Here is a 144,179-nt window from a genome sequence, read left to right as displayed (position 1 = left end):
GAAACAACTATTTTGTGCTAAACCAATTCTTAAGTTGCCTGACTTTACACAGACATTCTACATTCATTCTACGCACTGACGCGTCTGACAATGGAATTGGAGCTGTGTTACTTCAAACTGAAAATGACGAAAAATTACCAGTAGCGTATGCAAGCAGGAAACTACAAAACAGAGAAAGGGCATATACAGTAATTGAGAAGGAATGTTTAGCTGTAGTTTGGGGTATACAGAAATTCCATCAGTACCTTTACGGTAGAGAGTTTATCCTCAGACCATCAGCCCCTCACTTATTTGAACAAGTCAAAAACAGAGAATTATCGCTTGATAAGATGGTCCTTACTTCTACAAAAATACATGTACCGCTATCGGACTTCTGCCATCAAAGGCAGTGACAATGTTGGAGTGGATTACTTAAGCCGCCAGTAAGTAGACAAATAACAAGGTACTTTAAGGCAGTTTTTGTAAATATGTTCAATATTTTTTTTTATTTATGTTGAGTTTTCCTGATATCAAGTGATTGTAAGATGTTGAAAAAATTGAAGACAATTTTCTTGAAAAGGGGGGACGTGTATGACAATCACTTGTATACAATGTATCAGATTAGCTTTACTGTTCTTTGGTATCTGTACCCATTATTACCCATAGTTCTTAGCTTTTGCAAAATCACGTGATTTAACTTTCACCGAGACATCCTGGGTGAGCTGCCGTGTGAGTTACAAATATTTGGAGGGCAGCTGAGTTTCGCTTTATGAGCAGTATAGTTTGCAACGTGCAATATCACATGCATAAAAAGGGCACGAATAGCAGACCGTGGTATATATATTTTCTATTTTTGAAATTTATAATTAGCGTGTATTTTGTAAGTATTCCTGTTTATCGATTGACCTAAATAAAACCTTGGCTTACATTCACTTGTCTAACTTACCTGTGTGAGCAGTCAAGTGTATCGGTAGCGACAGTTTAAATACCCAGTTCTTTTATTGTCGACAAAATATTGAATGACTTTATTTTAATTGTATCACTTTTGAGTGTTTCTTTAAGTGTATTTTTTATGTTCGATATTTTTGGTAAATTGTTTGAATATATTGGGCGGAAGTGAATAGCCAGAAGTGGTCGACATATTTTTTGAATGTACAACACAATGAATGCTTTATATCTTAACTTGTTTGCTGAATTATTTTGACAGACATATATCATTCATACTTTATCTAAATATAATATCATTAAGTGTTGCAATTATAATGTGTTGCCTAATTGGATGACTTATGAGTCCTGTAAATTGTAGCGTTATGTTTGGAGAAGTACGTTAGCTGAGTTGAGCAGTATTTCAGATGGATCAAAAGCAAGGGCGATCATCTCCTTTCCATAAGTTCCGGGACTACAGCCCCAGAGGCGATAGGACGATCGATCAAGACAACGAACCTATGCTGAAACTTTTGATGTGTTTCGATTCATATAAGTCGATCTGAAAGAAATTAGAACTTAGAGCTCATGTTGATCAGTGTTGATTGTGGCAAACCTAGATATACAGAACTGTACAAGTGAACAATTACGGGCAACAATATAAATTATTATAAGATATTATATGAAGAAAATAACATTTAGTCTCTCTGTTTGTTAAATTATTAGGATTTATTGATATTACTCGTATATGTGAAAGAGAAAGGTGTCCGAATGTTAGTGCGCTTATGTAAATATACTATTTTTTCTTTTGTAAATAAATTTCTGTTAATTGGAACTGTCTTAAGTGTTATTTGGAGATAGCCTGGCTCAACCACGTTACATTGGCATACAAATAACATGAACAAAATTTCATTTTTAAGGACGGGAAAACACGGAATTGAATTTTACGAAAATATTTGATGTGATTTTAGACATTTGCAGTCTCATTTACATATATAATTTTAATAATATATTTATGGGAAATTTAAACACCCTAGTTACATATTCTTTTCCTGTTATAACCAGGATTAGATTTTTTTTTATTTTCGATGGGACTAACATATTTCGAAACTATAAGACTAATGCAGTAAAAAGATGCAAGATTTGTATGAAAAGGGAAAAAAATTCTATTTCTTCACTTCCTGTGACGACCGGAAGTGACGGCTGATAAATTTAAACATATTCTGCAAACCTACTTTTCATGAGTTATCATCTTGAAAGTTTGGCGTCTTAATCTGTTACCGTTTCTGAGATCTCGTCCGGACAAGATCTCTTTTGGGGGGGGGGGGGGAACGGAAATCAGACATATCTGACGACCAGAAGTGAATTTTGCAAAATCCTTCTAAAGGTTCCAAGTTTTTTTCATTTGTCAAAATCCCTGAAATTTTCAAGAAAATCCATCAAGTCTTCTCTGAGAAATCAGTTTGAAAAAAAAAATGATAAAAATAATAAACAGTAGAATCACTATAAGGTCTTCCGACTGAAACAGAAGACCTTAATTAAGCTAAGGTAAGACATTTTTATGTCTTCCGAGTCATATCATTAAAGCTCACTAAAATCTAGTATATTTTTTACAAGGTAAGATATTGGAAAATGATTAAGCAAAAGATTTAGTTTTTAGGTCACCAGGGTCACTCGAGTAACCTCCTCTATTTTCTTCCATCGGCAGGCGTTGTCCGTCGGTCGTACATTTCAAAACATTTTCTGCCTCTTCTCTCGAACCACTGTAACAATTTCAACCAATTATGTTACATTGTATCTATGGGTAAAGGGGAAAAAATGTGTATTTGATAGTTTCTCCTCCTCTGGAGCCCGAGGGGTAAGGCTAAAAACCATCAAAATTACTGCATTTTTTTCAGGCAGTCAAGCTGTTGGCGTGGTTGAAAAAAGCATTGAGTCATCTACCAAATTTGTGAAATTCATGGGCCCATGACATGAGATTCAGGTGTTAAGGTAGGGAGCTATTGCTCATGTAGTGAAAATGCATAAATTTTTCTCTCTCCCATGTATCTGGCAGACACTATACATGTAAGTGCACGGCTATGGTGATCAAGGGTACATCTTCGAACATTGCAGAATTCATGGTCCCTTGGTAGGGGTTTTAATCTTAGGGCGGTGCTCTAACGATCATATAGTGAAAATGCTTTAATTCCTTGGATACGTTCTTCAGTGCTCCTGGGAATTAAAAAAAACAAACTAAGAGAATGAGCAAGGTGCCTCTTCCTATATTGTAAAAAAAAATTATAGCTCCAGAGTTAGGGATTTTAGTGTTGAGCCGGGGTTTTATTGATCATAAAGTGAAAATGCATAAATTCTTTGAAAATATTCTTTCCTGCCCCAGGGTATAAGCAGACAAAATAAGTGCATGGTTTTGATAAGCAAAGGTGCAGCTTTCAAAATTGTGAAATTTATGAGCTTGGGTCAGGACTTCTGGTATTCTCGCAGACTCTAGCATGGGTTTTACTAAGTTCCATCCGGCTACCCGATCGTTCTATTTCTCTAGGTATGTACGTTTAATTTCTCCAAATCAAAAGGCCATTTTCAAATCTTTAATTTGTCTCTTTTTTCTAAATGTCATTAAAACCCACGTGATAAAGCAAAGAAAGTGTTAATTTGACAAGGCATATATATCTGTTTATATTAAGTCTTGCGCACATTATCAGTTTCTTGAGCAATTTGTGAGAGCTTTATTAAAGAATATTGACAACTAACTCTGGAAAAGTAAGTATACGATTTTGTATGAAAATAGTGGAAAGCATTGTTTGAAATACACGTAGTTTTTTTTTTTTAAACGGAAACGTTACTTTTGTCTTCTTTATACTGATATCATTTTGTGACAAAATCCAGCGAGAAAATGAAATGCCGGTCCAAATTTACTTTCTGAATAGCAAATCAGCATGCAATTTTTGTCAATTGTATTCAATCCATATTAGATTCACTTTTGTTTTTATGTACATGTATCTATGAACATACGCAATAGAACTGAATGTATAATATCCCGCCTGTCTTTGATTTCATATATATTGGAGTTGTGTAACCTAAGCTGGTTTGCGACCAATTCTGGATTAAAATTTAAACCTCGGTTTATAGGGTCTCACCCGAAGGACCGGTGTCTGCGTCACACAGTGGATTCGAACTCGCGACTTGTATCAACTCCGCGATTCTGGAGCAAACGCTCTAACTACTTCGACCACTCAGAACAAAGAGAAAACGGTCCGAAAACTCGACTCGAGGCGGTATACAATAACTATAAATTGCAAACAATTTTCATATGCTTCATATTTCTTACTTTTCCTTAATACGATTGACATTTAGGATCTAAATTTTTCGAAAGAATTAAGAAAGGTATTCCATAAATTTTATCTGAGCTATCGATCATACTTGGTTTTGTTAATTGTTTTTATCATTCATTACAAACTCATGGAAAAGGTGAATATAACGAACAGTGATTGATCTTAAAAAAAAAACAATACAAATCTGTGAACAGGACATAAAACTCCCCAGAGGTGGGATCGGGTGCCTAGGAGGAGAAAGCACTCCCTCTCGACCGGTCACACCCGCCGTGAGTCCTATTTATTGAACATGTAGGCGGAATATCATGTAGACAAACTTAGTTAAAAAAAACCCACACAAAACAAAGGTCTAACAGTTGGTAAGAAATATGTCTGTCAAAATACGACCCAAGTATAGGTGCGTGTTCTGTTTACCTATTGTTAATTTTTTAGCATTTTTAAAATACTTAGTACTCTTTTAAAGAATTCTCTTATGCAGAAGCATACACATTCTTTCAGAGGGTAGCGGTCTTTCTGATGTACGTGCAACCTATATAAGCAAATTACATGTAAATCGTTTGTCGATTCTGCATTATTATTTTTTTTTAGGAAATTTTAAATCTGCGAATGAAATCCTATTAATTGATAATTAGAAAATGACCGCATCAGAGTTAAAAATTACACACCCGGTAATTATTTTCTTCAAATACATCCTACAATAAGAGTAACTGAACAACTTTTTAAAAATCAATTGATTCTATTTTATCATTAAAAAATAAATGAATGAAAAAATATATGTATTGTCAAAGCGCTTTACTGAAAGATCAAATCCTCATATAGTTGTAAACCCGCAGTCAAATATAACCACCATTAACTTATCGTTATGTTGTTGACAGCATTCGTGCAGCTTCTATTGAATCTTTATAGCAGATGTGTTAATTACTCTTTATATAAATATGTGATCATGTCATCTTCTGTTATTGAAATCTCAGATTCACGGTTTTCTTTTTGATTTCCATTATTTATAATATGAATTTACTGCAGGGGGTGGTGTTGATTAAAGGAATTAATTTTAATTATTTTTTTCTATGGAGATGTCAAAGAAAAAAATGGGCGGATCACTTCATCAATGGGCGTTTATGATATAATATATACAGTTCATCTTGGCTTAATAAAAAGTATTTTCTAAACCTTTTTTTACTTTTTAAAATAGCCATTAAAACCCACTTGATATTTAAAAGAAAGTGTTAATTGGACAACTTGTAATATATCTGTATGTATTAAGACATACGCACATTCTCAGTTTCTTGAGCAATTTGTGAGAGCTTCATTGGGGATTATTGACTTAAGAAACTAAAGAAGTAAAGTAAGTTTATACAATTTATATGATTTTGTTTTTATAAAAAAAGGTGAAGAATGTTTTATGAAATAAATGTACTGATTAAGAAATGTTTTGACAAAAATTCAGCGAGAAAATAAATCGCCAGTCCATATTCACTTAGTGAATGTAGGTATGACATTTTTGTCATTCAAATATAGGTAAAATCCATATTGTCTCTTTACTACTGTAAAATAATGGCTCGATTTTTTTTTGTGATTAAATGCCGGCGAATTTGGGAAGAACTGAATTTTGGTTGGAATGTAATGAACATTGTACCTCATTCAAGTTTTCAAATCGGGACTTATTTTTCTCTATTATAGGGATAATTAATTACAAATCGATAAAAATGCCTCTTAAAAATTCGGAATTTGTGTCTGGAATATTTTGATTTTACATTCTCCTTCGCTTTTAGATAACACGAAAAGTTGGCCTAACGTTCAAAACATTAATTAATTTACAATTATAAAAATGAATAATATTAATAATAACTAGATCCGATCTCGTTGCGAGCAACGAGTGGGTCTTCCGTCCGATTTCGATGAGATGTGATTTTGATTGAAATATTCATCAAAAGATAATAACAGGAAAATTTAATTTCTTATATCTCACTCTGTTGATTGATTAAATTTCAACGATTTAACCCCCCCCCCCCCAAAAAAATAAATAAAGTAAATTGCTTTCAAATGTTAAAACAATATCATTTACTTTTGAGGGGAGGCAAACAACATAAAATGAGTTTCTTGAAGTCAAATCGAATGAAATTTAAAAGATTTGATTTTTTTTTTTAAAGAATTTGAAATTGCTTCAAATTATTAAAACAAGGACATTTATGGTCTTTTAAAGGAAGAAAAACGTCATACAATCTCCTTGGAGTTTGTTGGAGGTTAAATAGAATGGAATATAAACGATTTAAATTTTTCAAAAAGTTTAAATTGCATTTGATTGTTAAACCAAAGTCATGTTCAGTACGTTTTAAAGTTTGCTGGAGGTCAAAGAGAATGAAATTTAAAGGATTTAAATTTTTCAAAAAAATTTAATTGCTCTGAAATGTTAAACTTAGGTCATTTTCGGTATTCTGAAGGAAGGAGAACATCATCAGACCATGTGTTTTGGAGTTTCTTACAGATCTTATAGAATAAAATTTAAACGATTCAAAAAATTAAAATTGCTTCCAAATGTTAAAACAAGGACTATCTCTGTATTTTGAAGCTAGAGAACATCATACAATGTGTATTGAAATCTTTCAAAGGTCAAATAGAGTGAGATTTAAATGATTTAAATTTTTCAAAAAATTCAAATTGAATCCAAATTTTAAAAGGACAGTCTCTGTATTTTGAAAGATGGAGAACATCATAAAATGTGTTCTGAAATTTTTCAAAGGTCAAATAGGGTGAGATTTAAACGATTTAAATTTTTCAAAAAATTTAAATTGCTTCCAAATGTTAAAACAAGGACTATTTCTGTATTTTGAAAGACGGAAAACATCATACAATGTGTTTTGAAGTCACTCAAAGGTCAAATAGAGTAAAATTTAAACATTTAAACTTTTCAAAAAAATTTAATTGCTTCCAAATGTTAAAACAAGGACTATCTCTGTATTTTGAAAGATGGAAAAAAATGTTACAATATGGTTTGAAATCTCTCAAAGGTCAAAAAGAGTGAAATTTAAACGATTCAAATTTTGCAATAAATTCAAATTGAATCCAAATGTTAAAACAAGGACTATCTCTGTATTTTGAAAGTTGGAGAACATCATACAATGTGTTTTGAAATCTCTCAAAGGACAAATAGAGTGAAGTTTAAACGATTTAAATTTTTTTGGATTCAATTTAAATTTTTTGTAAAATTTAAATAGTTTAAATTTGAGAGATTTCAAAACACATTTATGATGTTCTACATCTTTCAGAATACAGAGAAAGTCCTTGGTTTTACATTTCCAAGCAATTTAAATTTTTTTTAAAAACTTAAATCGTTGAAATCTTACTCTATTTGACATTTGAGATATTTCAAAACTCATTGTATGAAGTTCTCCATCTTTCAAAATACAGAGACAGTCCTTGTTTTAACAGATGGATTCAATTTAAATTTTAAAAAAAAATCGTTTAAATTTCACTCTATTTGACCTTTGAGAGATTTGAAAACATAAATTTATGATGTTTTCCATCTTTGGAAAAAATTTGAAAAAAAAAAATTAAATCGTTTAAATTTCAATCTTTTTGACCTCCAATAGACTCCAAATCACTCTTATGTTCTCATTATTTTAGATGCCCTTGATTTCATTTTTCAAGGCTTTTAAATTATTCCAAATTTGCAAATTTTTGAAGTTTTAAATGCTATAATAAAAATTCATCAAGTAGGAGCTTACTGATTTAAACATTAGAGGATATATCAAAATCTTACGATTTTAAAGGTTTTAAAATTTGAAATTATAGTATTAAAAACTTTCAATGATTTAAATTGAATACATAAATTTTCAGAACCTCGGGTATATTATGAAATCACTATTTCAGCCTTTAATGAATGCCCTTGCTTTCTTTTAGGTCACTGTGTATTAAACGTCGCTGAAGAAAATCAATAACTTATACATGGGCCGTCAAAATTCTCTAACACACCTAAGCTCATATTTTCTTTAAAATTGCACCTAAAATCAAAATAAATATACTGTAAGAAAGGTCACAGGAAAACCTATCAGAAGGTGTAAAAAGTTTTAAAATCGGTCAGGAAATAAAAGAGTAATGATTTTTTAAGCAGAAATATAACGATACCTGACAAAGAGTATGGTCATCCACAAGTGTCCTTGATAATGAATTTGACATGTCCTGTCAAAATAAAGCTAACATACTTGAGCTCATATTTTCTTTATTAGCGCATTTACAAACAAAAGAAATATATTTTTGGAAAGGTCTCGAAAAGATCTATTTGATAGTGAAAAAAGTTTTAAAATCGCTTATCGGTCAAGAAATAAAAGAGTAATGATTTTTTTAAAGTAAAAATCTAAGAGTACAGTTGCACTCAAGTTTCCTTACACATCTGAGCTTATATATTGTTTATTAATGTACTCACATGCAAAACAGATACATTTTTAGAATGTTCTAGCCAAGATCTATTTGACAATATAAAAAAAATTAAAATTGGATAAAAAAAATTTTTTTTGAAAAAATTAACTTTTAAATTTGAAAAATTTAAACATCTTCTTAAAATTTCAAAAGTCAGGTGCACATGTAAAGGTCACATTCTATCATTCCTGAAAATTTCAAATTTCTATTTTTTTCTATCTTTTTCGGAGTAGGACAGACCAGAATTGCAGCAAAACGTCAAAAATACGTCATATTTTGCGACCGGAGGTGAAATCATCAAAAATGAACAAAAAAAATCATCTCGAGAACACATCGTTCCCTATCATCTCTGAAAGTTTTAAAAAAATCCACTGAACCATTACCGAGATACCGGTGTAAGAAGAAAAAGTAATAATAACTAGAGCAAAGCTTGTTGCAAAGAAACGAGTAGGTCTTCCGTCCTGTTTTGACCGGAAGTGACGTCAATAAATGAAAGGAAAGACATCTCTAGTGACTTAAAAATTTCAATTTTGCATCAAAACCTGCAAAATAAGCTATTTCTGGCTACTTCCGGTTTGACTGGAGGTGATGACGATGGACGAAAAACACGGTTGGACGCTTCTGGTTACATGAATTAACCAATAATATGTCGAAAACGGCTAAAATATGAATTTTCTGACTACTCCCATTTTGGCCGGAAGCGACGTCATTTGACGACTTTCGACAATCTTACTCGCTGCTCCTTGTCATTTTGAACAATTTTGCTTCTTTGATGTATCACAAATTCTCAATTGTTTTTGAGATATTGAGAAAACACTTTCAGCCCCTGTAGATCCCTTATTTTAGGGGCCAGCCCCTATTTGTTGATATTAAACGAAAGAACTTGGCATTCTGCACAACTTTTGTTCTATATGTTTTAACAAAATATTTACGAGTAAAGAGATATTCTTGAAAAATGCTGAAAATTTTGATATTCTCAATAAGACTATTTTCGGAGCATACCAAGCGTCAACGTGCGGCACTTCCGGGAAAATGAACTACCTTGTACAAATCTACGAACATTGCTTCATCATCGCTGAAAAAAATATCAAGCTCCTATAATAAGTGCTTTTTTAGATAACGAGCGGACAAAGTGACCCCCTAAAAAAATCACTTAATCGCAGAAATCTCCGGACCGGAAGTGACGTCATAAAAAAATATATATGTCTAGAATTTTTTATGTTCTACCAGACCTGAAAGTTTCATGGAAATCAAGCAAGCCATTTCCGAGTACTCGCGTGCACAAAATCGGTAGGAAAAAAACAATAAAAATAGTGGAAAAGAAACCTACGAATAACAGTAAGGTCTTCCGCTGTAGACGGAAGACCTTAATAAGAAAAAGTAGAAGGGTCTTCCGCTGAAGACGGAAGACCCTAAATACATAGAAACTTAAATCTTCAATTACGGAGGCATAATAAGGACAATATATGATATTTTTGTCTCTGGTTCAAGTAAATATATGCATGTCATGTAAAGTTTGAATTTACTAGTAAACTAGTTATCATGCTAAAACTTTAGTATTTACCTCCACAGGTAAATTCAAAATTTACATGATAATATTGCGAAGCAGATAATGGATGTACTACATGAACGTCAATATTAAGAACTATACTTGTACCCATTGTTGGAATATAATTACATTAAAGCCGTCACATAATTACTGAGTAGTACAGTAATCTAAAAATATGATAAAAACATTAGAAACTGTAGAGAGAGGGCGTAATAAGATTAAATAACTTATCTCAATCTCTTATGATTTTTAACAAAATATCTTATCAACTGTAAAAATGTTACAGGAAATGGGCGTAATAGCTAAAGGGAGTAACTCGTATTTACCAGGTATTTTCAGGAGCAGTTATTGAAAGCAAGTCTTCCCTTTAAAAAACACGTATAAGTAACCCCGGTTATTTTTACCTATTTTACAAATAATCTGACTAAATGCATTACGTGCTGTGTGGATATAATTAGATTTAACAACTACTTACTGCTGTTACTCTGATAACCTGTAAATCAGATGAAATCTGAAAATCGTGTTAGATAAGAAGATTTGCAATGACTACAGATCAATGTATGAAGTACATACAAATGGTTTTTAAAATTAACTTTAAATTAAATAAAATTTCATTTAAATCTGCATACATTATCTAACGCCCCTTATTAAGAGTCATTCTCTGTAAGCATAAAATGGGCTTGAAATTGACTGTCACTGATTTTGTTGAAACTTGGTGAAATAATTACATTATAACCCCATTTTACAAAAATATTATTGGAAATGATCAATTCGTCTTGTTTCCATGGCAACAGGTTACTTATTTTCGTACATTGGTGGAAAATACCATAAATGTAATTTCACCCCAATTAATGTATATCTAATTAATATAGGTGACCATTATGAACTTTTTTCCTAAAAATAATTTGTATTTTTTTATACAAGATAATTTTACCCTTAACAATTATAATATACATATTAAAAGATTGGAGAGGTATTATTTAATTTAAGAAAATAGATTGTAAATTTGTAAAAATCTCTAAATTTACACACATTTTTGTCAAGAGTTATATCCCTTTACGGAAATCTTTTGCTAAAAATGAAAGAAAATGTAAGTGAAAGTAGAGAGCCGAACATGACTCAGAGGAATAATTTCTATCTTTTATGGATATTTTCAGTTATTTTTAACCCATTTTGTGTAGTATTTTGTATTACCCGTAGTTAAATGTTTGTTCAGGCCTTACTGTGTCTGAGAAATATACATGTAATGTGTATAAGCATGAAAATGGATTGCAGTCCTATTGAAATTCCTGTGACACATACTGCATCATTGTAATAAAAGTGTCTAAAAGCAAACTTACATCAGTTACATGGACTTCAAAGCTACAAGTTGAGTGGGATAATAAGGCTGTGATGAAGAAAGATACCTGGCAGAAGGAAGATCATACAAAAAATGTTATGGAGATAACGAACAGTATTCAAGCTCAAAAGTCCATTAAACATTACAAAATAGGTGCAGAGCAAACACGGACCTCCAAAACATCAGAGGTGGGATCAAGTGCCATGGAAGAGTGAGCATCCCCTGCCGAAGTATACAACTTCCTCTTTTGGCCCCACACTCTTTTTAAATAGAAACAAACATGTGGCATGCGATTTCACAACTTCCCCATTTGGCATCTGTTTCGTTCCAGATTTTACAGACAACGGATTTAGAATTCATATCATAAATTGTGAAATTGAAGTTCGTACATTTTTGATATAGATAAATCTTTCGAGAGATATCTTCTTTGAGGTTTTTTTTCTACAATAATGTGAGCTTACAGTTGGGAAAAAGCGTATGTGTTCGCAAATGTACATTTTGTCTTCCTGAGAAAACTTTGAGTATCCTTTCTTCCTTCCCCTTCTATCAGTCATGCTGTTATTCTCCTGTCGTCCCAAGGAATACTGAACAGTGCGCTCTCCCAATCCAAGCGTACACAGAAGGTTTTCTTGCATACTTGCACTCGACTGCCTCCTCGATCTGTGATGAAGTACTGTAGATTTATTTTTCTCCTTGACTCTGTCATTGTTGTCTTCCGACGTGTATCTGTCTTTATTACGTTTTCCTTAATGTAACTTCGCTTCTTTTCATAATTCAATTGCCAAAACTTTGTGAAAATCAATCTTTGATCCTCTTCGTTTAAACGTTGAAAACATTAAAACTTGCATTTGCAAGAATTGGTTTCATCGTTTTTCTTCGAACATTTTGTTCTTTAGATGACATATAATTTTCTCCTGTATTTCGTCTTTTTTTTCGAATTGTCTGTTTCCATTTTTCAACATTTTCTTTCTTCTCCGAGGTTGTCTAAACTCTATTTCATCTTCATCAAACTCTGTTTGTTTTTCACTAAGTTCTGTAAGAGACATATCGGGTATTTTCTGCCGTTGTCCAATATTTGCGGAATTTTGCGGATAGGACAAATCCGCAAAAATTACAATCGCAAAATATTTTTCAGTATTATATACATGCAATTACTACATGTAGTATGATAAGTGCTGCGTCTGTCTGACAGGGTTCTCATTAACGCAAGAACCTGCGTACTGAACGCAGCAAAATTTTTTTTTGGAACGCAAGGTTTTTAAAAACGATGCGTCCGCAGACTCATGAGTGGACACGTCCTTGTTATCGAGAAAATTCGGGTGCCATCGGAATTCAGATGTCAGAATTTGTCCAAAACATACTGAATCAAAACCTTCCTGTAAATAATATCAATTAAATAAGTTTATACAAAAAAACCTCTTGTACCTATTTCGCAATTATTAGTCCAAACTCCGATAGCTGCAAAACAACACATGGTAGCTTTTCTTTTTTTAACACTTTTTTCAGTCTTGTGATTTATCATAAGACAATAATTACTGCTTGTATACACAGTGTGGCTTGATTGTCTCGTGAATTTCACCCAATGCAGACGACTGACAGGATGAGTTACGCCTCAATGCACATGGCACCTGTGATTGTTAACCGTCAACTTTAGGGTACTAGATTATGCAACTGTTTGTTTTAGCTTAAAATATAAACACCAAATTAATTTTTATGGCAATTCACTATAAGTGTATTTTAGAATATGGCTTGAATGCATTTATTATCATTATCTATATCTTAAAATACTTTAATAGATCGCATAAAACGTCTTTTAGAATAAAGATTTTTATTGTTGTTTGGGTGGACTGATACTGCATTATTTCATTTCAATTGGGACTCTAAATATTTTTACAAAGACTATCTAAAAGACAGTAGTTTAATTAAGCTTAATAGCTTAACACTAATTCTCATGCACCTTTAATCAATATGTCTTAATGTCTTAATGAATTTATAAAACGTAAACATGGCAGCGTTCTGATAATTCAGAAAGTTTAGTGATCAAAACCCCGTAAATAAATTTTTGCGGTATAATGCAACCGCAGAAATTAATTTGCTATCTTTTAGGGATTAAATCGCAAAAATTTCCAACCGCAGAAAATACCCGTTATACGGTATCCGTCTCCGTTTTTGTCTTACTTGTGTCTGTTTAAGCTTTCTATTGGTGTTGAATTAACTTCAATTTCGGGAGTTTCATAACTAGTACTACATATTTCATAAACATTGATCTTCTACATCTGGAAAGTCAAAGCTAATATCAATTTCAAACAAAGGCATCAAAACATCAATACTCGAACTTGCTTCACTTGAAACTGTGAAAGTGTCTGTTACATCATCTCGTGTCTCTTGTTCAAAAATGTTATTGTTTTTGTCATAAGCACTTTGTTGATTTTTACTTTTCCGTCTCTCACCTATGCATTGTTTGATCTGTGAAGTGCTGGTTAAATTCTGAGCATCATCATCATTGACAGGATTCATGCATTTCGTCGTTTGCACCTCTGTTTCAATAAGCAATCTCTTAACATCCTCTTCCTTCTACAACGTCCCTTGATCCTCTGCCCTCTGCAGCCTTTCTTATTTTTCTTCCCTCTGCAACATACCCTGATCCTCTGCCCTATACAACATCTGTTGATCTTCTGCCCTCTGCAACATACCCTGATTCTTTGCCCTCTGCAACATACCCTGATTCTCTGCCCTCTGCAACATACCCTGATCCTTTGCCCTCTGCAACATACCCTGATTCTCTGCCCTCTGCAACATACCCTGATCCTCTGCCCTTTGCAACATATCCTGATTCACTGCCCTCTGCAACAGCTGTTGATCTTCTGTCCTCTGAAACATACCCTGATTCTCTGCCCTCTGCCACATTCTTTGATCCTCTGCCCTCTGCCACATCCCTTGACCCTCTGCAACATCCCTTGATCCTCTGCCTTCTGCAACATTCCTTGATTCTCTGCAATATCTCTTGAACATATGAACTACTCAACGTCCCTTGATCATCTGCTCTTTGCAACATCTCCTAATCCCCTTTCCTCTGCAGAATTTCCTCTTCCTCTGCCCTCTGTAAAAATTCCCTATCTTCTGCCCTCTGTAACTTCTCCTGCTCCTCTTCCATCTGTGTCCTCATATGATCTTCTGTAACATTTTCTGACCTTCTTCCATCAACAACTTCTCCTGCTCCTCTGTCCTCTGTAATCTTATCTGATCCTTTGTCCTCTGAGACCCCTCTTGATCCTTTGCCTGTTTGGGATTTCTGTCTAGGCTTGTTTTATGTTTTAAGTTTTCTCTTTTGTGTACATTTTCTTTGCTGAAATTTTCATCAATGGTATTGTTGATAATATCTGAGCATTATATTTTGTTCTTAATGTTGAATAGTGGTATATTGTCATCTAAATCACTAGCTTCTATATTGTTAGAATTCTTTTTTGTTTTCTTAAGTAAAATTAATCAGAGGTACATTGTGGTCCCATATTCATCTAGACGGGAGGTCAAGTTTAGCCCGACTTGATCAATCGGCTGGTCACGTCGAGCTGATTTTATTGAGATGCCATAGTATTGGCGTATTTGTAACCTTTTTGTTATTATCTGCCTTTTTGCAAATTTCCAATACGCCGACGTTTCCTTGTTAATATATATATATATATATATATATATATATATATATATATATATAAAGCACTAAAAACCAACAACACTGTATATCCTAAGTGTCGGATCTACTAAGTAGATACAAGGTCACGGATGGAAATTTATACAAAGCACTAAAAATGACCAACGACACGAACAATAATAATTGTCAAATTTTCGGGACAACCTGTCCCTTCCTCAGGACAAAGAAAAAAGTTAAGAAGTCATAAAAACAAAGGAAATAGAGAAGCAAAAACAACTAGCACTACTACTAAACTACCAAACACTAAATATTTACAAGGTTACATGTTTAATTTGGAGTTTATAAACAGTTGTGAACAAAGAAATCCGGAGCGCTATGAATTGCGTCCGGTCTATCGGGTGTACTCGGTGAAGTGTGATTTACATAATTGAACGAATTAATTATCGCTAATTAATTACGGCCAACAGTAAATCGTACATTGTCTTATTCTCTCAAAATAGCGTAACTCTGCATGATAAAAAGAAATTAAAGAAAGATAATATGGAAGGACAATTTTGAAATATGAATTTATTATAAATTTGGAAATCGGAAAAAAGAAATAAACAAAAATGTGAGCTGTAAATATTTGGGTAGGTTGTTCCAGGGTTATTAATACGAATTAACGGTAAAGTTTACGCTATATAGAGAGAATGAACTTGTTTGTTACAATTCGGGATTGGGTCTAGTTCACGTTCATCCTGGTGAAGTCATTAAGTTTGTTAATACCATTAGGGCGGAATGACTTCAGCCTGTGCATCCAGAACTTTTCCTTGCCTTTTCTCTGCGCGTCTGTCCATCTTGGATTATGGTCAATAACCACTACTGTCATGTCCTCCCATTTGTGACCTTCAAGGTTGAAATGTTCCCCAACGGGTTCATTGAGTTTTTTGGTCCTAATGGTAGAACGGTGATTATTGACTCTCCTGCGGAGATCTCCTGTTTCACCAACATACTGTTTGGAGCAAACTTTGCAGCTGATGAGATAAATGCAGTTGTCTGTTTGACAGGACAAATTCCCTAGTATTTTGTAGCTGCGGCCTGTAACGGGGCTGTTAAAACTGTCTGTGTCAGAGCTGTACTTACAGAGAAGACATCTTCTGTCAGAGCAAGTTTTAAAGCCCCCGTTAGGTAAAGGATTGTCCAATCTGGTTCTTACTACCATGTCCTTCAGGTTCCTCGGGCGTCTGTATGCAGCCAATGGGGGCTCCTTAAAGACCTCTGCCATTCGTTTATTTGAGTGGAGAATTGGCAGATTCTTTTGAAGGATACCGCTGAGGTTCTTAAGGACGGGATGGTATGTAGTAACCAGAGGGACCCTGCCGCTATTGTCTTTTTCCTTGTAGCGTAATAGGTTTTGCCTTTCATGTCCCGCCATCTCATCAATAGCAGTTTGTACGGTGCGGGCATTGTAGCCTCTCTTGCATAAGTGGGACTTAAGGAGACCGCTTTGTTCTTGATATAAGGCAGGGGATGAACAGATGCGCCGAATTCTGGTGGCTAGACCCTTAGGCACACCCTTAAATGTGTGCGGGGGATGACAGCTAGTTGGCATAAGATACAGATGGGAATCTGTGGGTTTCGTGTGGAGACTGAACTCGATTTCACCATCAGTCAGGGTAGATGTAGTATCTAGGAATATGTTTTTCGAATTAGATACGTCTACTGTAAATTTGATAGACTGATGAAAGGTGTTGGCGAACGAAATGAATGCCTCGAGGCTCTCGCGACATTCCACCCACTTCATCTCTATATCGTCAATGAAACGCAACCAGCTAAGGGGCCTAAATGGTGCTTGAAGTAGCAAGTTGCGTTCCAGTCTGCCCATGAAAATATTGGCATAAGATGGTGCCATTTTCGTACCCATAGCAGTGCCATTAACCTGCAGGTAATGTTCTCCATTAAACATGAAGTTGTTATACTTGAGAACATGTTCAAGGAGCTTGGCAAGGGACCCGGTAGAAGGAATTTGTATGGATCTACTATCCCAGACTTCTCTACAGGCTTCGATACCCTCATCGTGCGGAATATTGGTGTACAAAGATGTGACGTCCATAGTCACGAGAAGGGTATGATCTGGAAGGCCAGTAGAGGGCGTCTTGTTGATGTAGTCCGTGGTGTCCTTGAGATAGGATGGCAAATTCTCTACGTGTGGACGGAGATGTAAATCGATGTATTCAGAAATTTTCTCCGTGGGGTGTCCAATAGCGCTAACTATAGGGCGACCTGGCATACCTTCTTTGTGTATCTTAGGAAGCAGATAAAATTGTCCTGGTCTACAGTCAATAAGATTGAGTGTCTCATAGACGTTGATACCAATCTCGTTTTTCTCAAACATTTCGTCAAGAGTTTTGGTGATGGCGGTGGAGAATTCTTTAGTGGGGTCAGAGTCCAGTTTCTTATAGAAACGTTCGTCTGAGAGTTGTCTATAGGGCTCCGCCATGTACGTCTCTTTGTCAAGCACTACTACTGTAGAGCCTTTGTCTGCTTTCTTGATTACAATGTCATCCCGATTCTTTAATGATTGTAAGGCGGATCTCTCTTCCTTACTCAAATTGTCGGGAGCCTTGTCTGGCATTGAAAGGAGTTTCTCTATGTCTGACTCCACGGCGTCAATATACGACTCAAGGGCTCCGCATTTGCCCGGTGCAGGTTCCCAGTCACTTTTTGGCCGATAGAGTTTGTGTTCCTCTAGGTCGTGCAATTGTGGCTGAGAAGAGTCATATGAGTCAATTTCGGAGTTTTTTCTAGAAAAATGCTCCTTCAACCGAAGTCTCCGAAAGAAAGCTCGGGTGTCCTCTCTGACTTGTTTTTCGTCGACCTCATGTGGCGTGGGACAGAAATTTAGCCCCTTGGAAAGAAGTGAGGTCTCCGATTCGGAGAGAGGAACACTAGATCTATTGAGCACTGGGCAGACGTCAGGAGTTTGTGAGGGTCCGTCCCTCGCGATTGTCGTTAAGCGCTTGAAGCGTCTCGAGCGGGGTTTACGTGTTTTGTTAACTCGGACCTCTGATCGGTTGTTCCTGGTCTGTGGAACACTGTCTCGCAGAAATTTCTTTCTTTGAGTCTTGTTGAGTTCATTTGTTAGGGCCATATTATAGGTGTCAATAATATTATGGGCTTCATCAAGATCAGCTTGGGACATGCTATCAGTGAGGGATGATTTTAAGGAAGTGATATCACTCTCAAATTGTCCTAACTTGTGGATATCCCAAGAAAGACAGAGTGACATCAATTGTTTAGAACACCTCTTTGTAATATCTTCCCAACGTTCTTGAAAGCGTTTGGAGATCGGCCCTATGTTAGGCGTGACATTAATCTGGAAACCTTTAGGTATAACGTCACACTCTAAGTAGGTCTGTAAATTCGAGACCCGGTGTTCAGTTTTGATTGATTTTTGGTGTTGTTTCTTCAGAAGTTTGAATGTTGGATTACTTTTTATAAACATGTTTAAAAGGAACTAAACAGGTAATTGCCTAAAGAATATGACTAATTTTTAAACTGTAGCCGTGTGAAGTCGAAGATTCAACGAACGATTGCACTATTTTCTTAATACGTAGGAGATAACTCGTACAAGAATTCAAAAAAATAAAAACAAATGCTACATGAATAAAATTTTGAAGAGATAATGGCACCATCTTATGCCAATATTTTCATGGGCAGACTGGAACGCAACTTGCTACTTCAAGCACCATTTAGGCCCCTTAGCTGGTTGCGTTTCATTGACGATATAGAGATGAAGTGGGTGGAATGTCGCGAGAGCCTCGAGGCATTCATTTCGTTCGCCAACACCTTTCATCAGTCTATCAAATTTACAGTAGACGTATCTAATTCGAAAAACATATTCCTAGATACTACATCTACCCTGACTGATGGTGAAATCGAGTTCAGTCTCCACACGAAACCCACAGATTCCCATCTGTATCTTATGCCAACTAGCTGTCATCCCCCGCACACATTTAAGGGTGTGCCTAAGGGTCTAGCCACCAGAATTCGGCGCATCTGTTCATCCCCTGCCTTATATCAAGAACAAAGCGGTCTCCTTAAGTCCCACTTATGCAAGAGAGGCTACAATGCCCGCACCGTACAAACTGCTATTGATGAGATGGCGGGACATGAAAGGCAAAACCTATTACGCTACAAGGAAAAAGACAATAGCGGCAGGGTCCCTCTGGTTACTACATACCATCCCGTCCTTAAGAACCTCAGCGGTATCCTTCAAAAGAATCTGCCAATTCTCCACTCAAATAAACGAATGGCAGAGGTCTTTAAGGAGCCCCCATTGGCTGCATACAGACGCCCGAGGAACCTGAAGGACATGGTAGTAAGAACCAGATTGGACAATCCTTTACCTAACGGGGGCTTTAAAACTTGCTCTGACAGAAGATGTCTTCTCTGTAAGTACAGCTCTGACACAGACAGTTTTAACAGCCCCGTTACAGGCCGCAGCTACAAAATACTAGGGAATTTGTCCTGTCAAACAGACAACTGCATTTATCTCATCAGCTGCAAAGTTTGCTCCAAACAGTATGTTGGTGAAACAGGAGATCTCCGCAGGAGAGTCAATAATCACCGTTCTACCATTAGGACCAAAAAACTCAATGAACCCGTTGGGGAACATTTCAACCTTGAAGGTCACAAATGGGAGGACATGACAGTAGTGGTTATTGACCATAATCCAAGATGGACAGACGCGCAGAGAAAAGGCAAGGAAAAGTTCTGGATGCACAGGCTGAAGTCATTCCGCCCTAATGGTATTAACAAACTTAATGACTTCACCAGGATGAACGTGAACTAGACCCAATCCCGAATTGTAACAAACAAGTTCATTCTCTCTATATAGCGTAAACTTTACCGTTAATTCGTATTAATAACCCTGGAACAACCTACCCAAATATTTACAGCTCACATTTTTGTTTATTTCTTTTTTCCGATTTCCAAATTTATAATAAATTCATATTTCAAAATTGTCCTTCCATATTATCTTTCTTTAATTTCTTTTTATCATGCAGAGTTACGCTATTTTGAGAGAATAAGACAATGTACGATTTACTGTTGGCCGTAATTAATTAGCGATAATTAATTCGTTCAATTATGTAAATCACACTTCACCGAGTACACCCGATAGACCGGACGCAATTCATAGCGCTCCGGATTTCTTTGTTCACAACTGTTTATAAACTCCAAATTAAACATGTAACCTTGTAAATATTTAGTGTTTGGTAGTTTAGTAGTAGTGCTAGTTGTTTTTGCTTCTCTATTTCCTTTGTTTTTATGACTTCTTAACTTTTTTCTTTGTCCTGAGGAAGGGACAGGTTGTCCCGAAAATTTGACAATTATTATTGTTCGTGTCGTTGGTCATTTTTAGTGCTTTGTATATATATATATATATATCAAGCTGGGGCTTAGGGTCAATCAGATATATGTTATGTCTGAGTATAGTTTCTTTGTATCCTCTTGGTGTCATTCCTAACTAGATATCCGTTTTGACTTGACATCGCGCTTGTTGGCGCTCCGTGGCTGGCGGGGAGCAAGGATTCTGAATTTTATTCATTGAACCATGGCTACTACAAAAAAAAAAACGTTGTTACCCATCAGGTTTAGAATCTTCTATGAATGTTGAGCAGATTACTTCAGTTGTGGAACACTTGCCCCGCTTCATCACACTTGAAGCAAAGTTATCAGAAAATCAAACAAAGGCCCTGACAGAGGTGTCGCCTTTTCCCATACAGAAAGGAATACAGGGAGTACTAGTAATTGAAACTCTAAAATCTGTTAAAAAGTTAAAATTTGGAGCTCTTCTAATTGAAGTCACTAAGAAACAACAGTCTACATCCTTAATTGTTGGCACTGCATTCTCAAGCATCGCTGTAATCGGTAAAATACACTCTGGGCTCAACCAAAGTAAAGTTATTCTGTTAGACAGAGATCATGACCTTGACGACAGGAAATTCAATGTGCATTGGAATCTCATGGCGTGATCTCTGTTAAACGTTTCATGAAAAAGCGCAATGACAACATCGAACCGAAGAACACTTACCTGTTAACTTTTTGTGAACCTACACTTCTAACAAACATTTAAGTCGGCCTGTACATAATGAAAATTGAAATGTTTGTCCTAAATCCACTGCGATTTTTAAGTGTCAGAGATTTGGACATGAAAAATCAAACTGCAAAGTCGCTGATACATGCTTCAGGTGTGGTGGGGAGGGGCATGATGGCAAAGGCTGTCAAAAAGACCCCAAATGCAAGAACTGCAAGGGAGATCACATGGCATCCTCAAAACAATGCCCAGTATGGCATAAAGAAAAAGAAATTAAAAAAGTTAAAGCCAAAAAAAAAGAATTCCATATCCAGAAGCGAAAAAATTTGTCTCAATGTATAGTGTACCGAAACCTAATCTGCCATCATATTCAGCATCCTCAAACAAGGATATGTCTACTCAGATCTGTGAGAATGATATTTCTCAACAGACCACAACATCTAAGGTTCCTTTGTCATCTAATGACAAATCTAAATCTACATCAACACCTGCTTCTACACCTGCAGCTGTGCCTGCGCCAAAATCTGTAGCTGTAGCTACATCAAAGCCCGCAGCTGCGGGTTCATCGAAATCGTCTGGGAGACAAAACAAATTTCCCAGTAAAAATGCACAAAGCATTCGAGCGATCAAATGCCTAAAGGGGCACATGATCCAGTCGTTCTCCATAATAAATTTGGGATCTTCGAGGAAATGGACGTTACACCGTGCCATTCTTCCTCGCGAGTCCAAGGTACGTCACCAAATAAAAAAGGGAGAGGATATCCCCATTACCCATAGCAAATAAAAATGAATCATCCTACATTTATACAATGGAGTTGCCGAGGTTTTAGAGTCAACTTTAACGAATTATCTCTGCTAATTCAGGGTCATTGCCCGTTAGCTTTATGCTGACAAGAAACACATTTAAAAGAAACAGATAAGATTAACATTAAAAACTATAGTATGTATAACCATTATGCTCTGACTGAAAGAGCATCTGGTGGTACTTCTATAGCAGTCAATAATACTTTCATTCATAGCCAACTTTTAAAAAACCAAACTGCAGGCAGTAGCTGTTCGCCTTTCTCTCAATAAAACAATTACACTTTGTTCCGTATATGTACCCCCGAACTATCAATTACAATATTTAGAACTTACTGAATTAATCCAACAAATTCCTACTCCATTTCTGATTGTGGGTGACTTTAATGCCCATAATGCGCTATGGAGTAGTGACAAAATAACTGATAAAGGGGAAAAATTGAAGCAGTATCACATCATAGTCTTCGTATACTTAATGATGGCTCAAACACTTACCTACATCCGGGTAATGGTTCATATTCTTCTATAGATATCACTTTAGTAGATCCTTCTTCACTCTTGGATTTTAAATGGTCAGTACATGACGATATCTCTCATATTAAAATGCTGAAAGAAAAATGTATAAAGGCATTAGATGTATTGAAAGTAATAATTGCAAATACAAATGGGGGGCAGATAAAAATACTCTTTTAAAAATATATCGCCATTTAGTTATGTTCCCCAAACGAAGTCTGGGAACATATTGTTTTTACTTTCTTTTTTCAAAATTTCTTCGGTTCTTTTTCACCCCTACTAATTTTATTGTGATTTAAATTCAAGACACGTGGTGTGGGTTGGCCCATTCAAAGGTTATAGGGTAGAACCGGTTTTATAAATAAAATTAGCAGTAAACAGGAAATTGCTATAGTCTGTTTCTTTAAAAACATGTCCAACGAAAATGTGTTTCCAGACCTTTCTGAAAGATTTTCATAATTTTAAACAGAAAAGGCTGGGATGGGGTGTTAAAAATCACAGTCTAATTAATGTTCGCTTTTGTGATAATTTAGGGCAAAAACTGGAGCTCAGTATTGACAGTTTTTCCAAAATCGCCCAATACGCTGGTAGAAAAAAGTGTATATCTTCTACAGCTGTTTCACAATGACAAACCTTTGTTTACCTTATATGGCTATTGTTATTAATGCGCACAGAGGATCTTACCACGAACAATTGACCAATCGTTGAATGAATAGCAACGTTTACTGGACAACTACATGTTTACATTTTACTTCGAACACGTGGTTTGGGTCAATCTACGATCGATATTAAATGGACTGCAAAAACCAATTCGAAAAAAAAACTTTTTATGAAAAACACAATGATTAGAAACTATATATGAAAGATGTCACGGGCGTTTGCAATTTATTACGTTGTTAACTAGAAAATGTATATATAATAAAATGTAGTCTGTGCCAGGTTCAGAACACCAGCACTTCAAGGTTAATGAATTTAATGAACTAATTTATAAAGTTTCTTTTTTACATTACAATATCCATGTTCACATGTGTTTTTGGCCAGGGAACCCACCTGACAATTGTATTCACCGATAGTACAACAAAGGCACACAGACGCAATTAAATCGTCTTACAGTTTGACTTTTGAGAAAGCTAGAATTCCAAGTTTATTTGACAAATAAATTGTTTGTAATTGTGAGCATGGAAATAATAGAATAAAAATGGACAGATTACTTTTCATCTACGAAATGCATGGAAAAAAGTTTTTTGTGCCTTTCCAATCGCCTGTAGAATTGTTTTTTTTCCAAGCGTAAAATTCCTGTAGTATCCGTGGTAACCCACGCTGCAATTCAACTCATTCAGCTGATTTTTCAGTTTAAGCCATGTTGATACCTCATTTTCTAATCTGACGCCAAAAAATATATTCCCAGTTCCAATGCAACTATGTTTGTCCAAAAAGAAATTTTAATACATAACTGCAGAAAATAATTTCATTAGGAATACTTATTGAAGTTTGAATGAATTCAAGAGAGATTGAAGTACATTTCTATGGATATTATACAGTGGTGAATACTTAAACGCAACATAACTTTTTCTGTCTACCATGTCTCCACGTGCTAGTCACTTCCTAGCCAAATTTCCGTGAATAATTTAATCTCGCCAGAGCTACTGTCAGAGCTACTCTGAACTTCTCGGGTTTTATAATTTGCAGAACACCGAAAAATAAAAGGTTCCGAACACATTTGCAGAGGTGTTTTTTGTCGCGAGTGTTCTTGGAAAGTACTCATCCGGTTGAGATGAAACCTTTTTAGGTTTAATAGGCATGTTGTATAGATGTGCGGAACGAAGGTCATTTTGCGCGCACATACATGCAAGTGCGTAGTAAAATGACTGATATACTTAATATATATATTTCTTGATGAAATGCTCTAAAACTCAAAACATAAAGATATATAAGTAGTGTAGACAAGATGACACGGTCAAATTAGCATGAACTCACGCACATGCGCTTCGCTCTGATTGTCTGAAACAAAAATCTCAATATCTTCCTTGTTTTTTAAATCCTTTGAAATGTAAAAAAAAAAAAATAGATATACATTACAAGGCTCCCTAATATGTTATATGCAGAAAATCTTGAAAAGACGTGCTCTGCGATTTGATTGGCTGAAACTTAAAATGGCAATAACTTTAGTTTTTAACAAAACAGAATGAAATTTAGAATATAAATAAGTATAATGGGTTCCTACATTATGCTACTATCAAAATTGAATGCAAATACATGCATGCAAGTGTGCTGAAATCTGATTGACTAATACTTTATAGGTTGTATCTCTCTTTCTTTTCAATATAATTTTTTGAAATTTAAGACTTTGGCATATTCTATAAGGCACTATAAGAATATATATGCGAGAAATCTAGAAAATACGCACAAGCACGCGTGCTGAAATCTGACTGGCTAAGGTTGTTAGTATAATGTTCATAATTGTTAACGAATGAAGATGAAATTCAGAGTATATATAAATAATACATATTCCTACTGGCTACATCATTCAATAATCAGAAGTGAATATGAGGACATGCATGCACGCGCGCTGATTTCTGATTGCTTAATATTCATGTTACTGTTACTTTCAATTTTTTTCAGTGAAATTCTTTGAAATTTAACAAGGAGCTTTTTATTATGGAATTCTATCAGATTTTATACATGTAAATGGTAATTTTCGAAATCATGTGCCTGCACGTTACTTAAATCTGATTTGCTTATGTTCACTGTGCTGTATTTGCATTGTTATTTCTTCCAAATTCTTTTGTAAATAAGTTGTTAAAGTCTATAATACAAAGGTTTCATTTGCCTAATTTGCTGAAGCATATAGGTAATGGGTCCCAAGAGGGAGTGGGGGGGGGGGGATTTGGCGAACATCTGCAACGGTCTCCGTTACAATTAGAACTAGTTAGATCTACATTAGACTATGGTTGCATTGTATATGGCTTGGCAAGAACATCATACATGAAAGCTCTTGACGCAGTCCATCATCAAGGCCTTCGACTGTGAGGAGCTTTTCGAACTTCTGTAAATAGTCTATATGTCGAAGCAAATGAACCACCGCTGGACTTAATTAAGAAGAATTAAACTCACCTTACAGTATATACTCAAATTAAAAGCAAATGTTAATAATCCTGCTTATATATGTGCTTTTCATCCGCAGTATGAAAATTTATATGATTAAAGTAAAACGTGTATAAAACCTATTGGTCTTAGATCTAGAAAACATATCAGGGATTCCGACATACCTTTGGACATTATAAAACCTACAATTTTCTCTAAAATACCGCCATGGAAATTAATTAAACCAAATGTAGACACATCTTTAACTGAATTTAAGAAATCAGAAACCAATTCTTGGCTGGAATCCTTTGACAGTTGTAGACATATGAAGCAAAACTTCTTTCGTTTTCATTATTCAATGAGCAGAGTCGTTACAATGGAACAATTCATATTACCCAGAATGCAAATATTGAATAAGAATAAGAAAAAAAATCGCATAAGAATAATCAATTTATCGAATAGGACAAGATTATCGAATAGGAATTATATGTTTTTTAATAGGAATAACATGTTTATCGAATATAAATCATTTAATTATGGAATAGCAATAACAACTTATCGAATAGGAATGATGAATTATCGAATAGAATAAACTTTTTTCGCATATTAAGAATAACAACTTATCGAATAGGAATCACATTTTGTCGAAAAGGAGTCGAATAGGAATGATATCTTTTAGAATAAGAAAAACAAAATTTTGAATAGGAATAACAAAAAAGTATAATAATGCAACGCTTTACATGCCATACCATATGCAGTTGATAGCGGAATATCACTTTGCAAATAAGGAGAGTTCACTTTAGAAAAGATGAAATCATTTCTTTTCTTATACAATATAGTTGTCAGTTGGCCTTCATCGTCCATAGTCAGTAAAACTTCAAAAAACAGTTGTGGCACATTCAGTGATGTCTTTAATTTCAAATTCAATGGGATATATCGAGTTGACATATGAGCTAAAGTAACTATTGTTACTTGATCATACGTCATCGGTGTATCAAAATGACGAGTTGAAGGCCAAAGCAAGTGTTTTCTTCTTCTCATGTAAATTTTTTTTTAGATAAATCCTTCCTCATAGAAATTTAAAATCAGGCCGGCTAATAAAGGAGTACAATTAGTGTCCATCGAAATTCCAAAATTTTGTTGGAACACCCGGTCTCCGAAGATTACAAAAACGGTGTCAAGTAGGAACTTCAGCTTCCTTTTAACATCAACTTCAGGATACTTTAAGGTAGAATCAGGGTGATTTTTTAAAACGTGATTTTGTTGATGATCTTTTACAAGATACGAAAATTTCCGACTTCCATTTTTATTTAGGAAGCAGATGTCCATGATAAAATGTAGAGTTTTAAATTTGTTGTAAGGAATGCGTGTAAAGAGTACAAAGGTCGTACGTTTTGATTTTACTGACTTTTGAAAAAATTGTCGATTTCAAATTTTCTAAAACTTCTTTAGAGATTTTTTTTAGAATCCACATCTGATTTACAACACCTATAGAATATGCTGTAGCGCACTAGATCGGAATATTTATTTAAAAAAAAAAACACCCGCCCCTCTCTTCCCCGCCTTGGAATAAAATGGTAGTCCCTAAACTTATATAAACTTGTCTTCATAATATCTGACAAATTGATATACCTGTCCAACAAATACGGGTCAAAATAATTTTCTGGCAAATCGACAAATTTCGACAATTCAACATATTTATCTGACCAAATTATTAATGACCAGTTCTCTTCTGACTAGTCGACATCAGTTAACATTTAATTTCTTCTACTTAATAAGATGCTATGTGGACTTGCCAGCAAATGACGAATTAACAGTTTCTGATCTCGACGTGTCAAATATTATGTCCACTACAGTAATTATGATGACTTGTTAGAATTGATGGCGATTTGTCTGAAGATAATGTGCCAAATCCTATTGTAGACTTGTAGTAAAGATATTTTGTCAACTTGATGGCAAAAACGTAGTTCAGACAGGTTTCCATGTAGATGTAGATTTTTTTAGCACGTCAACAATGACATCAAGTCAGCAAAAAGAGTTGACTAGACATTATTAACAGATGTGGTTGCACAAAACTTTGCCACCGTTATGGCATAGTTGCAATTATGCACTATATAAATATATGGCAACAGGACAGCAAATTTATACAAAATAACTAGATTTAGGGTTTTCCTATATCTATTCGGTACTAATATTCTAATCAACTAGCATAATAAATCTTGTATACATCAGAGTTCTTACCGAAGCCGCATAAAATACTAAGCTTTGATTTACATGTATACGTACCTACACATTTCAAAGCCTTTTTTGGCCCAACAATTTCTTGGTGTAAATATATGGATCCAATATTAAACTAATAGACTATGGTAAAAGAAATATACTTAATAACTTTTCATAGATCTAAAGTACTTAAAAAAATCTTTTTTGTTTTCGCAGTCTTCGAACGTCTAAAAATTTTGTTGAGATAAAACAATAAAAATACAAATAAACATTTTAAAATAAAAAAAAATATTGAAATTGGTAAAATACTTCACATGAAATAAATCGATCTATTGAGGCATCATTTTTAATATTTACTTCTCAATTACATGTATACTTCGAACTAGAAACGGTTTTAAATTCAAAATCGCCATGGTCACACAAGACGTTGAAAAAATTTGCATCAATCTCCGAAGCAATAGCACTCATTTCGGGGATGTCATATGCTTTGCTTGTATAAGGTTTGACGAATATGGTTTTGTAAGATCCTGTGTTTTGCAAAATTGTTTCATCTCTATGGTTATCTACAAGAGATGCATCCAACAGGTCTTGGGTGAAATATTTATGATATTATTCGGGCAGGTAGTTTCTGATGGCAAAATAGGGTTGTTTACAGAAAATTGCATCATCCTCTCTACATTCCACTCCAAACACCGGTTCAAAATGAGCATGAACGTTCTGTAGATAAACATTACACTCCATGTTAGGTGCTTTTTCAATAGGAGAATAGCAAGACCATCCCATTTTTGGCAAGTTTTGGCTAGTGCCCTTTGGCAATATACATATACACAAGTGTCCATCATTGTCGCGAAGGCAAATATTTCTACTTCTGTTCCCCAAGTGCCAACTTTTCCCATTTCTGACTGTTCAATATACTGGTTTATACTTCTCCTCTCAGCGATGGAAAACTCTGCGTTACGAGATTTCATATATTCCATTAGTAGTCTCGTATTATTACATGATATGTTTGTGAGCCAAAGAGACTGTAACTTAGAGCTCGAAATAAACAATTACCATCTCCTCTCATGGGAATCACTTTCAACGGTTTTGCGTCAATGGCCATTTCATGTATTCTAGATTTTCCATGCAAGTTCTTCACATTAACACCGAAATGTTTTGCATGTTTCATCTGCCATTTGCTATCTACACACACAAATATTTTTCTTTTTGAATAATTACGTTCTTGTATTGTGTATGTTACTGTGTCCTCTTCACCATTTACCTCATCTATCTCATCTTTAAAGCTCCTTGAGAATTCTCCATCATCTGTCCAAACATTGAAGCTGTCTTGCATTGCTTGGTTTTTCTCCTTGTCAGATACATTATTAGAAAAATCTTGGTATGGTTGTTCATCTTCTTTAAAGTGGTCTTGAGTTAATAAAGGATGGTGTCATCAGTGTCACTTGAAGACTCCTCTTCCTTACTTTTTGAATCAGGGGATCTATATTTTTTCAATCTGCCTCCGTTGACTGCTCCTTTCAAGCCTTTTAAGGCGTAAACACATACGCCGTTTTTCTGTACTTTCACATTAGTTATCTGGTATGGTCCTAGCCACTTCTTTTCCAGTTTTCCACCTTTTCTGCTGATTTTTCTTTTATTGTGAAGAAGAACAGTTTCTCCTTTCTTAAATCTTTCGTTAGAAACACTCTTGTCATGGTACTTCTTTTGTTTTTTCTGTGCTTCATATATTCTTCTTTTGGCCCTTTTTCTTGCCTCTCTTACAGTCAGAAACGCTTCAGCACGTCGTTTGAATGCAAGGTCTTCGTCTTCTACCTGCGTAGTAGAACTATCAGTGACAGGAAGATCAAGTTCTACAGGCAATCTTGCCTGTCTTCCATAAACTAAAGAAAACGAATCCATTTGCGTGGACGCATGTTTAGCTGTTCTGTATGCAAAAAGTACCATTGGAATGTGTTCATCCAAGTCATTACTTTTTGAGTTAACAACGTTGGATAGCATAGTGCAAAGAGTTCTGTTGAACTTCTCTCTTTGACCACCAGTTTGTGGGTGGTAAGCTGTTGCAACTCTGTGCTCTATTCCCATTCGTTCACAGAAGCAATCATTTATTTCGTTACAAAACTATCTGCCTTGGTCGGTAATAAGTATATTTGGTACGCCATGGGTGCAGACAAATTTGATAAGAACGCTCATTACTGATACCGCACTTTTTTCAGGATTACCTTCTGCTGCAACCCATTTCGTCAGGTAGTCAGATAGAACTACTATATAATTTATATATATATATATCAGGAAATATATATATTTCCTGAAGACAAAAATTAAAGAACATTGAAACATTCATCAAATTTAGTGCTTGAATTGACCGTACATGGTGAATATTACACTATTGCTGGAGGAAAATGTGAACATAACGTTTCTATCTTTGTTCCATGTAATTGTTGAACCTGTTGGGTTTTTATGTTCTGGAAGGTGATTGATATGATAATGCTCATAAACATGCAAAAATCTGCTGCTCTCTAATATGAAAATTGCCTTTTGATAAATATTTTTCTTTCAATTTGCTCTTATCATAAGTTGCTCGTTAACTTATTACTAGTATTAGAGTTCTTAAAAACTTCCAATGATACAAACTGAACTAATCACTACACCGATCCGTTTAGCATAAGAATATAGTGAACATCAGCTTGATTATTTATTTGTATTTGCTCAAATAGATGATTGCTGTATTTTGTTACTAAGTATGTATTAAACTTAATAAAACATACCCTTTTCTATATCATATCCTATATCATCCCTTGACCAATATCAGCCCTCGGTCCTCTGGCCGATATTGGGGTTTCAGGCTGATACAGGGATACAGGACGTATTTTTCTCTATTATTCTGAACAATAAATCTGGAAAAAAAAAAATCATACTACCTGTCTTTGTTTCTTCCAATGGCCCGATCAAATCCATACCAATCTGTAAGAAAGCTTTGTCGGATACTGCTATGGGGCGCAAGGGTTTCTTTGCTTTCTTCAGATGCTCTGGCAGGTGTCGCATTTCATGACATATTTCTTCACATTATCAGATGACCCCACCCAGTAGTATCGAGAACGGAGCATATGCCACCTAAGATTGAAAAAAATACTTTATTTTACATTATTTTCAACATAATCCGTTTTAAAAAAAAAATTTTAAATCTGGCCCACCAACATAATACATCTAAATTATGCATTACATTCGGGGCCCCACACAGTTAAATGCAAAAGTTTTACTGTGAGTGTCACAGGCACTTGGGGAATGGATCCCCCCTTGCCATTTTTTTCCTCCTAAAATCTGGGATCGACACACCTTTTTCCTAATTCTGTATTGTAATATGCACTATATTTATCGATAATGTAACCATTTTGTCTTTTTAAGCTGTTTTTAAATAAATCGTTTTCGACTGATTTTTAGATCACCTGAGCCGAAGGCTTACGTGAGCTTTTCTGATCGAAATTTGTTCATTGTCTGTCGTCGTTGTAAACTTTTCACATTTTCATCTTCTTCTTAAGAACCACTGGACTAATTTCAACCAAATTTGCCACAAAGTTTTCTTGGGTAAAGAGAATTCAAATTTGTTCAAATGAAGGGCCACGCCTTCTTCAAAAGAGAGATAATTACGAATTTGTGAAATATTAATGGCATCATTTAAAAATCTTTTTCTCAAGAATCAATGTGCTAGAAAATAGGAAACTTACATGGAATCATCGTGAGGTAGTGTAGATTCAAGTTTGTTCAAATCATGACCCTCGGGGGTAGGGTGGGGCCACAGTGGGCGATCAAAGTTTTACATAGGAATACATAAGAAAAATCTTTGAAATTCTTCTCAAGAACAGCAACGTCATGATTGATCATAATAATATAAAAGTATCCTCAGGTAATACAGATTCAAATTTGTTCAATTCATGAACCCTATAGGAGTATAGAGGGGTCATAACAGGGAATCAGAGTTATACAAAGGAATATAAAGGATATATCCAAAAAAAAAAAAGAACAGCAAAGTCATTTTTTGTCATATTAATTCCAAAGCATCCTTAGGTAGTGTAGATTTAAGTTTTTTTCAAATCATAACACCCTATCTGAAGCACTTTTAAATTTAAACTTTTCAATACTGAACTGATTTCTGCTATTTCCTAGCCAAAGTGCTCAGGTGAGCGGTCTGGCCCATGGGCCTCTTGTTATGTTCAGTCGAAAACGATATATTTAAAAACAGCTTAAATAGATAAAAGGGTACATTATCAATAACATGTAGTGCATATTAGAATATAACAAGAGGCCCAGGGGCCACATCGCTCACCTGAGCACTGTGGCTAGGAAAAAAGAAAAAAAAATCAGTTATGTATTGAGAAGCTTAAATGCATAAGTGGTCCCAACCTACCCCTAAAAGGGAGTGGGGGTATGATTTGAACAAAATTAAATCTACACTTTCTAATGATGCTTACATAATTTTTTGACTAACTGTGACATTTTTCTCTACAAGTTCGAACTTTTATTGTGGCCGCACCCTGATTTGAACAAACTTGAATCTACACTATCTGAGGATGCTTCCATATAAATATGACAAACAGTGGCTTTGCATATTCCTATGTAAAACTTTGATCGTTCATTGTGGCCCCACCCTACCTCCGGAGGTCATGATTTGAACAAACTTGAATCTACACCACCTGAGGATGCTTCCACATAAATATGACCAATCATAGCTTTGCTGTTATTGAGAAGAAGATTTTTGAAGATTTTTCCTATATATTCCTATGTAAAACTTGGATCGTCCATTGTGGCCCCACCCTAGCCCCGGGGTCATGATTTGAACAAACTTGAATCTACACTACCTGACAATAATTCCACATGAGTTTCATCTTTCCTGGCCCATTGGTTTTCTTGAGGAGGAGATTTTTCAATAATGTCATTAATTTTTTGCTATTTCCTAATTATCTCCCCTTGGAGAAGGGCGTGGCCCTTCATTTGAATAAACTTGAATCCCCTTCACCCAAGGATACTTTGTGCCAAGTTTGATTGAAATTGTAGTTCTGGAGAAGAAGATGAAAATGTGAAAGTTTACACCAACGACAACGACAGACAACTGACAAATTTCGATCGGAAAAGCTCACTTGAGCCTTCGGCTCAGGTGAGCTAAAAATAGGAAAAAAGGAGTGTCGATCCAAGTTTTTAAAAGAAAAAAATGGGAGGGGGGTGTTTCCATCCCCCCAATACCTGTGGTGTGTGTAGAAAAAGGTCTTTTAGTTTAGAGCATTCTTCAAGGGCGATTGTGGTTTTGCTGAATACGTCTTGTTGATTCCAAGGTGACCTCCATGTACTTGAGCATGTATACTTTTGAGAATGTCCGTCTTTTTATTTTCGGACACAACTCTGAGGTCTTTGTCTTTAAATCTATGGAAAAGGTTTCACTAGGAACTTCTTGCAATCTCTTCTGAAAATTCTTTTTCTTGTCTCCGACTTTTTCACTAATTTTGGATAAATTCCTTTGGTTAAGTAATTTTTTATCTGTAAGATGCGTCTACTCTCCATCGTTGCTTCGAGCTAAGTGACAGACTGGGTTTTATGCAGCAGTCAAGAACTGTTCTTCTCTGATCTCCCTGTAGAACTAGAGCTAGAGTCTGGGATGGACTAGAAGCTACATTTCTCACCATCTTTGATATCAACAATTAAAACAACGCAGTTAATGCAACTTCTTTGATCTAAACAACTAAAAAGCGCATTTCTCTTCAAAGAAACCGATGAGAGAGGGAGAGAGAAGGATCCTGGAGTTTTTCTCGGAGGCGGGGCTGTGGTGTCAAAACCCTCTGAAATATTGTGACAAAAAAAAACAAACAAAATAAATAAATGAAACAAAGAACCAAGCAAATAAAAAAGGGAAACGAACCAATGTTGAAAACCAAACCATGTTTCTTGAGGATGGAAGGGCCGCTTCAGAAACTCCTCACATATAATCCCGTGTTTCCCCGGTGGTGGTTGGGGGGGGGGGTGGGGGGTATATCTTTGGCTACTTTGTTACAAAAATTAAATAAAGCTGAAAGTCAGGTTTTGTGTGTCTAAACCAGACATTTTTTGACTAACCCCCCCCCCCCCCCCAATCCAAAACGAAATAAAACTATACAATACAATACATGAACAAAACAGCACAGTCACAAATACAAAAAAAAAATCTTCATATATATGCATAATCTTAAACATTTACAAGGGATCTGTGTTACCTTGGATGGTACTTATCCCCCCCCCCCCCTTTCGATCCTCTACTTAAAATAAGTAGGTATTGTGGGGTTCGTTGTTGAACTGTTTGATTAACTAGGCGAAAAAGATCACTAAGCTTTTATTAAAAGAATCCGGTTTTCAAGATGGACATACATGTAGTTATTACTGTAATATTGTCATGACTGAATATGCATAAAAATGTACGTGCATCATGCGTAAACGTCCACAATATCCCAAGTACTCATATTACGAATTTTAGAAGTATTAAAATAAATGCAGTGTTGTTAGCCTATAGCAAATATAAATAAACATATTTCTGAACTAAATTGTATATTGTGTAACTATATATATTAATATTCTAGATTCATATATATTTCTTTTTAAATAAATATTACATGAAATATTGCGATTTTACGCTAAATTTAAAATTGAAGATATTTATGTAAATATTTTATTCTAAAGAATAAAACTGAATTAAGTGTGTATATTTTATTGAATAAATCACAGTTGTGAATATCAATTCATAAATATGTGTTTTTATGCTGTTGAATTTAGAACCGGCTTCATGATCAAAATTCCACGACCCGGCTCACTTTTCAACGGACTAGGGTCTAAATTCAACACCTTTGGTCTCAATATTCAACGTTGAAAAATGGCCCCCCGGGTCAATTTTCAACCCGGGTCAAAATTCAACCTTACACCGGCCGCAGTGAATAAAAATAAATAATGTTTTCTCTTTACGTCTTCCAAATGAAGCAACAATATTTACAGCAGAAGCAAAAGCCATACAACTTGTATTTGAATATGTTAAATCTTCTAATGACAACGTTTTTACAATATTTTCGGACTCGCTCTCTTGCTTACAATCTATACAAAATATGATCATCGATCAACCATACATTTTAGATATAATAATTCAGTACTATCATTTCACTCAACAAGGTAAAGTAGTTAACTTTTGTTGGATTCCAAGTCATATTGGCATCATCGGAAACACTAAGGCTGATAGTGCTGCAAAAACGGCACTTCAGTACGACATTACCTTTTTTAAAATTCCTTATACTGACCTGAAATATATTGTGAAACTTTACGTAAATTCCCTTTGGCAAATTTATTGGGAATTTTGTGATACAAGTAAACTATATGCAATAGAAAACAAAGTTAACAAATCATCTAACTTCGGTCTGAAACTTCAGGACGAAGTGATTATTTGAAGAATACGTATAGGCCATTTAAAAATAACACATGCATACTTATTAAATCGAGAATTTCAGCCAGAATGTATATCCTGTGACTGTCCACTTACTATAAATCATATTCTTTTGAAATGTTCTGATTTTTCGCCTATTCGAAGTAGACTTTTCAATAATGTACGAATGATGCGTGAACTGTTTACAAATGTTAATGTTAATACAATTTTAGATTATTTACATGAAACTGGTTTTTACAGTAAAATTTAAAGGTACACAATATAATAAATGTTGTTGATAAACACAGAAAGTTTTATTTTTATAACTTTAAATATTTTTAAATTTTTAAATCCGTCGGATGGGACGATAAATGGTGCCCCGTGTCAAGGACTGCAACCTCCTTAGTACACAAAAGATCGTTTCTCTGGTTTTCGGAAGAGTAGACTCACTGGGGACCGCCAGAGAACTAAAAATCTTCCTAAACTGGCCATATAATTTTCAATTTTCCCGATATATGGCTGTAATATTGCCGACTCGGCGTTAAACACTAATCAACAATCAATCAACCAATCGTCGTCATCATCAATTACAGTGTTTTGATCTTGATTTTTTTGGCCAAAGCACATAAAATGATATCATCATCATTATCACTTTCTATGACTATTTTTGTGTTCTTTTAGATGTGTCTGAATTTCTTCATTCAGTTTTTTTCTGCTAAAAAATAATAATGTCAAGTCAAGTTTTTCATTGAGTAGATGGGTTGCCCAAAGTCCCTTTAAGTACTCTGGAGCCTGTTTTTCAAATACCTCATTTTTTTAAGGATCTGCAAATCCTGGAGTATATTTCACTTCGTCTTATTTCTTCTTCTTCTAATAAATTTAGCTCCTTTTTAACAGTTTTACAAAACACACATTCCAAACCTGCAACAAATACTAAAGTAAATTATTTTATAAAGTAGAAATATAAAGATATGTGTACATTTTAATAAACATCATGCTAATTAATTCAAATAAAATTTTAATCTTATCTTCCATTTTAATTCTAACCTGTTTTTATGTATTATTATGCAAAAAACGTATTTTAATAGATCTATTCTTAATCTACTTATGAATATTTGATTTTCTTGAGAATAACAACAGTTTTATAATCAAAACAAACAAATAAAACTTACAATCTTATTTAAAATTTGATTTATACAAGCAATGCTTACAAGAAAAAATAAGTAATAACAATACTGTGATACAGAATTATAAGGTCGTATCTGGATTAAATCTCTTAATAGCCGATGTAGTAATAATTTTTAACTTTTAAATGATGATCTTCATTTAGAAAAAAAGGTATGTATATATTTTATTTGTACATTATTCCTCTTTATAACATATTTAATGAGAGTAATGACTGATTTTTCAGCATGTAATTTTTTAAAATTTACTTCATAAAAGGTCGTTTGTGTATGGTAATAAAATAAGATTTATAATAAATGTCGACAAATGAATGAAAGTAACTATTGTTAATTAACAATACGTCTTCGATATATCTAAATGTCGAGTTGAAGTCCACAGTCTTCTTCACAGCTCTGCTTCATATGAATACAAAAACAGGTCTGCTAATAACGGGGCGCAATTGGTACCCATGGGAATTCCAATAGATTGTTGGAAAACCTAGTCTCCTAAACCACATTAATATTCTCAATCAGAAACTCAAGCATCTTTTAATATCAACTTCAGAGTACTTGTGTGTACAATCATAATGTTTTTAACAAAATAATTTACAAATGACCAATGACAAGGTAAGTAAGTTAAAAAAAAACTTTACGAATCCATTTTTATTGAAGAAGCAGCTGTCAATGATACCAAAAATCCTGGACTTTAATTTATCGTGGGGAATGAATCGTAAGTTTTTATATTGTTGATTTTTGTAAAATTTTGTGATTTAAAATTTTCCAAAAGTTCCTTAGAATTTTTAAGTATCCATATCTGATTTACACCACTTCTGGAAAATATTGTTGCACAGTACTCCTGAAGTTTCTCCTTCACTTATGTTAATATTTTAGTGAGGAGAAAAAAAAGAGGCTTGGTAGAACATTTACTGGAACCCGTTATGTATCTTTGTAAGGATTTTTATAAAGTTTCGGAATCCAGTATAGATATGGTAATTCAAATTCATGTTGGTTGTTGGAAATATTAAAAATATTCAAAACTGACATATGATTTTGAAGAGTTTCCTCCTTAGAAAGGGAGCTATTGGTATAAGTTGGATTACCACTTGTTGTATTGAATCCCAGTTCCTCTAAAAATGAGCCTTACAAACAAAGACAATGTTGTTACCTGCTTTGTCAGCAGGGACCAGTACACACTGATCGTGTAATGTATCTAATTCTTTTTTCACCTCTGAAGTATTCAACACAGAAAGATAGTTGGTTTTCATTTTGCCCCTCAATCGCTTAAAGCCAGATTTTAACATACATCCGATACATTTAATCCATTCTGACAACGTATCAAGGTCTTCTTTTTCATGTCTGGCCCATCGCCTGGCGTATTCTTCCACAGAATTCATAATATTTATGAAATTGTGAAGCCAGTTAGAAGATCGTGGTTCACTAAATTTTGGCCCTTTTAAAATAAATGATTTAGGGTCCGCATTATTAACTATATTTACGTCACCAGTAATAACGTGTCCAGCAGGACTATAGTTGTAGCTAGGGTGAAGAAGAACATGAACAGGAAGGATGATTCCGTATCAGATGCTCAATATCCAGGCTCTGTAAAGTTTCCTTGTAATTAGAAAGTTTTGAAGCAATAATCGATGTATGTTGGTGTAATCATCAACTTGTAATACAAGATGGACCCTTTTGTAATTAAAAAGAATATTAATTATATTAACCGCGTCAATTCCTTTGTTGGTGAATGGCATATTGGAGTTTAAGGGAAAAAAAACGGGTTGTTTTAGTTGCATTTTCTTCTGTAAAAGTGGCTGTTTAAAAAGCCGATGATTTGCAATATCCATAACCACAGATCCGAGCATGTGTTCTGGTGTCGAGGAATCAATAAATGGACTTTCCTGGACCTTTTTAAGTAGACTATTTAACAATTTCAAAGGGACAGAGTAAAGTCTGGTGTGAATGTGATGAAGATCTAATTGTTGATTTACTGTTGAAGAGGAACCTTTGTCTATCTCACTCAGTTTATCTGCTAAATATCCAGGAGCAGAGAATATTTGTAAGGAGTTAAAACACTTTCACTACAGCCACATCCAACACCAGAACCCATGACCTAAGGGAACATTGAATTCACAATATGGAAGATGCACTCTTACTTATTATAATTATGCACTTACTTTGCTTGATACCCAGGAGCAGACAAGAAGATTCGTAAAAAATATTGCATTTTCATTATAATGAACAGAACGCTGCTCTAGCACCAGAACCCTAGCTGACACTGATGCCATGAATTTTCACAGATTTGTTAGAGGGCTCAATGCTTATTACAGTCACAACTGTTTGACTGCTTGATGTACAGAAGTAAAGAAAAAAAAATAAAGATTGCATTCATTTTGATGGTTTAGCCCAAGCCCTGAGACCATGGGGGCGTGGGCCATATAAATCTCACAATTTTTGCTCTCCTTCAGATCAGCCATTGACAATTTATGCCAAAATTTGTTGAAATTGGTTCAGCTATTCTAGAGAAGAAGCTGAAAATTTTTAAATGTTAACGCACCACGACGATCGAAAGCAGATAGCAATAGGTCAATTGAGTGACTCAGGTGACTCCCCCCCCCCCCCCCCCTCTTTGTAGAATTAGTAAATGTATACATGTATATTGAAGTAAATTAAAAAATGCCAATATGGATATAAAGATTTGAAATTTGACGATGGAAAAAGCTGAATTCATTCCGGCGAACTTCGTTTAGTACAGGGAAGAAACCATTTATTTTCATTTAAAGAAATATGAAATCATTTTTTATTTATTATGCGACATAAAGTGTTTGTTCCAAGTGTTATAAGGCTTTCAATATTCTTGTTAAAGTCAGTCAATGGTGGTTATAATTAGCTCGTTTGCAATTACAACCGTAGACTAGGTCGTATTTTGACAGATTTTTCATATCAATTGGTACATGTATGCATTTTTTACTACGGAAAACACTTTTTACCTGATCATGACAAAAAGGGCTAATGACATGTGGCATGTGTGTCAGATACACAGGGGAAGCTTACTCACCCTTGACACCAGGGGCCCGTTTTACAAAAGAACTTACGACTAAGACCAAAATTTAATTCGTCTTATAACTTTTTAATTTACATTATATTGAAAATGGTTTTGTTCTTTTTAAAAGGAATGTAGTAAGTTATTTTTGTACTAGCAATTTTAAACAGAATCATTAATTTTGCAAAATTTTACAATCAACTTCAGTTTTTGGTCTTAGTTGTAAGTTCCTTTGTAAAACGGGCCCCTGGTCTCCACAGGTCTGTAATTTTGCTACAGTCACATCAAGGAATCTATTCCAAACTCAAGATGTTTCAAGGGGTCCGTATTCTTGCCATATTCATAATACGTTTTGACTAAAATTTATGAAATCAATCTCTTCGTATCTTCATCTTTTTTTTCTCATTTTTCCCTTGTATAATTGTAGATATGGAGGGAGAGAAAAGTTACCCCAAAGGTACGGAGGAACAAAACAAACAGCTATCTTTGAATAAGGGCGAAAAGAAAAGTTCAAATAAAAGAGTTTCATCGAATACATCCTCCTCCTCTGCGTCATCTAACGAGTCATCGTCATCAGAAATGGAGTTCCAATCTTCTAACATGGATATATGTCAACTTTATCCAATTTCCAGTAGCTCTTCTGGTTATTCCGACAGACAGAGTTCTTCGTCGGACACTGGAAAGTCCCGAGACGACATTACTGATGAAAAAGACAACTGTATTCCACTAATCAATGGACCCATTACGATGTCGATGACCGAAGCAAAACTATGGTACAAGTTTTTGAAAGTGGGGACGGAAATGATTATCAACAGAACTGGAAGGTCAATATATTTCATTTTACCTTTTAATTGAAGTATTGAAATGTAAAGCAGGACTTGGATACATAAAATTCCCCTTATTCTGCACAAATTTAAGATTTACGATTGAAGGTCAAAAACACCTCCCCCCCCCCCCCCCCCCCCCGTCACCCGCGTGGCGCAGTGGTTACGTGTCTGCTCTAGAGTAGCGGAGTAAGGAGTTGATCCTTACGTCGCGAGTTCTAATCCCACTACGGGACGTTGGAGACCGGTCCTTCGGATAAGACCGTATAATCCGAGGTCGTGTAGCTGTAGGTGCTGGCACGAAATATCCCTCACATGCTCAATGGCCCAGAGTGTCGAGTATAGTTTAAAATTTGCAATTGTCTACCGGCAAGTGAGGGCGTCTCCATATACATGTATATTACAAACTATACAAATACAACTTTCCTTCGTATCTACAAAAACAAACTATATAAAATCCCGCGCAAGCGCGGGGAATTGAATTTATACCACTACCGACAGAAAATATATTGTAGTTTCCTCTGACAGCCTACAGGCTTATAGCAGGAAGAAATAACTTTGTTCAAAATTCCGCATGAAGTAGATTTACGTCTCCACTCCCCCTCCCCCTTCTTTTGTAAAAACTTGAAAAATAACAGTTTCATTAACTGACGTTTATTTTGAAACCTGTTAGATACTATGTTATGGATATTGTACTTCAGATGCTCATTTCATTTCCGTCAAGGATAAAAGCAGCGAATATGCACATTTTACTGATAAATTGATTTTTTGGGGGGAATGGGGTAAAAATTCACAGGTAGTTAGGTCTTGGTTTATAAATATGTATGTACCTTAATGATATGTAAAAAATGTACTTTACTTTTTTTTTTACATATCAATAAGGTACATACATATTCATAAACCAAGACCCAAGTACCTGTGTAAAATTAGCTTTTAACGCCCTATGAATAGGTCGAGTACTAGTATTTGATACTGTGTTCAGAAAAAAACTGAAATGTATTGATTAAAGCACAAAATTTTACAGTTTATTTGTATTTGAACAATACCTTATTCATAATTTTCTCTTTTCATGTAAGCAAGTTCATTACGAAGTACAAAGTGTACTTCGGGTTCGTTGCCAAGATGCTCTCAGTAAGGAATATATACAAATTTTACCGATACATTTATTAGGAAAACCTACTACATATGTAATAGTCTTTCGATATATAAATATATTCTCAACTTATAGTGTTATCAATGATTTACCATTTTCTTCAATGACCATTCACACGAAAGTTTTTTTGATGTTCATGCAGCTATAATCGCCTCGTTTTTCTTTTTCACATCGGGCTCGATACTATATGATGTTCTAGAAGCTTCCGCCAATATTAAGATCGGTGAATGACGAAAATAATTTGCACATTTCCTTTTTTAATCGGTTATCACAACGTATTTCTTTTATACCATATAAATCAAGTTTTGATTGAATAATTCAGTGATGACGTTTTATGAAATAAATAAACGATTGCTTGTTGTCAGTTTCTTTAAAAATTGCCAGTAACTTAGATCCGCCAACCGGAATTCCAACGTACTCAAGTTTTTGCAATTTCATGGCTGTTTGTAGGAAATGAAAGTACACTTTTAATTTTATGTACGATACTTACTATGCGAGTGAAATCTAAATATAGTTTACGGACATTATCTTGTATCTAGTGTATTGCAAAATTTATTAATTTATAAGTATAGATAATTAATAAAATCAAAGATGGTATTTGTGTGGGCGGAAAAACGTCTTACTGCACTGAGAGAGAGCCTTCGAATGGCGTTTAACTTTTACTTAAGTAAGCGTGCGTGCTTTAACAGAATACCCGTGGAACAGGTATTCCATAAATACAGTAAACAATAAGATCGACAGTCAACATAACAAACACTTAGTAAACACGTGTTCGATTGAAACACTTGTTGTGATAACTTCCATAAATACATTTAAGTTCTTATTCGTTTCTACTCAAACGAACATAAATAATTTATAAAATAAATAACAACACGTATACATAGGTACAGAAGCGCTCTCATAACTGCAATTTTGACAATAAAGAAAGAGAAGAGATAAAGATAATAAACCCAACATTTTTGAAACAGAAAGTTTTGATTGCCCGACTTCCACCTTCCATGTTTCTTAAATGGACGATCGCTGACACCTGCTGCCGCTGCAGCGGTAGCACCACCCGACCTCAAACTATGTACGCCTTATCTTTTAGAATCTAGTCCTAAACTATCTAATGTATATAGAACTAACTCCCGAACTCTGGTGTATGATAACGGTTGAATACTTTTCCTTAATTTGTAGGAGTTACTTGTGTTACAATATGTACATGTACCTTGTCTAAAAATAAACTCCTGTGACGTCTCTAATATCTATACTACTATATTAAAATTATAGACTCGAATTTTTGGCCTTTAATACCGATAAATCGGAAGAGTATTGTCTTTTGTTTTATATATTTTAAACATCATTTGTACCTGAAGATTACCGATTTGTTATTTTTTCTCAATTATACTTCGCTAATTAATAATCAACGAAAATTCCTCAAAAAATTCCGGAAATCATCTGGATTTTTTGGATTTTACAATCTTGCGCGTGCGCATTACATTCATGCTAAATCATGGTGTTCAAACCAGAGAAGACAAAAGAAGCACTAACTAAAGTAGATATATATTTATTTTATAATTTCTCTAATAAGAAATCATAAATATATATGAACAGAATATATAACAAATTTCCAATGAAAATTTACACGTATTAGTATTATCTTTCTGAGTTTATCCATGCAAATGTGATACTGTGGCCACGTGGGTACATGTAATCATTCGCCATCTCGGAGACACATTTATATATATATATATATATATATATATATATATATATATATATATATATATATATATATATATATATATATATGTTATTTATGTCTCTGGCCATCTCAACGGGAGCAAAACGCTCATGATCGTAGGAGCAATATTAATGTAACTACCTGATTTTATTTTATCCTTCCTTTCTTTTATGTTTTTTTGAAGGGAATCACATCTTAGTGAAGTAGGCATTCTTTTTCCGCCAAAAATTACAATAACATTATTTTCGTTTCTCAACTTTGAAATAAATCGAAATAATTAAATAACGTCGATATAACCGATATTTTCAATTTGAAATGTGTCTAAATGATTGCAACTTGAATTTATTCGCCATGTTTACTATTACCTTCACTGCTGAGATTTATAACGGGGTAAATATGAAACATAAACTAAGGGCAAAGAAATATTTGTTTCCATGCAAAAAATTCACATTATATTTCTTTGGAGTGTGTTGAAATTAATAGCATTATTGTAGGCTTATAGTTTTGTTATGTAAATACATGTAATGACCTCTGACTCTGGTCTGTCAACAATACGGTGAACACCCCCTGCAATGCTTGCGTCGTGCATTTCCCACGTGAACCATCAAAGAAAGCATTTTATTGTTTATATTTAAATTCACCTCCAAAAATTTCTTTAACTTTCAAAAAAGTCAGCCCTTGCGGCCCATACAGTTCATTCTATCAATGCTGCTAAAATATCGATCGTTTGTAAAATATAATCCATGCATAGTAAATCTCAAAACTATGAGATGGGACAAAATTAAGATCGTAAAAAATATTTATTCATTGATGAAATGAATTATATTTAATCGTAGCAAACAAACGTTTCATGAATTCGCCACAAGAAAAAATACACCAGCGTGAAAACAAGTTGTCTTCTTCAGCAGCCATGACAGTTCTCAAGTGATGTAATGACTTTTGATTGAAAACGTTTAATACTGCAGTAGATTAACTTTTGTTATCACTAAACAGATATATAAATGTTTATGAGGTATGTATTTTATCTTTGCTGCATTATTTATGTATGAAGTAAAAAAAATTCCCATATTCAGTTAAAGATCCCGCTCCCAAATTCTCATTGGCTGTTCCAAAATAAAAACAGTCAAGGTCAGTAAACTTTAAAGTTTGCGGTAAACTCAGATTTTACAAAATATTTTTGAAAAATTTATGCTCTGAATAATTCCATCAGAAACATTTATTTTAAAATGTTTCTGATTACATTGTATGATTTCAATTAAAAAATGGAAATGATATTGTATGATCCAAAAAGAGTTGTACCCCCCACCCCATCTCCACCCCCAGGAAAAGGCTCTATTATTGCAGCAAGAAATACTTTCAAGTTCCTACTTCTCTACTAAGAATACCCTTGCTTGGCTTATCTAAGATAATGATAATATATGTTTCCCATATATTTTATGCTGTACTAATTCAAGGATATCACATTAATTTTTATCAAAACAGGCAGTCATGAGAGCATTTTCTTATATCATATATAAATTACATTTGATATTCTTAATTTTTATAATGATCTCTTGAACAACCAGTATGTTTTTTTTTGGGGGGGGGGGGTATTTGCAAGATAATCTGTTCTGCTTCACATATAGATCTGCTAAATTGTGTAAAAATACCAGTATAGCACATTTGTCCATTTTCATTTCTGCTTTCACAGATTATATACATGTCTAATATCTGTGTATATATATAAAGTATCTGTATTAGCAGTGCTCAACTCTTTTATTGTTGAGGTCATATTTTGAACAAGTTGAGACCTGCAGTGTTAAAATTGTTACAAAATTTTTTACACCTTTAGTTTAATAAGTGTTTGTGTAAAAATACCAGCTTAGCACATTTCTTCATTTTCATTACTTTGTTTGATATGTATCAGAAGTGCTCAACTCTGTTGTTTTCAATAAATATCCATAATTTCTTTTTTTAAATTTGTTTGGAAAGGTGAAATTTATGTAAGCTCCGGCGTGATTCGAACTCATGACTTGATCTGGGGGTCAAACCCATTCTGCGCTACGCCGTTACGCAACAATTTTGCAAAAAAACAAACAAACAAACAAACAAAACAAAAACAAAACAACCCCCCCCCCGATTTATATTCACATTCATTGTTTATCTCAAAAGTACCTTACAATATGAATGTGTCGATGTATTTATTTTGTAAATGTCCGATATGCACATAGATGCATTCATAACAATGTCAACCCGTGCACGCACGGGTCAAAGTCTAGTACCTGATAAAGAAGATACACGAGTCGCATATTAACCGGAGAAGTACGTGATATACATAAAGAAGTTTACAATGAACAACTTTAGGTGCGATTCATAAAAAGATGTGACCTTCTAATATTAAAAATTTCAGAAAAAACGTAAAAATCTCGCATATCCTAAAAGAAAAATACAAGTACGCAATTCATATAACGATGCATCATTCCTCCCAAATTTTTTCAACGACAGCTCACAAAAATATCTGCAGAAACTGGTTCTTTCTTTTTTATGGGTTCACTGTGCTCTCTCATACAACCTTCTTTTACAAACTTAACTAAGTCAGAGTCACAAGGATTGGATTATTCCGACAAATTATGGGCCCAGGTATTAGCATGAGTAGCTTCCTCTATCTTTGAAGAAGACGTGAAAGTTTTTGCAAGATAAGTCAAATATATTGCGAGGTGGTCATCAGTAGCAGGTAAATACATGTAATTGATTTTCGATGTAAATATCTTGCACCTCTTGGAGAAATTGTTGAAGGCATACTTATATTTCTTTGTTGTATCTTCTGCTTTCGACTTCAAGCAGTAGTTGGGTAACGACTCCGCGAGTTCCAAAAGGGATGGATCCTGAGCGCTGTTAAACAAGCATGTACCAAACCGAAAATATTTCTGCAAAACGTACAAATTAAGTAACAAATTAAAATATTCATTCAGTACAATCAGTTCATTTCTACGTGTATCAGGCCCAAATCTCTGCAATACAAAACTTAAATAACTTCTGTTTGATATAGTTAAATTGTATATCCAAACCAATAAAACATTAATTTTAACACCTACGGTACATTAGTGTACCAGGGTCTTAATCAATGTTTATTATTCATAAAACATTAATCCAACATCTGCAGTGCAATAGTGTACCAGGGCCTTAAACAATGATTAGAAAATTTTTATCACTGTATCATTCATAATACATGTACATCTGTAGTACCAGTGTACCAGGTCCAATCATGCCTATATGTGCACCAGGGACACCATCAACTGCAATGCACATATCGCAACAAAGCAAGTCTATACAAATCACACTGCATAATAACATGCATTCAATAATTAAATACATCACAACATATTAGCATCAAGTCTTATTATGTTCCCCAAACGAAGTTTGGGAACATATTGTTTTTACTCTGTTTCTTCTTCTTCTTATTATTAAGGTCTTCCGTCTGCAACGGAAGACCTTATTGTTTTCGTTCGGTTTCTTTTTCCCCATTATTAAGGTCTTCCGTCTCCAACGGAAGACCTTATTGTTTTCGTTCGGTTTCTTTTTCCCTATTATTATTATTATTTTTCTTACCGATTTTGTGCACCCGAATTCTCGGAAATGGCTCGGTCGATTTTCACCAAACTTTCAGATCTGATAGATATTTATCTGAACCTTGTCGGAAATTTTCGTCGTCGATGATGTCACTTCCGGTTGTGTGATATGGACGATTTTCTGATTTTCAGAGGGTCGGCTTGTCCTGGCAATCACTCCTAAACGACTGAAGATATTGAGTTGAGATTTTCAGTGAAGGTAGAAAAAAGATTGTAGATGTGCTTTTTTGCGTCTATATCTTCCCGGCGCAAAAGGCGCCGAAGCTCGGCTGGGCTCGAAAAATAGGCTCAAAATTAAAGCATCTCGCAAAATTTGACACGTTTTCTTTTATATCTTTTTACCTGTAAATATTTTGTTAAAACATATATAACAAAAGTTGTGCAGAATGATAAGAACTTTCATTTGATATCAAGAAAAAAGGGCTGACCCCTCAAATTAGGGGCTCAGAGGGGCCAAAAATCTTTCATCTTTAACTCTTTAACGATCAATAATTTGTAATGCATTACTGAAGCAAAGATGCTTATCTTAACGATTTACAACAATATATGACAAGATACTGATCATATGTTACGTAATAAGGGGTCACAAGGGGCCAGAATGCTAAATATTTGACGCTTTATATCTCGAAAAGGGGGAATATTTTGATAAGCAATACTGAACAAAAGATGGTCAGAATAATGTTCTAAACAATATGCACCCTTTCAGTTTTTGTCAAACGGCCCCATTAAGGACTTGGAGGGGTGGCCCCTAAATATTTCCATTCAGCATATCTCCATAACGAAAAGAAATCTCTGAATAGTTGTTGAACAAAAAGTCTTCAAAATCACAAGATCTTTTATTTGATATCAAGAAAAAGGGGCTGACCCCTCAAATTAGGGGCTCAGAGGGGCCAAAAGTCTTTCATCTATAATTCTTTAACGATCAATAATTTGTAATACATTACTGAAGCAAAGATCCTTATCTTAACGATTTACAACAATATCTGATAAGATTCTGATCACATGTTACGTAATAAGGGGTCACAAGGGGCCAGAATGCTAAATCTTTGATGCTTTATATCTCGAAAAGGGGAATATTTTGATAAGCAATACTGAACAAAAGATGGTCAGAATAATGTTCTAAACAATATGAACCCTTTTCAGTTTTTGTCAAACGGCCCCATTAAGGACTTGGAGGGGTGGCCCCTAAATATTTCCATTCAGCATATCTCCATAACGAAAAGAAATCTCTGAATAGTTGTTGAACAAAAAGTCTTCAAAATCACAAGATCTTTTATTTGATATCAAGAAAAAGGGGCTGACCCCTCAAATTAGGGGCTCAGAGGGGCCAAAAGTCTTTCATCTATAATTCTTTAACGATCAATAATTTGTAATACATTACTGAAGCAAAGATCCTTATTTTAACGATTTACAACAATATCTGATAAGATTCTGATCACATGTTACGTAATAAGGGGTCACAAGGGGCCAGAATGCTAAATCTTTGATGCTTTATATCTCGAAAAGGGGGAATATTTTGATAAGCAATACTAAACAAAAGTTGGTCAAAATAATGTTCTAAACAATATGAACCCTTTCAGTTTTTGTCAAACGGCCCCATTAAGGACTTGGAGGGGTGGCCCCTAAATATTTCCATTCAGCATATCTCCACAACGAAAAGAAATCTCTGAATATTTCTTGAACAAAACGTTTTCAAAATCACAAGACCTTTCAATTGATATCAAGAAAAAGGGGCTGACCCCTCAAACTAGAGGCTGAGAGGGGCCAAAAGCATGTCATCTATAGCTTTTTTAATAATGTTATATAAATCAAAAGAATGAAATCTAATTAGGGAAATCTATATATTATTATCTTTTAACAAAGATCATAGTCAAAATCGTATCTCATCTTATCGAAAAATCGGACGGAAGACCTACTCGTTGCTCGCAACGAGATCTCTTCTAGTTATTATTATTTTTCTTACCGATTTTGTGCACGCGAATTCTCGGAAATGGCTCGGTCGATTTTCACCAAACTTTTAGATCTGATAGATATTCATCTGAACCTTGTCGGAAATTTACGTCGTCGATGACGTCACTTCCGGTCGTGAGAAAGGGACGATTTTCTGATTTTCAGAGGGTCGGCTTGTCCTGGCAATCACTCCTAAACGACTCAAGATATTGAGTTGAGATTTTCAGTGAAGGCAGAAAAAAGATTGTAGATGTGCTTTTTTGCGTCTATATCTTCCCGGCACAAAAGGCGCCGAAGCTCGGCTGGGCTCGAAAAATAGGCTCAAAATTAAAGCATCTCGCAAAATTTGACACGTTTTCTTTTATATCTTTTTACCTGTAAATATTTTGTTAAAACATATATAACAAAAGTTGTGCAGAATGATAAGAGCTTTTATTTGATATCAAGAAAAAAGGGCTGTTTTCTCCTATTAAGGGTTCAAAGGGGCCAAAATTCTTTTATCCATATCTCTTCAAGGGTCAATATTTCGTTATAAATTACTGAAGCAAAAATGTTTATCTTAACAATTTAAAACTACCTTTTATAAAATTGGGATCATATATTACATAATAAGGGGCCAGAATGATAAATCTTTGATGCTTTATATCTTGGAAAGGGGAAATATTTTGATAAGCAATATTGAACAAAATATGTTCAGAATAATGTTCTAAACAATATGCACCCTTTCAATTTTTGCAAAACGATCCCAGTAAGGACTTGAAGGGCTGGCCCCTAAATATTTCTATTCTACATATCTCGAAAACGAGAAGAAACTTCTGAATAGTTGTTGAACAAAAAGTCTTTGTAATCATAAGGCCTTTCTTTTGATATCAAGAAAAAGGGACTGACCCCTCAAATTAGGGGCTCAAAGGGGCCAGAAGTCTCTTATCTATAACCCTTTAATGATTAATATTTTGTCATAAAGTTCTGAAGCAATAATGTTCAACTTAACAATTTGCAACTATATATTATGAAATTTTGATCATATATTGCATAATAAGGGGCCAAAATGATAAGTCTTTGATGCTTCATATCTGGGAAAGGGGAAATATTTTGGTAAGAAATATTGTACAAAATATATTCAGAATAATGTTCCAAACAATATGCACCCTTTCAATTTTTGCAGAACGATCCCATAAAGGACTTGAAGGGTTGGCCCCTAAATATTTCTGTTCTACATATCTCGAAAACGAGAAGAAACTTCTGAATAGTTGTTGAGCAAAAAATGTTTACAATCACAAGTCTTTTCATTTGATATCAAGAAAAAGGGGCTGACCCCTCAGATTAGGGACTCAGAGCGGCCAGAAGTCCTTCATCTATAACTCTTAAACTATCAATATTTTGTTATCAATTATTGAAGCAAAAATGTTCATCTTAACAATTTGCCACTATTATTATAAAAATAAGATCATATGTTGCGTAACAAGGGGCCAAAATGGACCAGAATGCTAAATCTTTGACGCTTTTTGAACAAAAGATGTTCAGAATAATTTTCTGAACAATATGCATCCTTTAAATGTTTGCAAAACGGACCAATTAAGGACTTGAAGGGTTGACCCCTAAATATTTCTATTCTACATATCTCAAAAACGAGAAGAAACTTCTGAATAGTTGTTGAACAAAAATGTTTTAAATCACAAGTCTTCATTTGATATCAAGAAAAAGGGGCTGATTCTTCAAATTAGGGGTTCAGAGGGGCCAAAAGACTAATATGTGACTCTTCAATGATCAAGAAATTGTTTTAAATTACTGAAGCAAAAATGCTTAACGTAACAATATGCAACAATATGTTGTAAAAATTTTGATTCTGTATTGTGTAATTTGGCGCCAAAAAGGCCAGAATGCTAAATCTTTTACACTTCATATCTCGAAAAGGGGAAATATTTTGAAAATCAACATTGAACGAAAGATTTTCAAGATTATGTTATATAAATGAAAAGAATGAAATCTAAGGAGGGAAATCTTTATACCATTATCTTTTAACGAAAACTTAATCAAAATTACATCTCATCTCATCGCAAAATCGGACGGAAGACCTACTCGTTGCTCGCAACGAGATCTCATCTAGTTATTATTATTTTTCTTCCTGGGTACTTTTTTGTCCGTGAGTGATCTCCGAAACTACACATCCGATTGAGGTGAAACCGTTTTAGGGTTAATAGGAATGTTATGTACATTTGCGGAACGAAGGTCATTTTGCGCGCACGTGCGTGCTCGTGCAATGAGTAAAATGACCAATATACATGATATAGTTATAAGTTTCATATCTTTTGATGAAATAATTTGATACTCAGAATATAAGGATATATTAACAGTGTAGACAAGATGACATAGTCAGAATGCACATGCATGCATGTGCGCGCATGCGCATTGATTGAAATAACAAATAAAATTGATATAGACTTAACATGTACATTCTTTGATGAATTGCTTTGAAACTCTGAATATAAATATATATTAGAAGTGTAGACAAGAAGACTTGATCAGCGCACACATACATGCACGTGCGTGCGCGTGCAATGAGTAAAATGACCAATATACTTGATACAGCCATAACTTTCATATCTTTTGATGAAATGCTTTGATACTCAGGATATCAGGATATATTAATAGTGTAGACAAGATGACATGGTCAGCATGCACATGCATGCACGTGCGCAATGATTGAAATAACCAATACAATTGATATAGACTTAGCTTGTACATTTTTTGATGAATTGCTTTGAAACTCAGAATATAAAGATATATTAGAAGTGTAGACAAGATGACATGGTCAGCGCACACATGCATGCACGTGCGTACGCGTGCAATGAGTTAAATTACCAATATACTTGATATAACCATAACTTTTACATTTTTTGATGTAATGCTTTGATACACAGAATATATAGACATATTATAAATGTAGACAAGACGACATTGTCAACATGCAGATGCATGCACGTGCGCGCGCGCATGCAATGCTGAAATGACCAATATACTTGATATAGCTGTAACTTTTATACTTTTTGATGAAATGCTTTGATACTCAAAATATGTAGATATATTAATAGTGTTGATAAGATGACACGGTCATCATGGACATGCATGCACGTGCGCGCGCGTGCAATGCGTAAAATGACAGATGTACTTAATGATAGCCGAATTTTTTTATCTTTTGATGAAATTTGAATATAAAGATGTATTAAAAGTGTAGACAAGTTGACATGTCATTTTGTACATGCATGCCCGTGCGCGCGCGTGTAATGCGTAAATAAAAAAAATATACTTGATTGCCTTATTTAATGAAGCTTAAAGGGAATAAGACACCAAAAGGAAGTTGGGGAGCGTTTGGGGAACATCTGTAACGGTCCCTGTTACAATTAATACTAGTTAGTAATAAGATAAAAACCTGTTCGAACCAAAAACGGTGTTTTTGTCTGACCCTGTACGTAGATTCCAGACACATCTTTGAACTCTAATATATCTGTGACATACTGTAAACGTATTACATTTGGCTGTGTGTTCTTTTTAGCGCCTTTTGTGGAAAGCAGCTTCCGTTAATTCAGTACATCTAAAATATGTTTAAAATATTTTTTTCAAATTAAAGAAATTTATTCTTATATCTATCATGAATACATACATTTACATGGGTATATCTATTATATTTATATCTTATTAGTGTGTATTTATAGCTGCAGTTAAATATGTTTTGTTCTTTTTACAGTGAATCTGAAATATATGACTTCTTTTTAGGTTAAATTTTTTTTATGTGTTTCCATTAAGTCGACCATCTCTAATTTTTACCCACCACCCCTAATTTAAACTGTACAAAGTTACCATATATATATATATATATATATATATATATATATATATATATATATATATATATATATATATATATATATATATATATATACATATTGCCTAGTGTATATTTTTCATTACATACATACTTACATCTTGACTTCTATAACATTCTCCTCTTTTAGATAAACTTTGTAGTTATGATTTGCCAAAGTAACTTGCTTTCTGAAGCAAGCACAAATTCCTATCATGCAAATATATTGATGAGATATATATCTGGAATGTCCTGCTAACATGGTGATATTTGAATATAGACCAATTAAGTCTGTTATATAAAAAAGAATATATAATTTAAACATTATGTCAATTTATTTGAAAAAGCTTCTTACATGTAGTTTTTATACAAAATGAATATTTGAAAACATTAAAATTTATACCTGTGCCTAGGGTTGTTCTAACCATTCCCACTGACTGCCGTATCTTCTGCTTGTTGTTTTCCTCCAATTTCATCTTGAATTTCTCTCATGGGTTTTAGAGTACATGAAATCCCACATGATGGAAATGCAAGTCAGACTTAATAAATTTTGTTTCAATATTTGGCAAAGTGAATTTGACTTTAAAAATCTATTATTAATAAAGATCCGTACATCATTTTCAAGTTGAATGCCAAGAAAGCAGTGTCTCCTCCATTTTCATTAATTGATTGATGACTTACTTTGTCATTCATTTTAAAAAGTTGAAAAACGCATAATTTTTCTGTTATTGTTTCATGTTTATTTTTTTTTATTTATTTTTTTTTTTTGGCGTCTAATTTTGCCACATTTTGTTATAAACTTCTTTAGACTTCAATACAGGAGAGTCAACCAAAGGAAATAACACCAGTTTAATTTTCTGTCTTCAGTGCAAAAGAGTTAGCAAAGGGAAATAAGTTTCAATTGCCTGCAAAAAATTATATGCATACTGTAGAAGTGGAATACATTACGGTGTTTTTAATTTCACTATGTTCACGATTGAAGAATTTTCCGCGAACTTTAAACCATCGTGATTATTATTTCATTTCATCTCTAAAACAGACATCGGTATTATCATTTGAATATAAATGCTGTGTATAAAACAACAGGCAAAAAAAAAAAACAATTAAACAAACAAACAAATTGAAGAAATTTTATTCTGGTCATGAAAGAAAAACAATCAAAACATTGTTATTTTTGTTCAAAGTGAAATAACACAATTTAAATTCCGACCTTGCTGAAGGCGCCGACGATAAAGTCACGGTTGGCTAAACGCTCCAGTGCATACACGAGCCATTTAGCGTGGATGGGTTTGATTTTTGACAATCTAAGATCGATACTGACATTTTCGACCTCTTCGCCTTTTTCTAATGCAGATTTAACTTCATCAGCATAAAAACTTTGGAACTGTGACTTTAGAAGAGATTTAAATTTTCCATTTATTTGAACATCTAAGGGCTGAAGCCTATCGGTACACGCTGCCGGTACAAAAACAACCTTTATTCCTTTTTCCTCCATATAACTGAGTAATTCCTTGTCTTGGTGGGCTTTGAACACATCAAAAATGCAGAGCGCCTTCTGTTTTAGAGGAAGATCGAGGTCATCGCGCACCTGTTCGACATACGGCAAAATGATCTTTTCTACGTAACGCTTCATTGTATCTGCATTGCTCCAGTGATTTTCACTGTGGTGCACGTCCCATGACTTGGGGAATCGATACTCAGGATGACACTTGTCTGTAAGGCCCTGGTAAAGAAGCTGTGGGGGAAGAAGTTCACCGGCCTTAGTAACTGCGAGAACTGCCGTAATTTGGCGCTTGTCGTCTACCCCTTTGATTGGAACTTGCTTGGCACCTATTAAATAAATGTAAAAATCTCAGTGATCTACAAAAACAGTGTTTACATGGTTAATTAAGGTTTAATGATATATTAAGAACAATAGAATTACCGGCCTTTTACTGTATGATTTATAAAGACTTACCGCTTTCATGCATAGTCCATTCCCCGCAAGGAACTAAATTTACAGCTGTTTGATCCCAATTAATGATAAGTTCGTCTGGAATGTTAAACTTTGAAATATTGTCAGAAATTCTTTTCAAATATGCGTTTTTTATGTCATCAAAATCTTCGGGAAAGTGTTTGATTCCTTTTGTGCCCTTCCGCTTCGAGAAGCCCATTCTGTTCAGTAGAGATCGCGCCCATTCCTTGGTAATCTCGATTGTACCCCCATTTTCTTTAAGTTGCGTGCTATCTTTGAACATCAAGATCCCCTTGGCCCCGGGCATGACAATTTGTGCATTAACGACACCTCCTGCAACTCTTAGTCTCCGTATGTATGCTTTAACAAGATCATCATACTGTCCAAGTTTTAAGGGCCGTCCACGGGGGGAGTGCGGCAGAACACTCGGTTTAGTTTTACTGGGACTGCTTTGATAAAGTTTTCTGATGCTTCGAATCGTGCTTTCGTTCACTTCTCTTCCCAGTTCCTTGCTGAAATGACGGGCAGCTTTGGCCGGACCATTTTCAATTGCGTATCGTGCCATCTTTGCCCTAGTCTCTGGTGTGTAAGTTCCATATTCCCCACGTTTTCGTTTTCTGGGAGTCACAGCTTTTTCTACCTCGACATTGCATGAAGCAGTAAGTTGTGCTTCTTCATAATTTTCAATCTCTGTAGGGTCGGGCATTGTTGGAATGTTGGGACATTTATTTCCTAAAGTCCCACGTCTTACCCAATTAAGTATCGACATATTGACTAAACTGAATAACTTCAACCATAGGTGAGCTTTATTCACTCGTAATTATTTACGGGAGGTAACTCTACTACCGTATGAAATCTCTTAAACGCCACGAGTTGTCTTTCTTTCTCTAAACCAATCGTGAATTTATATTACAAAATAGATTCTCCGTGAAATTAAAACCACCGTGAAAGGTAACTTTCCAATAAACCGTGAAATTTTAGACACGTGAAATTAAAGACGTCTACAGTATCAAGAAATAGGCACCTTTGTATTCACTTTTATGACAAATTCATGTAAATTGATCTGTATCATATTAAAAACCTTGGGTTAAATTGAATAAACTTTAGATGCAAAGAAACTTTTCTTACTTTGCTATAAAATGAAACCCATGTTATGTTCATAACTTTCCTACATTAAGGAAGCACAGAATTATTTTACATGGTGATGACAATCAGGTCAGTTTTGCCATATCAAAATATTTCAAAGTCGTTGCTATGGAAACCAAGGAGGTACTGTCCAAAATTTACCCACCAATAATCTTTACATAGGGCACTCTCTAATATTATGGTGATAAAATAAAATTCCATGATTGTGCGTGGCCAAGCATTTTTGGTCCTTACAGAGAATTGATGTTAAGAACTATGACTTGCATATGGATTTTATTGTTTCAATTCAATTGCCCACGGGCAAGTGGTTGATAAAATTCCACCTGCCCACCCTGAAAATTCACTAGCCCCGGGCGTCGGGCAATGGGATTTGTCAGCCCCTACATGGGAATCTGGCAGATTCATGCTCTCTCTTTGGTTTTGAATACACCAGTATTCTCTATTTACCCAAAACTTGGAAATCTAAATGTACGATTGGATTTGAACAGAGTTGTCTTGCCGAGAAATTACTCATGCAGTGAAATCAACCCCGTGTACATTTTTTTGGACCTCAACAAGATCCGATATGAACCGCTACAATTGGATACCAAATCACTTCGTGGCAGTGGTACCTATTGATGATTTTCAAAACGATGTTAAGGAACACACAGGATCTCAACAGAAAGTAAATACAGATCATGTTAAGGGCGGCATTAAAAATGGAAAAAATGTTTAGACAAACAGCGAATGCAGTATGCCTGAAGAGCCAGTGATAGAACAGAAGACAGAAGAGCACTAAGTTGACCAAAATGGCTGTATGAAAGGTGGAAACGAGTTTGTGATAAAAGATCAAGAAGTAAAGGAGCAAAATGAAATCGCCAAAATGCAGATGATCAGAAAAAAGAGGCAAAGATACATGAAGAAAAAGAGTACAAAAGTGTAGAATTCAACAGATTGAAAGAAGAAAACATATTGAGAGACAAGAAACAGAGTAATACAGATCAGACAAAAAAAAAACAAGCCATCTTCATGTACAGAGAATAGTGTGAAACAAGAGAACGACATAAACGATTTGGAAACATATTTAGGGAAGTATGTAGTTGTATCGTATGATGGGAGTCCGTATCCAGGCTTTGTTAAAGACATTGGATACAATGATATATATGTGTCATGCATGCATCGGATAGGAAGGAAAGAAAACAACTGCTTCTTTTGGCCAAGAAAAGTCATAGATGAATGCTGGTATACTCTGGATAATGTATTGGCCATCATTCCGGAGCCAAAAAAAAAAAAATAGAAGGAAGAACCTCACATTACAAAATCGAGGATTATGTATGGAAAAAAGTCACAGAAAAAAATAAAAAGTGACTAGGTCGTGGTGTTGCTTCTTTAGAAGAATACACCAGGTTCACTTTTCCACTATAATTCCTTTTGTAAAAGTGAGACTGAGATCAAAACTGAGCTCGTCCAAGTTTTATGCCCCCGGAGCCAGATACATAATCTTTGAGAAGTGAAAAGATGTCAAAGCGTTTGAACATATATATATATTGTTGTATTCAATGTTTTTCTTTCGAATGAAAGTTTTATCTTTTTTAAAACTTTTCAAATTGTCCTTCCTGTTACTTTTTTTCATTGTAAAAGCTAATATTTGCATAGGCAAACACTTTTTAAAATGTAAAACCTGTTCAGTTTTTTATTGTACATGTATTTCAGTAATAATTCTAGTTAAATCTAATTTAAATGCATTTTTATTACTATTTACAAGATTGTGTAATATGACAAGTCTCCCCTGTTACAGTCGTACACATGTATTATTTTTGTTCTCTATTTGTCCATATTTTAAAATTGTGATTAAGGTTTTGCCAAAGGTCAACATGTCCAAAAATTTATTTTTACAATAGCTCCAAAACTATGTGGTTTATAAAGTTAAAACTTTTACAGTTTATAAATATATCACTGATTAACAGATAGAAATTATCACTTGATAACAAATACTTTAAAAAAATATTTATCGAGAAAAATTCTTTTTAAAAAATGCATATGTTTTTTAAAAAATACACCTAATTAATTCCGTACTTTTAGTGAAAGCTATCATTGCAGAAACCATATATGTTTATCAATGAAGGTCAAGTTGGACTTCGATAGTCTCTGGAAAGTTGTTTTCCCTGTTTATTTTGTTTGCTTAAATATCGTGGTAACCTGTTTTTGAGTCAAACTTAATACAGAGGCAATTTTCCTCAAAATATTGTAAAGCCACTTTTTAATCTTCAAACTTTACTTTGTCTTTTTTTTTCAAATATGAATTTAAAACACTTAGATCTAAAATTAAAACTCTTCTTTTCTCTGTTTTCTGCGACGCTCAAGGGGCTCACTACAAATGGGTTGAATGGTACCTGTATAACACAACCTGATTTAATCAAATCTTCAATGCTTTCTGAAACAAAGAAAAATTTCTGTTGAGGAGATTCTTTTTAAGAATTCTAGATGGATTACCTGCAAAAGGAATTTTATATCCAGTTTTAATAATTCTCGAAATATCGTCAAACGCATCTAATTTTTCCCAGAAATTATATTGATTGTGCAAACTATTTTTCACTCCTGTATACGACTCATTTAAATCATTTATTGATAAAAAGTTGCAATGATCAATCATTATTTCATTATCAGTTATCTAATGAAACATATCTACAGATAGTATACACATTATCTATTTCACTTGGGATTAGAGTCTGTAATGCTGGTTTATTGATTGTTGAGGGGGCATCTTGTTTTCCAATGCCCAGTCTGGAAACACTTGTAGTAGACGTCACAGGGCTGGGGTGTCCGTCTACTACCCGAGCAAAAGGACTGCTGGATGAATTAACTGGTGCCGGCTTGCTGTAGTGAGTTTGCCTGTTGCAATGCAAGTGCTGAAAGCTGAGCAGCAGAGCCAGCAGCAGCAAAGGGGACGGCCTTACCATAGGGTTGGAAACGAGGCTTTTTACTCTTATTTATTGCCCCTGATGGCTCTGTTCTCCGCGCTCCAAATCTTTTTCTCGTCATCCGAGTCATCGACAACATCATAACATTGATACTCTTGTACCGCCTTCCACCCTGCTTGGGAACCGTCTGCAATTCTTATATACTTATGTCTGGTTTTAAGTTTTTCATTGATTCTTTTAACAATTTTGTCATTATGGGTAGATAAATCTTTGAGTTTATCAAGTTTCTCTGATCATTCCTCGTTAAACAAATATTCTACCTTGTTTCCTTCGCATTTCTCTTTACTCGATATGTTGTTCTAGAGTTTCTTTGAAAGTTGTTGAGCTGAAGATTTACTGTCTTCCTGAAGCTTCTCAGATAATTGTTGAAATTGGGTGGATATTGCAGTAGACAATAATTTGACTGCGTCTGTCAATGCAAATGAATAAGAAATGGACTGTGAGTTCTCTGATTATAGGAATACCTCTCGGTCATGAGAATATCCTCCTCATTATTCATGGTGAAAACTTGTTCAGACGTCTTACTGCACTGAGAGAAAGCCTTCGAATGGCGTTAAACTTTTACATACAGTAAGCGTGCGTGCCTTAACAGAATACCTGTAAAACAGGTATTCAGGTATTCTATAAATACAGTAACCAATCAGATCGACAATCTACATAATAAACAATAAGTAAACACGTGTTCGATTAATACACGTGTTGTGATAACTTCAATAAATACATATATCAGTGTATGATCCATAAAATGAAACTTGGAACATTTATGGTTTCAAACATAACATCTTGCACTTTAACCCCTCTTCCCCTAAACAAATATGGTGATGTCTCTATATGAGTGAAAAATTCTCGAACGGGACGTAAAGCAACATACAATCAATCAATCAACAAAACAAAGTTTGGGGGTACACTTGGGTATACTGGAATCATCATTAGCAGTATATTTAATGACAGTGTTTATCACATTTATTGTTTTAGAGAACAGTTTGTTTTATGTTGTAGTCCTTACTTTGGCTTGATGCTCCATAAAATAATTTACAAAATAACATATAGTTGCATTTATGCACATAACAATATATACATTTACCTGTACACCATTGGAAAAAAACTTCATGGCGCAATCCTTTCAACCAAACCTTCATGACTCTTCAAATCTTCTAGTTTGGTGGATAGTGCTAAATTCTAATTATAAGTTCTCAAAATATGCATCTTCCACTCCTTTATTGCTTTCTTCCTCTAGGAAGAAAAATAGAAATAGACAAAAATCTTTAGAAATGTAGTTGAAAATATTGAGGTGATTGTTCTACAAAACAAGAGGCCCAAGGGCCTTAACGGTCACCTGAGTACAATACAACAATTTAGAGGATCCATAAACTGATAAATGAAGCGTTGTTGCCCAAAAGCAAGAAAAATAGTATAATAAGCATCAACAAAATAATTGGTATAGAATCTATCTGTCCCCCATTTATCACTATTACCATGCAGACTATTAACAAAATGTCTTTTTTAAATCCCAAATTACTACTTCTCACATTGGTCTCTCTTGGCCTTTGAAGAACATTAAAAAAGATAAGTTATTTTTGCCTCACTTTTATTCATCCATTAAGTCTACCTGATCATTAAAAATATGAAACATAATTTTTGTATTATACAATAAAAAATCTTGCATAATTCTCTTATTCTATTAACCTTTCAAATACGTTATTTACAGTGATTAATTATCAAAGGTGAATGGCAAAGGGGAATAACTTTGCTCAGCAGGATACAAGTTCATAGAGCCTTGCCCAGGACCACAACACTTGACTAAATAATCCAGGTGTTCAAAATTCTGGTAAAAATACCCTTGCATATTAAAACTTTTACTCTGTTTGCCTCGAAGCATAGAAAATTTTCAAAGAAATGCATGTTCACTATATTATTAAATAAATAAAGCCTCCCCCCCCCCTCTTACACCAGAACATCTCACCCAGTGGCCATGAACTCACAATTCTGGAAGAAGCACTTTGCTCATCATAACTATACACTTGTTTCTTTGCTTTATTACCAGTAGTAGAAAAAAAATTTTGAAAGAAATTATGCATTTTCACTATAAAATCAATAGAGCCCCCCCCCCTTCACCAGAACCCCTGACCCAGGGGCCATGAATTTCACAATTTTGGAAGAGGCATTCTTCCTTATCATAACCATGCACTTTCTTTGTTTGAATAATACCCAGGAGCAGAGAAGAAGATTTTGAAAGAATTTATGCATTTTCCCTATATAATCAATAGAGCCCCGCCCTAACACCAGAACCCTTCACCCAGAGGCAACGAAATTTAAAATTTCTGAGGAGGCAGCCATGCTCATCATAACTATGTACTTAGTTTATTTAATATCCAGGAGAGAGAAGATTTTCAAAGAAATAATGCATTTTCACTATATATATCAATTGAGCTCCACCCTGACACCAGAACCCCTGACCCAGGGGGCCATGAAATTCACAATTTTGGAAGAGGCAACTATGCCCATCATAACTATGCACTAAGTTAGTTTATTTAATACCCAGGAGCAGAGAAGATTTTCAAAGAATTAATGCAAATAATCAATAGAGCCCTGCCCTTACACCTGAACCCCTGACCCAGGGGCCATGAAATTCACAATTTCTGAAAAGGCAGCCATGCTCATCATATCTATGTTCTTAGTTAATTATTTAATATCCAGGAGCAGAGAAAAAGATTTTGAAAGAATTAATGCATTTTCACTATAAAGTCAATTGAGGCCCCCCTAACACCAGAACCCCTGACCCTTGGGCCATGAAATTCGCAATTTTGGAAGAGGCACTCTTGCTCATCATAACTATGTACTTAGTTACTTTATTTAATACCCAGGAGCAGAGAAGAAGATTTTCAAAGAATTAGTGCATTTTCACTATATAATCAATAGAGCCCCGCCCTAACATCAGAACCCCTGACCCTGTGGCCATGAAATTCACAATTTTGGAAGAAGCACTCTTGTTCTTCATAACTATGTACTTAGTTTATTTGATACCCAGGAGCAAAGAAGATTTTCAAAGAAATAATGTACTTTCACTATATGATCTATATAGCCCCACCCTAGCACCAGAACCCCTGACCCTGGGGCCATGAATTTCACAATTTTGGTAGAGGGCTCAATGCTTATTACAATCATGCCAACAGTTTGACTGCTTGATGTCCAGGAGTAAAGAAGAAGATTTTTTAAAGATTGCATTAATTTTGGTGGTTTTAGCCCCACCCCTCAGGCCCCAGGGGGGGCTGGGGCCATGAAATTCACAATTTTTGTTCCCCTTCACCTATAGATGCTATATACCAAATTTGGTTGAAATTGGTTGAGCGGTTTCAGAGAAGAAGCTAAAAATGTTCAAATGTTAACGCACGTCGCATGACGCACGAGTGACTCAAGTGACCTAAAAAGAATTAAAACAAAAATTGAAGGCCCAGGGACGACATCACTTACCTGAGCAAGAAAGGCCAATGGATTATTATCTCTGACCCAGCTTTGATAAGTCAAATACAAAATATCTTTACAGTTTAGCAGAATAATTTTTGTTTACTAATAAATAGTTTAGTTTTTTATTTTAATTTTCGGCAAAATTTTAATGTTTAACATTGAGATTTTTATTGAAAGATTTTACATATTTTAAATCTATGTAAAATTTGACCCTCATCACCCTACCAAAATTTGAATGAACTTGAATTTACACTACCTTGGAATGCTTCCACATAAATTTCAACTATTCTGACCATTTTCAAAAAATGCTAACAATTATCATTAATTCTGATTTATTTAGCCTTGAAATAGGATCTTCTTCTTTGCTCCTGGGTATCAAATAAACTAAGTACATAGTTATGAAGAACAAGAGTGCTTCTTCCAAAATTGTGAATTTCATGGCCACAGGGTCAGGGGTTCTGATGTTAGGGCGGGGCTCTATTGATTATATAGTGAAAATGCACTAATTCTTTGAAAATCTTCTTCTCTGCTCCTGGGTATTAAATAAAGTAACTAAGTACATAGTTATGATGAGCAAGAGTGCCTCTTCCAAAATTGCGAATTTCATGGCCCAAGGGTCAGGGGTTCTGGTGTTAGGGGGGCCTCAATTGACTTTATAGTGAAAATGCATTAATTCTTTCAAAATCTTTTTCTCTGCTCCTGGATATTAAATAATTAACTAAGAACATAGATATGATGAGCATGGCTGCCTTTTCAGAAATTGTGAATTTCATGGCCCCTGGGTCAGGGGTTCAGGTGTAAGGGCAGGGCTCTATTGATTATTTGCATTAATTCTTTGAAAATCTTCTCTGCTCCTGGGTATTAAATAAACTAACTTAGTGCATAGTTATGATGGGCATAGTTGCCTCTTCCAAAATTGTGAATTTCATGGCCCCCTGGGTCAGGGGTTCTGGTGTCAGGGTGGAGCTCAATTGATATATATAGTGAAAATGCATTATTTCTTTGAAAATCTTCTCTCTCCTGGATATTAAATAAACTAAGTACATAGTTATGATGAGCATGGCTGCCTCCTCAGAAATTTTAAATTTCGTTGCCTCTGGGTGAAGGGTTCTGGTGTTAGGGCGGGGCTCTATTGATTATATAGGGAAAATGCATAAATTCTTTCAAAATCTTCTTCTCTGCTCCTGGGTATTATTCAAACAAAGAAAGTGCATGGTTATGATAAGGAAGAATGCCTCTTCCAAAATTGTGAAATTCATGGCCCCTGGGTCAGGGGTTCTGGTGAAGGGGGGGGGGGGGCTCTATTGATTTTATAGTGAAAATGCATAATTTCTTTCAAAAATTTTTTTCTACTACTGGTAATAAAGCAAAGAAACAAGTGTATAGTTATGATGAGCAAAGTGCTTCTTCCAGAATTGTGAGTTCATGGCCCCTGGGTGAGATGTTCTGGTGTAAGAGGGGGGGGGGGGGCTTTATTTATTTAATAATATAGTGAACATGCATTTCTTTGAAAATTTTCTATGCTTCGAGGCAAACAGAGTAAAAGTTTTAATATGCAAGGGTATTTTTACCAGAATTTTGAACACCTGGATTATTTAGTCAAGTGTTGTGGTCCTGGGCAAGGCTCTATGAACTTGTATCCTGCTGAGCAAAGTTATTCCCCTTTGCCATTCACCTTTGATAATTAATCACTGTAAATAACGTATTTGAAAGGTTAATAGAATAAGAGAATTATGCAAGATTTTTTATTGTATAATACAAAAATTATGTTTCATAGTTTTAATGATCAGGTAGACTTGGAAATAATGGATGAATAAAAGTGAGGCAAAAATAACTTATCTTTTTTAATGATCTTCAAAGGCCAACAGAGACCAATGTGAGAAGTAGTAATTTGGGATTTAAAAAAGACATTTTGTTAATAGTCTGCATGGTAATAGTGATAAATGGGGGACAGATAGATTCTATACCAATTATTTTGTTGATGCTTATTATACTATTTTTCTTGCTTTTGGGCAACAACGCTTCATTTATCAGTTTATGGATCCTCTAAAGTGTTATATTGTACTCAGGTGACCGTTAAGGCCCTTGGGCCTCTTGTTTTGTAGAACAATCACCTCAATATTTTCAACTACATTTCTAAAGATTTTTGTCTATTTCTATTTTTCTTCCTAGAGGAAGAAAGCAATAAAGGAGTGGAAGATGCATATTTTGAGAACTTATAATTAGGATTTAGCACTATCCACCAAACTAGAAGATTTGAAGAGTCATGAAGGTTTGGTTGAAAGGATTGCGCCATGAAGTTTTTTTCCAATGGTGTACAGGTAAATGTATATATTGTTATGTGCACAAATGCAACTATATGTTATTTTGTAAATTATTTTATGGAGCATCAAGCCAAAGTAAGGACTACAACATAAAACAAACTGTTCTCTAAAACAATAAATGTGATAAACACTGTCATTAAATATACTGCTAATGATGATTCCAGTATACCCAAGTGTACCCCCAAACTTTGTTTTGTTGATTGATTGATTGTATGTTGTTTTACGTCCCGTTCGAGAATTTTTCACTAATATAGAGACATCACCATATTTGTTTAGGGGAAGAGGGGTTAAAGTGCAAGATGTTATATATCATTTTGATATCATCAGCATGTTTGCAATATTGACAATACTCTGATCATGATTAAGGTTGTTTTTTTTAAAGTTTGTTATTGATTTCAAATTGTTAAAAATCTTATTCAAACTACTGGTACATATATAAAGTAAACAATTTTTACTGATACTGATTTCATTGCTATATCTACAGTATCATGGTTGGTCTTGGATGTATATGAAAAACTATAAACATTTATACTTATGAAATTCGTTTTCAATTTTAATATAAGCATAACTGCAGCGTCTACTGATAATTCAGTATAAGGTCAATTAATGAACAAACCAGTTAGGGTGAAGCAACCTCTAATTCTTGTCAAATTCAGAAATTGTGAAACATTCCAACTTCTCAGGATAGGTAAAGAATATTTAAGCCTATCCATTTTTAGGTTACCTGAGTTACTCAGGTGACCTATTGCTATCTGTTTTCGTCCGTCGTCGTCAGTCGTCCGTCCTGTGTTAACATTTGAACATGTTCAGCCTCTTCTCTGAAACCGCTGAACCAATTTCGGCCAATTTTAGCATATGGCATCTATGTGTGAAGGGGAACAAAATTTGTGAATTTCATGGTCCCTGCCCCCCTGAGGCCTGAGGGGTGGGACTAAAACCACCAAAATTAATGCAATCTTTAAAAATCTTCTTCTTTACTCCTGGACATCAAGCAGTCAAACTGTTGGCATGATTGTAATAAGCATTGAGCCCTCTACCAAAATTGTGAAATTCATGGCCCCAGGGTCAGGGGTTCTGGTGCTAGGGCAGGGCTATATAGATCATAAAGTGAAAGTGCATTTATTTCTTAGAAAATCTTCATCTCTACTCCTGGGTATTATTGAAACAAATTGAATACATAGTTATGATAAGCAAGGGTGACTCTACCAAAATTATGAAATTCATAGCCCCAGGGTCAGGGTTTCTGGTTCTAGGGCAGGGCTATATAGATCATATAGTGAAAGTGCATTATTTCTCTGAAAATCTTCTTTACTCCTGGGTATTATTGAAACAAATTAAATATATAGTTATGATAAGCAAGGATGTTTCTTCCAAAATTGTGAATTTCATGGCCCCTGGATCAGCGGTTCTGGTGTTAGGGCGGGGCTCTATTTATTATATAGTGAAAATGCATTAATGCTTTAAAAATCTTCTTCTCTGCTGATGGGTATTATCTAAACAAACTAAGTATATTTTTATGATAAGCAAGGATGCCTCTTCTTAAATTGTGAAATTCATGGCCCCAGGGACAGGGGTTCTGGTGCTAGGGCGGGGCTATATAGATCATATAGTAAAAGTGCATTATTTCTTTCAAAATCTTCTTCTCTACTCCTGGGTATTATTGAAACAAATTGAATACATAGTTTTGATAAGCAAGAGTGACTCTACCAAAATTGTGAAATTCTTAGCCCCAGGGTCAGGGGTTCTGGTGCTAGGGCGGGGCTATATAGATCATATAGTGAAAGTGCCTTATTTCTTTGAAAATCTTCTTCTTCTCTACTCCTTTGTGTTATTGAAACAAATACATAGTTATGATAAGCAAGAGTGACTCTACCAAAATCGTGAAATTCACAGCCCCAGGTCCAGGGGTTCTGGGGCTAGGGCGGGGCTATATAGGTCATATAATAAAAGTGCCTTATTTCTTTGAAAATCTTTTTCTCTACTCCTGAGTATTATTTAAACAAATTAAATACATAGTTATGATAAGCAAGAGTGACTCTACCAAAATTGTGAAATTCATAGCCCCGGGGTCAGGGGTTCTGGTGCTAGGGCGGGGCTGTATAGATCATATAGTGAAAGTGCCTTATTTCTTTGAAAATCTTCTTCTCTACTCTTGGGTATTATTTAAACAAATTAAATACATAATTATGATAAGCAAGGATGCCTCTTCCAAAATTGTGAATTTCATGGCCCCTGAATCAGGGTTCTGGTGTTAGGGCAGCTAGCTCTATTTATTATATAGTGAAAATGCATTAATCCTTTAAAAATCTTCTCTGCTCATGGGTATTATTTAAAGGTCATATGAAACAATGTCCAGTGCAGTTTGGGTTGTATACGGAAATGAGTTCATCTGAGCTACTTTAATAAGCCTGAAATTATATTTTGAATTTTTTATGCAAGTTAGCGGCAGCAGAGTCGATCAAATTACTCGACTGCAAAAATGAACTTCAACTAGCGCGGCTTATCTCCCTTTGCTTATGACGTCAGTAAGACCCAGTCGTACATTCAGTACGAACATTTATACAACCGATCATGTGTTTTGCAGCGTAAATTTTAAGAAATATCATTATTTAGGCTAAAACGTCGCATAAATATACGATATTCAAACAAGATAGTATTTGTCTTTTAACATCCTACTGCATATTTGCAAGATATTAGTATGTTTTATCTGTGCAATTTATTGTCGTCCTTCGAGACTTCAATCGACAGAGAGAGAGATGATACTACAAAGAGAGGGGGTCTGTACTCGAGTAAGTGAATATAGACGCTGTCAAATAATTTACAATTGAATAAATTTCTTGCATAAGAATACTGATGATTTGTTTTCTGATTAAATTTTTAAGCCATGATTAGATGATGCTATCTAGGTACTCGCGCATTTATAAAGCTGAATTCAATTGACCGCGCTGTGTGTGAAAGTGAAACTAAACCTGCATATAAATGATTTCATTTATTTATGGGAAATGAAATGATTCTATTGCTTTCTCCCGTTCTCAATTACTTTTCTCTCTTTGGTTTTCCCTGTCTCGATGACCCCCCCTCTCTCTCTCCGTATTTTTTTCTTACCAAAAAGTCGGTACATATACGCATAACACCGTAACTATATTATCGTAATAATTTTAAAAAGTCAGACATTAAACTTAATTCTATCTATGTAATCCTACTTTTCTGTATGTATATATTTACAGACCGAATTGTTCAAATTTGTATCAGTTTATTTTAACACAGATTATCATATAGTCTGATTGAAAAAAAATGTTGAACTGTAAAAGTATTAATTTTGAAAAATACCGGTAATTGTTCAGGTTTAGTCTCGCAAATAATGGGGACTTGGATTTTTTTTAACTGATCAATTTATGCACAAAGTTTATGAGTATTTTCGAACTGCAATTGCTCAGCCAAACTGTAAGAAGTATCAGCACCGTAACATTACAGTGTATGTATATACATTCTCGTAATGCAGGTAAGTTTTGAGCAATTTTTTTTAAAATCATGCATCTTGTGACAGCAAAATTACGGTGATGTCATAAACCCCTATTTCTATATCGTTTTTACATTAGTCCTCGTGTTTCAGATTGCAGAAAGCGTGCATTCAAATACGCCGACTTTTCATTGATCCATGTTTATCATGAACTTCAATATCCCCGTGTTTATTTGGGAAAAAAGGGGGGGGGTACGCTTGAGCTACATATTTTTCCCTCTCAATATATGACACAACTTTACAGATTTTGCATGCCCATTAAATTTTTTATTGTAAGAAGCTTCAGGTCAATGTTAATTAATTACGCTGTTTTTGTTGTTAATTATACAATTTTACTGGGAATGGAAAAAAATATATCATAAACGTATCAAACAGAAATAAGAAGATTTTAAATTGTTTCTAAAGTATTAATTTAAAATAAGTAATCATAGTTGGAAGAGAAAAATCTTGATTTCTACGGGGTATTCATCAGGATCATCCTACGATTAAAAGCTCTCGTTTTCAGTTGCTGATTAACGATTAGTTCAAACAGAGTAAACTGTACTTTAGAATCAGATAGCTCATCTGAATACATAATCACATTTATACCCACAAAATGACTAAAATTAACTCAATAAAATACGGTAAAATTACACTAGATCTAATGCGTTATTTACATCAGTGAGTCTTTGTGACGTCATAAAACACAAAATCAAGAACGATAAGCGGGTAACAAATTTATCAAGTGGACACGATTGAATAGATTGTTTACAGCATGTCAGAGGAAGGATTTGTCTTGGCCAGGACTGCTAATATGAAATATGTCCACAAGTTTCATTTTTGGCAAAAAAGCTACAAACAAAATGAGGTACACCTAAAAAGAAATATAAAACAAAAAGTGACTTTGGGGCAGAGCATTAAATGGACGGGGAGGGGTAGGGAAAGGCTCTGCATTGACTTTATTTGACATTTCTAAAACATGTTGACCAGACAACTATAATTACTATCACAACATGTTGTCATTCCTGTTCGATTTCAGATGGAAAACAAGTTGTTTTCATCAGTGTTCATAACTCTGTCCATCCAAATTGAATCTTCAATCTGTGAGAGTGGAAAAAAATGTTCATTTTCAATATAAACATGTGTTGAATAAGAAATGTAAGAAAAAAATTGAATTCATTAACAAGCGGACTACTAAATAACTTTTATTTTTTGTAGTCATAAACAAACAATGCACAAACAAGTTTAGTTACATCTCTCTGTAGATTCAATCTAATTTCCGATCTGAAGAGTGAGAAATTGCCCCAATTTTTGGGTTTATACTAGTGTAATAAGCTTTATATTTATATGTAACAGGAAAAAAGAAAATGTATGGCTGGACCGGGAATCGAACCCGGGACCCCTGCATCACTACTCAGGTGCTCTACCGACTGAGCTACTCAGGCCTATATCCACGACCCAATTCACTACATTCCTCCCTCCTTAAATTTTCTTTGCCCTCGAAGACACAACCCAAGTTCTTTGCCCCTGGCAGGACTTTCACCTGCAAGTCCAGGGTGACCACGGCACCAAATCTGTAACAGGAAAGGAGAAAATGTATGGCTGGACTGGGAATCGAACCCGGGACCCCTGCATCACTAGTCAGGTGCTCTACCGACTGAGCTACCGAGGCCGATATCCATGGCCTAAACCATTACAGTCTTCCCTCCTTGAATTGTCTTCGCCCTCGAAGACACAACCGAGAACCGTGTTTGCTCTGCTCCCTACTTGTAATTAATTAAGCAGCAAGTACTTAACAAAGATTGCATTGAAGTCTATTGAACATTTTTTTTAAATAAAAATCCAAATAATATGAATATCAATAAATACTTTAGTAGAAAAATGCACTAAAACATATTAGAAATAGAATGATAATTGAAAACGTTTTTTTTAAACCAGACAAATTTCTTAAAATTGATTTTTGAGGGAGATATAACTCTTACCAAAATTCAAAGTCATAAATTAGGACACATCCCACCCTTACATGCTAATAGTTATAAATGGGAATTATGTCTACTGGTAACTATACCGAGTATTCCAACACCTTCCATGTATTCAATTTCTGTGAATCTTTTGCTATTAGGTTGGAATACCTTAACATTCATACTAAGTGTTAGGCCATTATTTACACACTGAATTGTCGACGGATTTTTCCGTTATTTCCCGATCATAACAAGGAGCACACGGCGGCAGGGGATGCTCACTCCTCCATGGCACCTGATCCCATCTCTGATGTTTTGGAGGTCCGTGTTTGCTCTGCTCCTATTTTGTATTGTTTAATGGACTTTTGAGCTTGAATAATGTTCGTTATCTCCATATATTTCATTTTCTTTATAGCTGATTCATCATTCAACTTCTACAGCTTTCTTCTGAATGCCTGACTTTCCCATAGCTTTGCCTTATATATCCTTAGGCTAGTCCATTCCAAGGGTTGTAGGTCATTCCACTATTTGAAGTCTTCAATGCGTTTTACTCAAATGCCCCTTGACCATTACATCTATATATTCCTTGACGCACTGTTGTGGCCCTGCCTTACCCCCAGGTGTCATGTTTGGAACTAACTTGAATCTACTTGAGGATACTTCTGTAATATGACTTATCATGGCTTTGCTGTTCTCGAGAACAAGATTTTTAAAAACATCTCTTTTATATTTCTATGTAAAGCGTTGACTCCCTCTTGTGGCCCCGCCCTACCCCCGGGGGTTATGATATGAACAAATTTGAATCTAAAGTATGTAATGACGCTTTCACATAATTTTCATCTTTTCTTGTCCAGTGGTTCTTGAAAAGATTTTTAAAAGAGGCCACCAAATTTTCACGAATTCTTAATTATCTCCTCTTGAAAGAGGGCGCGGCACTTTCTGTGAATAAATTTGAATCTCCTTCATCCAAGGATGCTTTGTAGCAAGTTTGGTTGAAATTGGCCCAGTTGTTCGTTCGAAGCAGTTGAAAATGTGAAAAGTTTACAGACGACAGAAGACAGACGGACGCCGAACCCTCTAATATCCTCAGGGATAATAAACATATATCATATGTACAGTCTTCAGATTCCCAGTTTTGGTATAAAACTAATAGTTCATACAAAACATTGAAAGAATGTAATGTTTCTATTAGAGATATATTTGATGATTCCTTTTCCGATCCCATGTCTTCTATTTCAAAATGTTCTGCGAAAAACTGTAAAATCTGTGACATTTTGATAACTAACACTTCTTTCACCAGTAATCTTATTGGACAGAGCTTCTATACCAAAACTTGGGAAAATCTAATTGCAAATCTACTAATGTTGTCTACGGAATAGAATGTAATCTTTGTGGACTTGTTTATGTTGGTGAAACCAGGGGTTTACTTCATAAAAGAATATCGGGTCACAGATTTCAAATCAACAACCAGCAGCTTCTCTACAAGCACTTTAATTTACCTGATCATTCAATTTTTTCAATGAAAGTTAGAATTCTAGAAAAAATTTACCACCATACAAACAGTCCATCACTGAGTACACCTTTCCGTAAACAACGAAAAGAATTTGGGATAAGAAAACTAGGAACAGCCTTTCCCTATGCATGTAATGACAATGTCGATAGTGTTGGAAATCTTTCCAGTCCACAGTGTAACAATGTAAATGTGATGGGACTTTTTAACCATACACAAAGACGTAAGCGTAGTCTTGGGCATCGGTCTTACAATAAACCTTTAAAACACGATGTCTCTTTTGATTCATTACTACCTTACGTAAATCAACAGTTAGGTCCACATCATATTCGCACCAAACTTTACTCTGTCCCTTTGAAACTTTTACATAGTCTTCTTGAAAAGGTCAAGGAAAGTCCATTTTTTCCTCGACACCAGAATATAGGCTCGGACCTGTGATTATGGATATTGCAAATCATAGGCTTTTAAAACCCCCACGTTTTACTGAAGAAGCAGCAGCTAAAACAGTCCGTTTTTAGCTAACCTGAGCCGAAGACTCAACTGAGCTTTTCTGATCAAAATTTGTTGTCGTTGTCGTTAACTTTTCACATTTTCGTCTTCTCAAGAACCACTGGGTCAATTTCAACCAAACTTGCCACAGAGTATCCTTGGGTGAAGGGGATTCAAGTTTGTTCAAATGAAGGGCCACGCCTTCTTCCAAGGGGAGATAATTATGAATTCGTGAAAAATTAATGGCATCATTTAAAAATCTTCTTCCCAAGAACCACTGGGCTTGAAAATATGAAACTTATATGGAAGCATCCTCAGGTAGTGTAGATTCAAATTTGTTCAAATCATGACCCCCGGGGGTAGGGTGGGGCCACAATGGGATATAAAAGTTTTACATAGGAATACAGAGGAAAAATCTGTAAATATCTTCTTCTCAAGAACAGTAAAGCCATGATGGGTCATACTTATATGGAAGCATCCTCAGATAGTGTAGATTCAAGTTTGTTCAAATCATGACCCCCAGGGGTAGGGTGGGGCTACAATGGGCGATCAAAGTTTTACATAGGAATATACAGGGAAATTATTTAAAAATCTTCTTCTCAGGAACAGTACAGCCATGATTGGTTATATTTATATGAAAGCATCTTCAGGTAGTGTAGATTCAAGTTTGTTCAAATCATGACCCCCGGGGTTCGGGTGGGGCCACAATGGGAGATCAAAGTTTTACATAGGAATACAGAGGAAAAATCTGTAAATATCTTCTTCTCAAGAACAGCAAAGCCATGGTTGGTCATATTTAAATGGAAGCAACCTCAGGTAGTGTAGATTCAAGTTTGATCAAATCATGAACCCCCAGGATAATAGAGGGACCATAACAGAGGATCATAGTCAAATAAAGGAATACAAATGACATACAGACCCAACCTGACACAAAGCAGTCCCGGGGACTGCTTTCTGGGACTGCTAAAGCAGTCCCACAGCGGTCCCAGAGCAGCCCCACAGAAGTCCCAGAAAGCAGTCCCAGCAATCCCAGTGGGCGGGGTTAATTAATTTAATGGACGGAGCTTACTCAGAATGAGATTGCCAATAAACGATGTAACTATAAAAGGCAGTTGAAATTGATGATCATTTCTTTCTGAGTGGTATCAACAAATATTTACAATTCCTACACGACAGTCATTTCTGAACTGTTTGGAAAATCACAGCACGCGTATAGAAGCAAATAATAAATCATTGAACGAAGAAGTTCACTCCTATTGAAAACATGAATATTTAGACACAATTATTTGGTATATTAATTTTTCACCAAAATAAATCAATTTCTTTACTTTCTGTGATTGATGTTGGTTTTCATATTTATTTTATTTTTTTATATAGAAAATGAAACTTGAATTGTTTATTTTCTACCAGAATTAGTTTTAAATATATCTTATAATTAAAGAGCAAGGCCGATTCACATACTATGCATTTTTCTTAAGTATTGGAGCTTTTGAAAAATTCTTTGTTAAATATTGCCGAGTTTTATATTTGTCATGATTATTTTCAATGACTTGCCAATTTAATTATTGTTAGATTCTCAGTTTTAAGTGTTTTATTATATAAATGTTCGAGTGTACATCTAGAAATCATGCGAATGGAATCCTCTGATTATGTTCAAAATTAATTAATCCCGAAACAAATTTATACACAACTATTGAAATAGAGATTTTTTGCAGTACATAGATTGAAATTAGTGTCATTGTTGATTAGCGTGTTCAGTGATGTGTAACACTGATACCCAAATAACATGCATTGACTCTCTGCTAATTATGCCCAAAGGCGATTGAAACCTCAGGTGGGTGTGTTCCCATTCCTCCTTAACTGAAATTTAGGTAAAAAAAGTAAAAAAAAAAATACTAAGGCGAACTGGGAATTTCTTAATAATACTATTGTAAAAACAAACCTTGAAAATTGATGAGGTGTTTTTATAATTAGTTAATTACACAGTTTTTGGTATTTAAAATTGTACATGTTGTACATTTGAAAAATAAAAAGATAAATTCAACTTAAAATGGGAATTAATTTATGCATACAGTGAATGAAATAAAATTATTTTTTTATGCATAATAATTTACTATTTTTTTTTTTAAATAATGATTTCTATTAATGTTCTCTTTAACAATGTGCTCCTGATTTTTATCACTATTAATAAGCATATTATTAAAAATAAATAAATATTAAATGATAATAAATGATATTTAAAATAAAACTTTATTATCTTTTTGTCAACTGTACTCTTGTTTTGTTATTTTTTAAATAGTGCTAATGCAAACTTTGAGTACATAATTATGACAGCATTAATTTATTAAATAGGCCTAGATAATTTTTTTTTCCAACACCTGTATTGAAGTTTAATTTAAGGGATAAAAATCATACTTTGATTTTCCTTTTTAACTACTTTCATTTCTAAAATTAATTCTAGACTACAATTGTGTAAATTTACAGCCCCTGAAGACATTTAGTAATTACATGTATAATTATCTCTATTTATTTAATTTTTTAAGAAATACTTGGTTTTTATTTTTATCTTTAACACCTCTCTGCAGAAAGTAAACAAAACAACAGGGAGCTGCAAATTCAGAGTACACAAGGGGCGGAGCTATCATGTCACTCAGAACCTTTTTTAAGCATGAGTGAACAAAGCAGTCCCAGAAAGCAGTCCCAGGGACTGCTGGGTCTGCTTTCTAGAGCAGTCCCGGGGACTGCTTTCTGGGACTGCTTAGGTGTCAGGTTGGGTCTGGTTGGTAATGTATCAATTAAAATTGTCTTCTTAAGAACAGCAAAGCCATTATTTGTCATATTAATTCAAAAGCATCCGTATGAAGTATAGATTCAAATTAGTTCAAATCAATACCCTCCCCTCCCCCCACCCCTTCGAACCATCAAAACTTTTCAAGACTGAACTGCTTTCTGCTTTTTCCTAGCTAGAGTGCTCAGGTGAGCGATGTGGCACCTGGGCCTCTCTTGTTTCCTTAAACTTAAATATGCCAACAAAGGAATTGATGCAGTTAATGTAAGTAATATTCTTAATAACAAAAGGGTCCAGTCTTGTATTCCACCATATTTCAAGTTAAAGACTACACCGTGTATTTCCTGCAAATATACATCGACTTTTGCTTCCAAACTCTTTAATTACAAGAAAACTTTACAATGCCTGGACATCAAATATCTGAAACAAAATCCCCCATCGTGTTCATGTTCTTCTTCACCCTATAACTATAAACCTGCACGTTATTACTGGTGACGTAAATATAGTTAATTATCAGGACCTTAGATCACTAATTTTAAAAGGTCCTAAATATAGGGAACCCCGATCCTTCAACTGGCGTCGGAATTTCATTAATATTATGGATTCTGTAGAGGATTACGCCAGGCGATGGGCTAGATATGAAAAAGACCTTGGCACTTTGTCAGAATGGAATAAATGTATCAGATGTATGTTAAAATCGCGCATTAAAAGATTGAGGGGCAATATGAGAACCATCTATCCTTCTGTATTCAATAATCCAGAAGTGAAAAAAGAATTAGATACATGATCAGTACGTACTGGTCCCTGCTGACAAAGCAGGTAACAACATTGTCTTTGTTTGTAAGGATCATTATATTAAATGCATTTTAGAGGAACTTGGATTTTATTCTACAAGTGATAATCCAACTTATACTCATAGTTCTCTTTCTAAGGGAGAAATTCCTCAAAATCATATTTCAGATTTGAATATTTTTAATATTCCAAACAACCCAAAATGAATTTGAGTTACCTTATCTATATTGGATTCCGAAATTTCATAAAAATCCTTACAAAGATACATAGCGGGTTCCAGTATATGTTCAACCAAGCCTCTTTCTTTACTCCTTACTAAGATATTAACAGTAGTGAAGGGGAAACTTCAAGAGTACTGTACTACAATATATTGGAGAAGTGGTGTAAATCAGATGTGGATACTTAAAAGTTCCAAGGAACTTTTGGAAAATTTGAAATCACAAGATTTTACCAAATCAACAGCTTAAAAACTTATGACTTTTCAACTTTATCCACAACCAATCCCCACAATAATTAAAATCCAGGCTTTTTGATATCATCGACAGCTGCTTTTTCAATAAAAATGGAACTCGTAAATTTACTTACCTTGTCATTGGTCATTTGCAAAATCATTTTGTTAAAAAACATTCTGATTGTACACACAAGTACTCTGAAGTTGACATTAAAAAGATGCTTGAGTTTCTGATTGACAGTATCTATGTGGTTTTTGGAGACCAGGTCTTCCAACGATCTATTGGAATTCCCATCGGTACCAATTGCGCCCCGTTATTAGCAGACCTTTTTTGTATTCATATGAAGGAGACTTTGTCCAAAATCTTATACGTGAGAAGAAGAAAACACTTGTAGTCCAGTCAATCTAGTCCTAAAACACCCTAACCTTAAACAAATTGCAACAGAAATTATTCCAGTAGAATTTTGTTATTTATAATGTGCCTTTTGATATATCAAAACTCTACAAGAATATATTTGTCCAAACATCATTTTTTCAGTTTTTCAAAAAAAAAAAAAAAAACGATTTTTGTTCAAAAATGCCGATAAATCACTGTTTAAAAAGACATTCTATGTACGCATAAAATAGTTTTGCCATCTATATGATCTTGAATTTTCTTGGTAGGTCATGCAAAAATGCGTCTGCAAACTGAAACTGGTAATTATTTCATTAATTGCTCTGGATTCCTGTTCCCATGGCAACGGGCATCATTGAAAAATAAAACTTTTCTAATTCCTCAGTATGGCTTTATGCAGAGACAAAGAATGTGTAGCCATAGTAGGAATGACAAGTTTTATTAGTTAAGATAATTTAAAAAATATATATATAGTGGACAATTAAGCACACACATCCCAGGAATTTTTATCGGGGGTGGGGGTCGGGGGGTTCATATCAAATATCACAGATGTTAAGTCTCGGAATTTTTCTGACAAGCAAATATAAATAAATAAATAAGCAAATAAGTAAAAATAAATAAAAATAAATAAATAAAATTAATTACCTCAAACTTAAAAACCTTTTTCAGGGGAGAAGGGGGGGGGGTCTTTTTTCATAGTGTATATGACTTCTTGCTTTTAAAATAAGTGTCCTGGGAAATGGGTTCATAATGCACATTACTTGTTGCCATTTTAATAAGTGTCCTGGGGAAATGGGTTCATGGACATGTCTTTGTTACTTTTACATAGAACTTTTTAACTCTTGAAAATCTCGGGGAGGGGGGTCAGTCCTCCCCCCCTTCCCGACATATCTCCCTTTAAAGCAATGCATGCATAGGACATTCATATGAAATACGTCATACCTATGGATACGTAACACTTTAACTAAATCTTAAAAGTCAGATTTTTCCCCATTGCTTTTATTTGAAAGGTTAAAGAAATGAAAGAAAAATCGTAAAAATCCACTGAAGGTGCCACAGAATACCTAAAAAAAAATAAATGAATCATGATAATCTTGAAACTGGAACTGATTCTAGATCTTCACCTAAAAGTCAACCTCAATAGTATTCAAATTGCTTCTTTTTGTATTCAATATAATGTTCATTGCTAGTTTTTATATCTTCTTTGGATTTATTTTGTAATTTGTGTGTGTGTTGGGAGGGGGGGGGGGTATTACTTTGAAGTAAACGTTGCAGGTCTTTAGGATGAGACTTTAAAAACCAAGGCCCCATATCACGGTACATGTAGGCGTTGGCATGATAAAGAACCCTCACTGCTCAATGGCCCTAAGTGCCGAGTAAAGGTCTAAATTAAAGCCCTTTGCCGGTATATGGTGACGTTTCTATATAAGTGAAAAGTTCTCGAATGGGGTGTAAAACAACTTACAATCAACCAATCTTCACTAGCGCTGCTTTTAGAGGCTTAGAGTCATTTTATGACAATTAAATTACCTATCTGATCATTTTCTATGCTCTTTTAAGTGATAAATTTCACTTATCGTGATAAGAAAATAGTATTTTTAAAAACTAATCTCATATATGCAGGTGAATTTGGGATGCTACTTGGAAAATAAGTCGATAATGTTGTGTAGTTTTTAAAAAGCTGAAACGCACAAATCTATTACATAATAGGATGTGTTTAAAAAATACAAAAAATCCACAATGCGGCTTATTTTAAAGACTTCCTGTAAAATTAAATCCTTAGTGTGACCCTACTTGGTTCCGGGGTTATGTCAAGAACAAACTAGAAGCGAACTCTGAAACAAAGTGACACAAATATAATGTTTAAGAAATATGTTTACAAATTACAATAAAATCTACTGAGGTACATAATAAGAATCATTATAGTGAATATGCACACACCCAAAAAAATTCAAGAATAAGGCCATCTTTAAAATCTTGTTTGTTTGCCCTCTCCTGAATTAGGGTAAAATTATTAAGTCGGTAGGTAGGTGGAAAAATCTTTTTTTCTAGACAATTTCAACATATTTGTTGACAGGATAAGAGGAATAAAAAAAAAATATGATGTCCTGGAATGTAAAAAAAAAGTTTTGAGTCGGGCCATTTTTGGTCAGTTCGGGAGAGGGCAACCAAACAATTTTTAAAGATGGCCTTATCTAATTTTTTTAATAGCAAAATAGATCTCACTAATATAATTAACATTCTAAAGAAAAAAATCTTTAAACAAGGTCATACACCAAAATATAACTTTTAGGTAATAAAATATTTTTATGTTGCAATAATACCGCTAACGACTTTCCATAGATTATTTCCCCTAATGTTTCCAATATCTAATAAAAGAGAAGTAAACACCAATTTATATATGTGCATGAGCTATTATTAATTGGAAGATTGAATTTTTACAGAAATACATGATTAATATATAATTTCCTGTGATTCATAGACCCATATTTTGATAGAAAGGTTCCTACATGCTTAAAATTTGTGATACAGATAATATACTAAGATTTCAACAATATATCGTTACGTTTAGACATATGTAAGATTCTCAGATCTTATATCTTCAGTGCAATGGTAAAATTTAAACCTAAGCATGTATACAAAATGAATTATATATTTTATTATGCTTGTTTAAGAAGAAAAGTGGTTTGTTTACAGTGGTTAAAATTGTCTCCCTTCGTGCATATGGTAGCACATTTCTGCAATACATGTTTTATCAGACCAGTAAATATTTATTTCTGAAAAAACACATCTTTCGCCTTTATATATTTTTCTAGAGTTTTTATATGTTGATTTTAGTACAATTTACTAATTATAAACATTCTGTTGCAATTTCTTTAAGGTTTATGACAAATTGACTGGACTATTGCTGTGGCCTTCAACTCGACATTTAGATATATCGACGACGTATTGTCAATTATCATTGGTTATTTCCATTCCTATGTCGATACGATATATCCCGGTGAGCTTGAGATAAAAGATACTACAGAGTCTGACACATCTGTTTCATATTTGGAAATTTTACTTGAAAAAGACGTTAATAGTAATCTACCAACCAAGCTTTATGATAAACGTGATGACTTTAACTTTTCAATCGTCAACTTCCCTTACTTATGCAGCAATATACATATGTACCTTCATCACCTGCATACGGGGTTTATATCTCTCAGCTGATTCGATACGCAAGAGCATTCTTTACGTATGTACAATTTCTAAAACAAGGTAAATTATTGACAAACAAGTTGATGAAACAAGAATATCAGCAGTCTCGTTTAAAGTCATCATTTCGTAAGTTCTATGGTCGATACAATGACCTTGTCAGCAAATACAATTTATCTGAGTCAAATGCTGACTGACGTTTTTCATACTAATTGTTAGGCCATTATTTACACACTGAATTGTCGACGGATTTTTCCGTTATTCCTGATCATGACAAGGAGCACACGGCGGGTATAACCGGTCGGCAGGGATGCTCACTCCTCCATGGCACCTGATCCCAGCTCTGATGTTTTGGTTTAATGGACTTTTGAGCTTGAATACTGTTTGTTATCTCCATATATTTCATTTGATCAGAAAAGCTCACTGAAGGCTAAGGTGAGCTAAAAGTCTTTACAAAATCTTCGCAAGAACAACAAAGCCACAATTAGTCATATTGATATGGAAGCATCCTCAAGTAGTGTTGATTCAAGTTTGTTTAAATTATGACGCCTGGGGGTAGGGTGGGGCCACAATGGGGGATCAAAGTTTTACATCTGAATATATAGAAAATCTTTAAAAATCTTTTTCTCAAGAACAACTAGCTAAAAGTCTTTACAAAATCTTCGCAAGAACAGCAAAGTCACAATTAGTCATATTGATATTGAATCATCCTCAGGTAGTGTAGATTCAAATTTGTTCAAATCATGACCCCTGGGGGTAGGGTCGGGCCGCAATGGGGATCAAAGTTTTACATACGAATATATAGGAAAAATGATGATAAATCTTTTCAAGAAGAAGCTAGGAAAGCCATGATTAGTAAAATTGATATGGAAGCATCCCCAAGTACTGTATATTCAAGCTTGTTTAGGTTGTTCTCCGGTAGTAGGATGGGGCCATAATGGGGGAGTTTTACAAATGAACATACATTTGAAATATTTTTAAAAATCTTCTTCTCAAGAATAAGAAAGCCATGAATATTGATTATTCATACATGTATTTATATGGAAACATCCCCAGATAGTTTAGATTCATTTTCATTCAAAACATAGCACCTGCGGTGTAGGGTATGGCTAAAACAGGCGATCAAAGCTTTACATATGAATATATAGGAGAAGAAATCTGCTGATGAAAAACATGGGTCATATTGACTCAGGTGAGCGTTGTGGCCCACGGGCTTCTTGTTTAAATTACTGCTGTAAAAAAGAGAAAAAGAAATAATAAGTGCAGATATGATTGTCAATTCATATACAAAAATAACATTACTCAATATATATAAAATTAAAAAAAAAGTTATTTTGCAAAGCATTTTCTTAATTTTTTTTGTTGTTGCCATGGCAACAAAGACCATTTGACCCAAGTTACAACCTCTCTTAAATACAATTTAGATTCACTTTCCAATAGTTTAAGATAAAAGAAAAATATTTTTTCACTTTCCACTCATGCATAGGCAAAGTTTAATGGTTACTGACAGCGAAAAATCCCTCACTGCTCAATGGCCCTTAATGCCGAGTATAGGTCCAAATTTGCAGCTCTCCACCGGCAAGTGGTGACTCTCCATATGAGTGAAAAATTCTCGAGAGGGACGTTAAACAACAAACAAAACAAAAAGCCTACGATAATTAATCATTGTAAATAATGTAATTGAATGCTCAACTGTATAAGAGAGTTATACAAAATTTTTTATCATATATAATACAATACTCATACCACACTACACTCCCCTACCTTTTGAAAAAGAGGCGGGTACTCCTGTATATATATAATACAATAAGTTCTTTCACAGTTTCAGTGGTCAGGTAAAGATACGGTCTCATCCGAAGGACCGGTCTCCACGTCCCACAGTGGGATTCGAACCCGCGATGTAAGGATCAACTCCTTACTCCGCGACTCTGGAGCAGACGCTCTACCTCTGCGCCACGCGGACGACCGAATGGGGGCAAGTAAAGCCAGTAATTATATGAATAAAATGACTTTAAGATTTGTTACTGAGAACTAGACTTCTCTTTCTTTTTGGCAACATAGCTTCATTTAACAGTCTATTTTGTTTTATTAAACTCCCGCAAATGAAGTTTGAGAAGGGTGTATAGGAATCACTGTGTTCGTCTGTTTGTGCAATCTCATCCGGGCTATAACTTTACACTAGTGAAGTATTGCATGTATAATCTGACAACGCTGGTAAACGTTTATATGTGTATTCAGTATTAACTCATACAAGACTTACAATAATGTAAATGTTCAATCTTTACTGCACGGTCTCACACAACTGCACACTACCGTTCACCACTCAAACCAGACAACTTACTCGCACATGCGCATCACACACGGACAGTGCCAGGTTAAATCGTACCTGCACACACTCATACCACACTACACTCCCCTACCTTTTGAAAAAGAGGCGGGTACTCCTGTACCTTAATACCACTCTCTACCATCGGCTGATACATTCACCTCTGTCGTTGGCTCGCGTATACCACAGTGATAAGCACGAGAAATAGTGCATTTCTTTTAATTCATTATAATTAAATGTCTGAGCTAATGATAGTCCTTAAGGATGGATATTTACAAAACAGATCTAAAAGTATTAGTTTAATTTGAAATAATCTTTGAAATGTTTTGTTTTTAACGTAATGTCAAAAATCTTGACGCGAGCTTCTTGCAGATGTGTCTGAGAGAGGAACGAACGACAACTCTACATAGGAGATTGCCTTAATACAACATATGCAAGTTTTGTTAAAGTCATTATTCTGAAATGTGACTAGATTTGAATATGACAACCGGATTGAAAAATATTGTCGTCTTGTCTGAAATATTTAATGGTGGTGTGCTAGCTGGGTGAGGGAGAGATCACTCATTATAAATCTGTAAGTGTTATGTGCGTTCAAATTAAATACTGATAATTACAATCGTATGATCATATGATACTTCACTGGCGCTGCGAGCATGGTCAGTGAGGTATTGTATGTATAAACTGACAGCGCTGGTAAACGTTTATATGTGTATTTAGTATTAACTCATACAAGACTTACAATATTATAAATGTTCAATCTCTACTGCATGGTCCCACACAACTGCACACTACCGTTCATTACTCAAACCAGACGACAACTAACTCGCACATGCTCATCACACACGTACAGTGCCAGGTTAAGTCGTACCTGCACACACTCATACCACACTACACTAGAAAATCATTGGAAGCTAGTACTTAGTAAAATTATTGATTGTGACCTGAGTGTGTCATGACCTTGACCAAGTTGTAATTCCTTTCTTACATCCTGTTCAAAAAGCTAAAACATTTGTTATGGTCTTATAGACCAGATGAGAATAACTATTTCTATTTTACAGAAAAAAATTGTGTTTTGTTACTAGCAGATTAGTAGCAAGGTTCAACAGTGATCATTTTTTAAAAACTTAACAGCTTAATTTAAACAGATTATATATGTGCAAAAATTCCAAAAAATATTATAAGATTAAAATATGCATACAAAATGTGCATGTAATGGTTCATGTATCATCTTTCTCAGATCAATGCTGGTATCCTTTTTGAGAAACTCGGGTGACCTAGAAACATTCTGGTTGAACATTCAAGTTCTCCGAAGTTGATATTATAAAGATGCTAGAGCTTCCGATTGACGATTCGTTGATTGTATGTTGTTTTAGGTCCCGTTCGAGACTTTTTCACTTATATAGACGTCACCATATACCGGTGAAGAGCTTTAAATTTAGACTTTTACTCGGCACTTGCGGCAATTGGGCAGTGAGGGTTCTTTATCGTGCCAACGCTTACCGTGATATAGGCCTCGGTTTTTAAGGTGACATCCGAAGGACCCGCAACTTTCACTTCAAAGTGCCGAGCGCTTAGTGAAGGAACAGTTGCTACCTAGTTTTTGTCGACTTGGCTCAGTCGAGGCCATGATTTGAACACACGACCTTCCGATCACGGAGCGAGCGCTCTACCGACTGATGTACCGTGACGGCTAGATTTTGGAGATCTTTCAACAATTTGACGGAATTCCCAGGGGTGCTAATTGCACCCCATTATTAGCAAACCTATTTTTTGTAATAATGTGAAGCAGAATTTATTTAAAAACTTCTACATGAAAAGATTGACTGATTGATTGTGTATTGTTTTACGTCTCATTCGAGAATTTTTCATTCATATAGAGATGTCACCATATACAAGTGAAGGCTTCAAATTTTGACCTTTACTCGGCACTCAGGGCTACTAAGCATTGAGGGATCTTTATCGTGCCAACGCCTACCATGACACGGGCCTCGGTGTTTAAGGTCTCAGCCGAAGGACCCGCAACTTTCACTTCAAAGTGCCGAGCGCATGGCGAAGGAACAGTTGCTACCCATTTTTTATCAACTTAGGTCAGTCGCGGCCGAGATTCGAACTCACGACCTCCCGATCACGGAGCGAGCGCTCTACCGACTGAGCTCCCGTGAACGGTGCCTCTACATGAAAAGAAGAAGTGTCTTCCTGTGGAATTCATCATTCAGATATATCGATGGCGTTTTATCAATTAACACTGTTCATTTCATTCCTACTTCGATTCGATATATCCCATTGAACTGCAAATAACACAGACTCTAGATTAACAAATCTATTTCATATTTGATATTTTACTAGCAAAAGACGTTAAGATATCGGTGAAGGTTTTGTAACTCTACGGTTACGGAGGAGTAGCGATAACAAGGTTTTATTGCGAAAGGGGTTATAACTCCTTGAATATTATAACAACCATTTAGACGCAGTATTAAGTAAATTTTCAAAACTTATATACAACTTTTATGTATGTTATCAATATGAAATCATTCCAACAAAGCAATGAAAAAACAGCTAAAAAAAAATAACGCCTCATTTCCCCAAGTGCACATTCTAACACAAATGTAATTAGATCGAGCGCTGCTGCGGCCGATAACAATCAAAGACATTAGACATTACGAATAAATCGTTTATCTTTCGCTCACCGTTTACTTTATGCTCCGCCCTTATTCTGCTTTCGCTCACCGTTTACTTTATGCTCCGCCCTTATTCTGCTTTCGCTCACCGTTTACTTTATGCTCCGCCGTTATTCTGCTTTCGCTCACCGTTTACTTACTCTTCACCAGCTTGTGTTTAGCGTTCACCTACCGTTAACTCGCCGTTCGCTAACAATCAAGTGGAGAAGTAGAACCTTTCAGTGACTTTACGTTCCTTTTCAATTATTGAAGCTGAAGACTGAAGAATAGATGGTTTTCATATTACCCCTCAACCGTTTAATGATTTGTAGTAATTACCCCATATAATATTGTTGGTTATGTGCAGATACCCGATGGGCGTAGTCTTAATGACACGAGAGAGCGTAGCTCCCGAGTTGTCAATATGACCACGCCCATCGGGTGTACCATAGTTAACTTAAATGACTGTGGGATCACTGAATAAAAATTTAAAAGAGACAGATTATTTTGTTTTAATTTAATTCTTGGAATAGTTGAAAATGTGAAAACAAAGTACATGTATAATTAGTCTCAGATAAACAAATCCTAACTACTCTCCCATAAACAGATTGTAATTACTCTTGCATAAACAAATCCAGAATACTTTCACAAAAACATTGTATTTACTATTCCATAAACAAACCGTATTTACTCTCAAATAATTACTCTCGTATGAACAAATAATTACTCTCGTATAAACAAATTATAATTACTCTCACATAAATAAAAAATTACTCTGTAATTACTTATAATTGAATTTGAGAACTTATCATACTTCATTCTTTGTTGTATACAATTGTGTAAGACATAATTTATAAAAAAAAATATTTTTAAAGGAGTTTGTGCATCTGGAATACTGCAGATTCAACATAGAATTAATGTATTTAATGTTTGGACTATTAAAATAAAAAAATTATTATAAGTATATTTATAGTTTTCTGAAGCTTGATTTTGAAGTCATATTACTCAAAGATTGATACAACAATGTCATTATTAAAATAATTTTTAAGTCAAGGTCCATTTAATACCTTAACATAAGAATAAGTGTAAAAATTGGAAAACATTTTAAATCTCTCTTTTGCTAACGGAGGCAAATGTTTAAATAAAATAAAAGATTATGATAATATAATATATAATGCCGTGTTTAATTGTATTTAATTGTATTTTCGAAAAATTCTATTCAAAATCTTGATTTACACCCCCCTCCCACTAATTTATGATTTTCGAGTTAAGGCAATTTATTTTTATTTATTTGTTCTTCAAAGATTTTTATGTGTCAACTTTTTTTAGTTTTTTAATGTAACCCCCCCCCCTTCTTTAAAAAAATGTTACAATCTGAATTTAAAATTTTAATTTCATTGATTATCTTAAAGCGCTTCGAAAAATACTATTTTATAAACGCTCTAGATATTCTGTATCTACTTAAATGCATTATTTAAGAAAATTGACCGAAACGGTTACGTAAAACAAGTAAATGACCTGAAAAACGTAAAGCGCGGAATTCAGCGACTTATCTGATTGGCTAGCCGCTACAGTTCTTCATCCTGTCCGAGAAACAAGTTTATTGTTCGAACTTGTTCTTATTAGGTGACTTAGTTTTCATAAAATCACTATACATGATCCCCGTATTTCTACTAACACGTGGTTTTTGACTTTTTTGGACACATGGAAGAGAATATGGAAATAGAAAGTCTTTGGGACAATACCATTGACGACATTAGCTTGTCTCAAGCTACAAACGAAATTGAATGCGAATAATTATTAGGGCCCCGCTCTGCGGGCGGCCTATAGTGATCAGTCTGTCCGTCCGTCCATCCGTTCTTCCGAGATCTCTTGTCCTGAGCATATCTTCTCTCTCCTTGGCCCAATCTGGCTCATACTTCACCCACAGAGTGTCTTTGGGTAAAGGGTGTGCAGTGACTTTGAACCATGTTTCTAGGTCTAAGGATAAGGTCATGGCAGAATTATATGAAAAATCCTTGCCCGGAGCATATCTTCTCTCCTCTTGGTCCAAAATGGCTCATACTTCACTCACAGAGTGCCACTGGTCACTGGATGTGCAGTGTTCTTGAACGAAGTTTCTAGGTCAGGGTCAAAACTAGCCCCTCTGTTTAAATTCTTGTCCGGAGCATATTTTCTCTCTCCTTGGCCCAATCTGGCTTATACTTCACCCAAATAGTGCCTTTGGGTAAAGGGTGTGCAGTGACCTTGAACCATGTTTCTAAGTCTAAGGTGAAGTCATAGCAGAATTATATGAAAAATCCTTGTCCGGAGCATATCTTCTCTCCCCTTGGTCCAATGTGGCTCATACTTCACTCGCAGAGGGCCACTGGTCACTGGATGTGCAGTGACCTTGACAAAAGTTTTTGTGTCAAGGTCAAAAATAGCCTCTCTGTTTAAAATCTTTGTTCGGTGCATAATTTCTTTCCCTTAAGTCCAGTCAGCCTCAAACTTTACGAATTGACATAGGGTACGGAACATTTGTGATTTTCCTTCCGTATTTTTTAATAGAGGATATGCAATAATTTTCATGGAGGATATGCAACATTCGTAATTTTTGTACCGTTTTTTGATAGAGGGTATGGAGCAGTACACAAATGTTCCGCTTCAAAATAAACCCTTTTCAGCTACCTTACATTTTCATGTTCGTTGCTGAAAGCGGGGCCCTTTGAGATGGCAACCATCTCAATGATATCTAGTTTGTAATTACAATTAATGTTTGTCGACATAATGAAGAAGGAAGTTTTTCTTTTAATTTGGTACAGCAAGTACAGATGATCATTTGATTAAAAAATTTCAGCTCGATTCTTCATTTTTTTCCCGCGTTTGTGGGTGTGGCTTATAGAAAAGTGTGGGTTATGTTCAGATAACCTACATTTTTAACAAAAGAAAAAAAAACAGCTAAATGGTACAATTTTCAATTCATTCAGACATAATTTCGATGCCCGGGTGGTGCAGCGATTAGAGCATTTGCTCTTGAGTTGCGGAGTAAGGAGTTGAACCTGAGTAAAATATAAGATTAATTATCAGATACTATACTAAGTGGGGGAAAGCATTAAATACAAGAAATAATACCCGAAGTGAGCGACAAAAGAGCGGCGGCGTAAATCGAAGGTTTTTACAACGCTTGGATCTGTATATATAGCTCTCTGCTTTGTCTGTCCGAATTTTCTTAAGCAGAAAGCTACAGTTCTTCAGCTAGTTATATACACAGAACTTACCGGTAATCAAAGGAAGAGGAAATTCGGGATGTTTTCCCTCGCAATGACATTACACATAATGATGACGCCCAAAAATACCGGGCACTTCCGTCTCAGCTGGTGCAAACCAACAAAATTGACCCTAGATGCGGATGATTTAATCGAAATATTTACAAATCGGGGGCACATAAAAATTAAATGGAAATATGAAAAGGGAGAAGAATGTATACCAAATTTATTATGCATATTCCATGTTTTCTTATGCTTTAGATAAATAATCACGCGATCTTTAAGCGAAGAGAGAAAAGAGTTGCAAGCCTTCTCTCTTTTTATGTAACAGTCGAAAAACAGCTTTAGAGACAAAAGGGTTACATTATCGATAACATATACTGTACGTGTACATAAATTGGCGTACTTAAAATTTAGCGCAATAGCTTGGTGAGGAGTTGTTTGCGTAATCATGAATTAGCGCTGCATGTATTGTACTTATTAATGAATTTTTAGCAGGATTAATGAATTAGCGCATCATTGTCCGCGCCAAAGCCGCTAAAATATGAAGTCCGCTTTAATAAGCACACATACAGTAGTGCATATTAGAATACAAAAATAGGAAAAAGGTGACATGATCCCAGATTTAAAAAGAAAAAAAATGGAAAAGGGGGGGGGGGTTCCATACCCCAAATGCCTGTGGTTTTTGTGATTAAAAAGTTTGGAGGCAATAGTCGATTATATTTGTAAGCATTACAAGGCGTGGACAGGGTGTGGACTTCAACTTGAAATACGATGAAATACAAGACTGGACTCTTTTGTGTGTAAAAAGATTAGCACTGTTTACTGGAAAAGGGGGGGGGGGTGTTGTAGGATCTTTTGAATAGTTCGATTAAGAGATTTCCCTATCCAACTTTTGAAATGTATATCATTTGTACAGTTAATCCTATTGTTTTATTTATGGAGATGTTCATTGATGAAGCAAGCTGAAAAGGGTTAGGATCTCAAAGAACATTTAAGACATTGGGAAATAGTAAAGATAATGCAATATAATATAGCATTTGGATTTAACCTCCTGTCTTCAGAGTATATCATGACTGAACCCTTCGTTACACCATTTAATGAAGATATTTTTTTCATTTAGACCACTGGTACATGTAGAGCAATCGCTCCGCTATTAGTTGGGAGGTCGTGAGTTTGTTTTCCGGCCACGACAAACCTAAATCGCAAAAATATAGGTGGCAGGTGTTCCTTCGCCTAGTGCTGAGTACTTTGAAATGAAAGTGGTGAGTCTTTCGAATGAGACCTTGAAAACTGAAGTCTAGCACGGCAGGCGTTAGCAAGATAAAGAACCATAACTCTGAGTGCGAAGTGAAATTCTAATATGAATGCCTTCACTGGCCTCCAGTGACGTCTCATAAAAGTTAAAGTCCTGCAAACGATATAAAACTACCATTCATTAATCAGTATTAATTCAGCCCACTCATCTCTACATACAACGGCATCATCAATGGCAGAATAGAATTTCCGGGGGTCCGTGTCTTATGCCCTGTTCACATATTTAACGTAAATTTTGTAGAGATCAATCACTGTTCATTTTAGCTTGTTGCTGCAAAAGAACTGAACAATAAATTTTATTTTAAAATGTTTCTCGAGAACTCCAGTTTAAATGCATCATTAACTTAAAAAAAAGAGCCACAGTGTAAGACTGTTCCTGGTCAGAAGATTGTGTGCATTTCATGATGTTTAACTATGAAATTAAGAGAGTAGATAGAAGTTAAAAAAGCTAATATAGAAATATTTTTTTAAACAATGTACTTAATAAATGAATATTTATTTGATACCCTTTCACATTTCAAAACACATTTCAAAATATTTATACGTTAATTTTCAGGAGGATGTTTCCATACGTCGAATTTTCTTTGAGAGGTGTAGATCCTGTTGGATTATATGATGTCATTTTTGACATCATACCCGCTAGCAACAAAAGCTTCAAGTTCCTTAGCAACAAATGGATTCCGATTGGGAAGAAGGAAGAAGAATTTAAGAATTATCCATTCAAACACCCAGACTCTCCTCGAATTGGATCGGAGTGGATGACTCGAAAGATTTCCTTTGAAAAAGTAAAATTGTCGAACAAACCAGGCACAAAGGCTGGAATCGTAAGTGATTATTGCTATGTTGTTGCAATAATAAAGCAAAAAGTTAAGAACACATATGATTAATGGAACCTAGAAAAGGCAAATGGTTTGATTAGATCTTACATACATATATCCATGAAGGAAAATCTTTTAGAAAAAAATTAATAAGCAAGCAATTGGTGCATTGAAAATCAGAACCAACCATATATGTAGATAGTCCAGTCCGTTGGTCGTTTTTGTATACCTTTCAAGTTATGCACAACTTTTTGACCAGTCCGTCAGTTCTGTTCTTGTCAGCGCAACTCCTTCAACCATCAGCCTAAACAGAATCCCATGAAACTCTGAAGTTAATAAGGACACGGTTTTTATATGTGCGTATTTGCATGAAATTTTAACCCAATTTTATGCTTTGGATTGTGTCCTTTTTAAACTAACAAATTTGTCTTCAATCTGTCCTGTTCTTGTCCGCGGCTAGGATTAGGCTGTCCGTAAAATATCACAGTGTACCAGCTATAGTAACTTCTCTGACTTACCTAGATATGACCTCATAATAGTATATGACGACAAGTCATGCAAACTTGAGCAGTCATGACGGGGAAAGTGTCATAATGAAATATATGGAGATAACGAACAGTATTTAAGCTCAAAAGTCCATTAAACATTACAAAATAGAGCAAACACGGACCTCCAAAACATCAGAGGTGGGATCAGGTGCCATAGAGGAGTGAGCATCCCTTGCCGACCGGTCATGATCGGGAAGTAACGGAAAAATCCGTCGACAATTCAGTGTGTAAATAATGGCCTAAAAATTAGTATGAAAAACGTCAGTTAGCATTTGACTCAATGATAAATTGTATTTGCTGATAAGGTCATTGTATCGACCATAGAACTTACGAAATGATGACTTTAAACGAGACAGCTGATATTCTTGTTTCATCAACTTGTTTGTTAATAATTTACCTCGTTTAAGAAATTGTACATAAGTAGAGCATGCTCTTGCGTATCGAATCACCTGAGAGATATATACCCCGTATGCAGGTGATGAAGGTATATTGCTGCATAAGTAAGGGAAGTTGACGATTGAAAAGTTAAAGTCATCACGTTTATCATAAAGCTTGGTTGTTAGATTACCATTAACGTCTTTTTCAAGTAAAATATCCAAATATGAAACAGATGTGTCAGACTCTGTAGTATCTTTTATCTCAAGCTCACCGGGATATATTGTATAGACATAAGAATGGAAATAACCATTGTTAATTGACAATACGTCGTCGATATATCTAAATGTCGAGTTGAACGCAACAGCAAGTGTTTTCTTCTTTTCACGTATAAGATTTTGGACAAATTCTGCTTCATATGAATACAAAAAAAGGTCTGCTAATAACGGGGCGCAATTGGTACCCATGGGAATTCCAGTATATTGTTGGACGACCTGGTCTCCAAAAACCACATAGATATTGTCAATCAGAAACTCAAGCATCTTTTTAATGTCAATTGCAGAGTACTTGTGTGTAAGAATGTTTTTAACAAAATGATTTTGCAAATGACCAATTACAAGGTAAGTAAACTTACGAGTTCCATTTTTATTGAAAAAGCAGCTGTCAATGATATCAAAAAGCCTGGATTTTAATTTATCATGGGGAATGGTGTAAAAAGTTGAAAAGTCGTAAGTTTTTAAGCTGTTGATTTTGGTAAAGTCTTGTGATTTCAAATTTTCCAAAAGTTCTTTGGAATTTTTAAGTATCCACATCTGATTTACACCACTTCTCGAATATATTGTTACTAGGGATGGCAACGAATATTCGAATATTCATTCGATGAGTTGATATTCGAATATGAATTTAAGATTCGAATATTCGGTGTTTTTCAGATTTCATAAAAAGAAGTACTGTGATTGATAAATTTGGATTGGAACAGTGCTGAGATTACCCCTGTTTAATTTACTAGCGATCAATTTCGATCGCCTGATTTCTTTCACTACTTTCTTATCTTATAATGCTTTATGTATGATACAAAACGTATTTTCATAGTTTTTTTAGTTAGATATAATCGGATCTAGAATCTTTAATTCTTTATTAAATAACTTTAAGACATACGGCCCATCAGTATACACAAAATAAACATAATTATAAACGCATGGTGAGAGTCTGCGGGGGGTGGAACCTCTAGTGTCCATCTGTCCGACTCCTCAACACCAACAATTACAGTAAGCATTATAAACTCTCCATTAATACATGAAAATTTAAAAATATCTATACATAATATACATATAAATTAAGTTATTCATCATTTCTTAATATCATTGCATGAAGAATGAATTTCCCTAATCCAACTAAAACACCAACATCAAGAGAGCTGAGTAAGCTTGTACATATTTGGAGATCTGAAATAATATGGTTTGATGTATTTTCTTCTTAAAGGATCATATGCAGGACATTCAAGCAAAAAATTATATTCATCTTCGATACGGTGATCATTACAAAATTGAAATATTCTATTACTTCTTTCTATTTTCTGATATCTTCCTGTTTCTATACTTAAGCTATGGGAAGAAAGCCTTATTTTAGTAATATACTTCTTTAACTTAGAATGAATAGGTTTTGTCAAATATGCATGGATTTTGGAAAAAATTGTCACACACAATGTGCTTATACAAGAAACACTTTGTTGAATTTTCAAAAAAGGCATTACAGTCTTGAAAGTAGATATCCAACAGTCTTTCCTTTTATAAAGATATAAACTGTGTTGGATTAATAAAATCTTGATTGATCCAAAAACTCCAAGTCCCATTCTAAACAACTCATCTTTAACATCCCTTGCCCATTTAAGTTTGGAATGTAATTTATTTTCAGCATTATACAATAAATATTCATAAGAAGATTTAAATATACAGTTATTTGTACGAAATAATTTACGCCAGTATTTCATAATTCTTATTTTCCTGGTTATGATTAATGGATAACGACCTAATTCACGATAAACCATATAACTACAAGTAGATCTTTTAACTCCTAGTAGGTTTTTACAAAACATAAGATGAATGCGCTCTATTTCAGGTGAATTGTGGAAGCCCCAAATCGAGGACAACGAAATGCAATCTTAGAATGTCTAAAAGGCGTGAAGAGTATAAATTAATTGATCATTGAATGGATGTCCGATAGAATTAGTCTAATTTTGTAAAGCTTGGTTGTTAGATTACCATTAACGTCTTTTTCAAGTAAAATATCCAAATATGAAACAGATGTGTCAGACTCCGTGGTATCTTTTATCTCAAGCTCAACGAGATATATCGTATCGAAATAAGAATGGAAATAACCATTGTTAATTAACAATACGTCGTCGATATATCTAAATGTCGAGTTGAAGGCCACAGCAAGTGTTTTCTTCTTTTCACGAATTAGATTTTGGACAAATTCTGCTTCATATGAATACAAAAAAGGTCTGCTAATAACGGGGCGCAATTGGTAACCATGGGAATTCCAATAGATTATTGGAAGACCTGGTTTCCAAAAACCACATAGATATTGTCAATCAGAAACTCAAGCATCTTTTTAATGTCAACTTCAGAGTACTTGTGAGTACAATCAGAATGTTTTTTAACAAAATAATTTTGCAAATGACCAATGACAAGGTAAGTAAATTTACGAGTTCCATTTTTATTGAAAAAGCAGCTGTCAATGATATCAAAAAGCCTGGACTTTAATTTATCGTGGAGAATGGTTGTGTATAAAGTTGAAAAGTCTTAAGTTTTTAAGCTGTTGATTTTGGTAAAATCTTAAGCTGTTGATTTTGGTAAAATCTTGTGATTTCAAATTTTCCAAAAGTTCCTTGGAATTTTGAAGTATCCACATCTGATTTACACCACTTCTCGAATATATTGTTGCACAGTACTCTTGAAGTTTCTCCTTCAATACTGTTTATATCTTAGTGAGGAGTAAAGAAAGAGGCTTGGTTGAACATATACTGGAACCCGCTATGTATCTTTGTTTGTAAGGATTTTTATGAAGTTTCGGAATCCAATATAAATATGGTAATTCAAATTCATTTTGGTTGTTTGGAACATTAAAAATATTCAAAACTGACATATGATTTTGAAGAATGTCTTCTTTAGAAAGGGAACTATGAGTATAAGTTAGATTACCACTTGTAAAATTAAATCTTAGTTTAAAAATGCAAGTTCCTCTAAGATACATTTAATATAATGAGCCTTACAAACAAAGACACTGTATAGGCAAGACCACGTCGCCGGAGTGAATTACAGAGGGACGGGTCGCCAGGCTACCATGACGGAAATGAGGGACGGAGAAGGCTAATACTGCATCCCCAGACCAATTCATGGCCGGTGAGGGGCACAAAAAGCAAAGAACATTTTTCCGGGTTTTTTTAATTCATTGTCCCCCGCTTTCGCCAAAGTGAGGGGACATCAAATCTCATTCGTCTATCCATCTGTCACAAAAACTTTAACCTTGGTCATAACTTTCGAATGAGAAAATATTGGACTTTCATATTACACATGTGCATTGGTGATAAGACATGTGCAAATATACTTTGCTTTTTGACCCCGTGACCTTGAAGTTCGACCTACTTTTCAAAAATTTTAAGATTACTATAAATTAGTCTTTACTTTTGAAGAGGAAAGATAGGGTTTTCATATTCATATGTATATTACCTGTAAAAAGAACTTTCTAAATATACTATGATTTTTTACTCTGTGACCTTGAAATTTGACCTACTTTTCAAAAACGTCATCTTTGCTAATAACGTTTGATTAAAAAAAGATAAGGCGTTTATATACCTGTGAAAAAGCCTTTTCAAATATGCTTTTTGACCCCTTGACCTTGAAGTTTGTCCTACTTTTCGCAAAATTTAACATTACTTTAAATTGGTCATAAAATTTGAATGAGAAAAGATAGGACTTCCATATGAAATATGTACATTATCTGTGACCTTTTCAAACACACTGTCGTTTTTGATCCCATGACCCTCACCTTGAAGTTTGACCTACTTTTCAAAAACTTTATCTTTGCTTATAACTTTTGATTGAGAGAAGATAAAGTTTTCATATTTAACATGTGCATTTCCTGTGACAAGATGTTTCAGAGCATTTTTTACCCTTTGGCCTTGACCTTCATTATTGACATAATTTTAGAAAAAAATTAGTTTTCGAGATTACATGTACTTTTGAATGACATACGATAGGGCGTTCATATTTGACAAGTACATTACCTGTGACGAGCATTTCCAAATGTAATACGATTTTTAACCCCATGACCTTGAAGTTTGACCGAACTTTTAAAATAATTAACATTGCTGATAACTTTTAAATTGAGAGAAATTTGGCATTTATATTTGAGATGTGCATTACCTGTTTCAAGACCTTTCCGATTGTATTTTTTGGTTTTGATATTTTTTTTTCACATGTGCATTACTTGTGACATGACCTTTTGAATTGTATATTTGACCTAATGACCTTAACTGTTATAAATTCAACATTTTATGTCTTTTTGTATGGTGCATGAGACACAAACAAGACGGTTAACATTATGCCATAAAAATGACATCCCATCCACTAGGACACCGAAAGCGGGGGACCGCAATTCTTTGAATTCGCTTGTTCTAAACTAAGTATATGATAACACAACTTCAATATTTGATTAAAAGACATCAACATGATCGAAGTAGATGGTATAATTTAAACAAGAGGCCCAAAGGCCTTAACGGTCACCTGAGTACAATACAACAATTTAGAGGATCCATAAACTGATAAATGAAGCTTTGTTGCTCAAAAGCAAGAAAAATAAGATAATTTGCATCAACAAAATAATTGGTCTAGTATCTATCTGTCCCCCATTTATCACTATTACCATGCAGACTATTAACAAACTGTCTATTTTTTAACCCCATATTATTATGTTCCCCAAACGAAGTTTGGGAACATATTGTTTTTACTCTGTTTCTTATTATTATTATTATTATTATTTTTCTTCCTGGGTACTTTTTTGTCCGTGAGTGATCTCCGAAACTACACATCCGATTGAGGTGAAACCTTTTTAGGGTTAATAGGAGTGTTATGTAGATTTGCGGAACGAAGGTCATTTTGCGCGCACGTGCATGCACGTGCGTGCGCGTGCAATGTGTAAAATGACCAATATACTTGATATAGCTGTAACTTTTATATTTTCTGATGAAATGCTTTGATACTCAGAATATAAGGATATATTAAAAGTGTAGACAAGATGATATTGTCAACATGCACATGCATGTACGTGCGCGCATGCGCAAAACGTAAAATGACCAATTTACTTGATAAAGTCGTAACTTTTATACTTTTTGGTGAAATGATTTGATACTTAAAATATTGATATATATTAAAAGTGTAGACAAGATGACACGGACATCATGCACATGCATGCACGCGCGTGCACGTTCGTGTGCGTGCAATGAGTAAAATGACAAATATACTTGATATAGCCATAACTTTCATATCTTTTGATAAATTGCTTTGATACTCAGGATATCAGGATATATTAATAGTGTAGACAAGATGACATGGTCAGAGTACACATGCATGCACGTGTGCGCATGCGTAATGATTGAAATAACCAATACAATTGATACAGACTTAACTTGTACATTTTTTGATGAATTGCTTTGAAACTCAGAATATAAATATATATTAGAAGTGTACACAAGATGACATGATCAGCGCACACATGCATGCACTTGCATGCACGTGAGTGTGCGTGCAATGAGTTAAATGACCAATATACTTGATATAGCCAAAACTTTTATATCTTTTGATGAAAGACTTTGATACTCAGAATATAAGGATATATTATATACAGTGTAGACAAGATGACATGGTCAGCATGCACATGCATGCACGTGCGCAATGATTGAAATCACCACTACAATTTATATACACTTAACTACAATTTTTTGATGAATTGCTTTGAAACTCAGAATATAAAGATATATTAGAAGGGTAGACAAGATGACATGGTCAGCACACACTTGCATGCACGTGCGTACGCGTGCAATGAGTAAAATTACCAATATACTTGATATAACCATAACTTTTACATTTTTTTGATGTAATGCTTTGAATATATAGACATATTATAAATGTAGACAAGATGACATTGTCAATATGCACATGCATGCACGTGCGCGCGCATACAATGCAGAAATGACCAATATACTTGATATAGCTGTAACTTTTATACTTTTTGATGAAATGCTTTGATACTCAAAATGTGTAGATATAATAATGGTGTTGACAAGATGACACGGTCATCATGGACATGCATGCAGGTGCGCGCGCGTGCAATGCGTATAATGACAGATATACTTAATATAGCCGATTTTTTTCCATCTTTTGATGAAATTTGAATATAAAGATGTATTAAAAGTGTAGACATGTTGATATGGTAATTTTGTACATGCATGTCCCTAGGCGCGCGTGTAATGCTTAAAAAAACCAATATACTTGATTGCCTTATTTAATGAAGCTTACAGGGAATAAGACACCAAAAGGAAGTTGGGGAGCGTTTGGGGAACATCTGTAACGGTCCCCGTTACAATTAATACTAGTTACTTCTAACATTGACTCTCTTGGCCTTTGAAGACCAGTTAAAAAAGATAAGTTATTTTGTCTTAATTTTATTCATCTATTATTTCCAAGTCTACCTGATCATTAAAACTATGAAAGTACTTTTGTATTATACAATAAATATTTTGCATAATTCTCTTATTCTATTAAGAATTCAAATTCATTATTTACAGTGATTTATTATGAAAGGTGAATAGAGCACTGGCCAGGACCAGAACACTTGACTAAATGGTCCAGGTGTTCAAAATTCTGGTAAAAATACCCTTGCATATTAAAACTTTTCTTTGTTTGCCTCGAATATGCCAAGAAGCATAGAAGATTTCCAAAGAAATGCATTTTGACTATATTATTAAAAAAATAAAGCCCCATAGTTACACAAGAACATCTGAACCATTGGCCATTAACTCACAATTCTGGAATAAGCACCCTTGCTCATCGTAACTATACACTTGTTTCTTTGCTTTATAACCAGTAGTAGAAAAAAATATTTTGAAAGAAATTATGCATTTTCCCTATATAATCAGTAGAGCCCCCCCCCCCCTTCATTAGAACCCCATAGCCTGGGGCCATGAATTTTACAATTTTGGAAGAGGCTTTTTTCCCTATCATAACTTCCTTTGTTTGAAAAATACCCTGGAGAAGAAAAGAAAATTTTGAAAGAATTTATGCATTTCCCTATATAATCAATAGAACTCCACCCTAACACCAGAACCCCTGACCCAGGGGCCATGAAATTCACAATTTTGGAAGAGGCAACCATGCTCGTCATAACTATGCAGTTTATTTAAAAGCCAAGAGCAGAGAAGATTTTCAAAGAATTAATGCAATTTTACTATATAATCAAAAGAGCCCCGCCCTAACACCTGAACCCCTGACCCAGGGGCCATAAAATTCATAATTTCTGAAAAGGCAGCCATGTTCACCATAACTCTGTTCTTAAATAGTTTATCTAATACCCAGGAGCAGAGAAGTTTTTCAATGAATTAATGTATTTTCACTATATAATCAATAGAGCCCCACCCTAACACCAGAACCCCTGACCCTGGGGCCATGAAATTCATAAGTTTGGTAGAGGCACTCTTGCTGATCATAACTATGTACTTACTTAGTTTATTTAATACCCAGGAGCAGAGAAAAAGATTTTCAAAGAATTAATTCATTTTCACTATATAACTCACGACCTTCCCGTATTGTAGGATGTTTAAACTTTTATTTCAGCTAATTTCTGTTTAAAAAGCGAAAGGGTTTGTTTTTGATTTCCTAAGTTCGGCTAAGGATTTATTTACAAGTAGTTTAATCAATTTCCATGGTGGTACTTCGGAAAGAGAAATAGGTTTTAAAATATCCAATGGTAGACCAGAAACCCTTATATGGCTATGTTAAGATGCTATTAGAATTTATATTATTCAGTAAATTTCATTGAACATCATATTGTTTAGTAAGATTTACTGATCTTATGCTACACCCCTGTTAATGTCCAAGATCAAGTCTGCAGTAATCACATCATATATTATGTTTATAAATTTATCATTAATAAAATAATCATAAATAAATAAATTGCGTTTTACGTAATATGTGTAATAAAAAAAGGGAAAAAGAAAAAGTGATAACACTAGTATAACTACAGATAATGAACAATTTGATCAATCAGATCAGTCATTAGACAGGCAGAAAAGGTGCTAGAAGGGGAAATGAAATATGAAGATAACGAACACTATTCAATCTGAAAGTTCAATGAAACGAGACAAATTTGGAGCAGGGCAAACACCGACCTCAACATTAAGAGGTTGGATCAGGTGCCATGGATTGATTTAATGTTGTTTTACGTTACATTCGAAAATTTTTCACTCATATAGAGACGTCACCATATACCGGTGAAGGGCTTCAAATTTAGACCTTTACTCGGCACTCAGGGCCTTGAGCAGCGAGGGTTCTTTATCGTGCCAACGCCTACCGTGACATGGGGCCTCGGTTTTTAAGGTCTCATCCGAAAGACCCGCAACTTTTACTTCAAAGTACCGAGCGCTTGGCGAAGGAACAGTTTCTACCTATTTTTTATCGACTTAGGTCAGTCACTTGATTCGAACACACGACCTCCCTATCACGGAGCGAGCGCTCTATCGACTGAGCTACCGTGACGGTTCAGGTGCCATGGAGGAGTGAGCATCTCCTGCCGATCGGTCACGCCCGCCGTGTACTCCTTGTCATGCTCGGAAAAATCCGTAGACAGTTCAGTGTATAAATAATGGCCTATCAATTAGTATGAAAAACATCTGTCAGCATTTGACTTAATGATAGGTTGTACGTGCTGACAAGGTCATTGTATTGACCGTAAACCTTGCGAAATGATGACTTTAATCGAGACTGTTGATATCCTTGTTTCATCAACGTGTTTGTTATCACTGTCATCACTTTTATCATTAAGCTTTGTTGTTAGGTTACCATTAACGCCCTTTTCTAGTAAAATATGTATATATGAAACAGATGTGTCAGACTCTGTGGTATCTTTTATTTCAAGCTTACTGGGATACACCGAGTCGATATGAATGGAAGTAACTATTGCTAATTGATAATACGTCGTCGATATATCGAAATGTCGAGTTGATTGATTAATTGTATGTTGTTTTGCGTCCCATTCGAGAACTTTTTTAACTCCTATAGAGACGTCACCATATACCGGTGAAGGGCTTCAAATTTAGACCTTTACTCGGCACTCAGGGCAATTGAGCAGTGAGGGTTCTTTATCGTGCAAACGCCTGCCGTGACACGGGGCCTCGGTTTTAAGGTCTCATCCGAAGGACCTGCAACTTTCACTTCAAAGTGCCGAGCGCATGGCGAAGGAACAGTTGCTACCCATTTTTTATCGACCTAGGTCAGTCGCGGCCGAGATTCGAACTCACGACCTCCCTATCACGGAGCGAGCGCTCTATCGACTGAGCTACCGTGAACGATAAATGCCGAGTTGAAGGCCACAGCAAGTGTTTTCTTCTCTGTAGAATTCTGCTTCATATGAATAAAAAAAATAGGTTTGCTAAAAACGGGGCGCAGTTGGTACCCATGGAAATTCCAACAGATTGTTGGAAGACCTGATCTCCAAAAACTACATAGATATTGTCAATCAGAAACTCAAGCATCTTTTTAATATCAACTTCAGAGTACTTGTGTGTATAATAAGAATGTTTTTTTAACAAAATAGTTTTGCAAATGGCCAATGACAAGGTAAGTATATATATACGAGTCCCATTTCCACTTCCATTTTTCTCCAATGTTTTCACTTGAAGTTGTTCACCTCTCTGAAACTCCCTTACTTTGAATTTTCGGCGGATTTAGGTGTGAAATCAAACACCCTCGACAGAATCGGGTCTCTTCGGTTAGCTTTACTATCTCCTGACTAGAGATTGGTACATGTAAGTACATATCCAATGAAAATACTCCTTCCTCTGTTTTCTCCTATTCTGTCTCATGTAATGGCAATCACGATAAGGAATCACAATTTCTATGCTGTTCAGACGATATGTACTGAAGGTCATACTGATACGCTGCCAGGATCAGCGCCCAACGTTGCATTCTTGCTGCGGCTAATGGAAGAACTCCCTTCTTTGCTCAAAGAGTTGACAATAATGGTTTGTGGTTTCGTCACCAACGTAAATTTGCTTCCAAACAAGTACTTATGAAACTTCTTTTCTCCGAATACGTATCATAATGCCTTTTTTTCTATTTGAGCATAGCGTTTCTGGGTTTCACTCAGTGTTATGGGGCAAAAGCTATTGGTCTCTCCGAGCCATCTTTCATTAGATGTAATATAACTGATCCGACCCCATTGGAGGAAGTCACACGACACATGTACAGGTTTCTTGGGGTCATAAAGCAACAAAAGTTTACTCTCAGTGATCATCTTTTTACAAACATTAAAACTCTTCACAATCAGCAGTCCAATTCTACGGTTCATGCTTTTTTAAAACTGATGGAGTGAATTAAACACTGTACTTAAGTTTAGCAGAAAAGCACCATAGTAATTCAACAATCCAAGAAAAGCTTTCAACACTTTTACTCTGGTGGGTCTAGGTGCACCATTTATGGCGAGGACCTTTTCTTCTGTTGGGTGTACTCCATTGTGATCCAACAGGAACCCCATATATAAACAACTTGATCTGCAAGAAACTAACACTTCTCTGCTTTCAATTTAATGTCATGCTTTCGCAGACATCGGTCGCTGTAATGAGAATGTTTTCGTTGTAATGAGAATGTTATCTATTCGACATACCACATGTAATCCCAATAAGGACTTGACCCATCACTGACTGATATATTGCACTTGCAGAACTAACTCCATACGGTAGCTTGGCATATCGAAAGAGTCCAAAGTGAGTATTGATGTTTAAGTATTCTTGAGATTCTATGTCCAATTCTGGCTCAGAATAGGCTGGACTTAGATTCAATTCAATTTCACCTTCTAAGATTGCAAATATGTCATCTGTTTGCAACAAAATTTTGACCTTGTCCCCTTACTTCATCAAGGTCAAATTGAGAAAACACGACTAGACCCTATCTTGAGAATCCTTTGACATTAAGACTTCAAACTTGGAACATAGAGAGGTGGTATAGAGGAATGGCGAATATCAAAATTTTTTCACCTTGACCTATTAATAAAGTCAAGGTCAATCTCTTACATGTACATGAAAATATAGTCCAGGTCATAACTTGAGAAATTTCTCACATTAGGATTTCAAACTCAGAACAAGGAAAGACAACATGAAGACTAACTGCACTGCTTCAAAATATTTAACTTGACCGCTTTCTTTATTCAAGGTCAAATTAAGAAAAACACGACCAGGCCATAACTTAAGATTCTTCCGACATGAAGATTTGAAATTTTGTTCACATATCGAGGAATTTGCGCTGAGATGCACTGCCTTAGTATTTTTGATCTTGACTGTATTTTTGCACTCGTTAATGTTGGTAAAGAAGGGAGACTTGATTTTTTTTACCCACTAGTTCTCGGTTCCATTTCCACTTGTTTTTTAATAGCATAAGGTACTGTACGTGCTTTGCAAAATATTGGATGTCCATCATCCTTCAACTTAATCTGTGCTTTAAAATATGCTTGGCAGAAATCAGTCACTGTATTCCCTCCTTAGGGCTTCCACTTCATTCATGGTGACTGCAATGACTTCTTGCCAGTTGAGTTTTAATTTTGACAGCCAGTCCCTCGCCAATTAACTTGGTCGTGTCCTTTGGCAACTAGCAATGGTAGCTTGGCGAACTCTTGATCCTGGTACTTCACAGGAACACTACACACTCCCAGCAGCCCAATTTCATCCCCAGTATATGAACGAAGTACGGTATCTGTTTTTGTGAGATTGAAATGCACTAATTGTCTTTTATAAACTGCCTCATCTACAATCTTACGAACACTCCCGGTGTCTACTAAAAACTCTACCTCTTCATCTCCCACCGTTATGCTGACAGTCAGCTTCCTTGTACTATGGTCAATTTCCTTCTACCATGGACCGTCACGGTATTTCAGCCGGTAGAGCGCTCGCTCCGTGATCAATACACAGATGTTTTGAAGGACAGAAGTAGGGCCGCTGCAGAAACAGTTTTTTTTAATTGCTTACTCTTTAAAAAACCAAAGCATAACCGCGTTTTTTTTTTCCATGTGTTTTAATCACATTTAAAGATAACAAGGATTACTGCTATTTCTTTCAAAATACAGCTTTTTCCATGTGGTAGTATTTTTCATACTCATATTTCATATTCACTTTTTCCTAAAAGGATAACATGTTTTAATTTCCTTGATTACCTTTTCCAGTTTCTTATGCTTATGTGTTACACAAAAGAGTGGCATTTTCCAGCAAACCAATCGGAATGCTACCAAGCTCTTCAGATTCTGTCGTTCTAACATCTGGAGCGCCGCACACTGAACGTGTTCCTTTCATATGTCAATAACTATTGCTTAATAGTATTCTTTAAAAATGATATGCATGACAGATTAATAATTATATCAACCTGCCTCTTAATCACACCACTCTACTTATAAAGATCATGAACTCTGCTTATTAATGGTTAGTCTCGCACACCACTGTTTTAGTTGGGGTTAGTCTTGCACTCCACTCTACTAATTAAGGGTTAGTCTTGCACCCCACCCTACTAATTAGGGTTAGTCTTGCACTCCACCCTAAATTAGGTTAGTCTCGCACACCACTCTACTGATTTAGGGTTAGCCTCGCATACCATTCTCTCAAGTTAACTAGGGTTAGTCTTGTACACAACTGTTCTAATTAGGGTTAGTCTTTTACCCCACTCTACTACTTAAGGTTAGTTTCGTACACCAATGTTCTAATTAGGGTTAGTCTAGGATACCTTTCTTCAAACGTATCTATAAATAAGTTCTAGTGATGCACACGTACTGACTAATTAGGGGTAGCCTCGCACACCACTGGACTGCTAACGTAATGTTTAGTCTTGAACTCAACATTGAGACTACTCATAGTAGTATAAATTCCTTCATACTATTCATTTCAGTAAAGAATAATTAATACATGTAAGGAACGTACCTTGCACGTGTTTGCAATTTTCGGTATGAAAGGATGAAAACCATTTGATGGAAAATTCCATAGGCCATCCATTTCAGATTCTAGCACAACTTCCAGTTTGTCAGGTGAAATATCGGTATATTCCATATTTTGTTACATCCGATACTACTTTTTTATTATCTAACAAGGTTTTCTTGCACCATGCCTCACCTAGGCGTCTTCTATCCATTACTTTTGTATTGTTATCTAAATACATCCATTCTAACCCCAAGTGTTCGTCGTTGCAAGTATAGATAATTCCTTCAAATGAAGCTGATTTCCTGAACCTAAAATCAAAATTCAGTTATCATTTAGAAATTGATTACACCAATGCCATTTCAGATTAACTATAATAAATTTTCTAATTACTCCCGGACATCTTGATATAAGGTTTTATTTATCCGTTCATAGATCAGATAGCCTTATTTCACGCTGTGTATGCAATATTCTAAAAACATTTTTTGTAATAAAATTAGAAAAAAAATTGTTCAATTTTTGAAAATATCGATAAAACATCGTGCATTGGAATACCTCCATTCATGTCCACTTCACTTTATTAGTTCGATATTGTAGACATCAAAATGTAGACAGTGTTGACACAGTATCGTGTTTACACCATCAACATTGCTATTATTTCCATAATGATACCGAGTCAACAATGCAGTCTCTTTTTATTGTTTACATCGTTCACGTCGCCCGGCATTGCAATGTCGACACGTCGTCTATATTACTTTTATTAGTCCTTTACCGGTGAAACCGGAGGAGACTATAGGTTTCCTCTGCGTCTGCCCGTCCGTCTGTCTGTCCGTCAGTCTGTCCCACTTGGTTTTCCGCACTTTTTTCGTAAACGTTTACAGAATCTGATATTGAAGTGATTTTTGGTATGTGTGTATCTTAATGAGTTACAGATGAAGTTCGCATTTCGTTCCGCTTCAGTGATTTTCGTAGGAATTATGGCATTTATAATTTTTAACAGGAACCAGATTACACTTGCCGGTAGGGGACTAGTATTGCAAATGCAATACTCTCAGAATGCTTGTTTATTATGAAGACATCGTCGACATTGCAATGTAGATGCAATATTGACATACTTCTATATTTCTATATGTAGCGCAGGCCGATTGCGAGGGGGTAAGCTTAAACTTCTGAGTTTATAAACATTTTCTGTCAGAGCGGTTTTTACTGAAATTCTCAACCTTTCTATGTATAGTGCTGAACAACTATAAGTACGTATAAAAGTTCACTAATTAATTTACATATCTACACACAATATTTACACGTATATAGTCCACACCTCACATAAGAAATAATGGTAAAATAATCCATATGAAATATATAAAATCCTACACAACCGTTATCCTGTCTAAAGCCATTCTGTCTGATATTTAAACTAGCATTTCATTTAATAACTAAACTAGCATAACAACAACTGGACAAATGAGCAACTTCGCTGACTTGTACAGTATACCGAACCTCCACAATAAGGGGAGAGAAAAACTCTACCACCTCTAACTGGGGAGGCAATGCATAACATTAAACAATGAATTCATAGAAGTACTGAAAAGCGGTTAGCATGCTCTCATCTAAGACTGACCCAATAAAAACGCATGAAATGATATTAAAGCTGACATGAACTCTTAAATATGTGATATTTTCATCCTTGTACGACTTATTTCATTCCCGTACTCCCTTTTCCGCCATATTTCTTTCAGATTCGCTCATTTATTTTACCGGCTATATAAACCCTGATGCCTTTGTTACACTTGAGTGATTTTCTAGCCTGGCTGTCGACATGTATACACATCTCCGATAGCAAAGTTTTGGAACACGCCATGAACTGACCGAAAGGCCTGTATACATCTCCGATAAAGCAGTTTTGGAACATGCCATAAATCTAACAATCCTACCAAAACTAGGAATTTCATTGAAAACTGGAAAGGAGTATATAAATTTAGAATAATTAAGATGCAATGCATGAAAATCAAAACGACAAATGCATGTTTGATATACATATATATTTGAACAATAAAGAAGAAAAGGCTACCACATGCATTTTTTTGCAAATGACACTGTACTTTGAGCTTTATGCATGCTAAACGGTATAAGCACATACATATGATACTATGCAACTTACGCATTCAAGTTACACATGCATGCATGCCGAGAAAACGCGTCGAACGATACGCTTTAAACTCATCTACCTGAAATACTGCTATCGCTACAGGGATGTGCACATGTCGAAAGAATTACTTCCTATTTTCCTTTTATTGAAATATGCATCACAGAAGAAATAACTCCATTTGTAACTCAACGGTAAACACATTGTCATTAGCACTTGAACTCACGTGGTCCCTGCCGATCAGCATTTTTGGTCAGGGAAAATGTCGAAGGTGGAAATGACACTGGTATTTGCCTGATTAGACAATATAGTCACGTAAATAAAACGTTTCAGAAAATCGAACTAATTGTCGGTACATGTAGTAAATATGTTCATGAATGTGGCTTCATTACATCAAATTTATGACATAAACATACATGCATTCTTGTTACGGATCTTACATCTTTTAAAGAAAATGAAAGGGGGGATGGAATATGTAGAATACATTTTTCAATATATTTTAAACAATCGTCGGAAAACGGTCGGATTTTTCTTGATCAAATACGTCACGTAAAATGAACTGGCTTCAACTACTTTAGATATAAAATTAATATATCTAAATTAACACACACTGAACAATTTGTTTCTGTAGACAGATTATTTTCAAATCAGGGCCCTTTTAGGCGTCACAAATTACAAGCACGATTGATACAATTACCTAAAAGCACAGACATAATTATGTGTATCTAACATAATCTACAGTACATGTTTTTATATACATTGAAGTAGTAAGTATTACACTCTTAGTATATATGAAAGTAATATTGATAATTGAAATAGTTCTACCGTGTACCCAAATGTAAAGTGGGGAGAATCAACAATTCTCGCATTGCAAAAGATATCACGAGGCGATGCAACAGTACTAATTATTACATTACATCAAATGTTTTTTTTAACAATAACACATATTTACACGTTCTAGATATTTAATTAAAGAAATTTTGTAATGTGACTGAATTATCAAAATATGGTTGCGTGCATGTGTATTATTTCTTTAATTATTTTATAATTAATAAAATTTATAGGAAAGGAAAAAAACGTGCCCCTGAGAGTGTCCACCCCCCCCCCCCCCGGGAAAAAAAATTATTTTTGATATAGACTATCTTTTTTTTTTTTTGGTCCGAAAATTTCTGGTAGGAACCCTCTCTTGAGAGCTTCTAATAGGTATAAAGAAACAAAAAATTGACTTCGTTTCCTCTGGAAAGTACATGAGAAGGGTCCACATGTTTCAATTCCCGTGAAATATAGTTTTCTCAATTGTTTAGTTCCCCTTTCGTTTGGGTGTAGTTTTTTTTTTCATTTTTTTTTCAGCAGGTTTGATCCACCCTGCCCCAGAAAAATTCCTTGATCTGCCCTTGTAAAGACTATAGCATTTCCCATGATTTTTACTACATCGGATTTTATATGCATTATTGCTCTACATGTATGGATGCTTACACATGAGAGAGAGAGAGAGAGAATACTTGTATTGAAAATGCAAAAAATAAATTTATCCATAATCTTGCGGTTAGGGTTTCAAGTAATCCTTAAACTATCTTTTAAGATTTTCTCAAAAGACAAGAAATTGAATAGTACCAAATTTTAGACTGCCTGCGGAAATTCTCCAATCAGGAAGGGCTTCCGTTACATGCATATAAAACAGACACGTAACACCGTTTCTCAGAATGTGTGTATGCGAGGGGGAGCGGGGGACAGTAAAATGATCGACAAGCAAAAGAAAAAGTTAAGGCACTTAAAAATTGGGGGAAGTGAAGAAGGAAAACAAGCATTAAAAAAATCCGTAGTCAGGGGAGGGAGAGATTCCATTCATACTATCATTTTAATTTCTGCAGAAAAATATTTGAGTAAAATGTACAATAATGTTGGATGAGACTGGGGGGGGGGAGCTAGCTAGTCTTAAAATGATAAAAATCCTTACAAAGTCAACCGTAAAAGACAGGCCTGTAGAGGGGGTGCCCCCTCCCACTTTTTTCTGAGCATGATGTTTTACTGTTTAGCATGAAATACACATTAAAAGGCTGACCCCCTCCACTTTTTGTTGCACTATAGTCAAATCGTCGAAAAAGTTGCCCAACCCCCAATCCGCCATCACCACCACAAAATGGGATTTTGGAGATTTAATTTTAATTTATTCATATTATTATTATTATTAATATTATTTTTTTATTTTTTTTTTTATTTTTTTTATTTTATTATTATTTTTTTTTTTTCAGGTAAAGTGTCAATTATTTCTTAGATGCTACGTGCCTGAACTGAAAGACACTCTCAGAAAAGGGGGTAACCCCCCCCCCCCTCCACGTGTGTGTATATTTGTTAATTTGTGTTCTGGTTAGATGGTTTCATGTCGTGTTCTAAATCATTTTCTTACACCAAATTACTCAGTTAAGTTTTTAGATAATCAGCAATCAAACTTTTTAAAAGTGATTTCTTTTTTTTTTTACCCAGTCGCGCAAATACTAATTCCCTTTTTCACTTTTGATATTTTCCCTGACCAAAATCTGATCAGCACGGACTAAGTGTATTTGAGTGCTAGGCTGTACGATGAAGTGACAACGTGTTTACTGTTGAGTTTTATGGAGTTTATTACTTTTTTGTGATGCTTATTTCAATAAATGGAATACAAGGTGTAATCACTCGGCATGTGCACATCTTCGAATGGGTACAGTGGTCTATTTCCAGGTATGAATAAGTTTACATGCGTTCGACGTGTTCTCTCGATATGCATCAATTGTATTTGAATGCCATGTGGGCATGCATGGCAAATACCAGAATACGCTGGTTGGTTGGTTGTTCCGTTTTTACAATAGATTATTGCAAATTGTTTGTACGAGTTTTACTGTGAATTATTTTCAAGTTTAGTATGCATATATTGGTATGCTTTAAAAAAAAACACGCGCAACTACGGTTTTTCTTCCAAACTTGCAATTACAAAAGTATATTATTCAAAACGGTAATTATTCATAAATATCTTTATGACTGTTTTTATCTGTTATGGTTTTAAAATGTTTTCATCAATTCATGTGTTCCCAAATACTTTACTATCGGAGATGTGCACACCTCGATAGCCAAACCAAAAATTCACTCAAGTGTAACGAGGACACTGGGGTATATATCGTTACAATAAGACAAGGTATCGGAAAGAAATATGGCGGAATACGGCTAGTTGGTATAAAACAAGTCGTACATTAATGCAAATGTTGTGTTTTTAAGAATTCATGTCAGCTTTAAAGTACGTATAGCTTTTGTTCAATGTCATCTGAGAAGAAGCAGACATTCCAAACTTTGGAATATTTTACTAAATGACAAAACCAATGACATCCCATTCGCACAAAACATCATTTTAATCGATTGATGTCAGAAATGAAGTGCTCAGAACGAGAAAAAGTTTGTTTGTTGTTTAACGATCCTCTCGAGAATTTTTCACTCATATGGAGACGCCACCACTTGTCGATGGAGAGCTGCAAATTCTGATCTATACTCGGCACTCAGGGCCATTGAGCAGTGAGGGATCTATTTCGTACCAGCATCTGCTGCGACAAGGGACCTCGGTTTATACGGTCTCATCCGAAGGACCGGTCTCTACGCCCCACAGTGAAATTCGAACCCGCGACGCAAGGATCAACTCCTTACTACGCGACCTTAGAACAGACGCTCTACCACTGCGCCACTCGGGCGACAAAAAGAAAAAAAATAAGGAAATTGATGTAGATTTATCTGTCGTGCTCTACGATTTCTGAAATCAGGTAATTGTTAAGTTGCTAGCACACAATTTAAAAAGAAAAAAAACTTCGATGAATCAAAATTTTAAAATTTATGAATCTGGAGTAGCTGTAGATCTGTAGCTCGCTGGTCTGAAAAAAAAAATAGAAAAGACGTAGAGACTTTTGTCAGTATTTTTTCGGGGAGCTTCAGTTCTGTAGCTATAATTTGAAGGAAAGGTAAACTAGTCGGATCAAAACAAAACAACTACATTATACAGGCCCTTAGGAAGCAATTTCAGTTTGGGGGGGAGGGGGGGGCACAGCCATACATTTTCAGTTGAGGGGGCACTATCAACTACCAAAATTTCTTGACAAGCAAAAAAAAAAAAAAAAAAAAGCTCATCAGACGTTTTTATTGAGGGGGCACAAGTATATTGTATCTATGTTTTCTATAGTAATCTATATATCGGCAAAATTATTGGGGGGGGGGCACGGCCCCCCCGTGCCCCCCCCTCCCCCGGTTCCTACGGCCATGTTATAGTTGTTAACTTTATTAAAATTATAAACCTTATTTAATTAATAATTTAAAAATATTTATTTTATTGAAACCCTTTATTTTTATATTTTTAACAGCTTCATCCTTTTAAACTCTTACAAAAGTTCAATGATATAAAAACGTGAAATGAAAACCAACAGTCATAAACGATATGTAAATAATATTTATTTGAATCAACAAAATAGACATAAGAAACACAGAAGTATTTAAATTAAAAAAAACTGAATGGATTCCCTTCAAAATCTGAAAATGAAAATAATACCAAAAGGTTAAAATGATGAAAGAATTTTAAGAAATTGAATGATTTACAGAAGTTGTAAAATTCAGAAAAAAAATTTAACCATCACAAAAATTTGGTGAAAATGGCCGTTGAAAGAGTGGACTCAAATATCTTAGAAATGATTTCTTTAATATTTATTTAAACTAATAGATATACACAAATATTGAAAGTAAAATCACTAAGGACATGCCAAATAAGTAAACCGAAAGAAGTTTGCATTGATTTTCATTGTGAATGTATGGGAAGACACGCAAGTTTATAGTCAAATTACATCTACAAGTGAATACTACATGTAGGTATTGATAAAGGAAATTTACTTATTGTTATCCAACTTGTGCATGTGTATTATCCTGTGCTACAGATGACATGACAAGTAAATAAGTAAAATATGATGAACTTCCTACTTCGTTTCAAATCGTTACGATCTCTATACAAAACAGCTGATAATCAATTTGTTAAACGGTTGATTTAATACAAATCAATTGTTGTCTAAGCATTTTGGTGATTTCATCAAGAGTTCCAGTTTACCGCACTTATTCGGTGTATACTCTGCTTAAAGAGGGTGTATTCTCTATGCGATGGGAAGGTGGCGGATATACCTTTTTGTCCCCCGCTTTCGCGAAAGGGAGGGGACATTAAATCTCATTCGTGTGTCTTGTCACACAAAAAACCTTTGTTATAATTTTTCAATGAGAAGAGAAAGGGCTTTCATATTTCACATGAACATTACTTGTGACAAGAATTTTCCAAATTCTACGATTCTGACCCCTTGACCTTGAAGTTTGACTTTTCAAAATTTTAACTTTGCTTATAACTTTCGATTGAGAAGAGAAAGGGCTTTCATATTTGATCATGACGTGCATTACCTGTGACAAGAATTTCCATATATACTATGATTTTTTACCCCTTGACCTCGAAGTTTAACCTACCTTTCAAAAATGTTATCATTACCTTAAATTGGTCATAAAATTTGAATGAGAAAAGGTAGGGCTTTTATGTTACATATGCATATTACCTGTGACAAGACCTTTCCGAATATATTATGGTTTTTGACCCTTGACCTTGGAGTTTAACCTACTTTCTAAATTTCAAAAAAAATTATCTTTGCTTACAGCTTTTGAGTTGAGAAGAGACAGGGTTTTCATATTTCACATGTGCATTACCTGTGACAAGGTGTTTCAAAGAATGCTATAATTTTTTACCCCTTGACCTTCACCTTCATGTTTGACCTAATCTAAAAAAAAAATAACTTTATTGATTACTTTTGAATGACAATCAAACGTTATAAGCAAAAATAAAAATTTTGAAAAGTGGGTCAAGGTCACGGAGTTAAAAAACAGTGTACTTGGAGATCACAGGTAATATAAATGTGTAATATGAAATCCCTATCTATTCTCATTCAATAGGTATGAACAATTTAAAGTACAGTTAAATTTTTTCAAAAGTAGGTTAAATTTCAAGGTCAAAGTCACTGGGTCACAAATCAAGGTATTTTTGGAAAGGTCTTTTAGAGGTAATGTACTTGTGAAATATGAAAGCCTTATTTCTTCTCATTCAAAAGTTATGACCAAGGTTAATGTTTTTACAGACAGACTGACGGACAGACGAATGAGATTTAATGCCCCCTTGCTTTCGCAAAAGCTGGGGACAAAAAGATGCTTGAGTTTCTAATTGATAATATGTGTTTTAAGTCAGGTATTCCAACAAAAACCAAACTGGAACTTAACTCTGGTTTTGTTAACTCTCACAAAACAACCTTTTGAGCCACTAGAGTCAGCAGATTTAAAGTTCTTGACTCTTAAGACTGTTTTTCTGGTAGCCATTGCTTCAGCGTCTAGAGTGAGCGAGATTCATTGCCTCACTTTAGATGATGGTCACTTCAGAATAGAGAGGAAAGGGATAAATATGTTACCAAATATGGAATTCTTGGCAAAGACACAAACGATAAATAGACCTTGGGATCCTATTTATATTCCTGCATTTGATTCATATGCCACAGATTCAGAAGATTTAGAACTATGTCCTGGTCGTGCGCATTGAAGATTTATATCAATAGAACTAAATTGATTTGGAAGTCAAAAAGATTGTGACCTACCAACAGAATAATCACAAAGAAGCATCAAAAGACTCGATTGCGAGATGGATAGTAAGCATGGTTCGTTTCGCGTATGATAATGCAGAATCCTCAACGTTAAATCTAGTTAGAGCACATGACACTAGGCGTTTGTCAACTTCCTGGGCATTGTTTTGTGGGCTTCTTTTTTTTTCCTTTTTTTTTTTTTTAGTTTTATTAAATATATATTCATTTGTATAATATTAAATGATATACACAGACAGTTCCAAGATAATATGACAATACACTGAGTCAACTAATAAATAATATCAACCTAAATTGATACGTTAATTAACATTGTTTAGTACACAGGGCGTATTACTCTTCCATCACGTCAATTCAACTGTTTATACTACTATATTCAATAAGAAATAAATTATTAATAATGCCACCAACATCTGTATAAACCATATATGTATATATGCACAATACACAGTAATAGATACATAAAACTCAGAAAGTGAAGAAAAATTTGGGGGGAAAGGGAAATTTTATGCATATATAATTGATTGTTTATTTTTTTTTTGTAATAATAGTAATATAACCTACACATATACAAACATGACCGTTGTTACAGTGGGAATTTCTAATAAAAAAAAGAAAATGAGTCCATCACTCCCACTGTAACTAGTATCGAGGGCCAGGTCACCCTCCAATACGGGTCTTTTTATGTTATAGTGCTCAACAAAAATAATTTTACTTGAGTATTTTTAGAAAAAGGAGGAAGAAAAAAAAAACAAAAAGCAAAACAAATTTTCTGATTATATGTATAATTTTTTCACATGTAAAATTTGTATCATGCATTACCTTTTAGGGAAAAAATGAACTTAACATTCATTTTAAAATTATTTTAATCATAAAGTTTCCAGTTACTATTGTGTGTGAGAAAAATGACACAAGCAAATTAAAGTAACCTAAACAGTAACTATTGTAGTAAGTGTGTCAGCAGATATTGCCTATTACTAGTATTAGAAATACATAGGATTTTGAAAAATATGATTCATTTTCTCCCTTAATTGAAAATTTGTAAAATCATGTGATTGTAATAGGAAATTTGATTTCATTTCATTTTTAAAAGAAATTTTAATACTTGAGTCATTTACTTTTAGATTCTCATATTTAACTTAATTTCTTGTTTTCCATATAACCCATTTATAGATATATATTAAGGTATTAACAAAAGTTCTTGGAATTTGCGGTTCCTTCAAGTACCCTAATACATGTATTATTGTTTGCTGATCAAATGATATAAAAAACCTTCAGTTGTAACACATATTTAATTATGTCTTCTACTAACTTAAGTGTTGGTTCAACTTTTGTGCAGTGAAAAAGAGGTGTTGTTGATTTTCCCTATGGTTTTTACACAAGTTGCATAAACCAGTGGAAAGTCCGATTTTACTTAATTTATCTTCAGTATACAATATATTATGCACACTTTTCCATTGGAATTCTTGAATTTTCTTTTTTACTTTTACTCTTGAAATACTGTCCCAAACTAAATTCCACTGTATGTTATTTTGATATATTTTTCCCATTTTTCTAGACTCTTTGGAATTTTTTTCTTATTTAATATTTTTTCTATGTTTTTTTAACTTGAAATCATCATTATTTACCACTTTATTAGTACCTCTGTGAATGAGTAAATTATTATTCAATTTATAAGGGAGTTTTATTTCGTTATTGGATATTTTAAGTTGTTTCTTTTCATTATTTGATAAAAAGATTTAGGAATGGCTGCTTTTATTTTACTATATTCAAAAATCCAGCATCTTTTGTCTAATAATTCATTAAAAATAGTGTCATTGTATTTAAAACAGTTTTTCTCATCATTCCAAATGTCTTTAATTTTTTAAAAAAACACTTTTAATAAATGATTCAACATATAGGGCTTTCCCATTAAATTGTATAAGTTTATTACTTGTACTATGATTGTATGTCAAATCTATTATATTTACCACGAGTCAAAACAGAAAATTACAGACGTTCATAGCGCTATTCGTCTGCATTTCTTTGGAACAAACTATCACACAATGTTCGGAACTCTAGCTCAATGGGTATTTTTATATCTGTATATCTTACTGAGTATTTTAACAGATTCAATACTTAAATAAACTAGATTTCTTTCAATTCCAATTCATTAAATATGCCAATTTATGAGTGTATTGTTACAAATATGATTCTACATGTATATATCTGCCATGTGATTGTACTCTTGTATCTTATGTGTTTATTTAGATGTTAATTTTATATGCCCATATATGATTGTAAATATGTGTTGATGCAGGACCACAATGAAAACTAGCTTTATGCAACTAGTGTAATCCTGGATAAATAAAGGTTATTAAGGTCTTCCGTTTCCAACGGAAAACCTTCTACTGATTCTGTTGTTTCTTTTCCACTATTATTATTAATTTTTTTTTCTTACCGATTTTGTGCAGACGATTTCTCGAGAACGCCTTGATAGATTTTCACGAAACTTTCAGCAATGATGGCAAATTATCTGAACTTTATGCGTTTTTTTTTATTTTGTCGTCGTCACTTCTGGTCGCGAGATATGGCCAATTTTCCATTTTTAGAATTGCATTTTGTCCGCGAGTGTTCTCAAAAACGGTTGGAGATTGAGTCTTGAAACTTTCAGGGATGATAGATTGTGACTCTTAGATTTGAGAAACCTGTATAGCTTTTGTTGCCGTGACGCCCGTTGTCCACCGGAAGTAGTTTAAAAATATGCAAATTTTCATTTTTTTTCTTATTGGAATGTTTTAATAGAGGCAAATAAACTGTTTCGAGTCATATTATTTCCACCGGAAGTTATTTCTTCCGAACCGGAAGTAGTCGAAAAAATGCTCATTTTTCCTCGAAACTTTGAGGGATGATTCCTCCACACTCAGTGAAGAGTTAAAAGTCATTTTGACTACTTCCGGTCATACTGGAAGTGAATAAAAAAGACCGGAAGTTGTTTGAAATTAATAGATTTCACTCTTTTATGAGTTGTTAAACAATTCTGAAGAATTATTATGAATATTTTTTACATTTAAAGTTGTTTTACTTTCTTTTATCAATCAAAATTTCCCAATCAAGATTTTATCAGAAAACTAACGGAAGACCTACTCGTTGCTCGCAACGAGATCTCATCTAGTTGTTATTCTTATTTTTCCTCCCATATTTTGTGCACGCTTTTTCTCAAAAACTATTCAGTGGTTTTCAGTGATTTTTTTCAGGGATAGTGGACATTATTATGATCTTTGTGCGTTTGAGGAGAAAATTCAAAAATTCCTTTTCGGTTCCATGTAATGGCCAATTTTCTGATTTTAAATTGGATTTTTGTCTTCCTATCTCCTCTAAAACGGCTAAAGATATGAACTGGAGACATGTCAAAGATGATAGAGCATAACTTGCAGATGTTCTGACGATTTTTTTGTGCGTCGTCGATGGTTCCGGTCACCACCGGAAGCGAATGTCAAAAATGGATTTTTTTTCAACTTTTTTGTTTTTCAATATTTTTCTTTGATATTATTAGGGTTAGTAGAAGCTCTTCCAAATATGCCTAATATATAATTTGTTTTAGAATTGATAAATACAAACTCTAGATATTTGCATTTTAAAATTTGAAGCGGGGTAAAAATGGCGGCTCCTTAACGCTTGTTACTTCAAGCATTGATACAAAAATGATTGATGGTAAAATTGCGCTGGTGTAGTGGTTTCCATATTGAATTTTAAAGCAAGCGATCTGGGTTTATTCCCAATTAAGTCTGAATTTTCTTTCTAATTTCTTAGTTTCAATTTACGTTTTCATCTTTATAAACGACATAAAGCGTTTTTTTTTCTTTGTGAATTCTGCGCTATTCTCATTTTTTAAAAGAAATCTTTAATATCCATGCATTTAAAAGACCCATGTAATATTGTAGGCGCCATTCCTACAGGCATATATAAATTTAATTTTACATGCAAAGAATATCACATTATCAGTTGTCTGAGCAAGATCTCGAACACGGTAACAGATTAAGATACCAAACTTCTATGAGCAACAGACCCTAAGATGTAGACAAAACCATTTGAGTTCAGAGCATCAGTCGTCACTTCTGGTCGTCACAGGAAGTGATCAAAGAAATCGAAAATTTCAACTTTTCTTTTTTAATTAAAAATTGCATCACTTTATTGTATCTTTTTCGCAGATTCGAAAGATGTTGGTCCCACCGGAAACAAAAGCGACAACTTCCGGTTATAAGAGAAAAACTAAATAATTTGAATATTTTACTTTCCCATAAATATTCTTTATAGATTAAGTATTTGAAATGAATTTTAAATATGTTATTCAGAGTGCAAATGTCTAGGGTAACCTTAATTAGCGTTCAAAAATTCACTTCCGGTCGCGTGTTTTTCTGTCCTCAAAATGAGAAATTTTCTGAGCGAGATCTCAAAAGCAGGTAAAAGATTAAAAGACCAAACTTTTATGAGTAATAGACCTTGAGGAGTAGGCGAAACCATTTGGGTTAAACGCGTCAGTCGTCACTTCCGCTTGTCACAGGAAGTGATCAAAGAAATCCGTTGGATTTTAACACTGACGATCAGGATTAAATCTCCAGTGTCTGAATTTCTTTTATCACTTTTTTCAGCTTGAATTTTCGTTTTTATTTTCAGAATCGAACGGAAGACCTCTCATTGCTCGCAATGAGTTTCTAGTTATTATTATTATTACCGAACAAAGAGAGATTGAGTATTTCTTCTCGACTCTCTGGCTCAAATTTTGACTGAAATTCGCTATATGCGATAAGTTCTTTTTTATAAAAACTAGACATGTTATTTAAGGAAATTTGAGATAAATCCGAACAAGTGCATAAGTAATATTCTTAACTTGGGTGTATATCTTTACTTGAAGACCTTACTGTACAGCCTTTAGCTCTAGCCAGTTTATGTGTTTCTGTTGATACTGTTGGGGCCAGACCCCTGACGTCTCCCAGTTCTCCAGATGTGCTCCCCAACCCTGTTTATAGGTATAACTGTATGGGACGCATGTGTAACCTTCCCTTCGGAACAAGATAAATGCATGAAGCCATCAGTCCTAACAATTGAGAATCACTACTGCTTGAGTGTGTTGACTTATTGATAAAGTCTGCACAATGTCTAGAATACTCTGAAACCTGGATTCTGTGGGTGTTGCAATGCCCTCCCATGTGTACGAATTGCGCCCCGTTATTAGCAGACCTATTTTTGTATTTATATGAAGCAGAATTTATTCAAAGACTTCAACATGAGAAGAGGAAAACGCTTGCTGTGGCCTTCAACTCGACATTTAGATATACCGACGAAGTATTATCATTTAACAATTGTTACTTCCATTCATAGGTTCGATTCGATATATCCCAGTGGACTTGAAATAAAAGACACTACAGAGTCTGGTCTGACACATCTGTTTTATATTTGGATATTTTCTAGAAAAAGACGTTAATGGTAACCTAACAAGAAAATTTTATGATAAATGTGATGACTTAAACTTTTCTATCCTCAACTTCCCTTACTTATGCTGCAATATACCCTTATCACCAGTATATGGGGTTGATTCGATACTCGAGGGCATGCTCTACTTTCAATCAATTTTTAAATTTTTAAAACGAGGCAAGCTATTAACCAACAAGTTGATGAAACAGGGATATCAACAGCCCAGTTTGAGGTCATCATTTCGCAAGTTCTATGGTATACAATGACCTTATCAGCAAATACAATCCATCATTTGGTCAAATGCTGACTCACGTTTTTCATATTAATTGTTCAGCTGTTATTTACACACTGACTTGTCTACGGATTTTTCCGTTTTCCCGATCATGACAAGGAGCACACGGCGGGTGTTACCGGTCGACAGGGGGATGCTTACTCCTCCATGTCAGCAATTGCCACCTCTGATGTTTTTGGAGGTCTGTGTTTGCTCTGCTTTCGATATGTATTGTTTAAATGGACTATAAGCTTGAATACTGTTCGTTAACTCCATTTTTTATTTAAAAGATACTGGAGTTTCTCATTTACAATAATTATGTAGTCTCTGGGTACCTTTGGTCTGCCAACAATTTCGATGGGTACTAATTGTGATCCTTTTTAGCATAATTTATTGAAGACTCCTATACGAAAACTCTGGCTGTGACCTTTAACTCACACATTTAGATACAATGTGTATCGACATTTTTTTTCAATAATAATAGTCACTTTCATTTATATGTCAACTCCATTAATATCCAAGTGCAGTATAATTTAAAAAAAACACTACAAAGTCTGTCTTATCTGTTTCATATTTGGATGTTTTAATGTCAATAGAAAATAATGGCCACTAAATAAGTAAACTATTTTACAAACCGGATGACTTCAGATTTCCAATATCAACTCCCCATATTTATATAGTAATATTCAAAGCGTCAGCTTCATACGGTGTTTATGTCTCCCAGCTGATTCGATACGCAAGAGCGTACTATGAGTACGATCAATTCAAAGGTGGTCCAATATACCTGTGAATACGATACTTGGCGTACTAATGCCACATGATATTTGTTTCAGTTATTAATTCCAACTAATCTCCTTAACTTTAATCTTTGCTTTTCTAACTTTGAAGTTAGCTAACTTTTATCTTTGCTTTTCCAACTTTGAAGTTACCTTTTCATACGTTTAAGTCAGCATTTCCTACTTGTGTCACGGCTTCGTAAATTCTTTGTTTGTTTGTTTGTTGTTTTTTTTTTTTTTTTTTTTTTTTGCTAACTTCTACATGTCATTTGTAAGGCCTTTGTTTTTGGCTTACCTGAGCTGAAAGCTCAGGTGTGCTTTTCTGATCACATTTTGTCTGAAGTCTGTCTGTAAACTTTTCACATTCAGAACCACTGGGCCAATTTCAATCAAACTTGTCATAAAGCATCCTTGGGTGAAGGGTATTCAAATTTGTTCAAATGAAGGGTCACAGCCTCGTTGAAGGGGAGATAATTCAGAAATGGAGAAAATTTGGTGGCATGATTTAAAAATCTTCTCAAGAACCACTTGGCCAAAAAAGTAGAAACTTATAGGAAACCTTCTTTACTTAATGTTCAAGTTTGTCCAAATAATGACCCTTGGGGTAGGGTGGGGCCACAGTGGGGAATCAAAATTTTACATAGGAATATAAAGGAAAAAATCTTTAAAAATTTTCTCAAGAACAGTAAAGCCATGATAAGTGATTTTGATATGGAAGCATCAACAAGTAGTGTAGATTCAAGTTTGTTCAAATCATGATCCCTGTGGCTACGTAGGGTGGGCCACAATGAGGGATCAAAATATTTTACATAGGAATATATAGGAGTAAATCTTCTCTAGAACATGTTTAGTCATATTGATATGGAAGCATCCTCAGGTAGTGTAGATTCAATTTTCTTCAAATGATGACCCCGGGGGTAGAGAGGGGCTACAATGGGGGATCAAATTTTTACAAATGAATATATATGAAAAAAATCTTCAAGAACAGCAGAACTGCTTGTTATATTGATATGGAAGCATTCTTAGGTAGTTTTAAAATCAAGTCCCTCCCCCCTTCCCATCCATGTAGACTTTTCAATACTACTTGACTGATTAGTGTTTTTCCCTAGCCAATGAGCTCAGGTGAGCGATGTGGCCCATGGGCTTCTTGTTATACTTAATTTGGCTACTGAATGTTCCTTTCACCTGATCAATACCTAGGGTTCACGACGGTTGTGACCTGGCAACAAGGGATGCTTACTCTTCTTAGGCATCTAATCCCACTTCTTGAATTTAAACAGTGCATAAAATTAAACTGATAAAAAATTGTTTGTTTGCATTAAAAAGAATAATAATTGACGCTTCATTCGAAGATCGAACAAAAAACTTCTCGATTCCAGAGTACTAGTGCTTTGGACAGGTAACGCAAGTTATGAACAGGGGTGCATCTTCCAAAATTATGAATTCCATTGCTCCTAGGCCTGGATCAGGCGTTCTGAAAGTACCATGGGGCTCTATTGATTATATAGTGAAAATGGTTAAATCTTTGAACATCTTCTCTCTTCCTTGGTATTTAGCCGATAAACTTGCTGCGTAGTTGTGATGACCGAGTATGCTCCTTCCAAAATTGTGAAATTCGTGGCCCCAGGGTCAGGGATTCTGGTGTTAAGGTGGGGGGGGGGGTCTATTGATTATATCGTGGAAATCTTTTATTTCCTTGATTTTTTCCTCTTCTCCTGGGTCTTCAGTAAGAAAACAATATGCATGGAAAAGGGGGCATATTGCTTTCATCTGTCGGTTAGTAGAAAAGTGTTGTCCATCCAATTTTAAAGATGAAGGATAAAACAAAATATTGACACTAGACTTAAAAAGACATTTTGTTGGCTCAATATCTTTAAAACCTTTGCTATTTAGTACACTGGTGTCCTCTTAGAAGTCCATGTCAATTTCCCCTAATGATACTTTCTATTACGTTTGCTTCTGACTAGCAGATCACCGATATTTTTTTTCACTTTCATTACAGGCATTCTTAATAGATCTTGCCGTTATTTCATTGCATTTATGTCTTTAGGAATGTCTATAAATGTACTTTTAAAATTTCATTATATGTTCCTATTCTATGTGACGGTCATTTCATTTATATTTCAAAAGTACAAATTTGAGTTATTGAAGAATACCATGAGGTGAAAATTGCCACATAGACTTCGTCACACTCAAAAAAATATTGATTTCTCAATCGTACAATAAATCCATATGATCTCTTATGTATACTTATGTTAAAATATATATATGAGGATACCAGTTTAATCAAGATTAGATACAGTACTTTTGGGATTTCTTTTAATCAAACACGTCGGTTATCACCTTGTTTTACTAACAAAAATTTACCAAGTATGTATTACTTAATTTATTGCATTCTATTTTCAGTTTACGCTACACACATTTCAAAAATACCTGGTGCGTATTTCCATCGTCAGACATGAAAGAGATGATGAGGTCTCTGTTGTCGAGTTTCCTATTCGGGCCACAACTTTCATAGCAGTCACCGCCTACAACAATAGAGAAGTGACCAAGCTTAAGATTAATAGTAACCCCTATTCGAAGGGATTTCGTTTTCCTGTGAAAAGGTCATTGCATAAATATCCTTTGAATTTTTCTTTAGATTCTCGATCTATTTTTTTAAGTGCACATATCTATTTAATATAGTATTCAGGAGACAATATGATTTTAGTTGACGTATAATCAGGGGAAAAACTTTAAATTTTAGACTGAAAAATCACGCCTTTGAACATTTGGATGCTAAAGAACTAAGAATGGTGACACTTGAGGATTCAATGAAAAGCTCAGTGTATAATCACCTAGGAAAGGAGATTCCGGCTTTTCCACAGTGAGTGTCCTTTTTTGAAAATTTATGTAATTAGTCAAAAAGTTGATAACTCTCATTGTTTACTTTTCTTTTTACGATGAACATCCTTCTACAAAAAAGTTAACTTCTAAATTTCTTACGTACAGTAGACCTGAAATATTTTTAATATGAATCAATTACTTTTGTAATATTTTTCAGTAAACCAAAATGTAACTATTTCAAAAGTTTGAAACATTTGTAAGCCTTGTATAACAGGAAAATTTCAATTGAAATTACCATTTAATTGGATACACGGGGTTTAGATCACTTAGGTCATTCCGTCGTGCATGATTCATAAACTGTTGAATATTTCGACTTATGCTATTGCTGTATGGACATTTTTTAGGATTCGAATTCAGGCCGAAAAGACTTTACGTCTTTGAAAATCTTTTCCTTTAGCAGGAAAACTATCATGTCCTGTGTTTTTTCCTATGTATTTTACCTTGATTATATATATATATATATAGAGAGAGAGAGAGAGAGATAGATATATACATGTCATTTATGTCTTTTATTAAAGACTTTCTATCCCAAGGAAGGAAACTTTTAAGATTGGAGGCTGTTGAAAATAATCCAGGACATTTTGATTCTGTTATTCATATGACTTTCACAGCGTCAAGTCTGGTCCTCATGAAAGAGTAAACTCCATGCCACTAAGTTCTGAGCTTGTCATATGAGAGATTATTAATACAGCACTCGGGTGTTTAATCAGTTTTTAAGCAAAAGAAGTATAACGTTAGGGATTTCTCCTATTATTTCTTAGACAAATTATTTTCAAATCTACTGCTATACGACACCCCCTCACATTCCACAAATAAGGTGGTTTTAATTCAGCAAACATGTAGGCTAAACGTCAAACGAATTATTTTGTGATAAATAAAATTCAACAACTACGATATCTATGAAACGTAAAATCAAAGAAAATCTTATGAAGGAAAATTATTTTGGCATCATTTATTAACCTATGGGTATTCCTATAGAAAAGGGCATTAACTACATAAATTCATCCTTTGTTTTGCTGAAGTTATAAATAAGCTTTTCATGATAATGTAATCTTATTGCAACATTTTTGATGCAGTTTAACAAATAATTACTTCACATAGATACATGTAATGTTCATTTTGAAAAGGATGTTTTAAACTTAATTTCATACTGCTATCTGTTTCTGTCCGTCGTTATGCGTTAACATTTTATTATTTCAGGATCTTCTCTAGAACTGCTGAACAAATTACAACCAAATTTGGCATATAGGATCTTTGGGCAAAAATAAATAAAATAGTAATTTTCATGTTTTCTCCCCCCCCCCTTTTGAACCCGAGGGATGGGACAAAAACCATCACAACTGATCCTATAATCTTCTCTACTCCTGGACATCAAGCACTCAAATTGTTGGCTTGATTATTTTAAGCATTTGAGCCTTCTACTAAAATTGAACCGGTCACGGTAGCCTAGTGGTAAGGCGCTCGCTTCGTAATCGGGAGGCCAAGATTCGATTCTTGTTTGCCGCACCTTGTCACCTAAGTAGTGACTGTTCCTTCGCCAAGCTCCCGGCACTAGAAGTGAAAGGTAGGTTTTTCGGATGAGACTTTAAAAACCGAGGTCCCGTGTCACGGTAGGCGTTGGCACGATAAAGAACCCTCACTGCTCAATGGCCCTGAGTTCCAGTAAAGGTCTAAATTTGAAGCCCTTCACCGGCATACGGTGACGTCTCTATGTGAGTGTAAAATTCTCGAATGCGACGTTCAACAATCAATCAATCTACTGAAATTGTGAACTCATGATTTCATTGTCGGGGGTTACGATGTTCGGGGAGGTAGGCTATTGACCATTTAGTGAAAATGCATAAATTGTAAATCTTCTTTCCACCTTTATATTTAGCAGACAAATTAAGTTCATAGACATGATGAGCAAGAGTAAATTTTTAAATTAATGGAACCTGGGTCAAGGGTTCTGGTAAGGTAGTGAAAATGCATTTATTCCCTGAATCTTCTTCTCTGCGATTGGTATTTAGCGGACTTAGGGCATGATTATGATGATCGGGAGGTCGTGAGTTCGAATCTCGGCCGCGACTGACCTAAGTCGATAAAAAATGGGTAGCAACTGTTCCTTCGCCATGCGCTCGGCACTTTGAAGTGAAAGTTAGGGTCCTTCGGATGAGACCTTAAAAACCGAGGCCCCAGTTATATACCGGGGTATATATATATATATATATATATATATATATATATATATATATATATATATATATATATATATATATATATATATATTCTATTTTTGAGTCTTTTTAGTTATACATGGCTTCTAAGTTTCGAGTGCAGGTGCTGTGTCATTTCCTTTTTATTGTGATTACACTAGTATAGTAGAGCTGTTTTGTGTGGTTGTTTTATGATCATGCACATGTATAAGGAAAATATCAAAACATTAACTAACTTTTAATCTCATTTTAGATTTCCATTAGATTTATCCATCAACAAAGACAATCACAAAGCAAGTGAGTCAAAAACTTAAAAAATAAATAGTTTTCTTGACATTAAAATGGAAATTAAATAAAGTACAAGACTCCTAATTACAATTTTGCTTCATAAATCGGTGATTTAATTACAGACCAATTTTTTTTTTACAGATCATGATTCTGGGTCTGAAGACAGACCTGCAAATGATAAAGAAATACAAACTGATATTACAATGGCAGATATGAATTCTTTTTGCTGCCTCCTAGCATATAAGCAGAACCATACCTTCATCTATCGGGGTATGTTATTCACGTTCTTTACAGGATACATAAACTTATTACACATTATAAATATATATATATATTTGTTGATACCATTAGGGCGGAATGACTTCAGTCTCTGCATCCAGAACTTTTCCTTGCTTTTTCTCTGAGCATCGGTCCAATTCGGATTATGGTCAATAACCACTACTGTCATGTCCTCCCATTTGTGACCTTCACGATTTAAATGTTCCCTAACGGGTTCATTGAGTTTCTTGGTCTTAATGGTCGAACGGTGATTATTGATTCTCCTGCGGAGATCTCCCGTTTCCCCAAACATACTGTTTGGAACAAACTTTACAACTAATGAGATATATGCAGTTGTCTGTTTGACAGGACAAATTCCCTAGAATTCTGAAGCTGCGGCCTGTCTTTGTCAGAGCTGTGCTTAAAGAGAAGACATCTTCTGTCAGAGCAAGCTCTAAAGCCTCCGTAAGATAATGAATTGTCCAATCTGGTTCTTACTACCATGTCCTTTAAGTTCCTCGGGCGCCTGTATGCAGCCAAAGGAGGTTCCTTAAAGACATCTGCCATTCTTTTGTTAGAGTGGAGAATTGGCAGGTTCTTTTTAAGAATACCGCTGAGATTCTTAAGGACGGGATGTATGTGGTTACCAGATCGAGGGACCCTGCTGCTATTTTCTTTCTCTTGTAGAGGAACAGGTTTTGTCTGTCGTGTCCTGCCTTATCATCAATAACAGTTTGTACGTTGTGGGCTTTGTAGCCTCTATTGCATAAATGGAACTTTAAGAGACAGCTCTGTTCCTGATATAAGGCAGGGGATGAACAAATGCGACGAATTCTGGTAGACAGACCCTTAGGCACATCCTTAAATGTGTGTGGGGAAGACAGCTAGTCGGCATGAGATACAGGTGGGTTTCGTGTGGAGACTAAACTCAATTTCGCCATCAATCAGAATAGATGTAGTATCTAAGAATATGTTTTTGGAATTAGATACGTCTACAGTAAATCTGATAGACTGATGGAAGGTGTTGGCAAACGAAATGAATGCATCCAGGCTCTCGCGGCATTCCACCCACTTCATCTCTATATATGAAACGCAACCAGCCAAGGGCTTGAAGTAACAAGTTGCGTTCAAGTCTGCCCATGAAAATATTAGCATAAGATTGGGCCATTCTCGTGCCCATACAGTGCCATTAACCTGCAGGTAATGTTCCCCATTGAACATGAAATTGTTACATTTGAGAACATGTACAAGGAGCTTAGCAAAGGACTCAGTGGGAGGAGTTTGTATTGATCTGCTGTTCCAGACTTCTCTACAGCCCTCGTCGTGCGGAATGTTGGTGTACAAAGATGTATCGTCCATAGTCACGAGAAGGGTATGATCTGGAAGACCAGCCGAGAGCGTCTTGTTGATATAGTCTGTGGTGTCCTTTAGATAGGATGGCAAATTTGCTACATGTGGACGGAGATGCAAATCAATGTACTCAAGAAATTTTCTCCGTTGGGTGTCTGATTGCACTAACTAGAAGGCGACCTGGCATACCTTCTTTATGTATCTTAGGAAGCAGGTAAAATTGTCCTGGTCTACAGTCAATAGGATTGAGTGTCTCATAGACGTTTATACCAATCTCGTTATTTTCAAACATTTCGTCAAGAGTTTTGGTGATAGCGGTGGAGAATTTTTTAGTAGGGTCATGCATGCAGAGTCAAGTTCCTTATAGAAACGTTCGTCTGAGAGTTGTCAATGGGCTTCCGCCATGTACATCTCTTTGTCAAGTACTACTACTGTAGAGCCTTTGTCTGCTTTCTTGATCACGATGTCATCCGGATTCTTTAATGATTGTTTTAATGAATGTATCACCTGTGACAAAACCTTTCCAAATGTACTATATTTTTTTTACTTCTTGACCTTGAAGTTTGAATTTTATCTTTGCTTATAACTCTGTTTTGTAAAAGATAGGGCTTTCGTATTTGACATGTGCATTACCTGTGACAAGACCTTTTAAATATATTATGATTTTTTACCTTTTACCTTGAAGTTTGATTTACCTTTCAAAAATTTTAATATTACTTTAAATTGGTCATAAAATTTTAATGAGAAAAATAAGACTTTCATACTATATATGTAAATTACCTGTGACAAGACCTTTCCAAATATACTATGGTTTTTGATCCCGTGACCTTGACGTTTAATTAACATCAAATATTTTATCTTTTCTTTTAACCTTTGATTGAGAATAGATAGAGCTTTCATATTTGACATGTGCATTATCTGTTACAGGATGTTTCTCTGCATGCTATAATTTTTGACCCCTTTACCTTGTCCTTCAAGTTTGACCTAATTTTCAAAAATTTTAACTTTGGTGATTACTTTTGAATGATATATAATAGGGCGTTCATATTTCACAAGTGTATTTCCTGTGTCAAGATGTTTCTAAATGTGCTGTGATTTTTGATCCCGTGACCTTGACCCTCAAGTTTTAAAACGACATTTTTCAAACATTTTATCAGGTTGTCGATTCGATATATCCTGGTGAGCTTGAGATAAAAGATACCACAGAGTCTGACACATCTGTTTCATATTTGGATATTTTACTTGAAAAAGACGTTAATGGTAATCTAACAAACAAGCTTTATGATAAACGTGATGACTTTAACTTTTCAATCGTCAACTTCCCTTACTTATGAGGCAAAATACCTTCCTCACCTGCATACGGGGTATATATCTCTCAGTTGATTCGATACGCAAGAGCATGCTCTACGTATGTACAATTTCTAAAACGAGGTAAATTATTGACAAACAAGTTGATGAAACAAGAATATCAGCTGTCTCGTTTAAAGTCATCATTTCGTAAGTTCTATGATCGATACAATGACCTTGTCAGCAAATACAATTTATCATTGAGTCAAATGCTGACTGACGTTTTTCATACTAATTGTTAGGCCATTATTTACACACTGAATTGTCGACGGATTTTTCCGTTATTTCCCGATCATGACAAGGAGCACACGGCGAGTGTGACCGGTCGGCAGAGGATGCTCACTCCTCCATGGCACCTGATCCCCCCTCTGATGGTTAGAGGTCCGTGTTTGCTATGCTCCTATTTTGTATTGTTTAATGGACTTTTGAGCTTGAATACTGTTCGTTATCTCCATATATTTCATTTGCTAACTTTTGAAGGAGCGAAGATGGGGCATTCATATTTGACACGTGCATTAGCTGTGACAAGCATTTCCAAATGTACTATGATTTTAAACGCCATTTCCTTGGAGTTTGACCCAATTTTCAAAACTTTTAATTTTGCTGATAACTTTTGATTGAGAGAAGATTTACATTTGACATGTGCATTACCTGTGACAAGACCTTTTGGTTTGTATTATGATATTTGACCTCATGACCTTGATCTTGAAGTTTAATGTAGTTTTGAGAAGCTATAATCTTTGCCATATCTATTATTAATGCAATAAATATGTCTTTTTGTATAATGCATAGATAAGACAGGACACACACACAAAACAGTTACAATATGCCATTAATGATGGCATCCAATCCATTATGATACCGAAAGCGGGGACCACACTTCTTTGAATTTGCTTGTTTGAAAAAAAGATGCATCTGTTGTTCGGTCCGTAGACCAAGTTTTAACATCTCAGTTTTTCAGATATAAATATTGCCATACTAGTTACCCACTGGAAGTTCATTTTGAGGTCACAACGTCAATGGCCAAGTGTCACACTCCTAGACCAAGTGTTGTCTGTTCAATATCTTGAGAACCATTTGGTTGATAGACATCAAATGTGAAATGTGAAGTAAATGGTCCCAAATGATTTGGAGGTCACAAGGTCAAAGTTTAAGGCTGGAAATATAAAAAATATGGCCGCTTTACATCTTTAGATTCTTTGCTTGACAGACATCAAACTTGGTACACAAGTTTCCCATTAAGAAGATGGCGACTGTAGATTTTTATGTCACAAGTTGGAGGGTCAAACTAATATAGACATAAAAAAGATTTTGTACGCTGAATATTTTGAGAAATCTTTGTTTGACAGATATAAACTTGGTGCATTGATTCCCCACAAGGATACGGTATTACCTATTGATTACAGGTCGAAAGATCGATTGTCAAACTAGACATAGAATGATTTTGACCACTCGATATCTTGAAAAATCTTTGCTTGATAGACATCAAATTTGGTACACTGGTACCCTCAAAGAAGTAAATTACCACTTGATATATTGAGATCTAATAGATATCAAATTTATTATGTTTGCCCATGACTAGAAGTTAACCAATATTTCTTCACTATTAATCTTAACAGACATCTGATCATTGAATTTAAAGTTGTCCCATTTTCATATTACCTTTAGAAAATACGTATATGTTTCTCGAACATTTCTGATTTTTTCACTATGAAATTTTCCTTTAAGATTCAAACCCAGAGAGACAGACTGATATGACTATGCCGGCGTTCTACAACTTCTACCCACAATTACTGAGAGGTCCATGGGAGCAAGGTAACAAAAGACATTTGAAATTATTTTGAATTTTCTTTATTTGGAAAAAAATATGCTAAACTCTGTGAAGCTCACTGATAATGTTTAGGAATGGCAATCGGATATATATTTTTTGAAACCGATTAGTCGTAAATTTTTCCGAGCAAGTAACCAGTTTATCGTGCAAATAGGAATACTTCGCAAATTCTTTTAAAATTGTTCAAATTATATTCTTGAAAAGCAAGCTAGTATGATATAATAATTAGATTTCTCTAGTCAAACTGGAAACAAAAATCAACATAAACATTTATTTTAGGAACTATATGTATTGCTCTCAGTCTAACAATATTTTTACGGACATTCACATTGCTTGCGCTTTTCCACTATTAATGTAATTCTTTTTTTTTTTTTTGAAAAAAATCATCAATCTCTGATTTAAAAAAAAACACTCTGGCGCCACATATTTTGGCATCGTCGCAAGCCACGGTTTTGTGTCCATGCTATTTTCACAAACCTTGGGTGTCTACGATGAAATTCATTTGTTCTCGCGAAAGACTCGCAGAATATTTATTTACTACAAATTTATGTTGACAAATGACATCACTTGCAATTTTGGGTAGGTTTACATGATGGGGTCCATAATGAAATCAGATTTGCTATGCGTGACATATATAATAATAAAACACGATGATAGATTCTGTACTGAGGAACAGAGGCGCGTAAAATGTATTATAAAATACGTTTACAAACTATCGCCAAGATGTCGTTGGCGGTGTTCGGCTTTTGCTGAATAAATCACGAGAAATGGTGTTCCTTCTGCTCATTTGCATATCGGCCATATTGGAGCTACAATGCCGACAAAAACCATTAAGGTTCATTTCATATCCCCCTTTCTTCCTTAGTCACGTTTCTCACAGCATCTTTCGGAGTTGAATGGAGAATACATTTTCATTTTAATATGTTATTTACATTATGTTTTATCAGAAACTCAAAACTTTACGCATTTTAATGAACATTAATTATTCAATTTTTTTTTTTTAATTTAAGACCCGCCCCTTTTTTTCTGCTTTCCAACGCAGGCTGTTCAGGCTTCATGAAACATCGGTTACACCTGCAGATATATTTAGTCTATTAAATCCCTGAAATACTCATTTGTTTATTCATGCTATGTTCATGTATGCAAGATAAAATATTGACTTCTTGTATAGTTTGTATTTAGTAAAGCTCATTTTCTTAAAAATTTTATTCTTACGTCCATTTGTCAAGTTTGTAGTCCACTCACATGCATTCATACCTGTATATGAACTCGACTTGCATTGAATTTTATTTATTTATTTTTGAAAGTGAATGCACAATGGTGTATGTATAATTCTCCTGTGGTGTAAATGGAATATAAATATTGTCGTAAGAAGAGTAAAACAACATGATCGCCAAGAGGTGGCAATATTTAATTTACCCACAAACCTGGATAAACACAAGACAAACAAGGCCGAAAGGGAGTTGGGCACAACGTGTATGTCTGGGTGTCGAATGTAGGTCATTAATAATACTCGGCACTCCGAGCCCGATGATAATATATAAATGGTACTTGTACCAAACTCCTCCCCTCCTTAAAAAAGACGCATATAATTGAAATATACAGAATGAGAAATTAACTTTTAAGATAGAGAGGTTAAATGGGGAAAATAGAAAACTATTGTACATTTTGAAATATGTTAATCTTGTACAGTCCATCTGAAAAAAAAAAAACAATCAAAAGAAAAATTAACGTTCATGTCTGGCGGCCTCACCTGTCCCTGCATCCCTACAATGTAATATGACCGACTTCTTTGTCTCCCTAACCAAAACCAATAATTCTGTGAGCAGATCTATCTGACCTTGAAGTATATAGCCCCCTACATCCCGCTCTGGAGCATGGTTGCGAGCAATTGCAGGCAGTGGTCAAGTCGATACCTATTTCACCAATGGCTACACATTCTGGCAGGGACCCCAGTCTCCAAAGCTCCGATATAATGTCTCGGGTAGTTCGGCTGGCAAGGTGGGGATGGATTCCAAATGTCACCCGTATCTGTTGGCGGCTACCGGTCTAGGTTCCTCCACAGAAACCAGTGCTGAGGGAAAACATAATTGGCTACGGCATACAACAGATGGAAATGAAAAGATCTCACAGCAGTCAGAGATAATACCCCTTGCAAACAGCTGGTCCAGGTGGAAGTGGTTGTCAACAACAAGATTGTCTGAGGTCAAATAGCCACTTAGGTCACACGACAGCCTGCAAGTCTGAAATATGTGGTGCTTCACTGGGGCAAACTGTCGCAGGAAGGTGCAGAGTATCTGCCAATGAACAAGACAGATAACATGATTGGGTGGTGAAGTTTCAAATTTGCCTGGAACGTGGTTACTGTACATGTAGGTCTTTGCATAAAAGGACATGTTCGAGTTCCGCATCCGTGAAATTCCCAGCAGTTGGATATAAGCGATACTCCACAACGAGGTCCAGCAATTGCTCCAAAGTCGAGGCTTTTATCCAGTCTCCCAGGAGACGTAACGACCCGTGCATTGGACAACACTAACTGTGAAGATCCTGGGCTTCGGATTGCCTTACTGACGAGGGCGTATGAGAAGTACCAAGGTTACTTTGGTCAACATGCCTTAATGGTTGGTTCTCATCGTCATAGTTGCCACTCCAAAATAGTGGAACATGGACCCGTTGAACGTGGCGCTTGACAGGGCCACTCAGGCTGATACCACATAAAGGACAGTGATATGAAGCGCCCTCCTGTCTAGCTATAGCAGACGAGGATTTTCTTGGTGCAGGTTCATCCATCCTGCCATCACAAGGCTGGTTCCCTGACGCCGCTGGGACTTCAACCTCGTCCGACGAACAACGAACTTCGTACCATTAAGTCCATTGAGCAGAGGCTGCTTGTGTTTATTGACCACACTTCATCATAGCTGCTCTCGGAAGGTGTCAGTTCCCCTTTGTAGTCCGGAACAAACTCGTTGTCATCCAGCTCCCCCATCTGATTACATCCTAAAACAATGGATATAATAAAAACTCATATGAGCTCCATAAAAGAATTCAATAACACTTTTCAAATTATACATATACATACAGAAACCCCTGCATATAGTTGATGTACGACAATAATAATTAAATGCATTTGCAAATACATACAAATAAAATGGTGATACGAGTGACGATACGTCCCTACATATCTAGGTTATTTTCAACTTATACACATAATAAGGATCTATAACTGAAAATCATTGTATTTGGTAGGGGGTCGGACTTATCTCCCTGATCTAGTCTGGTGAGAAATCTCAAAATTGTCATAAAAGACCTGACCATTATCCAAACTCTCAGACCCTAAACCCGTTTTACTTAAGTCAGGTTTATGATCTGTCAATGAATCGCAAATACTATCTTCATCCGTCAGTTCAGTTCCTGACTACTCAAACGTTACTCTGGAAATACTGATGTCTCAGTCTGCGAAGCCACATAGGAATTTCACGTCTTGACATAGCTTTAATTTGTCATGGTGGATAATACATTGTTTTTTCCGGTCCCTTATTGTGTATAGGGGGGTCTACAGGAAACAACCAGGTTAGGACCAGCCCAGGGAAACCAACTTTTGCGACTGGCCAACCTTAGCGGTAGAGTCCAATTTGTAAACTTCATCCCCTTGGTTATAGTGGTGCTCAACAACCTGCAAATCGTAATCACGTTTTTGCATATGTTGCGCCTGCTTAAGATCTGTCGAGCACATTCATGTGCATCTGCACTCCGACGGCTAAGTTCAGCACTCCATTCATCCGCAGTCTTCGATGACAGGTTTCCTGGTATGTTGCCAGTGATCAGATGTACTGGTTGGATCACTTCTCTACCTAGCACTAATCTAAGATAAACAGGTCCGGACGATTTCCAAATGTGAAAGTCAATAACGATAACCGTGAATAAATACACAGAATAAACAAGGTGCTAATCCTTCTGACCAATCAGATAACTGCATTTAGACGAATCCACGAGAAAATAAATAAAACACGTTGTTTTAAAGTCTTTTGCTCAAAAGATTTTTTTAGAACTAACTTTTTGTAAACTTGATGCACATTTAGGAATGATATAGTATATATGACAATTCTACCGTGAACAAACACGACTTGAAAGCTTAGAATAAATTCTTAGAAGTGGGATTAAAAGTCTGTCACTACGAGGTAGCAATCCCAAAAGTTTAACTTGTGTTAAGAAATTTGATATAAATAAGGCAAATTTTTAATTTTTAGAGCCTGACATGAAAATATTTTCGTATGGGAAAACTATTTTTGGGAATATAACAGTCTTAATTATTTCCTGAGTGTTTATTACAAAATCGTCCATACAGTTTTTGGTATGCAAGGTAAGATATGGTGATAAAAAGCATTCATGTTTATTCCCTTTTTCCCATGTTTTTCACCTTTCACTTGGTATTCGGAGCTCATGAAACCCCGTGTTATTTTAAACTACATGTAGTCTCATCGATAAATGCTTGTGTGCAGTAGATATATACGCATGGAAACTATGCCTTATGTAAGCCAATAACAAAGTTTGTAAGTTTTTTTTTTCAAAAGTATATTAAACTACCGTGATCGCATAGATTTTTCAATGCTTGTTTCTGAAATCTCATCAGAATAGACCAATACACTGGTTGTAGCAAAAGTTTTAAAGATCCGTCCCAAATATTCCAGATTCCCATCTCTGCACCACAGGAGTTCTAGCCCTAGGCTCTTTTACTTATTTGCTTCAAAGTTCCCAATTTTATTACTCTTAATCAAGAATCTTAATACTAGTAACTTAACATTTCTTTTCAAATTTTATTAATTAGTATCGATGTGCTTGATTGGTCTATTCTGATCAATTCTATTACAAATGAGTTTACAAAATTATAGTTCAGTGTACCAATAACAACATTAATTTGTTCTAACAATATAATTATAGTTCATGATGTTAAAGTCTCTTTTCCAATTATATAAAATCACTGCATGTGGTAAACAAACAAAGTATATCCCCGTTTAACAAACTTTTATTTTATTTTACTGTCACTGTTAATAACTAGAATAATTATGTTATGAATATAGTCCAAGATTAAAATGTTCAGATAAAATGACCATTCTAAACCCTATAGGTTTACAGTTATCGATGAAAATCGGACGGCTACATGTAAGCAAAATTATTTTTACCATCATAGAGTATGTTCTGGTAAATGTTATAATTGTACTTGATAATAGCTTACATGTAATTGACGATGTGATCTATTCCTCCGTAATCAATGGTATTGTTACATGCATTATTTTCTTTTCTTTTCCAAGATGAAAATCTCAAGTTTGTTCACGGTAAATTTGTGGGGAATACCTTATTCTTCCAAACTTTTCATCTTACTTCTAAAGATTTTTTGACAAAAAATCTTTTGGAGGAAAAAACAAAAGCACGTGTTTTCTTTTTGTTCCTTTGAAATATGTTTTGGGATGTGTGTAAAAATGCTGTTGTCTGATTGGGCAGAAAAATATTTACGTGTATATGATGTATATTTATAGGAACTTTCAATTATCGTTCTTGACTTCCATATTTGGAAATCGTCCAGACCTGATAAATGATAAGAATATTTATTGTCATCACAATGAAGTTGTAGGCCTAGTTATATGCAGATCTCAAGATGAACCACGTGCTGATTACCTGGATCTTTGTCGTTATTTCTGCAGAGTAGGCTTTGATGTACGGCATGGTTCAAAATATAGGGAAAAAAATCCTTATATCATTCGCAGCTGTAGCATATTCAAAACAATTCTTTACTACTTGAACAACTTTTCAATTTTTATTCCTCATGCACTTTTACCACTTAATTATTATCCGGAAAATATGATGCTTTGCGTTCATATCTTTCACACTCCAAGGTTGGGGAGTACCTATAATTGTAAATTCTCTTTATGTAACCTTAAATTAATAATTATCTGATGACAAGTGAAAATGAAATTGAAACATAATAACAACAATTAAAATTTTGTTTAAAGCAAGTTTTTAAAATATTTTACTCATGATTTTATACATGTTATCATTAAAAAATTATTTACTGAATTAATAAAGAAATAACGCCTCATTTCCCCATGTATTTCTAACACAACCACAAATACATGTAGATCGGCCGCTGCTGAGGCCGATAATAAAATTCTTTTTTGGGGAGGGGCCTATAATTTATCAAATATATTAAAATTTACTTAGATGTGAAAAAATAAACATTTGCTAAAATTTCAGCTTAGTGCGCGCATTATTTTTCGATATAAACGCGATGTCCACTATCTTACCGGACAGCCCTCGTTACCTAGGTGCTGTTATAGGAGACAGAAACTAATATGGTATATAGCTATTTACGAGTCGTGTTCAGCTTTAACGAGGTACCAACTTAACTTAAATCCGACAAATCAGCTGTACTACTTGAATTGCATTATGGATTGCTAATTATACGCTTTAAAAAGGTCAAATCTACTAACGATCGTAATCAGTTATATTAATTATAACCTATTACTTTCATGCTCATATTTACAGTTTACCAGTTTATTAGTATCTCTTTGGTTGTTATTTAACAACATAGAGATCAAAGCAACATATTACAATTATAACAACATACATGCATGAGCAAAACATGTAACATATATACAAAATGTGTTTATAATTGCATCATATTTCTATATATATATATATATATATATATATATATATATATATATATATATAAATATTATTAACCAGGAGGTTTGACTCTCTCGTTTACAATTTTTACAAACGAACAAAGTTTACTTGATAGCTTAACATTTTTGGAAGAGAACAATTCATTAAACTTCATAACATTTGGTCTTGTAACATAATATTTGGGAGTATACAATTTTCTTTCATCTTTTAACTTGTTACAGCATAAAATATAGTGAAATTCGTCACCTACATCATTTTCACATAAAAGACATATTCTATTATCTCTTTCAGTACCTTCCCATCTTCCCGTTTCAATCGGTAGTTTATGATTTGATGTTCTGAATCTAGCTAAAATTTGTTTCTTATGATTACTTAAGACGCTATCTACATAAAATTGGCATCCAAATTTTGAATTTGTAAATAGATTATATATCACACCTTTTGAAGAATTACAGTTGTACAAATTTTGAAGAAAAACAGTTGTACAAATACAAACTGTATTCCTTTGTTGTACTGTCGGTGAATAATGTCAGGTGGATTCCCTGGCCAAGGACAATAGACACACGAGTTCACACGTAATTGTAATATAAAAGTCACTCTTTGTTTGGCATTTAAAGGCTTAAGAGATGCTACTAATACTCCACCCTTTTTTGAAAGCGCTGATATTCTTTGCAAAACTAGCGAGATCTTTAGCTTGCTGGTCTGAAAAATGAGATGAACGACCAGAGCCACAGTGCCACCCATTGTAAAAATAATTATATATTTATTGCGCATAAAAAGTGCGCCCTTCTTCGATTTACTTCTCCGTAAATATCAAATTATTACTAACTCTGTGTTCTCAACGTAGGACGAAACTGTATGTACAAGCCATGAACAAAGTGCGTTAGACTGAATTGTCTTGTCACCAAAAATGGCAATGTAAATAGACGAAATTTTCGATGATCTCAATTTCAGGTCCAGGAGGACTATTAATAACGGTTTGGGGGTAATCTGTTTTGAAAAAGTAGTTAATGAATGTCATTCTTTATCCAGAGTTGTCGTTCCCGCTACGCTCCCACATACACCTCTGTCAACTCTTGTTATACAAGATTCTTGGGAAAATTGTAAATGATGAAAAAATGTGTTAATAATCGATTTTAGTTACATTTCTCTTCTGAAAACAGGATTTATTTTAATCCTTTACCCTTTAAAAGGATTTTTTAATTAAGTTTTTAATTTTTAGTCCGCAAAATAGTTCCCTTAAAACTTTAGAAATAAATTGTTTTGAGGGATGATGGATTAAAAATAATAGGTTAATTATAATGTATCTTTATCGATAATTACAATATTTGATTACTATTTTAATTTCAAATTTTCACCGTTTAAAACTTGTACAAGAATCTTGTACAACGAGCGTTGACAGAGGTGTATGGAGCGTAGCGGAAGACAACTCTGGATAGAGAATGTGAATATGTAAGGAACACACAGTTTGTAATGACGTTGCGCACGGTGTTGGTACACATTGACGTTACGTCAAAATAACGTTATTGAAGTCATAACGTTCTTACAACGTTTTAAACGTTAATTGAAAATTTTAGTTGTTTAATGTGAATTCTATTTATTAATTTTTTTTAAATCTAAATAAAATAACAGAGCACAAACTTTTCAATTTTTGAATCTTCGTTGAAAATATTAAGATGTACACTAAAAATCTTATAATCTTATAAATATTTAATAAATTGTCAGATTTTTATTATGAAATTGTCACAGGCATACATATCCCCATTCATATTCTTGATTCCTCTTTCTATTTCTTTTTTCTCACTTTGTACGCTCTGTCTTGCAAAGAGAAAAACACATCAAGTAGCTTTCTCTTTCAACCGTTTCTCCTTCATTTTTTTTTCCATTAGATCATTTCAAGTTTTCTATTTCTATCAAGCCCCGCATGCGCCTTGGTTTCTGACAACCAAGATCAGAGAAAAGCACAGAAAATCGGTTAATGCGCGGTTCCAGGAAATTTTGCGAGGGGGGGGGGGGGGTCCAACCAATAAAAAAATATGACACTCGAAGTTTTTGACAAGCAAAAAAAAAATATAACTGAAAATCCCAGGGGGGAGGGGGATCCGGAACCCCCTTCCCGACTTCCCCCGCCTGCCTTTTTTATTGAAACTTTCTTTCTATATTTTTCTAATATGTTAAATCAGGTAATGTACCTAGCATTTACAACCTTGATTTTGCGAAGGAATATATTTTTCTATGATAGAGAAAATATGTCTTTCTACGAGAAAAATGGAATTATGAAATCAAAACATATGAATGATGTAATTTTTATGACAACCGCTGTACAAAGTAGGATTTCCCCCATAACCAGCCCTCCACCCCACCCCGGAATCTATACTCAGGAATCTTACACTAGAGCTAATTTTCCTCTCTTTCTCTCTCAGAGTAGATTTTCCCCTGTTTTATCAATGCTTAAATCATATCGACATTGCTAAAGTTTATATGAAAGTCAACTGGTTTTTTAATAGAAATATGAGTGTTTTCGCTCAAAAATTTTTCAAAGGATCACTTCTTGGTAAATATATACGTTGACTTATATGGCCGATATTGGTTTCAGTCTTTAGAGAAAGCTTATCGATATCCGTTCCCTGACTTTAGGCCACATGCGTGTAGTTTCTTGTTTCTCATGTATCGTTTTAGTTCTAGTCAACTGTCTTCATATGACCCTAAATGTACATCGATATTTACAGAAACATCCTTTATACGAGAGTCCTTACTTGATGCCTGGGTAATGGCAACGGGACATAAAACTTTAACTGACCTTACCACATTCTTTTCTAATCTGTAAACCTCCCCCAGCATTTTTGACATAACATGTCGCCAATGCACACAATTTTCCCGAGGAATGAATTGCATCTACTCTGCATAGCGCAGTATCTCTCCCAGTGGCACAACAGTACTATTACCCAGAGATATTCTTGAAAGACAAACACAGCAATATTTGCTCGGCATGATTTTTTTTCCGTGACACCTGCAGTATCGAGTAACAAAGTGAATGATTCGTGTCCTCGAACAAAGTGTGCTTACACTGAGGTATAGTTCCGGTTGACTGCGTTTAGTTAAAGAGAATTTATGATCTGCATTTCCATAAATGTCTTTTATATCAACAGCAAACATATACATTTAACGAAGAAAATAGAAGTAAAATGAAAAAGCCTGTATGAAAAATTAAATTCGTGTTTATACAGGTGAAAAATTTGAAAGAAAAAAAAAAAAGTGTGCCAACAGGTGGATTCGAACCAGGACGCTAAAATTGTCCATGGTGAAAGTCTACGGTCTGTCTCTCTGAGCTATACTAACTATGAGAACATACGTCTGACATAAATATAATCCAGTATGATAGAAATAGGTTTTCGCACTTTTTGTAGGTTTTTTACGAATTTCGACCCTAGGGCAGGGGTGTCCCTAAAAAAACCTTGTTTTAAATCATTCTTCAGATCAAAATCTATCAAAATTTCATAATTTAAATTAGGGGTAGGCCTGCCCTGAAGGACTTCTATTCCAAAATTTACGCAAAAATTAGTGCTTTAACGGATAATATACTGTCTTGACCAACTTTGTACGTTAATTTCAAAGTTGCAAATAAAAAAAAATAGGTTCAAAATGCAAATTTGAAAAATTTAGACAAAGGATGACTGCACTTAACGCCTGTTTTTGGGTCTTTTTCGGTTGCTTCTGTTGCTTTTATATCTTAACCTTATTTCACTTTTGTATGTTAATGAAAGAATCCTGTCAATTTTGAACCAAATTTAAATCATAAAGTGAATTTAGACTGTGATACAATAAAATGATTCAATGTTTTTTGTCCTTACTGCTTTCCAAATATAGTGAATTTACACTTACCTGCCCTTGATTGAACATTAGATATGCATGAGAGGAGGAACTAACATTGTAAGAATGGGTCTAAAATTAGACTTGATAAATAACAATATGTTTGAAAAAAAAGAACGCGACCACTCTTTCCAATCTCCCTCTCCATTCTGTCACAAATACACTTCTGACAAAAGTTTCAAAACGAAATTAACAATATGAGCAAGTCAATGTTATTAAAGCAGATTTTATATCAATGCAAGATGACTTAACGTGTTCGAACACAATGTCCTAGTTAGCACAAAACATGCTACCTTACAAGTCACGTGACGGAATTTGGTATTCACAAAGTTACCTGAGGTAAGAAGTCACGAGGTGAATTATAATATTCAACATGTCACAATCCTTGGTTACAACACAGAGAGTGAATGTAAAAAGAAGCAGTTTTTTCTCTTTTTAACCATGAGCGCATGTTTGTCTATTCATCTCCTTTTGACACATCATTATTTATGCAAATATACAACTACTGTTAAACGTAGAACAATAGACAAACATGCGCTGACTATGTATAAAGTCAGTAAAAAAGTGGGCGTCCTCATTATCGAACGGAGATTCAAGAAATTGTAATGACCCCTGCCTTTGAAAACAGATTCGAACTTACTAATTACACACTTTTATTAAATGTAATTACATAAAGTTGTAGATTGGATGTTGACCATTCTTGCAATGAAAAGAAAAATGCTTGTTTTAAAAGTTTATTTTGTCGCAAATTTCGCATATCCTTAAGTGCAGTCATCCTTTACGATAGAAAACAACTAAAGAACATTGATTTTTAAATGTGACTTTTTCAGGAAATTGTTCTCTCCTACAGGTCAAATCTTTTGTTATAACGAAAACATCCTTTAGTATGAAATTTTAGTAGTTAAAAAAATACAATACAAGAAGCACTGCTCTTGCAAGCTGTAGGATAGGTATGACTCCTCGACCACAGAGGTGTAATACTGGATAGCTATTTTAAACCCCAGAGACTTGGCGAGACATTTAATCAATATTATGCACATGTAGTTTTATGAAATATAACTGGAGAAAAAAAAATCCATTGAAAATAAAATTCCTCGTTTTTTTTTAAATTAAATGTTGACACAACTAGACTTTTTTTTATTACAATTTTTGTGAAGTTTCATTAAGATTGTCTACTGCGAGAGCACCTGTGAAAAAATTACAGAAAGTACATTTGTAACCATATGTCGCCCCCTCCCCCTCATATATAAGTACTGGCATGATATTTTATAGCAGAAGGGGTAAATTGGCTCTTGAGGGAATCGCACTTTATAACTGTTACACAGAGTAGGGATTTCCCCGGAAAATTGAATGTGGTGTGAGATTTCTGATGATTGGGAAATTATACTCAAGAGCCAGTTTTCCGAAAAAGACTTTAGAGGGGAAAGACCGGTATAAAGTTCTTGTTTTAATTTTGGGCTTTTGTACTGATATGTTTTTTGAATCGGTAGATAGGTTCTAGAATTATAGGAGGTCGCTAAACGGAAAAAAAAAATTAAATGGCCTTATACTGAATTAAACTTTTCTTGTTTTTTTTTTCTTCACCCCAAGTAGTTAAGCTCTCTTTATAAATGGGGGGGGGGGGTACTGACATGCAAAAAAGAAGGGATGGGGATGTTTCGCTATTAAAAACCCTGCTAAATTGAAAAAAAAAACTAGCCAGAAAAAATAAAATTCAGAAACCCTTTCTTTTACTTTTTCGTGGAGGGGGGGGGGGCTCTCATTCTCATTTAGCAAAGAGAGAGAGAGAGAGAGAACAATAACGTGATATGTTTAGATATTGCTGCAGCAAAATAAAAAGGGGGTATCGGCCTTTGAATGAAAATTTTCAGAATATTTAAAACAAAAGATTGTTCTAAAATGGTACTCCGGACCTGCAGAAAATTGGAAAAAAAAAGAGCACGGCGATACAATTTGACGCTCCCGACGTCATTCGTATATATACATGTAGTGTGTAAAATGACATTTTTGTACCTGTGACAAAATGGCTACATCTATATTAATGCTTGCGTTTATTTCATGTAGATGATAACCGTAAAAACTATGTTATTATCTAATACAGTATGAAATGTTCTTTCAAGATACAGTAAATGATTGGTATATATATGACATTAATTTATGTATTTTTGATATGTAACTGAGACATATTAAGTAATAGTACAGCGACTCGTACGTGCATAACAAAATGGCTACACTTAACAAAGCCTTACTAATATTAACGTATCGGCAGTTATATAGCATGTATCAATATAACTAATTTTAGAAACATATGTACTTAAAGATTATTCATCAAAATTTATCTTTGTGTGGCATTTATGTCTAGTTACACATCGCCATGCGGGCTAATGTCAACTTCAGGAAACGATTTTTTCCTGTTGGACATATTACTTACGCACTGTAGATACAGCCCAAACTCGTGAAATTGAGAAAATGATGCTAAAAATTCAACAATATCACAAAGAATGCATACATATTATTGTATTTCCTAAATTTTATTTAATTTAGAGGATTGGAAGTGGATCTTTTTATATCTTGTAGTTGCGCGAACAATAATTTATGTAACGTTGGACACGGGAATTTCGCCGTAATAACCAATATTTAATAAAGCCATATCATACCTAAGATATTTTTATATTATTAAAAAGAGAGTTTTTAGAATAATTTATTACCTTGGATAAAATAATTAATTTCATTTTTAATTTCTAGTATCTTTATCATCTTGAAAACGCCAGTTTCTTTATGACATCTAAAGAGTCAGATTTTATAGTACCAACACCGTGCGCAACGTCAATATATTGATATGGCAGCTAAATATACGGAGAAATAAATCGAGAAGCAGCGCACTTTTTTGTGCGCAATAAATATACACTTTTTATGGGTACCTGATTAAACATAACCTCCTAATTAAAGACAAGACATAACATTCAGTAGAGGAATAGAAGGTCATTTATTTAGTAAAACAAGCATTCTTAGAGTATTTCATTAGCAATACTTGTCCCCTACCGGCAAGTGTAATCTGGTTCCCCTTAAAAATGCCATAATTCCCTCAAAAATCAATGAAGCAGAACGAAATGCAAACTTGAATTACAACTCATCAAGATAAAGTCACATACCAAAAATCAGCTCAATATCTGCAAGCGTTTAGAAAAAAAATTGCGGAAAACCATGAAAAATTGAAAAGGTTTTCATTCTGTCAAAAATCATTAAAGCGGAACGAAATGCAAACTTCAAGATACACTCACATACCAAAAATCAGCTCAATATCTGCAAGCATTTAGAAAAAAAAAGTGCTGAAAACCAAGTGGGACAGACGGACGGACAGATTCAGAGGAAACCTATACTCCCCTCCGGTTTCACCGGTAGGGGACTAATAAATGACAGAATAAGCAAACAAGTCATGTATATGTAAACACAAATAAGGCTAAGCAAAACATACTAAACATAGTTCTCAAACAATTATGACAAAGCAAAAGATACTAAACATATTTGTCAAACAACTATGCAATATTATTTTTTTAAAAAAAAGTGATGTACATAATATAAGTATTTCTCTGAAGTAGGCTCAATATTCTTGCATAATACACAGAAAAAGATGGGGCACATCCGCCACCGATCATAACAGTTTACTGTTTTGATGTGCTCCATCATATCAATCGCTGGCACTTTAGCTCTCTGGTCTTGCCTCCCAATTTTTTTCAGACCAGCGAGATACAGGCCTGCAAATTACCGATAATCGATTTCAAACGAGTGGTAACATTTTTCTTCTGGGCGAAATGTTTTATGCTTATCAATCAACAATGCTATACCAACAAAGGTAACTCCTATTGCTTTAGAAGAAAATGATTGAGATAGGTCTGAAACCGTTAAAAAAACATGAAAACAGTACATGTATTGTGCTCGTACTAGTCAAAACGGTCTAAGAAGATCTCGAGGCAGGAAACAAGCTGACAAAGAAATGACTGACATAGGTCATCTACTATATCGTTCAAAAACAGGAAAACAGTATTGGCCTCGTACTCGTCTAAACGGTCTAAGAA

The 144,179-nt window shown here is 34.8% G+C and overlaps 2 protein-coding genes and 1 pseudogene across 2 annotated transcripts; 1 reads left to right on the top strand and 2 right to left on the bottom strand.

The window, feature by feature from the left end:
- Positions 1–29,298: 29,298 nt before the first annotated feature.
- Positions 29,299–29,967, bottom strand: LOC133196119 (uncharacterized). The gene has a single exon (XM_061332056.1). It carries the CDS (start codon positions 29,965–29,967, stop codon positions 29,299–29,301), a length of 669 nt encoding a protein of 222 aa, XP_061188040.1.
- Positions 29,968–39,940: 9,973 nt separating this feature from the next.
- LOC133196117 (T-box transcription factor TBX6-like) lies at positions 39,941–124,789 on the top strand. The gene is made up of 5 exons (XM_061332055.1): positions 39,941–40,335; positions 89,667–89,934; positions 121,801–122,000; positions 122,141–122,260; positions 124,729–124,789. The coding sequence occupies exons 1-5, from the start codon at positions 39,941–39,943 to the stop codon at positions 124,787–124,789; spliced, it is 1,044 nt and encodes a 347-aa protein (XP_061188039.1).
- Positions 124,790–131,276: 6,487 nt separating this feature from the next.
- Positions 131,277–135,270, bottom strand: LOC133196116 (uncharacterized; annotated as a pseudogene).
- Between the last annotated feature and the right edge of the window lie 8,909 nt (positions 135,271–144,179).

This window comes from Saccostrea echinata, unplaced genomic scaffold, assembly GCF_033153115.1.
Source record: "Saccostrea echinata isolate AGI-Se365-2 ecotype Australia unplaced genomic scaffold, CSIRO_AGI_Sech_v1 ptg000030l, whole genome shotgun sequence".
Lineage (NCBI taxonomy): Eukaryota > Metazoa > Mollusca > Bivalvia > Ostreida > Ostreidae > Saccostrea > Saccostrea echinata.
Note: the sequence above shows the minus strand (reverse complement) of the source record. Positions and strands in the feature narration are given on the sequence as shown.

Excerpts from the sequence above, each read along its gene's own strand:
- LOC133196117 (XM_061332055.1), top strand. The coding sequence starts at position 39,941 with ATGGAGGGAGAGAAAAGTTACCCCAAAGGTACGGAGGAACAAAACAAA. Across the intron at positions 89,935-121,800 it reads CAGGCACAAAGGCTGGAATC|TTTACGCTACACACATTTCA; the intron begins GTAAGTGATTAT and ends TTCTATTTTCAG. Across the intron at positions 122,261-124,728 it reads GAGATTCCGGCTTTTCCACA|ATTTCCATTAGATTTATCCA; the intron begins GTGAGTGTCCTT and ends ATCTCATTTTAG.
- LOC133196119 (XM_061332056.1), bottom strand. The coding sequence starts at position 29,967 with ATGGGAATAGAGCACAGAGTTGCAACAGCTTACCACCCACAAACTGGT.